The 116987-nt window shown below is 45.0% G+C and overlaps 2 protein-coding genes and 1 pseudogene across 8 annotated transcripts; 1 reads left to right on the plus strand and 2 right to left on the minus strand.

Moving 5' to 3' along the window:
- Window positions 1-27466: 27466 nt before the first annotated feature.
- ric3a (RIC3 acetylcholine receptor chaperone a) lies at window positions 27467-36490 on the plus strand. Of its 3 annotated transcripts, none has more exons than XM_048972279.1 (6): window positions 27467-27670; window positions 29190-29419; window positions 29629-29707; window positions 30930-31023; window positions 32426-32571; window positions 33668-36490. In XM_048972279.1, exons 1-6 carry the CDS (start codon window positions 27553-27555, stop codon window positions 34492-34494), a joined length of 1494 nt encoding a protein of 497 aa, XP_048828236.1. In that variant the 5' UTR covers window positions 27467-27552; the 3' UTR covers window positions 34495-36490. The 3 variants fall into 3 exon arrangements, with proteins under 3 accessions (XP_048828236.1, XP_048828237.1, XP_048828238.1); XM_048972280.1 differs by having other exon boundaries at window positions 33713-36490; XM_048972281.1 differs by lacking the exon at window positions 27467-27670 and adding an exon at window positions 27684-27822.
- Window positions 36491-36956: 466 nt separating this feature from the next.
- Window positions 36957-106307, minus strand: tub (TUB bipartite transcription factor). 5 transcript variants are annotated; one of them, XM_048972274.1, is made up of 12 exons: window positions 106101-106307; window positions 52456-52507; window positions 48160-48322; window positions 45876-46013; window positions 43036-43188; window positions 42208-42329; window positions 41410-41601; window positions 41014-41126; window positions 39688-39802; window positions 38361-38459; window positions 38088-38259; window positions 36957-37700 (listed from the first exon to the last, which is right to left on the minus strand). In XM_048972274.1, exons 1-12 carry the CDS (start codon window positions 106157-106159, stop codon window positions 37567-37569), a joined length of 1512 nt encoding a protein of 503 aa, XP_048828231.1. In that variant the 5' UTR covers window positions 106160-106307; the 3' UTR covers window positions 36957-37566. The 5 variants fall into 5 exon arrangements, with proteins under 5 accessions (XP_048828231.1, XP_048828232.1, XP_048828230.1 ...); XM_048972275.1 differs by lacking the exon at window positions 106101-106307 and adding an exon at window positions 98533-98678; XM_048972273.1 differs by lacking the exon at window positions 106101-106307 and adding an exon at window positions 81829-82062.
- Window positions 87354-87866, minus strand: LOC125706150 (uncharacterized histidine-rich protein DDB_G0274557-like; annotated as a pseudogene).
- Window positions 106308-116987: the final 10680 nt, after the last annotated feature.

Below are 116987 nucleotides of genomic sequence, written 5' to 3' on the forward strand. Positions count from 1 at the left end.
AATGAATGGGACAGAGCCTTGTAAGGTCAATCCAGTTTCAGATTGGATTTTAACACTCCTTTGTTTTTAGTTTTGCACTTTTTTTTTTTTTTTTTGCAAGTTGAGCCTTTCAAGTTGTCATCTGACCAGAGTGTGATTTGGCCAGGAAATTATGTCAAATGAATGTTTTTGATACAGATAGCAAATGTTCCTTTTAATCAGCCTCCTTAACCCTTTGCTGTCCCCTCATGGCTGATCTTAGTCATCAAGCATCAGAATGCGGGATCAGGATCATTCCTGCTCTTTGAAATACTCCGCATTATAACTCAGTCCAGCACAGAGATGCTGAAATATGTAATAACACTTTTTAAAGGGTTTTCTTCAACATGATTAAAGAGAGCAGATGGGTAATATATTAAAGACAATATTGCAACAATTCCCACATTTCATACATGTGGTGTGCAAACACTGAGGTTTCAGAATAACAGGGATCACGAGCAAATAGACAGATGAATTAAATATGAAAGTTCAGCCTTAAAAGCCTGCTTTGGTGTCTGGCAAAGAGAAAAAATGTAGCTGCACATTTGGGCATCAAAAGAGTTAAAGTCTTTTGCTAATGCATCAGATTTGAATAGGTTTTATATAAAAAGGACATGCAATTAACAGAATTGTTCACACTACTTTTGATCTGTAGGTGGTAATGCCTGCTTCTATGGGCTGTGAACCGCAGGAGCCTTGCTTTGCAGAGTTTTCTGCCATTTAGAGCAATTAGCTTCATTCATTGCCAGGGAAATTTTGTGGGAAACCAGTTGGGGTCTTCAAGCATATTGAAATTTCAGCAAAGAATGTCCAACACTTAGCTAACGAACCAAACACATAATGAATGCTTCTTCGAAGGTCCTTCCTAAATGAAGACTTCGTGTAATTCGCTGCGGAAACTTTTCCAGTTATTAAAAAGCTTTTAAATAAACCTCTCAGAGTGGAAAGCAATTATAGAGAACCAACATTTGATTCTTTGTGAGTATTCCGGCCTCCTAGACCGTTATGTTCAAATGAAAAACCCAGATCCGAATTTCAACATAGGACCTGTGGCTGAGGAGAAACAGATTCTAAGTCAACCGCATGAACATTTGGAGTCTACTTCCCGAGAGATTACAACATTTCAGTTTAAACTTAACAATAAAATACATTTTTCCATAAAATGCTCTTGTTTGTTGTACCGTTGTCAGCCATCTAGGTGTGAGAGATGCTGCACTGTGTCGGTCTTCTACCAATCGCACAATCTCTCCAGGTTTGCCGTTTCTCCAGTGCTGAGCTGAATGCATGTACTAGAGTTGACGACGGTGCCTGACGCATGGCTAACACAGCAACAGCAGCATGGCTAACGACAGCAGTTAAAAGGTTTTCAACATATGTGGCAAATAAGTGAGTATGCCTTTTTGCAAACTCCAGAGCAACCCCGAATGGATTGGATGCATGTTTGGCCATTGATTTCGCTGCCATGATTACGGCTGCTTGTGAAAGGCGTGTGTAGCTGGAGCGCCTGCCCGCGTGAGGGATTGACGCAGCTCGTCGACTTCACCCTGACTTATTTCCCTTTTACGCTGCCCCGGCACCCAGCTTTCTGGCCCACTGTGTGACATTCTGCAAGTGCTTATTTCAGCAGGATGCAGGGCCACGATGCAATTTTGCTCACAAATAAATCAAGTGTGCAGTGTGCATTAATTAAAAAACCATTAAAAATGCAGGATCTCCAGCAGGTGTGCAAATAAAGGATTAAATAAATAAAGCAAGGCGGTGATTATGCCACCTAGTAGTGCCTTTTAATTACAGCTCTTAGACTGATTTACACAGGCATAGAATAAGACTTCCTGAACAAGATGGCCGACTTGTTTTTGGGGGGAGTACTGCAAAAAGTCCACGATAGGCCTCTGTACCACCCCTAAACACATACACAGCTTTCGTGCACAAAACATGCAAAAATAGCCACACATGTGGAGGCACAGGTGTAGCTCTGCCACAGCTACTGACTTCCTTTGCCTGTCCTGTCTTCAGCGGCAGTGATTGCCACAGAACTAATCTTGTGACATCCAATAAGCTGTCCCTCTCCCTGTCTCTCTCCCCTACAAGGCCATGTAGTACGCCGCACGCCTGCAAGGCTTCTTAGCAGAACTAAACCGAGCGAACGCATTAGTCCTGTACTCACCTCCCTGCACTGACGCCCTGTCAAAAGATGCCAGAGTAGAATAAAAGTCAAAGTGGAAAAGCACTTTCCACCTTTAAAGCTTTAAAAAGAGCCACATTGGCACTTCATACGGCTCGGCTCCTTCCTCATGGTCCTCGGTTACTTTGTTTGTGTGGCGGCATCACGCTCACATGGGTCTCCGGTTTACGGAACAAACCACCTGCTCCCGTTGTTTGTTTTGCCCTGCGGGCCAAAATCTACGCCCTTAGTCTGTCTCACAGCTAACGGGGAGGAGGTAAGGAAGAACCCTGGTCATCAATGGGCATCCTGTGAGCCTGTTACTCCCATTAGCTGGTATATACCACATTTTGCCACATTTTGGCAACTCAACCTCCACCTTTTCATGTCTGTGTCACTGCTAGGTGCACCTACTGTACTGTAGGTACAACCAAGTTATTTGGTTACACAATACCACAGCTATATATCTTTTCTATTGCTTTTCTCACTGCCTAATAGGTCCCCAACCGGACCCAGACAGTCTAGATCAGGGGTAGTAAATCTATTCCATGACGGGCTGTTGTGTATGTGGGTTTTCACTGAAATTATATTACTAATTCGAGGACTGATTGGCTGAACAGTCCTCACATCTGGGTTTGAACAGCTGGCCTAAAGTTTATCCCAAAAACTTGCATTCACATTTGCCCTTTGCAGATCAGTTTGGCCACCCCTGCTATAGATGGATGCACTTGTTGTCATGACCCTCATACAGACACCGCCATCTGCATTGGCCCACCTTGTGTCCCCTGGTTCAGCAAATGGACAATCAGTCTACGATAAATCATCCACTCAAGATGCAATTACCTGCAGTGAAGCTATTTATATAAAATATGTACGGTTGTGTTTGTCATTTGTTCATATCAGACATGCAAGTCCTTCTCTTTGAAGGGCAAATCATTTCCCCCCCCCAAAAAAATTAGTGCCTTATTCTCTGTTATTCAGTCCTGTGTAAAATACTCACAGTGAAACACCCCCTTGTCAAAACCTTGTGAAAAGATGCTGAATAAAATCTTATAGACCAACTTTCCTCCTAGCCTTGAAAGACCTTTTTGAATTACCAATTTGCTCTACTGACAAATAAATGGACGCGCGCACCATCCACACGACGGCTCCACAGTGTATCCTAGGCCTGTTTCTCGCGGCATACCCTCCTCAGCCTGTGCCAAGACCACCGGAGCCTCCATGGGCTGGCGTGAGAGTCGGCCTCCTCCACCCTTCTCCTCTGCTTACTGAGACGACTTCCTGCATCCCTTTCCGTCTAATTATCTTTGCCATGGCTACCAGATTCATTAGCTAACATGATTGTTCACAGTGAATAATCAGAACGCTGTCAGTTTCACGGCGAGTGGAACCAGAAGCGGGACCGATTCCGACCGGCGGAGGCTGTGAAGTAGGGGGCAGGCGGCCCACCTCTGCCAGCCTGCGGGGGGGCGGAGGGGGCTGCTTCACGCTGCCTCCCCCCACCCAGCGGTGGCCTTCTAAGCCGCACTGGGCTGCAACTTCTTGTCGGGCCACCGCTGGTGCCACTCGTTAGACAGGACACACGCGCACGAGTGGAACCGGGACACAGTTCAGCATGGAGCCCAGAATCGATACAAACCACCCCCCCCTTACTGAACAGGACAGGTCTGTAGATTGCCGACACAAGTGTCTGCATATGTGTATGTGTGTGGATTAGGTTTATATTATTTTGTGGGGACCAGATATTCCCCACAATGTAATCAAAACCTGTTTTTGACATTGTGGGGACCATTTTTATGGGTCCCCACAAAGATCTGTGACTGCAGTCAAAAAAGTAAAAATTTTGTTCTGTTACTTATGGTCAAGGTTAGGGCTGGGTAGGGGGTAAGGGTGTCATAGGTTGGTTTAGGGTTATACCCATAGAAATGAATGAAGAGTCCCCACAAAGATCTGAATACAGGTCTGTGTGTATGTGTGTGTGTGTGTATGTGTGTGTGTGTTTTACTCCACATATGTGTATATAAGTTTAGATTCCACAACACAAATTTATATCTGTCTTACAGCAGTAAAACGGCTCAAGTTTTTTTAAATATATCCTCGCATTGCAGTACTTAAAGTACACAGTCTCCATATACACGGTGTGGAAAAATCCATTTCTAAACTCACTCTTCCCTAAAATAGGTTTGTTTATTCAATGGTCTCATTCTTAAATTAAACCAATTTGCCTAGAAATTGGTTTTAAGATATATATGCACAGCTCTGTACATTTTTGCCCCCTCCCCCCTCCCTTGCGGGCACCCCCTCCAACCAATTTCACAGACACAGGCAGTTTGACTTTGAAGTGCTAATTTTGAAGTTTATCCATTTTTTATTTGCAGCTTTGAAATGTACCCTGTAAGTTGCTGCGACAGCAATGAAATATACAAGCTTTTACGACGGCGGATAAGTGGCGGGGAATGAGAAGGAGCTGATCTTCACATCCTCTCCAGGCGAACGGGAAGGAGCTGATCTTCACATCCTCTCCAGGGGAACAGGAAGGAGCTGATCTTCACATCCTCTCCAGGGGAACAGGAAGGAGCTGATCTTTGCATCCTCTCCAGGCGAACAGGAAGGAGCTGATCTTCACATGTTCTCCAGGCGAACGGGAAGGAGCTGACCTTTGCATCCTCTCCAGGCGAACAGGAAGGAGCTGATCTTCACATGTTCTCCAGGCGAACGGGAAGGAGCTGATCTTCACATCCTCTCCAGGCGAACGGGAAGGAGCTGATCTTCACATCCTCTCCAGGCGAACAGGAAGGAGCTGATCTTTGCATCCTCTCCAGGCGAACAGGAAGGAGCTGATCTTCACATGTTCTCCAGGTGAACAGGAAGGAGCTGATCTTCACATCCTCTCCAGGGGAACGGGAAGGAGCTGATCTTCACATCCTCTCCAGGCGAACAGGAAGGAGCTGATCTTTGCATCCTCTCCAGGCGAACAGGAAGGAGCTGATCTTTGCATCCTCTCCAGGCGAACGGGAAGGAGCTGATCTTCACATGTTCTCCAGGTGAACAGGAAGGAGCTGATCTTCACATCCTCTCCAGGGGAACGGGAAGGAGCTGATCTTCACATCCTCTCCAGGGGAACAGGAAGGAGTTGATCTTCGCATCTTCTCCAGGTGAACAGGAAGGAGCTGATCTTCACATCCTCTCCAGGCGAACAGGAAGGAGCTGATCTTCACATCCTCTCCAGGCAAACAGGAAGGAGCTGATCTTGACATCCTCTCCAGGAGAACATGAAGGAGCTGATCTTCACATCCTCTCCAGGCGAACGGGAAGGAGCTGATCTTCACATCCTCTCCAGGGGAACGGGAAGGAGCTGATCTTCACATCCTCTCCAGGGGAACGGGAAGGAGCTGATCTTCACATCCTCTCCAGGGGAACAGGAAGGAGCTGATCTTTGCATCCTCTCCAGGCGAACAGGAAGGAGCTGATCTTCACATGTTCTCCAGGCGAACGGGAAGGAGCTGATCTTCACATCCTCTCCAGGCGAACGGGAAGGAGCTGATCTTCACATCCTCTCCAGGCGAACAGGAAGGAGCTGATCTTTACATCCTCTCCAGGCGAACAGGAAGGAGCTGATCTTCACATCCTCTCCAGGCAAACAGGAAGGAGCTGATCTTCGCATCCTCTCCAGGCGAACAGGAAGGAGCTGATCTTTGCATCCTCTCCAGGCGAACGGGAAGGAGCTGATCTTCACATGTTCTCCAGGTGAACAGGAAGGAGCTGATCTTCACATCCTCTCCAGGGGAACGGGAAGGAGCTGATCTTCACATCCTCTCCAGGGGAACAGGAAGGAGTTGATCTTCGCATCTTCTCCAGGTGAACAGGAAGGAGCTGATCTTCACATCCTCTCCAGGCGATCAGGAAGGAGCTGATCTTCACATCCTCTCCAGGCAAACAGGAAGGAGCTGATCTTGACATCCTCTCCAGGAGAACATGACGGACCTGATCTTCACATCCTCTCCAGGCGAACAGGAAGGAGCTGATCTTCACATGTTCTCCAGGTGAACAGGAAGAAGCTGATCTTGACATCCTCTCCAGGCGAACAGGAAGGAGCTGATCTTCACATGTTCTCCAGGTGAACAGGAAGAAGCTGATCTTGACATCCTCTCCAGGTGAACAGGAAGGAGCTGATCTTCACACGTTCTCCAGGCGAACAGGAAGAAGCTGATCTTCACATCCTCTCCAGGCGAACAGGAAGGAGCTGATCTTCACATCCTCTCCAGGAGAACATGAAGGAGCTGATCTTGACATCCTCTCCAGGAGAACAGGAAGGAGCTGATCTTCACATCAACTCTAGGGTGCAGCAGCTCAACCACGTCCCCCATGTCTTGTCTTTAGGGGAGGAGGGGGGGTGGTGAGGAAAAGTTTTAAGTTGACTCTTCATGGCAATGGCACATCACAATGACAGGATTATTACAACAACAGGACTTCCACGGCAATGGGACCCATACAACAACGGGACTCTTATGGTGTTGGGACAACAATGGGATTCCTATGCTAATGTGACTATTATGACTACAAGATTGTTACAATGACAGGACTCTATCGAGAACGGGACTCATACAGCTACAGGACTCTTATAGTGACAGGACTCTAACGAGAACGGGACTCATACAGCTACAGGATTCTTACAGTGATAGAAGTCTTATGACAACGAGATTCTGACGAGGCTCTTACAACAAGGGGACTCTTACATACCTCCTTTTTTCTACTAGGCCATAAGAAATTAAAACAAATGCAAAGAAATAAACAAATACCGCACGCTACTCCCCCCCAAAGACACCACCTGTCTTAGGGGTCATAACGACAGGCAAACACCAGATCCTCTAGCTGTGCTTGCTCCTAGAACTCCTACAACATTTACACACGGGGAGCTCTTAGAGTCCCCAGCTTAGCTAAAGGTATGAAGATCCTGCTAGTCTGTTTCCTTTGTCAAATCTAATGAATAGAACCTGGGGAGGGGGGTGACCTTACTCATAAAAATGTGCTTTGCCATTTTCTGAGGATGACAAGGTTTTATGGTGTTAAAATAAGTCAATCAGATTGGCTTCATATGACACCATAAGACAGCAGGCAAATAGCAGGGCACAGGAAAAGAACACCCCCCCACACACACACACTCACACACACCCATCTACTTTACCACGGCCCTGGACTAGGCAATAAATTGCTTCTGTAATCAGCTTTTTGAAAAGCTTATTTACAGCTTTCCCTCTTTTATTGTGATGCTTGGAATGAATTTTAAAATTGGATTTCATTACATGTGCAATTTTCTCTTCTCATAAAGAACAAGAGGATCACCTGGCTCTGTGTCGAGAAGGAGTCCATAAGCAGGAGGCTCGTCCACATTACTGCCGACTGAGCGACCCCCCCCCCCCCCCCTCCAAGAATGAGGAGCATCTGAGGAGTGACGGAGTATCCTGGGAACATGCGAGTGCACGCCCTCCTCCTAAGCCATTGAGAGAGTGAGGCATTCCGTGCGACATCCGTTCCAACACAGCCGTACTTAACTAATGCACAAGTGTTGTACTCCATCGCATTGTGAGCCACCGAGGACCCCGGCTTTCAAAGTGCTGCTCGTTCTGAGACTTTCCCCCTCAAGGGTCTTCATTTTTGACAACGTTATGGCCGATAATGGTCCCCCCCCCTAAATCCGCCAAACCATCACCCGAGACAAAGAGTCTGACTTTCCAAAAAGGGCTTCTTCAGAGCAAATGGTTTTCGCTCTGCTGGCAAAGATGATGCCAGTGTTCATGCAGCCAAACCATAAAACCATTTTAACTTCTTTATTAAGGGGCTTGATGGCTAAGGATCGGAACCTGTGACTGAAATCCCATGAGCGGCCCTACTGCTGTTTGAGCGTAGCACTTAGCGCAGATCGCTAAAAGCACCCATCTGTATGAAGGCTGAAGTTATGAGCAATCCACGGGGCTCTGGGTCAAAGAGATACGCTCAGCACCTAAATGACATGGAATGCCATTCCGGACGTGAGGATTTACTCTGTAAAGCTACGTCTGCTCTGCTACCCATTGGAATATTTCTCAGCCCCAGTTCCAATCCTCTGGGGACAGTCATACCCAACAACATACATTGCATAAAAGCATTTGCTAAATAAGTAACATATATATAAAAAAATGTAAAATTGTGATGAACCCACCAAAGATTAGTACTGGCTGAGATCATGCTGGGTTTCTCAATGCCGTACCCCAACAAGATGGACAGTTTGAGCTTGCAACTGACTCACAATATGCTTGTTCTTGGCCACATGATGGTCCTGCTCTCCTCTCTCCAAGATGACACACATTATCAGGCTTGATCGGCATCTAATTTGTCATATTGTCCAGACAGACAGCATTCTGATGGTATTTTCAAAAGCAATGCAGTCCCAGTATTTTGAAATCTTGGCAATAAATTTTAACAAACGTCCAATTTTGTCACTAACATTTCAAAATACCACAGTATACCCAAAATACTGTAGTATACCATAATACCGCCCAAGCCTACACAGGTTTCAAGTTCCCTTATCGCAAGCTCTCAACACATACTTTGTGCGATTTCCTGTAAATTACTTTTTTAAAGGTGGTCCGATTACGCAAGCCGAACATACATTTGCACATTCTAAGCATTCTAACGGTTACACTGGACGAACCATTACAATGAACACATACTGTAAACGTAACCATGTGTCTTCAAGGCAAAAGGGTCATTGGAGTCCCTGTTTGTAAAGTTTATTGCCAAAGTCTGCTTCTTCAAAGAGTTCTCAACAAGCCTTAACGACAAACTCTGATGACAGGCACCTTGTATTGATGTCTTTGCTGTCAGGGAAATGAAAGTCTAATTATAAAGTCATTCTAATTCAAGGCAGAAGGCCCCTCTCATTTTTATAGACACATACACACAATATGCATCTCTCTGTTACTGTGTTTTATGTCCCTCAGGTGCCCAATTAAGAGCCCGAAATGAGATTCAAACCGTATCCCCATAATTAGTATCAGCAACTCTCAGGTGTGCATATCCAATGAGCGCAAAGTGAGTCCGGAACCTGTCGGTCAAACGCAGGCAGGTTCACGATATGACTAGGTGTGAATAGGTGATCAGGCAAACGGCTCTTCGTCAGGTCGACGTACTTTTTAGTGGCCACCGGTTACCACATAGCAAAGTTTGATCTCCAGCACACTGACACACTTTCATTAAAGGGGACGGGGAAGCGTTATATATGATTAATTAGCGGAGGCAGTCAGCCATCTGTGTTTTAATAGACTAATAAGCACACAAAGCTGAACACACCTTTTGATGTGAACCTTTGGGGAACCCTCACAGAGTATGGGCTTCTGTCTTGATTAAACTCAGTACGCTAGTGTCTCCCTTGGTCCCATGTTTCAAAGTCTCTTGAATTTGAAAGCAAAGGACACAAAGGTAAAGAGGAGGATTTAACATCCTGCCTCGCTCCAACAGGCCTGCAGATCCAGAACGTTCTGCTTCTCCTTTTTTTCTGGGAAGCAGACGTTCCCCCCCCCCCCCTCCTCAAACGTCCGTCCCGGTGAGCTCTGGTGGCACCCGCGAGAATAAGGAGACCGTGGCAAATTCTCCCGTGAGATTCATCACACCAAAAGGCCTTTGAAAGGTCAGGGCTGTAATAAGTTGGGACGTTCTCAGTCAGCGCTGCGATAATCGAGTCGTTTGCGGACCGTCTTTCCCGCTTCTGTGCGGAATGAGCGGGGGTGGCTGTGGAATGTACCCACCCCGCAGACGTTGCCCACCTCCGACATCCCAGCAGCACCCTGGATCAGTGACATTTAAAGGCGACCTTCAAAAGAATGAACCGCCGGCCCCATGTCAGGAAAATAGAACGTGCAAAGTCCCGCCTTTAACTGGAAATGACGGAGTCCATCTCTGCAAGAATCCTTACTCCTACAAGATACAGTATGTTCTTTTTTTTTTCAGCCTGAGCACACAGAGTGTGAAAATAAGCTATATATCTAATTAAAGATGCATTACAGACCAGTCACATTCAAATGGCAAACTCATTCCTTCATTCCAATAACTGAGTCTACATTTGAAAGTTATTATGTCCATTTAAGCACTTTCCATAATTGTTTTATATAGACTCCAGACTTACCACGATCTTACATTGGATACGCGGTTAAAGAAGATGGATGCATGGATGATGCTTTATTCTTGGAAAAAAAATTTAAACAGTACAGTCACTCACAAGCTTTAACCCAAGCCTAACAAAATCCACATGAGGAAAACCACATTCTTCTCTACAGGAGACCCTTCAACTACATTTAAATATATAACAACAAATATTTCAGACAATTAGAATCAGGAGGCCAAGGATATCTGTGCAAAGCCCCTGGTTCCTGGGGAACTGAATGTTAATGCATGTGTATGACGATGATTCACAGCCACAGACATGTCCCCACTTCTGCTGTACCCCCTCAGTGGAGGTCAGGTGCTGGGAAGGAGAGATCAGTCATCGTGTTTGGCAGGACGCCATCTTGTAAGGCTGAAAAACAGCATAGCAGTTGAACAGCCATGGCTTTGGTGTTCAGTCGCAAATGTGACTTTATCGTCTCTCAGGACCTTCAACTCTCCTTTTTTGGCCCCGAAAATGGGAATCTGAGAGATCCTGCAAAATATTAGGGCCTTCACATGAAGAGGGGCACAGCTATGGAAGCTGCACTTCTGGCACTGCATCACAGTAACTGTCCAGCCTCCCCAGAGCAAGGCATTCTGGGTAGAGCCCACACATTTGATCTACGTCGGCACGTTACCGCAGTCCATGCCACCAACTCGGCCACCGTCACGTGCCGTCTATCCCATCACAGCCAGGCGGCTGCTGGACATTTAAAGAAGAGACAGATCGCAGGATCATCAGTCATAATCTAAATGGAAACAGATGGAGCGACTGAGCGCGAGACAGTAACTCAATCTGGGATACGTGCCCCCCTCCCTATGCTAATGGAGCAGCTACCAGCTCAATTTGCACTATAACTTTGATACAAAGGCCCCTATCATGGTGTATTTCTGCGATCGCCCATGCATGTTGTAACAGCCTTAAAAAGGAAAACGAACAGCATTTTCTAGAGCGTTCTCGCCGTCATACGCCGAGGGGAACTGTAACGGAGGCAGAATGTGGCGTAATTGATTGTTACCAGAGATTGCTGTTCCCCGAGAAACACGGCGTGATTTCCGGTGCAGTGATCGGCGGCTAAAAGCTCCGTGCCCAGCGGGGCGGCTTTCAGCATCCCGATTCACGGCGACACCTCAGGCGCGAAACAATTTAGAGACACTGAGTTTCTTTGTGTCCATAGCTGACAGGTAGCTTCCTTAATTTACCCCCCCCCCCCCCCCCCAAGTGAACACGAGTCCCATCCGCGTGACGTTTCCTCTGGCAATTATGGATGGACATATTGACTCTTCCTTCAAGGGATCTAGCATCAGAACTCAGACGTATGCGACAAGATCTCCAAAGAATTGGGATGAACCATCGAGCCGAGTGCAGCCTACTGCATGGAAATTAAGCAATTAAAAATAACACTGTTTAATGCTTCTTCTGACGACTGACATCTGTTTTTAAGCTCAAACTGTAGAATTATTTGCTTGACATTATTCATCAGGCATTATTTATTGTAATAAGTCTTATTTTTAATTACATCAAAATATTAGGACAGCTGGAAAAAAAAACGTGTGGGAATCCAAATTTGTTTTTGGAACACTAAAAGGCAAATTCATAAGATAATTAACTAAAAATGTGAAAGCCAAGATAATTACACCTTCATTTACAAGTTAATATATGTATGGCGGGGAAACTATCAAACATGCAAACAAGCTAATTACGGCAAGGTTTTGCCGGCGTACCAGATGAGGTGAAATATTTCCTTACAATTAAGTTTTTCAGATTCAAGGCCTTCTGACAAACTCTGCAACAGCGTCTCGTAGTTAGAAAAAAAAAAAAAGACATTAATGGAGTTCACAAGTCTGGAATTGATTTGTTTTTGTTCCATCACAAATCTTGACAAAAGTATCATGCAAAAAAAAAAAAACGAAAAGCATGCCGCATATATTTAGACATTTAACGAGAGCCGTATCTCTGGCTTGTCGATGCTGGTAGGAAAAAGCATGTTTAAAATTGGGATAGCAGGGGGTGGGGGGCATACAAAATCACTAACTGGCAGAAAATGGGCCCCCTGAAAGCTGTGACAATATGGCAGCTCGTCTCCATGCCCCCGTCGCTAGAAATATATGAAGAAGATGGGCCGCATGCTGAAAACTTTGGCACCTTTAGGTGACAGGTTTTATGAGTCTGACGCACTCCGTGATCTATAGCATAATAATGGGGACTGTGGCCGTAGGGCTTCGCTGTTAATATCGTGTGGCTGCCATAACAGACAAAATTATTGTAATGAACCAAAATTTCCATACAACAGTGAAATGAGTTCATTTCTCTAAGTTATCTTGCGGAGGTAACCACTTGAAATGCAGGCTTTTATTTGGAAAGAATTGAATTTCCGACATAAACAAAATTAAGTAAATAACTTGCAAATAGTGTAACGAAATAATAATGACATTTTTTGTTATCGAGGAGGCTGTCAACTTTGCCTACTTAGCGCCCCTGAGCCTCTGCTCCAGCTGAGTCACCTAACAGCTCAAATTCCAGCACCTTCAACCAGCAAGATCGATACCTGAAGACAGCCTTAAGCTTAGTTCACAAGGTTGTGTCACAACGAGCAGCAAACTGCAGACAGCGTGGCTTTTCTGGACAGAGTGCCCCTTTGATTAATTTTAACAGGCCAAGTTTCACTGACGGGTTTCTACACGAAACCACTGTTCATCTATTGAATCGGATGCAGTTTAGGGTACAGTTGCATGGAGAGAATTCCCAGGATACTTTCTGAAGACGATGTTCAACAGCAGATTATAAGGACTGATTATTAGATCAATACTCTAGTCGTAAAAACCACGGTCTCACAACTGTGCCGTAGATGATCTTGAGATGGCCACCGTCGAGGATCAGGGCTGTTACCACGTCACACCTTAATTACCGCCGTTATCCGCTGGCACCTCATCCACTCTTTCTGATGTTTCCTGCAGGGCTGCCTGGTGAACGTGTCTCTGCATATTCAATGTATCTACACGGCGCACGTCACAGTTTGCCGGCGACACTGTCTCGGACAAATTAAGGTGAAAATGACCAAGACTTCACCACGCTAATGGCGTGTGGTAATGAGGAGCATATCAACTCCCAAAAGGTCACGTTCTGATGACCGGACGCAGAAGTTTGTTCTCCTTTTCGATTTTTAATGAGAGTCTGTTAATGACAAACCCAGACCCACGAACAGGCACACAGGCCTTGTGGGGACTGACTGGGACTGACACTCGCACACACTAACACTTCGTTACACTTGACCTGTGGGATATATTACAACCCGGTTTCCAAAACATTTATGACGCTGTGTAAAATGTAAATAAAAACAGAATGCACTGATTTACAAATGATATGAACCCATACGTAACTGATAAAAATAGACAACATATCAAATGTTGAAACTGAAACATTTTATTGATTTATGACAAGTATATGCTCAGTTTGAATCTAATGCAAGCAATACATCTCAAATACCTAGGTATTTCTTGGTATCGAAACATAAAGAACCAATAAATAAGTGGTATTTTTGGGGATGGCAATATGGGGTGAAGATGCAAGCTCTGCACACAGAACCATGACAGAGACTCAAACCCTGGTCCCAGGCAGATGAGACAACAGTGTTAATCAGTGGAATCACCCATCCATAGTATTTAGTCAAAGGGCGTGTCTTATATAGGCTACATTTTTGGTGAAAGGACTGTGCTTATACATGTCCTTGGTGAAAGGGCAGGACTTAGACCTCTTTCAACCCCATTTAAGACTGATCTATAATTTGTAGTACCCAAAACTCGAAATAAAGCTTCAAGAAACCTCACTAAGTCAGTAAATCTGCTTCATATCACAATCCTCTACCACAAATAACTTGTAAACGAAGAGAACGGCACAGCAATTGAATTATACATTGTAATAGGTGACTATCCCATTACGGTCAGCACCACAACCTTCGCTTTGCTGGTAATGGCACCGGTGGGCTCCCTGTAACTGTGCAGATACCTCATCGACTGATAGCGCCATCGACAAGCCCTATCTCACAGACAGGAGTGTGATTCCAGGCAGCTCCCTCAAAGCATTCCGAACCTGCCAAGGTTCAGCCCCCCGCGGCACACATCCCACCTTGCGCTTAGAAACCAAGCGTACGGGAAGATTTCCTTCAAAGGTCTATAACATGGCAGGACGCGGCCCGTAAAATGCTGACATCCTCAATACAGATGCAGGCCCCCCCCCCACCCCCCCACACCCCCCACACACACACCTTTTCATCATCCCAAATAAAATTACGCAATGCACACGCAGACAGGAAGATTTTCCCCCGTTGCCATGGCAAACAATCAGTGCTGGTGACTACAAAGATTCAATTATAGAAGGAGCAAAAAAAAATAAAATAAAAATCATTAGGGAAAAAAAACAACATTAAAAAATGCCCCTGCAGAAACGGCACTGGACAATAAATCTGTTAATTACCTCATTAATATTCAAACAGAGGGTCAATGGACTTAATGGAAGCTTTTTCTAGGGCCAAGGAAATTTTTAGCAGGCAGGTTTTATCCCGCCTGTGCACATTATCATCTGTGTACAGCCGGGGCTTATCTAGGTAGCAGATGGGGGAGAACAATAGGAAGGCATTATCATCTCACTGCAGCATGTGTGGGGGGGGTGGAACTCGTAGCTGCCACACGTCACCAGACGCTGAGGTATAGATACTCCAGTAATTAGTGTAATTGATACGTGGTATACGTCGCATTGTTCGTGCCCGTTTGTTTCTCCCTCGCGGTATCCACGGCGATAGGAGCGGGGAGGATTGATTTTCAACAGCCGCCTTTCCAGCCCCATCCAGTGGGTCACAGATAGCATGTCTCCATGAGGTTTGGGCTGGTGTGCAAAGCGAAGGGGGGACAAAGTCCTGGGTGCTTAAAGGAGGAGTGCGCTTTAAGTCTGCGCAGTCTGTCAGCTCTGAGGACGCTGTAGCCGGGAAACTTAACCTGACACGCTCACTGCGATGCTGCAAAATTCACAAACGAATGCGCCACCTCAGGAGAGACAAGAAGTGGATCATCTCAGGGGGTCATCCAAAAAGTAAGGAGCATCCCGAAGTTCCACAAGATTCACTCGGTGAGCTGCGGCCACTTTCAGAAAGAGGGCTGCATAACCACACAGCTGTACAACCACAGCGAACTGCTTGTTCACTTACTCCCTTAAAAAGGTCATGAGACAGGCGTGGGCAAAAACAGAATCTACGCTTCAGCTGACCAGGGAGTCACCAATCTGAAGGACCTGAGCAAAGTTTTGTAAAATCGTTTGATGTTTCAAAGGTAACTGAAAGTCACACTCTGCTAGCATCCCTTGATTCCCTGCAGAAAGCCAGTAATGACGTGGCAGTTTCACTAAGTTAAGCCTTCGCTCTCTTCATTATACCACGTATCTCAGATTGGAATGTCCTCCACACAGACTACTGAAGCAGCTGCTCAGATGTGAAAGGCTGAGTGAGCTTGCAATGCTGACCTCACTCCTCTTCCAAAGCTTCATCGAGGACACTTCAGTCGCACCGGCGGAGGCTCCAAGAACACGACAGTGGGTAAATGCTTCAGACATTTCGTCTTCTAAAACGCCGTGGTAGGTGTGGCATCTTTAGAAGTGTGACTGAGACTGCAAGATGCCCGTGCCTCCATCGCATCTGTGGGTAGCCAAGTAACCAAATCTATCTGACAGCTGGAATCAGGGTATTATCGATGAGCTAATAATGAACCAGGCCGGTATCAAAATAAAAGTCCGCATTGATTACACAAAACAAAAGAAGCTGACATACCCAACTTGTTTTTGCAGTGTAAGTTTAAACCCGGGTGATGCAGTTAGCACTGTTTCCCCACACCTCTGCGACCAGGGTTTGAGTCTCTGCCATGGCTCCGTCTGTGTGGAGTTTGCACGTTCACAGTCCAAAATCATGCTGAGGTTGATTGAAATCACCATGTTGCCCATACATGTGTGTGTTTGTGCTCTGCGATGGGTTGGTGCTTCATCCAGGGTCGTTCTCTCCCTTGTACCTGTAGACCCATTGTGATCCTGAATAGGACAAGCAGTTACAGAAAATGAATGAATGAATAGACTTCCATCCATTTTCTCAAACCACTTATCCTGTTCAGGGTCATGGGGGGTCCAAAGCCTCTCCTGGAGGCTACAGGCACAAGGCGGGGGCCAACCTGTCACAGGGCACATTCAGATCCATTCAGTTACACCTACAGGCAATTTAGTAACTTCAATTAGCTGTAGTGTGTTTCTGGACTGTGGGGGTGGAAACCGGAGCACCCAGAGGAAACCCCTCAACAACAAGAACATGCAAACTCTACACAGATGGAACTCTGGCAGAGGCTTGAACCCAGATCCCAGAAGAATGAGGCTACAGTGCTAACACTACATCACCATGAATGGTGTACAGACATAAACCACCTAAATGAAGCCACTATAAAAAGGGTACCATTTAATTACACAAACAATATTTAGGGTTTTAATGCTGTGAATTCTGTTTAGTTTTATATGCTTGCTTCTACCATCGTCTGATTGCGTTCTGTCTCTTACTTATTGTGTTATTGTGATTATATGGTTTATTGTACTGTCCTGTGGAGAACGTGTGCATTTCCATCCCGGACAAGATAAGTTAAAAATCTCTTCACTTCTGGAGATTAATATAGGTGCCAGGTTGCTCAATCGCAGCCTCTGTTTTAGACATCTTCCGCTTCGTCAATTCTTATCATTACTACAACATAAACAAAGATGCCTAAAATGGGGTTAAAGAGTCACATTTCCTTTCGCGAACTCTGAGTGTGATTGTGTGTGGAGTCGAGAGAAAGACTGCGAGGTAAGAGGTGAAACGTCTTTTTTCTTCCATTTTCTTTAGGAAGATGCAGTGTGCTGGACTCATGCTTGTATTACAGATTTTGTGGATAAAAGGCTGCCTCATTTCTGCTAAACACATGTGCTTGTTGACACCATTTGGTGCACACAGCAAGATTCCTTCAAACCACCATTATCTTCCTGGTTGGTTGTAAAAATTCAATTTTACTTTATCTGGACAAAAAAACGAACAGATCTAGAACAGGTATGCTGGAGATGAAGGACCTGGCTGAGATTTCTCATCATCGTGCACAAGCAGCTTTAGTAAGAACACAATGGGGATTCACCTTGCATGACAAACCTCCTTGGAAACGGTCAGCAGAAGATCAAGGTGGAATATGAAGATATTCAGAAGTGGACGTGGGTGAGAAAATCCTCCTTAAATGCAGCCAGAATGTTCAGTTTTCACCTGCCCGGTCCTCAGGAGATGTAGTCAACGTCATTATTATATTTAAGCCATGTGGGAGACCTTCCGTCCTCACTGCCGCATGTTAAACACACTGTCGGAAAAAAGGTTGTTTTTTTTTTTTCAATAAACGTGAAATAACACGCAAGCAAGAGCTGACACCAGTGGACCTTTTAATAAGCCACAAGGGACTACGAACGCTCTTTAGATTTAAATAAATATCCCATTAAAATGCAATAAAAAAAAATCACCGCTATAGATTCTCATTGAGTTCTCGTCTCTCCGCTCAGAGAGCTCCGTGTGTGACCTTTGGTGGGGAACGTGCTTCTCGCGGGAAACGATGTGCGGTGTCATCTGCGCGACGTAGGGGCCGCCAGTCCCAGCGTCGACGACGCATGTAAAACAAACCCCTTTGTTTGTTAAGAACACAGCTGGGGAGAAGGTCACGCCTAGAGACTTAACGGGGAGCTCCTATGGCAGGGATCAGTTGAAGAGCGGGAGGGACATGCTCACTCGGGCCATCGATCCATCTGCAGGCGCAGAGCAGCTGGGGGGTGAAATGGGAGGGGGGGTTTGGAGCACCCTGCTGAGACCAATTGGGATTTGGGAAGGTTAAACACTCTTCTCAAGCACAAATTCCAGCCTGGACAGCACACAGGGGATTCCCCTAGCTTCCCTTGTGCATCCTGTCAGAAATTCAGTTCTGGCAAACCCAGACCAAACCTTTCCCCCAAGCCCCCACAGATCTCTGTCACCACCATCCATGCTCCTGTGGCCAAACCTGAAGCTGCAAGATAGGGGGGCTTCAATCCCTTGAAGTCTGACAAAGAACAAAGCTGCAGAATTCAAGATAGCGACATCAGAGAGCCAAGGGGATTCATGGCGATAACATTACAGCCCAGCTCTGAGCAATAACAGAGACAGGGCTCCAATTTACACAGCTAAAGCTCACCTCTGTATTAGCGTAATGGTACAAATGTTACGTGGGCAGTTCAGGAGGCCAAGCTTAGAAATGTAAGCGTTGGCCTAAACACCATGCATGAGAAAAACTGGAAGAATTCTCCAGAAGGAATATAGCAAGGACTCAATACTACTGTAAATGGCATTGGCATTAGAAAACATTCTCTCTCAATAAGAAAAATCCTTTAAATATTATTTTGCAAAACCCAGTTGCTCAAGCACTTTCCTACAAGGACAGCAGGCAATCTGGTGCTCGAGGACAGACTTGCAGACCGAATTGACGATTCAGTCCCACAATAGGTGCCCTTTGTGTTATCCTTGTGCAAGGTACTTAACCTGTACTTCGCCAATAAAAATCCAAAAGCTCCCTCTGTTTGCTCATGTACTAAACCAGTTTGTTCCTGAAGCCCAGACTATTTCATCTTGTATGTCGACTTTATTCCAGGGGAACGAAGGACAATTCGGTTCCTTCCTTGCCCTGACATTTGAGAATGTGAGCATGAAACAATAAGCTTGGCATTTGAGCGGGTAGCATCAGCCGTGAGCCACGGAGACATGCCAGCACAGTTTCTCTCAGGAGAAGGTATATGGGTGTGCCCAGCGCCAACGAAGGGAAGCTGGTTCTTTGAGGCACGGAGCCAAACCATCCCATTGTTAACTCCTCGTCTAATTAAGGAGGCCCAAATGAACTGAATGCATGTGGTGCTGATACACATTCTCCAATAATCTATCATATCCTCCAACCGGAATCAGAATCTTCATTACCACACAATCACGGCCGGTGGAAATTTCTCTTGGCACAGCAACTGCTAAGGACACTACGACAATAGACAATTAACAATTAGGGCATAACGCAGACAGCGAATAAACAGAAGACGTGAGATACACAGCAGAGGAAAGAAAATGCAAGGTATGTCATAGTTTGTGCAAACTGAAGTAGTGTAATCTGAAAAGATGTCAGTTACCATACTGACAACATACATCTATACATACGCATGGGACGTAACATACATCACACGCAGTGTGCAATTACAATGTGCAATTACAATGTGCAATTACAATGTGCAATTACAATGTGCAAACAATACTGTCACACGTCTGTGACGATGCAAATGTAAACATGTAAACAGTGCAAATGTTACATCATTGTTTGGCTACAAGCAGAGAGAAATGAGAAAAAAATTCAGGGAAAGGAGTCTGTGAACTCAATTTGTCATTCATCTCAGGGGAAGAGTGTATGTACCATGTGGCACATGCCAAAATATAAAAAGACCAATCAGGACCAAGTGTCCACGAAAGGGATAAATAGGAACATCACCCATCTTGACCGCAGAGTACACGCTAGTTCCAGGGATCCATTATAAATTTAACCTGAGGAGACGCATATTGACCCAGCAATCGACCTACAAACCATGTGACGCTCCAATGTGATGGCTGCTGAGGAGCACTCGAACCCAAGCACACCTTAAACGGCCTGGAGTGCAACACACAATGCAGCATTTCCACGTAATGCATGCAGAGTGGTCCACAGTGGTCAGAGTAGCAACATCTGAAAAGATGTTAAATAAAGCAATGGATGCATCAATGGATGGATGCATGGATGGATGGATGGATGAATATCCAAATATCACAAACTCTAACCTGATACGTAAATTGGCAAATAACCGGATGTCTTGATTTGCAGAGACACCGAGGATCACCCCGGGCTCCTAGGCCATAGCATTAAGCATACATCTTACATCTTAACGGGCTTATATCATGACCATATTCGGCACCAGGCCCTGGTGAGCTCAGACCTAAATCAATCCAGAACTAGCCAGCTGTCCCACATGCCCCACTAGATAGTTACAGTCAGTCAGAAAGGTTTTGTCAGCCACCTGCTGTGAAAATGAAGCCCAGGAAAAAAAAACAGCCTTACTGTCCACGAATGCCATGTGCACTCGGTAATGTGAATAAATAAAAGACATCAGCTTTCGTTTTCCAGTGGTTCACATTTGCTGCGAATTTACGGTAACCGAACATCGTGCTAGAAGCACATGGACCGTAAAACCGGGCAAGGTCACTTTTAACAGCCCCCAGAAACTACCACCCCCCCATTCTAGGAGTTTTTAAAAAGGGGGGGGGGCTTTCTATGCACAGCTGGCACAAGCGGACTGGGCGCAGGACAGGCAATTTGCCATGTTCCTCGGCTGTGGGATGGCCACATTGAGACGTCCTGGACCCCTCTCCCCTTCCCCGTATGAAGACCTTCCTGAATAACCCTGTAACACAATAATAAGCATCACCCTGGGGGTGCGTGGGGGGGGGGTGAGTAAGCTTTCTATTGGCATTGCCTCCAATCCTCCATTTTACCCAGCCCCCAGAGGGGCAGAAGACCTTCATGTTCAAAGATTATCAGTTAATCCAAATGTGCAGGAACATGAAACAAAATGGGGGAAAAACGGGAAAGAGGTTTTTTTTTGGGGGGCGGGAGGTGGGGGCTTGTTTATTTGCTGGCTTTCAGCATTAATCCATTGGAGCCCCAAGCATTTAGCTCCCCATTCTCCCACCACGTGTAAACGTTTTACAACCATTAAATAGGAGCTGAAATTTTCAACGGACAGCATGCAAAAGTATTAATTGCAAAGGGCATTATTCGGTGTCCATGAGACTGCATCAGCTTAGCTACCCCATCCTGCGATTTGCATACAAAACGCCTTATTTTGGCAATCAATGAAAGTGCTTCACTGTACTCAGGGCTTATCACGCGCTCGCAGGAAACAGATTCCTCCGCCATCTCGTTAAATTCCGTCGATGCGCGAGAATTTGAAACGTGGCAGGGCCGCGGTGACATTTAGAAGATGTCTCCGCTTAATTATATTCCGCAAACAGTCGGGGCTGTTTGTCCCCGGAGATGAAGTCCTTCCACTACAAAGTTAACTTGTTCATTTGTAAAGAATTCCCCCCACCCAGTTTTCTACGCCACGCTAATCGTAATCACTTTGGCGCGAGACGAGGACGTTCAAGGTAACCCCTAGAGGTAGGGTGGGGTAGGGTGGCGTAACGCTGCCCCCTGGCAGCCCGTTCTCCGGTTTCCAAATCCCACCGACAGTCCAGGAGGCGGAGAGCAAACGCGGCTCTCTCTGTTCGGACCGGCTGACCTGGCCGGAAGCCAGAGAGGCTCAGTAGGGACATCAGTGCACCGACATCTCGCTATGCAAATGCCAGAGGTCTGCCTGTCTTCATCAGGAGATGGGATTTGCCCAAGCTGCCTTGCAATGGGCAAAACGGGCTGTTTAAACAGCAGCTTCTGCCCCGCTGAGCATGTCTGTAATGTGAACATGGCCTTCTCTCTATCAACATGTTTACATGCAACAAGTTTGACCCTTTTGTCAGTTACAGTTTTTTGTCCCTTTATACAAGTGCATCTTATATTCAAGCCAAGTATAGTGGACTTAAAGTAGTAAATACGCCAGTGCCGATAACCGGCACGCCCCCTGCTGCTCCGTAGAGGTATCACACACTCAGAGAAATGAGAAGAGAACCATGAACATTAAATGGCATTGCTGCATTGCTGCTGACGCTCCACTAACAATCCTATAGACAGATGAGACAAAGTGACTTTTTGCCCGCATGTTTTGTTACTGCACTCCTTAATTATTACATGCGGGTGACTTGACCAATAGCCAGAACTCCTGACACTCATCACTTCAAAGAGACCTTGCCGTTTAATTTCACTGTCATTTGTAACATCAAACCCCTAACTTTCAACCTGTCATCCCATAACACCGCCCCTCCCATTTCAGACTTTTCGGCAACTTTTAAGCAGTAAAGGGAAATTTTTTTCAGGCAGATGCAGTTAAGGCCTGTACACACAAAGGTCGTACATAAAGTACCATGTGGTAACATTAATTGAAGTACAGTCCATCTCCCGATGATGACACAGGGACTCTGTGCCAGTTAAATACAATGTACAGACCTGGCAGAGACACTCTGAGCATCAGCAGAGGCTGTAATGGAGCCCTGTGTCTGCCAGAACATCTTTCCCTGGGGGGTGGCCATGGGTGGGGAGGGCGTGGCCAGAGTCCACTCAAAAGGATTGGCTGTCCAGCCACCAGAGACAGACCAAACAGACCAAATTCAAAATATGATTCAATGCCACCCCTCCCCTTTAAACTTCGAGAACTCCCCTCCAAGTCAACAATTTTGACCTACCAGGGAACCCTCCCATGACACAATTCAAACACCGATGCCCCTCCAAGTGTCCAAATGCCCACCCAAAAGCTTGGCAATGCCACCGACCTGTCCTAACATGTTAAGGACTCAGTCAAGACCTTATGTACTCTTAGGTTGGGGGAGGGTACAGTGTAGACCGCTACAGTGCTTTTGCTTCCTATAATTCATTGTTTTGGGTGATCAAAAAGAATGTACCCCAGGAGAACCAGGTGACCCCATCTTCCACATGATGTGCAGTTACACACGTTTAAACCTGCTGCTCAACTGCGCCTCCTACAGGCAGCCAGGGACACTGAATAAATGACAGCACCCCATATACTGACTGATAGGGATCAGAGGCATATCTTGGCGATGCACTTGAGGAATCTCTCGGCGGGGCCACTTACCAACAAAGGCAGGGGGGCGCCACACACACAACAGGCCAGAAACAGCGTTCACAGCCGAATAACTCGACGTGTCAAACGGAGCAAATCAATTGTCCACACGTTCAAGGAAATGGCTCCCTTCAATAGGCTACCTTTAAAGTGATGTCGGGGAGCTGCAGCCACCTCGCTGTGAAATTAACACGGATTCTTGGCCTTTCTCAGCTAGGGCTTAGCACCGCCAAGCAGAACCATCCAAGGGCACTCGGACGCAAAAAAAAAATCATATGAACTCCTAAAGATGAGTGAAGGTGCGAGTGTTTTTCCCCTTAAAATTATCCGATCTTTGGGCAGGTTTTAACATTTTTTTAAACATAGTCCCTTACAGGTTCCACACGGCGGGGCCTCACAGGAGAGCGACACAGTGCCACACTATGACAGGGTTGCCAGAACAGGGCGATTTCTGATGGCCACTGTATAGTGTCACAGGAAATGCCAGGAAGAAATGTGACAGCGCTGCCAATAAGGAGCCCCGAAACGTCCCCTTTACTGTCATTTTAATGCCAGTCAATAGGCAGGGTGCACCCACGTAACACCATATATTCTCAGGTCATTGTAAACAGAAACCACTTGAGTCACTGCATAAAATTATTCTTTATTTGCCATTTGCAGGAGTACGGGTACAGTAGTGATGGCCAAATGAAGCTTTATGAACCATTTGCTATATTTTTTGATGCCACTAGATGGCGCTCTTGGTTTGCTTTGGGGCATGCTTTGAGCCAGTACTCTATATATATATAGACTGAAGCTTGGGGCCCTTGGAACAATTACGGTGTGGGGGGGGGGGGGGTGGTTAACAACCTTGCTCTAGGACTGAACAAAGATCTGGCTATTTTGATGAGCACAGGTTTAGAGCCGGTAACCTTCCTAACACGGGAGTAGAGGCCTATCCCACTGAGCCACACACAATATTCACAGAACATACATATCACAGAGCTTTCCAGACAATTCTATCACATTCATATTTCACAGACATATTTGTTCTACAACTGCACAGACTTGGCAGTCGGTACTGTTCGTCCTTCAAGGTGCACATTGCCAGTTACCCAGTCATCGATATCAACCAAAAAATGAGATCTATCAGTGCACAAATTTGTTACTGCAACACAATAAAAAAAAAAACTCTTTGCTTTGGCAGAGAGAGAAGCATTCAGCTGACATACCTTTGGTTTGCTACCATGGTATGAAATGACATGGCAACAAAAATCAACTACACACATGTAGAGAAAATAAATCAGCTACTTCTGAAGGCAGTTTAGCACAGTTCAGGCGCATCGATAGTCCTGCCGTTTGCAAATCCACTGCTGCCAAGACAGAGGAGCCTGAGCTCCTCCTGAGCTGCTTCTACTTTCACTGAACTAAACAAAGCTCATTGTTCCCCCCCCCCCCATACAAACTTTTTCATAATATTAACAAAAACAGCACATTGAGCCTGACCTGCACGGCATTGCCTTCCTAGCTAATTAAATAGGCCTCATTAAAAATAATTCTGAAAAGTGAACGCAGATGGGATGCCCCGTACAGAGGCAAAAGGTTTTTTTTTTGGTTAACAGGCCACGCCACATGCCACACGCCCCACTGCGTGCTCCTCCATGGGCACGCTCCTTTACTGACCTGCATCCTGGGCATATCGGCCCGTGTTCAGGATTTCGTTTCGTCTGCACGTGTTTACATGAATGTGGTCGCCTTCCAAACATACAAGCATTCCTATGGCAGATTGTGGTCTTTGCGGCGCTCTGACGTTACTTTGCACCCTTAAATTTAGCCGTGATGGGTTACTTTGTGCGCATATGACCGACAACAGACTTTTCAGAAGAAACTATTAATTAGGAAGAATATTCCAGTTTACACATAGTTAGCCGGAATATGGTCTGGCTCACCACACCAGGAATGTTAAACAGTTTGGTAGGATGAGGGCCCATTCCTGGAAACACATGGTGAAGAGGCCCCAATCTGACAAAGACCAAACCACTCGCCTGGCATCTGGCAGCAGTATTTGGCGGCCATCGGCAGAGCTGGGGAAGCTAGTGTTTACATCTGTTTGGATTGTATTGTCTTCTCACAATGCACACCCTGTTATCAAGGTCAGGGCCCTGAGCCATAATTCTACATTTCAGCTGTTTATCTGGGGGAAAGGGGGTTTAACGAGACTGTAAACAAAAAGGACACCCCCATAGGGGAAACACACATACAACGCTGTAGTCCTGAGTACTTCAGAGTAACACAAAAATAATCACACGCTTCAGACATTGGAGCTGAAGTACAGTATAAGGGTAAAGCATACAAGCATACATGACATATGATTATATAATGAATCTTAGATCTTGCTGTAACTGCGTAACCTTTACAGTCACAATTTCAGTCCTTAAGAACAACGAGGCATTCTATTACTCATAAGATGTTAATATTGGTAACACCATTACACCATTTGTGTTGTGCCATTGCTCTCTGAAAGTTTCCTGCGGTCTCCCTAAAAGTATTTAATTCGACGAGTTCTGCAGTGATGGCATTAAGAAGACGGCAGCACTTCCATTAGCGCGCACCCCTGCACCATTGAGTTCTCTGTGTCCTCGTGCAGGGAGTTGCGCTCACACTTACAACAGGATAATGACAGCAGAGCAGCACGTGCGGTCACACTGCACCCCAGGTACTAAGGGAGCACCAGCAGCACAATCACATGTTAGTCATACTTGGTCGGTCATACGTCAGTGGTTAGTATATTTAAAATACATACACATTTTACTCACAGCAGGGTTGCCAACTCTCATGCATCTGGTGTGAAACTCACACTTTTAGGCTCTCACGTAAGAAATCTTACAGCAAATCTATACTATTCCATTAATAAACCTTAAATTAGGTAGCCTACATCAAAAGTGTTGGGGCTGTTTGCAAACCCTTCAGACTATTCACAGTGAAATAAAACTGATACACACAAATGAAAGTGTGTGCATGTGTGTACAGACCTGCCTCGAATTGAAAATCTTACGCCAGCCAGCTGGCCGAAGTTGGCATCCCTACATACAGGGATCAGTAACAGACCGTACGCGGACAAACGCTCTGCGTTCATGGTAAAAAAAAAAAAAAAAAAAAAAAAAAAAAAAAAAAAAAAAAAAAAAAAAACACTGTACGCTACGTTATTCATGTAAAAAAAAAAAGGCTAAAATAGTAAAAATTGGATTTTGATCACAATGTCCATCAGAATTTGGCATGGTGTTGACCCCTGCTCACATATATGGTAAGAATATACCCGAAATAATTACATACTACACAATGAATTCTATTTTATCTTAAATTAATCCACCTTAGTATAACTCTACCTGTCAACTGTACTACTTACAAATTATAATAAAACGTCCAAAAGGTCCCTAATGACTTTCTTAAATCTAAAATTTTTCAAACACAGCTAATACAAAACAGAGCGGATACATTATTAACCTTTTCAGTAAAGCATTTTGTGAAGACAGGAGAGTCGTGTACTACATAAAATTTGTGTGGAACCAATAACTACCAAAATTTTATATTGTAAAAATTAAACAAACATCCCGTTTGGTCAGCATTCGAAGATTAAAATTTAGAACTGAATTAACCTCTGTTAAATTTAACGTACTTTTTCGGGCCAAGTGTTATTTCAGTGGCCATTAAATGAAGTTTTATCATTCGGCGTTGTTAAACTGGGATAAATAGAACCGGTTGCCTGAAGTGCTATTACAGAGAAGCGTAGCGCCGCTTGGTGGCTGGAAATAGTATTTACATTCTCCCTTTCTCAGAATGATCCGCTACTGGCCAGTAAAATTCCGCCCTGCCACCTGCTGGGCATAAGATACAACGGTGTCAATTTATTACAGAAAGGAGAACTATTTGCGTGAATATTTCTTTAAAAATGAACACACCTGATAGCGGCTGCCTATAATTCTTCGTAATATTCCCCAGCTACCTGGTAGGGTTAGCAATGCGCGACGCGGAACACAAAAAGTTGTCATACAGTGTGGGACCACATAGTGGATCGCGGACTTTGTAAACAAAAAAGTGAATTTCATAAGAAACATTTTTCATTTTAGTACAATAAAATGGATCAATCATATGTGGCGGTGCAATACGTTCACATGACAGGCTTTCGTTAAACAAACGGACCCATCCATCACAGGTGTACTGTCGGTGGACCCTCGGATATCACGTGATTCGTGACACGCTGCTTTCGTCACGTCCGTTTCCTGACTAAAACTGCGAATGGGATTTTTGTCATCATAATAAATAGAACATTTCGGGGTGTTTGAGTTTAACGTTAACGATGGCGATGTCAACTTTTCATAAAGTTACACTTGTGTCATGCCTATTTCTTTCTCTGTCTTTGCTGCTTCCTAAAATACTGTTATCCAGAGGGAAAAGGGACCTGGGGCAGCCGGAGGGTAAGGGTATACATGTGGATTTTGTTTGTAAACTAACTTTCGTTGCACGGTGACACTTAAACAAGCTGGTATTTAAATAGCATATTCTTTTTAGTGTATATGTTTCGAACTGTACGACAAATGAGTTAGCCATATTTCAAATCAACAACAGGGTAAAGTATTTAATTAATTCCAGTAACATTTTTTGAAAGGATTTAAAGTGTATTCAATTTGTATGTGTTTGTCCGGTGTCTGACGCACTATCATTGCATATTAAATGCGATTCGATTTGCTGTTGTTTTTTGCTTGATTTTTTTTTCTTATCTCATTATAACGCCAACACATGCAAATTCTGTTATTGGTTAACTGTCAAGTTGTATTTTTATTGATGTGTCTTTTTGTGATTTCACAGTCAATAACTAACACGTAATGCCAAAGGTACTGCCACCGGACAGTGTTTATTAAAAATGTTCCATTCAGTGTTGTTAAACTACCATGAATCAGAGAATGCCATTTTCAAACGTGTAAATGTCAGGGAGATTAAAAATCTAGGGCATTTGCTCCTATCATTAGTTTAGTGGGGCTTTAACCCAGTTTAAATTCCAAAACAGAGCATTAGTCTTTTTACAGTTCACTTGCAGTTACAGTTTAACAAAATCCACGCGAAATCTGGTGCTTCATCAACAGGACAAGTGGCTTATTAAAAACCGATTTTCGAGACTCCGATTTGTCTTGAGAATCACATCAAGGAAGCGAGCGACATCGTGCGGCCCTTTACAGTTTCCATAGATCGGGATGAGAGTCGCATCTCTCATCCAGAAGGAGCTGCACAGATGTTGATTTCAACTCGGCAGCCTGCCCCGATGCTGTGAATTATCTTATTTTAGGCTAACGTGACCACAGGCATATCAACATATATTTGGAGGGTGGATCAACTTAAATCTGAAAAAGGTATTCCATTAATAAGACGCATCTATTATCTTTTGCCAAAAAATGTAATTGAGGGCAATCTACTGTAGACGAGTGCACTAATGCAAGCTGCACTTTAAACTTAGCACTTAATCATAAGTGATTTAAAATACATTAAGTCAACACCGATAACTCTAACTTCAGTTTAAGCACGGTGCCTTATATTTTAAATTAACCCCATGTAGTTACTCAAGCCTTTAGTTGTAGGTTTTGTCAGTTTTGCATGCATAACGCAATGGCCTACACGATGAAAGACTTAAAATTGTTAAATGGGTTATTAATATTGTGTGAATTGCGGTAGTGTTTAAACTACGAAAATCCAAATTGCAGCTGAACTATTTGCGGAGCGGGTGTAAGATAAACTACAGAAAAAGTGACCTCTAGTGGTCATTTGTTGTAAACCTAAGTTGAGATATAAATTAGTTTTAGAGGACATAGCAATGAAGTGTAAGAAACCACATGGCTTGCCCCCCCCCCCCCCTCCAAGCTACAGCAAAGCTAATAGAGCAACTGCCCCATTGACCACTTTTGCTATCAGTTTTGAACATGGCTGTTTTGTTTCTTTTGGTAGTTGGGCCTGGGCGATTACCTCCCATGATGCAACGGCAAAACAAGGCAGAGGGCCAAGCACACCTGGGACCTGGGCAGCCCTATTCAAAGTCTCATAGCCCAGAGGCCTATGTCAAGGTTAAGACGAGGCCTGTGGGGCCTGGGGGGGGAGGGAAGGCCAGCCTCGTGGGACAGATCTTTCCCATCTACGGCTTTGGGATTCTCCTCTATATCCTGTACATCCTCTTCAAGGTGAGTCTCTGTCCAGCAGCACACACTGAAGTTAAAGTTAAAGGTCAGCAGAGCTTCATAAAGATATAATTCACAGTACCTTGGTAGAGGAATGCTGGGGCGTGTGTTCATGATTTTGTGTTTTGCCTATAGGAAGGGCCGCTGTGTCATGATCAGAAAGCCTTGTTTTATAGATGTGCCACAAAAAAGGAGACGTTTCTCATTCACAGATCACATCAAAGGGAAAAAACACAACAGCGCTTCACAGGTGCCCAGTGGTGAATTCAGGCAACCTTGGAAAAAACATGTGTAAGTGCTGCTGTGAGGTCACTCCTGGATAATGCGCTGCTGTGAGGTCACTCCTGGATAATGCGCTGCTGTGAGGTCACTCCTGGATAATGCGCTGCTGTGAGCTCACTCCTGGATAATGCGCTGCTGTGAGCTCACTCCTGGATAATGCGCTGCTGTGAAAGTAATATACATTCTAACTCAGCACAGTGTTACATATTTAACAGCCAAATACTGTTTGAAAACACGAATGCATTCCCTGATTGGCTGCTGTATCGCCTGGCAACATGTCCAACCCAGTCTCTCTCTTCCTTTGTTGTTGTTATTGTGTTTTTTTTTTTTTGGGGGGGGGGGGGGGGGGGTGGGGGTTCCTCTCTTGTGGCTGTTTTGATTTCCTCTCCTGTCAGAGCCCTGCTGCGCACATCCGCGGCTTTGATGTTGGCTGCTCCAGATAAGGTGGATGAAGGTCTCATCTAGCTCCCAGGGAGTGTTTTGTTCCTGGCTTTGTCAGACCTGGATTAGCAAACTAATGTCATATCAGCCCAGCAGCACCTAATGCCAATTAACCACATGTCTATACCTTAGCACCAAGAGGTTTAGTTCCATTCATCGCAAGGGCGTCCAGGGGTGGGGAAAGACCACCAGGCAGAGAAAACCAGGGTAAATCCCTGTCTGTACTGTGCTTCAGAGGAATCCTGAACACTTTTCAAAAACAATATATATATACAAATAAAATAATGTTTTACACTAAGTGGGGAGTCCCCTGTCTGTGCTCTGTATACTGTCAGCTTTTTGTACTAGGTCAGTGTTTCTCAACCCAGTTCTCAGGGACCCCCAGACAGTCCACGTTTTTGCTTCCCCCCCAGCTTCCAATACACCTAACCCAGGCAATCAAGAACTCCTAATACTCGGTATATGTGTGTTAGTAGCTGTGAGGAAGCAGAAATGTGGACTGCTGGTGGTACCTGATCACTGGGTTGGGAAACACTGTACCAGGACTTGTTCTGTACAGCTGGTCCATGTTTTTGCTCCCCCCGAGCTCCCTGAAGCCAAGAGGTAGCCAAAAGGTAGACTGCCTCTGGGTCCCTGAGGACCAGCTTGGGAAACTCTGTACTAGAGTACGGACTGTTTCAGTCAGTATCATGATCAGAATAATAAATAAAGCAACACACTTGTGATCATGAGTACATTGAGAGGAGAAGCAGGTGTAGTGTGGTCTGATACATTTCTTTCTCACCCCCAGCTGAATACGAGCTGGGAAAGCTTCAGGAGAAGCTGAAGGAGACAGAGGAAGCCCTGGAACAGATTGTGTCGAAAACAGGCCGCAATTCCAAGAGGTAAATGCCCCATGTAGACATTTACACAGGGCTGAGTCTATAACTGAAGGGGGGGGCGCACTTCACAGCTACAGGCCAAAGCCAGGAATCCCACTCTGCTCACAGATGAGCCCTCTGATCTTTTCAGGCCAATCCCTGCAGTTATTCTCTCTCTCTCTCGAACATTTGTGATTCAGTTCCTTTACACTGGAAGGGTATCAGTGACACTCTTAATGTGAAACAAAATGATTGCTTTAAAAAGTTGCTTTTTGTCCATGATGTTTACACAGGGGCTGAGAAAGGTACCAGAGATCTCTGCAGGTGAATATAGAATGTTCCCTTTTATTTCAGAGGAAACACCACTAACCTCAGCATGAGAAGCATCCCGCATAATTCTTGCTAACAGAACTTGCTTGTTTCGCTTTACTTTTTATGCCTTTGCTGCTTAGTCAGTTGTAGAAGTCACTGGAGGTCACTCTAGGTTTCTGAATGCAATGTAAGCCTGCATTTCTGGAGGTGTATCTCAGTCCACAGAGGCAAGGCTGGTTTGACTGATTGCTGAAACTTCACAGTCCATTTTATAAGCTGGGGTGATTTTTTTTCCAAAACCTGATGATCATGCATGTCTTTGTTCTCCACACTGTTATATATAGTAAATGCAAGTACAGGTGCTCCTTGACTTACGATGGGGTTACGTTCTGATGAAGTGGAAGATATCTTAAGTCGAATATGAATATGATACGATAAATAAATACCTACTGTCACTGAATAAGTAAATAATTACTGTAACTGATTAAATATCAGTAACTGAAAAGTAAATAAATTAGTATAAATTTACTTAGTTAAATACAGAAAAAGGGGTGGCATGGTGGTGCAGTGGTTAGCACTGTTGCCTCACACCTCTGGGATCCGGGTTCGAGTCTCCGCTTGGTCACATGTGTGTGGAGTTTGCATGTTCTCCCCATGTCGTCGTGGGGTTTCCTCCGGGTACTCCGGTTTCCCCCCACAGTCCAAAGACATGCTGAGGCTAATTGGACTTGCTAAATTGCCCATAGGAATGCATGCGTGAGTGAATGGTGTGCGAGTGTGCCCTGCGATGGGCTGGCCCCCCATTCTGGGTTGTTCCCTGCCTCATGCCCATTGCTAAGGGGATAGGCTCCGGACCCCCCGCAACCCAGTAGGATAAGCGGTTTGGAAAATGGATGGATGGATGGAAATACAGAAAAAAACTGAGTACAATACATTGTTAAACACTGTATTAGATGTTTATACTCGGACACAGAGACTGCATGGATGCTGGTATCGGCCAGGGTTCGGGTTAGGGTTAGGGTTCGGGTTAGGGTTCGGTACAGCTCCATCCGGCTACCGTTCACCCCTCTGTGTTCTGCCCGTCCCCCCTGAACCCCTTCCCTCTGGGACACAGGGTCAGGAACATCCCACTGCCGCAGGAAGAGAGGCTGCTGCAGCAGCTGAAGGAAGTCACCCGCGTGATGCAGGAGAGCCGCCTGGTGGGGGCGCTGTCCCCTGAGATGGAGGCAGAGCAGACACATTATGCAGAGGGCTGGGAAGGTGCGCTTCTTCTGTCCTATATAGTCTTATTTATAGGGATGTCATGGCAAAAGCCGAACCGTCTTTTAATAGTGTAAGGCTCTGTCATCATAACTTGATTTTTTTACTAATAAGAATAACATTCTAACAGGTAAAAAATACATTTTTACTACCTAGAATATAAATTCCAGATATCTATAATTCAATTTTGACTAGTACGAATCATCATTTTTACTAATAAGAGCTGCATTGTTACTAGTAAAAATTCATGTTATATCTGTAAGTTTAGTAAGCTTAGGTTTTTTACTAGTAATATATTATCATGGACTTCCATTGAATTTTTGCCTCATGTCCAAAATTTCATTTGTACTAGTAAGAAATACATTGTAGATATCTATGATTCAATTATCGCTAGTAAATACTCAGTGCAGATATCTAAATCTTAATTTTATCTGCAGTTATATTTTAGAGGTCTGAAATAGCATACATCTTGAATGTGAATTTCTACTAGTAACAAGGGAATTGCACCTACGTATCTGCAATGACATTTCTGCTAGTGAAAACTGAATTATAGATATGTAGACCTTCAAAATCAAGTAATTATGACTAAACCTTATACCATTAAATGACAATATGGCTTGCCATAGTTTAGGGCTTATAGAATAGAATTAGCTTAAGAAGCTGAGCAGTAACTGACCAGATTTATTCAGTATTCTTTCCTTAATATCAGTGGTTCTCAAATGTTTTGGACGAAGTACCACTTTGGGTAAAACCGAAGCAGCCAAGTACAATGCGAGGAAAAAAAATCACAGTAATTAATCACAATAATTTGAAAAAGCGCACACACAAGATTTGCCATAAGCAATGTTGAGCAGGCTGCATCTCAAATGTGTCTTTAGAGGATAGGAAAATATCTGAGAAAGTGTATTTTTATCACCTAATTTATATTTATTTAAATTTTCTTGTCATGGGTACCACAGTTGGAGAACCACTTCATTAGACAATATTCTAGTTATTAGCTACCTGAGATGAGAACACATGGGAATATTAATATTAATGTTTGAATGGAAAGATGATTGTTAGACTTGCAGACCTGAACCATCTCATTCTGGACCAGGGGTTGGACTCTCCTGTCTGCCATGTCTGTCCCGTCACCCTGCAGGCTACCCCGAGGAAACCTACCCGCAGTACGAGGAGCCCTGGAGGAGCCAGCGCCGTGGCACCATCATCATGGAGGAACCGGGAAGTTGGCTGCCCACAGCAGAAGAGCAGGCTGAACGAATGGAAGTGGAGGAGGATGAGCAGGAGGTGGAGCCTATGAATAGAGGAGAGGGGGTGGAGGATGTCCAGAATAGAGCAGACAGTGAGGGGGAGCAAGAGGAGGACCTGGATGGAGTAGATGAAGGAGATGAGGACGAGGGCTTGGATGGAGAAGATGATGAGAAGGAAGGAGGGGAAGATGAAGATTCTGATGGAGTCCATCAGGGGGAGATGGTGGGCAGGGAGAGAGAGGAGCATTCGTGTCTATTAGCAGGAGCTCGGAGCCCCATGAGAGAGAGGGAGGTGGAGGAGGTGCCCATGAGTGCAGCACAGGGAAGAAAGGAAGGGAAGCAGATCAGCTTCAGCGACATCAAGATGGTGTTCTGCTACTCGGTGGAGAGCTCTGACTCAAACAACAACATCCAGGAGACAAAAGAAGATGAGGAGGATGAAGAGGAGGAGGATGATGATGATGATGAAGAAGATGAGAAGGACCCCATCATCATGGCAGAGAACCTGAGGTTTAACTGCGAATCTTCTAATGAGGTAGAGAACGAAGAGGATGAGCAGGAGTTCCTCCACACGACTGATTCTGAGGCGGAGGGAAGTGCCTCAGATACAGAGAGAGCTGAGGCTTTAGGCTTTGGCACACTCCGGAAGCGCAGCAGGAGGGAGCCAGCGTAGCACTTCTCCATCAGCATCTGCAGTGTGGACCAGCCCTATTCAACCCTCTGACCACCTGAGTTCAGTTTCCCAACCCAGTCCTCGAGGTCCCCCAGACAGGAAGCTGGGAGGAAGCAAAAATGCGGACTGTCAGACAGTCTACATTGCTGGGAGGGAGCAAAAACATAAACTGTCTGGGGTTACCTGAGGACTGGGTTGGGAAACACTCCTTTAAGCCCTCTGTCCTGAACCAGCATCCACCTCATTTTCAGGCAACCTGGCAGAGGAGGAATTATTAGTTTGGGGGCCAAACTGGGAGCATTTCCCAGTATGAAAATGAAATGAATTAGAAAGTTGTCACATCTGGCAGTAGTTTATTCTGACAGTTTATTCCCCCCCCCCCCCCCCCCCCCCCGGAGCGAATTTTCACTTTACAGAGTGCTTTTGGAGAATTCTTATATTCATGAGAGAAGCTACCTGATTGACCAGTGAACTGTCTAAGGCATTCACTGACCAATCAAGTAGCGCTTCTGTCATGAATATTAACGAGTTTTTAGAGCCCACCCTATAAAACGAAAGTTTGCCCAAGAGACAAGCCTCATCCAACCCTCTTGTGTGTAGCAGTCGGTCTGTTGCCTGACCTTGTCATCATGGGAAGATTCTTGCCCTACCTTGGATATACCCCACAGCGAAGCACATCACCTGAATTACTCCAACAGAACACCCAACATTACAAACGGAAGTCACTTTGGGTGGAATGGACAAGAAATCGAGTTTTGCTCATGATTGAAATCTTAACCTTTTGCGAGTTCAGTGTTTTATATCTTTACCTGCAGTATATCAGAATTAGTTATCACTTTTTTCATACCTCATGCTGTCATGTTGTTTTAACCTTAGGTTTTAAAATAGTTAAGGATGCATTTTTTGTTTAAATATTAGTTGTGTACTTAGTTCTGTGCCTCTGTTAAATGTTATATTGGCAGTGATATGTAGTTTTTCTAGTTTTCACTGTCATAAAGCCAACTACAGGAAGGTTGGTATTTCATTAGAATAAAATTTTATTTTGTATATTATAATAATTTGTGTAAACAAACACTGTATACAGAACAACATACATACTTAATATAATTACAGTATCACACCACGATAACCAAAATTGTTTTTTTTTCCCTTAGCTGTTGGTCACAGAAACTGATATGGAAAGCACAGTTAAAGGTTTCTTGGAATTCATCTTAAACACGCAAAATTATTTAAACACCTTATTTGAACGAGACGTTTTAGTGCAACAGTAGAATTAAACTTAAAAAAAAAAATACCTTGACAGCAAGAGTTTATCATTTGTTTCATGCTTTTAAAATTAGGCATTTTATTCATCTTCAGTAAACAGTGAGTGGGCCTGAAATTAAAAATGTTTTAAATAACGGCGTAAAAATACATAAACAATTAAGTAGAAAAAAGTACGCAGCAATTCAAAGCGACGTATTTGCTCTGTCACCGGACAGATTGAAAGACACGGTTAGTGTACAAAAGAGAGCACAGTGGAGGTGGTATAAGTGAAGGATGATCACACGGATGCTGGTGTGATCTGTACTGTAGAAGTGCGCCAAGCTGAAAAGCTAAACGTAAAAGAAAGTGTGCGCTAGAACTCACCGAAATTATACCGATCAGTAGATCATCTCACAAGAGCGTACAAAACCTTAGAAAATATACGACTGACAACCTTCATATGAAAAGTCAAATAACGTATGTACATAGGATGGAGAAATCCAGGTCGTTATCTGCTAGGAGATGGAAGACCTCAGTCTATGGCAGAAAGATTGTTTGGTATAAAAAAAATATCAATTGTGTTACCAAATACTTTGTTTTTGTTACACAGTGGTTAATAGCATAGCTCTGAGACCAGGGTCTGCCTGTCTCAGCCACGTGAGAGAGAGACAGCCCAATGTCAGCGCTGGATCTCGAAAATTGTTAGAAAAATACGGGAAATAAATTGAGAAAGCGCGTAATGTACAAAAAAGCGGTAATGTGTGCCATTCATTTTTCCATTCAAGTTGCAGTCACTGGACTGAGAAAACGAAGAAAAGAGCAGCGGCTGCAGCAGAAATCCCTTTAGTGTCACCAGGTAAAGCATTACGATGGATTGTTGACCCCAAAGGCACGGTATTTACAGCTGTCTGTCTGGCTCCAGTGTGCCCCTCTTTCAGGTGCGCCACTTCCGCGTTGTGTTTTCAGGTTCGAGAAAGTGCAAGGTCATCAAATCACCCCCCAGTCTCTAGACTTGCGAATCCAGTTATGCCTACATAGCATTACATGCCTTCAATTGCAACTCGCAAGCAAATATAAAATCACCACAATAGGTAAGAAAATTTATCTAGCGTGTGTCAAGTGGAATTTCAAATCTGGCCCATTAACGCATAGTATATTTTAATACCATTACTACTGAAATTAGAATTAGACAATATAACTGAAATGGAAACATTAAGTAATATGAAGTGTTTTAATAACCAGACTGAATCTTCACAGTTTCAATACAAGTATTATAAAGCATTATTCAACTAATGATGGTCAAGTTGTCACTATGTGAGAAAGTTAAAGTGATCACAACGCTTTCTCCAAACATAACGAATATCACGTGGTTAGTGCTAGCTAGCAACACTTTCCATCCACACAAAAGCTATTTCATGGGTAAATCAACACTTGCGTGCACCACACCTACGAACGATGGTAGTAGTCATACTCATTCATGGTCATAATTTCACTTGACACATTGTACACATCAAGAAGCCTTCGGTTCAACGTTCCATCGCTCCTTGTGCTTATCACTGATACAGATTCGGGTATCCTGGCCTTTGTGCCTGATGTCAGTGCAGAAACTGAAGAAAGACGTGCAGTACAGGGAGATGCCTTGTACCTCGCAGTTAACCAGATCGTCTCCACACATCCCACAGGAGCCACAGAGGTTGTACAAGCAGGCAGTCGGTTTAGCCGCATGGGGCCCACAGAGTGTGGGCCTGGTCACCACAGCCCTAGGTCGGTAGCCGGAAGTGTGGTCGTGGAAATCCACGGGAGATAGGCAGCGAGGTGGTTGGGGCCCTACTCGCAGGCCAGCTTGCTGTCAAAGCTGGAGAGGGCAATAGCGAAGGCCTGCAGGGCACACATTGGGTAGTTGTAGTCCATGGTAAAGACGTCTTCTGCCACTCGACCAAACTGCATCACGATGTAGTCCGCTGGGATGGGACGAAACAGGTCGGTCAAGGCAGCTCGGTCACGACGGGGACTAACAATTATCAGCAATATGGACTATGTGTATAAGACACCAAGAAACCACCTACAAGGATGCTTATGGGAATTTAAAAAATGTTCTGAGGGCAGAAGGAAGAAGGTTCTGTGAGATAATCCGATTGGTTTGTCCCACTTCCTCTACAATCAGATGTCTTGGTCCCGCCTCCGCTATATGTTTGGACTCACCTCCTCTACAATCTCATAGGTTATCTTTCTGAACCAATCATTTTTCCTTCTCCCCTCAAAATTATTGGGTAAGTAAAACTCCCAAAGAGCTAAAAGTTAGCAGATTCATTCAATGACCCGGGATATTCACAGCCACTGACACTCACGGTCGTTATCGTGGATGATCTGGAAGTTTTTGACGGAGGCCTGAGTGACCCTGCCATGGAAGTTGAGCACATAGGACTGCGTGTCATCGTTCCACACAGGCGTCTTGTTGTGTAGCTCGATGATGCTCTCTGTGCTCTTGCTCTGCCACCGGGCCAGCAGGGACTCATGGTCCTGGGGATTGGGGACAGTGGTTTAAAACCAGGGATCCCTCCAGAGCACAGGCATGCAGCTCTAGATAAGCTGCCCTGCTCATAAAACAACACGATACTCACATTTCGGGGCCTTATGGACACCCTCTCATTTTCCATGTTCATTCCAGGAATTATGATGCTCATTTTTCGAGGTCCTTTGAAACCTAAAACATTGGTTTCCTGGAAAGGAAACAGGATTATATAACAGCATAACATTATACAATTAGAAGGAGATCAAATAAGCTTAAATTTCACATGGGGTTTAGGATTCTATTAATACCTGCATGCATAGTTATGTCCAAAAAACACTGCATTAACTGTTTAACACCAAAATTAACTACTAATTTAAATCTATGAAAATGACAAGTCCCTAATGGCCAGTCATAAAGATAAAAATATAATCAAATAACAATTATATTATTGAGAAGTGAAAAGCAGGTGTTTTCTTCACTTCCGTCCACAAAATGCCTCGGGAGCTCTGCTCACTTGTTACTTTTTACAACTTATTGTTGTTGGTTTGCTTTTCTTTAATGGATTTTACTGTGTATGATTTGTTTGGTTTATCGGATTTTCGCTTTGCTTTACTTGCTATTTGGTTTCGAACTCTCGCCCGGTTTTTGGTTAATGTCTTCGCGCGGCCCTCGGACGCTTTGATCATTTTACGCTCTGTCTGTGTGTGAGATGCATAGGGAGCGACCGCCATTTTGTTCCGCGAGCTTATGTCGTATGCTGCTGTTTGGATGGGGAGTACGGTGTAGAATTTGTCGTTGTGTCTTTTGTTTTCTCTGCACTTAGTTAGCTTTGGGCTGCATTCGGAAGCTCGTATAGTTTATTGTTTTCGCTATAGTCACTCCTGAGTCCTTTTCTCCGGGTTTATTTGTTCTGTGTCCGAGGTGTGTCAATAAAAACAGAAAAATATATATAAAAAAACACCCCTTTGTCCACGTGTGTTCCCTTGTCCATCGCACCTTCCCTTACTCCACGTCCCTTTTCACTCTGTTACCCCACAACCCTAGACTGGGGTTCATAACAACAGCTGCTAGTTGTGTAAAATTAATTTGCGCATGCGCGTGCCTGGAGCTGCCCGGTAGAGGGAGGTGCCCGTGTATAGGAGGTACGGATAAGGGAGGTTTGACTGTATATAGCTATGTTTAAGAATGCTGTGCATTAAACATAACATCTGCCTTTGTTATACTTTATATGAACACTAGGGGTCTCACCACTTCAGTGATTATATTTTCTAAGTGAAGTCTGATACACTCTATTGAGCCAGGAGCACCTTCTATAAATGCCATATGTCAGGGTGAGAGTGATTCCTGTATCTCCCCTTGTACCTGTGAGTGACGCAGCAGACAAGCGTTCTGCTAATCATGCTGCCAGACGTCTGGGAGCAGAAAAGGGCACTCACGTAGCAGATAGCTGCTAATTCCTGCCGCAGGTTGCTGGCCTCCAAGCTGGAAGTGCTCTTCGTGGGATTCAATCCATTGTCGTAGACCGTAAACTTTGTTCCCATTAAGTTTGACCTGCAGCATAAACAGGCACAGCATGGTGATTGCTTATGCCACCCGAAGGAGGGGGGGGGAGGGATGGGGGCTCGTCAGCAGTAAATAAACACGAGCCATCTATCATCCTTAATCAGCTCGCAAACCTCTCCCCCAACTCAGCCGCTGTGACCTGCAAAGTGGGCAGATTAATTGCCAAAGCAAAACAATGCACTTTGTGGCACAGCCACAAAAAATTAGGTAATCGGAAAAAAAAATGACCTCCATTTATTTGTAGACGATCTAATATCCTGCACTGGAGCTATTTATTAACCTCGAAGTAGGCTATTGCGTAGAAGGAAATCAAGCCATTCATGAAATCACAGTCCTCTTGGGTGTGTGATCTCATTAAATGACATTAATTTCTGATTGGAAATAATCTCCATGGTGACAAAAATGTGGGTGGATATTATATGCCGCTGCAGAAGATGAATACTCGTTATCATTTCATATTCCCAATCCAGTTCAGCCTATTCCATCTCATACCAGATGATAAGCTGTAGAAATTACTAAAAAACACTGTTTCCAGAGAGAACAGTAATAGTAACACCATCATCTACCGGTTTTCTAAGCAATTATCCTGGTCCGGGTCGCAGGGGGGCTGGAGCCTATCCCAAACAGCAAGGACTGTCAAAGCTCATATATTACAACCCCCCTGCTGACCACTCCCACTAATGCTAAAATAAATGTACAAATGATGGGAATAAGAAAAAAAAAGACTGACCGTAGTTTAACATTATATAATAATGAAATAATCAGCATAATAATGGGTAACATTATATATAAGGAATATATAGACAATAAAATCTTTATGTATTATGTAAGATGATTGTATTTGCGATTAATCACCAAGGTGTGCAATTAATCGCAATTTTTTTCCAAAAATAATCGTTTGACAGCCCTCAGAAATTGGAGTACCGCATCGAAGGGTATGAATACTTCTAGGGGAGCAAGCAAACTGATTACACTTTGTCTTGGACAGTGTACGCCGCACAGGCATGTGATTGGTGCCGCCTCAGAATCTGGAGCCCAAGGTAGCTGCTTATGTCGCCTATTAGACTGATGGGCCCTGCAGGCAGTATAACTCGAGATTGGGGTACATCCTGGACAGAATGGCAGATAATAATAACAAACATTGGGAAATAAACATTAATTCCATAACAAAAAAAGGAATCCCAGGACTGTAGACCCACCTCAGTTTCCCAATGAAACTCTCCCCACCTCGAGAGAGATCGGTTGGGTCGATGGAGATGAGGTAATTTGACGTCTTGCTCTTCTTCCTCTTCCTTCCCGCCAATAGGAACACCTGGGCACAGTGCACCACAGTTAACCAGGTAAGTACAGAAACATATAGCTCTTGATCAGTTAACCTCTTCCTCTATTGGGCCCTTAAAGATTTTTCAGTCATTATGACTTACCATCTGAGGTACTATTATATCAGGATCATAATATCCCATTGATTTTCAGAATAGTTCATTAGCCCCACCCACTCTCCCAGATTTCCAACCTTCCAAAAGTCCATTAGCTCCACCTACCCTCCCAGATTTACAGCCTTCAAAATGTCCATTAGCCCCACCCAGATTTCTAACCTTCTTCCCGTCTTCTCTTTCCAGGTGGAGGTAGTAGGTGGGGTACATTCCCCGGTCCATGCCCTTCTTGTCACGCGTGATCCTACACTTTACAGTCACCCCCTGAGGTGCAGGCCTCAGAGTGAACTCCTCCAGGTCATCCACGTCGATGGCAGGCTCGATGGTCGGTGGAGTGAGGGCAGAGGCCGCTTCCTGGGTGACGTGATGCAGGGGGATGATGAAGAGAATAATGCTGATCACGAATCACTGCACACTTTACTGGACCACCAGAGAATCCCAGTTATGTTCTCAGTGTTCCAGAGGCAACCCCAGTAAATGAAACCCTATTATCTGACATTAATGTGGTTTTTTTTCATTATGACAATCTCTGCTCAAGGATTTGTACAAAGAGGCCCCCTTTGATACTGAGTTTTATCAGTGGGTTAATAGATTTGTTTACATGGGTCATGCAGGGTGAATGTCTGTGAGATGCTGATGTCATCAGGCTTTACCCCACTAATGTCTGTCCTCTCGGTGAGCAGGGTTGGGTGGTAATGAGTTTAATGGTCAGATCGGGACATACAGGAAGTGTACTACACACGCCACCTTCCGACTCACGCAATGCCCTCATGTAAACCCACATAAAGTTCGCCTATGGTAACGGATTCACAGGTGTCTCGCCACTCGATCTCCTCCGCTTCCAGGTTTGATGACTTCACAATGGGCATTAACAGCCGCGCCACACGTTTGACCTACATGTTGGACAGCAGCATGAATGAAAGTGGATTTACCCACATCTACTGGGATGCCAGTGAGTACCTTTCCTGACTTCTTGCTTGTGGTTGAGCCAGGCCTCGTGTTACTGTTGAGCTGACAAGAACTGGAACTATCTTCTTCCTCGTCATCCTCCTCTTCGTCAAAATTCATGCTACTGGAAATGCCTTTAGAAAAACACATCATCATTGACAACAGCTGGAACAGTATGAGAATATCATCCAAATATAGATACTAAACACACTGAGAAGGCAGAGGCACAGTGCACCGTTCTGGAGATGGCAGGGGTTTTGCCTCCTGTCTGGTATATTTATTTTGCCCTGCTTCAGCGATACTTCTATTGGAAGAGACTTGCTATTTTTATTTTTAGACTTTGACGATTTACAAGAGTGATTCACATTAAGCGGCTCGCTGAAACGTACAACGGAAGGTCCTTCCAAGGGCTCCGGCAAGCAGACAAAGCCACAACCCAGACAGTCTGCCACACCCAGGTGGCACGCAGGACGACAGCATCGCAGGTGGCCAGGCAGCTGTCGTTCCATCGCTCACGACTGTGCCAGGATAGGGGGCCAGAGGCATGTGCTGGGTACGCCCCAGTGGAAGCGAGGGGGGCAGACGGAGTCGACAACATGTGCCTAAATGCTCAGGGTGTGTCTCTCTGGGCCAGCTTTAGACCCTGATTTCCCCCAAGGTGTACAGGTGACTAGATTGTGGCTGGTTTTGTTGCAGAAGCTTTGCCATTTTGAGAGCAAGATTACATCTTAAAGGGCCATAGCTACAATATCTGCGCCCCATGACAAAATGTTGCCTTGAGCCTCTCCCACCCCTGATGTCGTGCATGATGTCATTGTGAGGACATGCATATACAGGTACCTTTCTTCAGCATGCTGACCCGGAGGTCCTGCTTGCCCTGCTGCTGGCCGCCGCTCACGCCGTCGCTCCCCACCTCTTCTGCCACCGTCAGAATCTGGACCTGACCGCTGGGGTCCTGGGCCTCGTCCTGGAGACCCGCCGGGCCATCGATTCCTGCCGTATCACAATGCCTTCAGCTACTTGGTAGGACAATGGCTCGCATACACTCCACACTGCTCCTACACACCGACGGATGCATTTATATAAGTGCAGGACCTGCCACATCCATGCACAAAGCGTTTCACAAACACAGTGGTGTTTATATACATGCACAAGCGCACACAGACAGTTCCACACACTGCACTATCTATGCTGAACACCAAGTCGTTACCCCTTTTCATAAACCCTGTGGTACTTAATTTCCCACCAAACCTCCTGCTAAAAATGTCCTCCATTAACATAACAAGGCATGGCCACCCTACCAAACAAATACCCACAGAAGTAACCCAGCTACCTCTAGGACCCAGGAGCCCCCACCAAAGGAGGCCGCTCACCCACAGCCTCCCACATCAGGTTTTCTGTTTCCCTTTTAAGCTCCAGTACGTATCGGGCACCCGTCTCATTTTCATTCAATTAGCCCGAATGCGAGGCAGTACATGACATCCCTGATGCTGCAGGCTGCCGCGAGCACTGACAAGCGAGTCCGCACACACATAGACGGAAAAAGCCAGGTTATAAAGCTTCAAAGACGAGGACTCCTTCCCGCTCTGTTAGTGAGACTGGCCTTGTGGCTGTTCCACTGAACAGCTCAACAAGTCACCCATTAACATAAAAATAACGCGAAAACAACTAATCAATACACGTCGGCTCCACCTGCTTCCCTCCTGCATTACCAGCCAGAATATGGAACTGCTTCCCGGTGCAGCTAAACACAACCCAATGGTGAAGTAGCAACAAATCCCAGTCACATTCAGCCAAGGTGTGTGCGTGAGCACTGTGCATACACAAGGTGTGTAATACACAGGGATGCGGACCTAAACGTAGAATAGCAAAACATAGCTGGCTTACAGGACACGCAGGGTTAAGAGGAGGCCGAAGCAGGAGCAACACAGGAGCTGAGGGCAAGCTCCATGTGGGAGTGAGCTGCAAAGGTGGGATTTGAACCTGCAACCTACTGGTTGCCCTGTGTACTTCCTTCTGTCTCTTCATCCATAAAAAACATGCTTGGTTTACTTCCATGCTTGGTTTAAGAGTACAATTCGGATATCTATAATAAGTGGCGTGTTATATGTCATGGTCAGTTATTGCAGAGGAAACCTCTTCCACGGCCTCCTGGGCCTCCTGTGCATATTCTCCCCTCTTGTCTCCTCCTGAGATCTGCACTCTGACTGCCAGGAGCAATGGAGGCACTGCGCCTCCTCCAAGAGCAAAAGGCAGGGGAGGCCCTGAGCTTCCCCACCAGAGCGGGTCTTCTAGAGGCACGTCAGCTTTAGCTGAACAAATCCAGGTCATAGATGAGAGGGATGGAGGAAAAAAAAAGAAGAAAAGACAGCAAAAGAAAAGAGTGTAACTGACAAAACGGAAATCTGCTCCAAAAGGGGATTTCGGCTTATGGTTTGATGTTTCAGAACATCTGCCTGCAAGAACAATTTGCCTGCCTGTCATTATAAGAGACCTTTGACTGGGTGCTATCTTTACATGCTCATCTGCCAATTAGTGTGGAAAACGAGAGTCTGAACAAGGAAGAACAGGGCCCCCTTCGAACAAACTACCTACCCCCTGACAAATGCATGCACTAACGACTCTCCTCCTGCGATGCAGCAAAACATCATCATGGTGCCTCTAATACATTATACTCCTCACAGGCTAGGTCACCCTCAGTCATACAGGATTATACGCTATACTCCTCGCAGGCTAGATTACGCTCAGTCATACTGGATTATACGTTATACTCCTCACAGGCTAGGTCATACTCAGTCATACCAGATTATACGCTATACTCCTCACAGGCTAGGTCATACTCAGACATACCAGATTATACGTTATACTCCTCACAGGCTAGGTCATACTCAGACATACCAGGTTATACGTTATACTCCTCACAGGCTAGGTCATACTCAGACATACCAGATTATACGCTATACTCCTCACAGGCTAGGTCATACTCAGACATACCAGATTATACGTTACACTCCTCACAGGCTAGGTCATACTCAGACATACAAGGTTATACGTTATACTCCTCACAGGCTAGGTCATACTCAGACATACCAGATTATACGCTATACTCCTCACAGGCTAGGTCATACTCAGTCATACGAGTTATACGCTATACTTCTCACAGGCTAGGTCATGCTGAGTCATATAGGATTATATGCTATATTCCTTGCAGGCTAGGTCACACTCAATCATACAGGATTATAAAATATACTCCTCGCAGGTTAGATCACCCTCAGTCATACATGATTATACGCTATGCTCCTCGCAGGCTTGGTCACCCCCAGTCATACATGATTATACACTATTCTCCTCATAGGCTAGGTCACGCTTAGTCATACAGGATTATATGCTATGCTCCTTGCACGCTATGTCACCCTCAGTCAGACATGATTATACACTATACTCCTCACAGGCTAATTCACCCTCAGTCATGCAAGGTTATATGCTATACATACTATACAACCTAGTTATCTTAAGTTAACTTCCCATAAAATGCTGACTGGGACTAGCATTGGAGCATTGTGGTCATGGCCTGCCACACTGGCAGCCTGAGCTCTCCAGGCAGACAGAACATGATGGGTTTCGGGTGAGCAATGCATGCTGGGAAACCATCTGGCTGCCGGCAGCCGCATGCGGCGAACCTTTGTGCTTTCCCCGTTTCTCCTTTTTGCCACTGCTGGTTTGGGGGGTGGATGAGGCGCCCTTGGCTTTTTTGCCCGAGCGGGGGGCCTGGGGGGGCTCCGCCACCTCCTTCTCCTCCTCCTGTTCGGCCTCTTGCACTAGGCGCGGGGTTAGGAGGAGGCCGAAGCAGGAGCAAGCAGCGGAGGGTGGAGACAGGAGGGGAGAGCAGGGGAGAGAGGAGAGAGAGAAGGGGGTTAGCAGAGATGGGGCTGCAGAGGGAGGGGGGACAGATACAGGCAGACCTTCGCGGGAACAGGAAATCTCTCACTCTCAGCTGGCAGTAAACGAATGTGCTTCACAGAAAATAGAATGGATTCTGAACGCACCACTACACCAAAGCACTCCAAGTTGCACCATTAGGGGATTTAATTTTCCCGTACAAAGCCGTGCGTGAAATTAGCCCATTGACAAGGTATTTTCTGCTCGGTCCATTCCACATAGTCACCTTCCTGAGACCCGAGAGCCACGGACATTAGCGAGCAGCACCGTGCTGTGCTGTACTGATGGGGGCTAACGGACGCCAGTCGTCTGTGCCTCCCAAGCGCAGCCACCGACAGAATAGCTGCAGGGGGGGAATCAACTGCAACCCAGAGCCTTCTTCAGAGAAAAGCCAGGCACCTTTCGACAGATGGCCTTTTCACCAGCACTTATTTAAAATGGCAAGCGGAGGGTAAATTAGATCAGGCGACCTCTGCAGATGAGAAATATCGAACGGGACAGTGACGTGTAATCAAGGATAAAACATAGAGCTGGAAACTGCATAGAATCACAGCACCTGTGTGTCACTTTCTAGAAGATGCCAAACTGGCAACGCTTTGCTCAGTCTGTCTGGTTTATCTTGCAGAAATTATGACTTAAATGAAGCAGTACTGTGTAATTATGATTAATAAAATAAGAAGAAGAAGAAGAAGAATGATAATAATAATAAATATATTGCAATGCTGTACTAGATAAGCGGTAGATTTTCAGCTGACCTTCATATCATTTTATATTAATATTTGTAGTATTTGTATTTGTACCTCACTCTTAGAATAGACTAGAAAAAACATATTTACTTTCTGGGCACAGTGAATTGAGTCTGCAGCTGTGTGCTAGTAACTGATGTCAGCCTGTGCCCACCCACAGGGCCCAGAGGACGGAACAGAGGGAGAAGAGTCGTCTCTGCAGACGCCTGCTCTGCATTCCTAAGTACTACTTTTTTCTGTCGCTTTGCTTTTGACAGGCGTGTACGCAGATTGAAGACCCTGCGTGATACTGTACCTTGGGGGTGCCCTGGAACTGCTGTGCATACACTGATATCCGGTCCCCCCCCCCCCCCACAGGTCAAAATTACTCTGAACCAGGTTGAACTGGGCAGCTTCCCTTCAAACACAGGTGACTGATTTCCGAGCCAGACCATGCTGTGTTGTGGCTAAGATCCCAATAATTCCTGTAATGTTGATTTTTCAGGAGTTTTACCTGAAGGCTTTTTGTTTTAAAGAGGTAAACCTATTTCCTTCTCCTCAAGGCAACTTTGAGGGGCTCTTAAACCAGTGGGGGGGCAGGCTGGGGTGGGGGGGAAGACAGACCTGTAAATTAGGTGTTAGTGCCAGGCCAATCAGGACAGTAGTTTGAGGGGGGAAAGCCAAAGGTATCTATATTTCATACAGACCATACGTCCTTCACTGCACACTGAATAAACCATGTACAACACCCCCCCCCCATATACAGACTGGTGAGCTGGTGAAATCTAGCTGTCCACTCAGGTTTCAGTGGTTGTCATGGAGCAGCAGCTACCCTCCAAATCCCTGACGGGGATTAATGTCATCGCTGTGAGAGCGCCCTCTGTGGGTTGGAGGATATAACGACCTCTAGCTCCCCACGAACACAAACAGCATGAAAGCAGTCACCCTTGGGATACCTGCGGGGTCGTCGCCATGGCGGTAATCAGCCCCGCGCCCTTAATGGGGGGGGGGGGGGGCAGCACAGCCTGGCTCATCAAAGCACAATCAGTGTGAATGAGCTCTTCGGGGAGGCCAATCAGCGGGATCGCTGACGAATGCGGGGGAATAATCATCCCTGGGCAGGGTTAATTACGGCACACGCAGTGATTTTTAGCTTTTCTTTAACCCTGAAACGTCCTCCGATCAATGCTGCAGGCTGGGCAGATTCCTAAGACAATCCCTGAGATGCTACAGCACTGTAACCCAACACGTGGAGTTATGGATTCGGCTTGGACTTCCACTCCCTTGGAACAGGCCTTACCGTGGTAAATGGCGCCGCTGTTGCCGCTGAGGTAGGACTCCACGAGCGGCGCCTGCTCCTCCGACTGCCTGGTCCTGCGGGCACGCGAGCGCCCATCTACATTAGCCTGCACCATTAGGGGTTCCTGCCGCTTCTTCTTCTGCTTCTGCTCCAGCAGGACTCGCTGTATGAACAAACGGCAACATGCACACTGTAAGGGACGCGACTGCTAAGGGAGGCATGGAGATAAAAGCAGTTGCAAGTAAATTCAGTATTTATTTATTCAGCCTAGCCATAGCCGAGGCAACCATTCAAGGGTTAAATCAAAGTCCAGAAAAAAAGAACAGAGGTCCATAATCAAAACATATATTATCAAAAGGGATGCATAAAGAGAAACAAGACTGCTTTCGCCTAATGGAAACAGAAGTCATGGTTCTGTATTTCAAACCCATCAGCTGTGATTGAAAACTAAATAAGACTGACGCCCTGACATTACATAGGGGAACATAGGATGGCAGGCACATTAAATTCACACAATACCCTAAAGTTCATAAACTGACATTTAGCAACATATTTAATTATCAAAAACCCTACATAAATCAGGCCGGCCTGCTATGGTATAGCCCAAACTTTCTGGTGGTACTGCGAATTAGGTCTGTTTCCTCTCGTACCCAACCTTGTGATGGACCACAGGAACTGCAACACAAAACAGCTGAAACAAACTTAGGAGCTTTTACAATCAACAACAACTAAGTGTATGAACTTAACTATGTAGCAGAAGTGGGTGGGTGAATTAATAGGGAACAGTGAGCTCAGGGGAAGACAGCTTCAACCTACATGTGCAGCATCCATGGCACACACACACACACACACACACACACACACATATAGATACAGACACCAGGGCTGACATTTAGGCCCTCCTGAGAAAATTCTGGAACTCTATAATGTAAATGGGGGGCAATTACTAAGGAGAACTTCTGCAGAAAATGCCATTTTGCTATTCAAAATGCGATTTTATTCCACTATCAGAATGAAACAGAATGCAAGAGTCTTTAAGCTACATTTTAGTTCCAGTTCCACACTGTCCCAAAAGTGGATGTGACACACTGGTGATGTCATTCATCATGCAGCACTGTCCTCCAATCAGAGGCTTCTCCACTTGCCGACTCCTGGCAACCTCACGGCAAGGCAGACAGACTCATTCCAGGCATCTGTGAGATGGGAGACTCTGATCCTGGCCAGTAGGTAAGCAGGTGGTCTCACTTGTGACCCGTGACCCCATTATGCCATTCCTGCTCCCCCATCGGGAGGGGAGATAAATTCCGGCTGTCTCGGGCAAGAGGATAGGCTCTGTCTTACTGGAAGCCACATCCAGACCTCCAGGGAGCATCCGTTAGCACCATGCTAAACGTCTCGTTAGCACACTGGCACTGTGAAACCAGAGAAAGTACCCGGCAGAGAGCTAAACAGGCTACCTTTTGCTGCCACTGTTAAGCGCTATAAAGCACACAAGAATAATTACGCTTTAAAAATAACGGGGCACTCATCCGGGCACAGTGCTACTGGGATCCTAAAAGGCAGGAATCCTGGTAGTGCTGCCTATGACATATTCATGACGGGGCTGGTTGGTAAGTCAGGGACCAGGCTCAGCGCCGGGGAGCTTTCAGCCCAGGAAGTTAGAGTGTGCTCCACCGCTTAGCTCCAGCATGTTGGGGTTGTGTGACAGCTCACTGCGGCACACTTACAGTGGCCAAGCCAGCCTAGCAAACCAAGCCGTTTCACCATGACAGAAAGGCTTCCGACGGACACCAAATACGTGTAAAAATCAGATTCGTGTTTGCTGTAACATATCAGCTCTCCCATAAATTGTGCAAAACATCTGGAGATATTTCAGCTCTGGGATGGACACTTGAATACCCACATTCTTTCCTACATGTTGAGACAATGCGCATTCAGGTATAGCGAAGTTGGGCTAAAGGAGACCAATGGTAAATATTTTATATTTTCAGCCAAATTATTTCCATTCATATATCATATGTATTATTGTGAATTTTTGTGAAATTCGGTGACAGATATGACCCTGCCATGTGCGGTAAATGCAGAGTGGGACACTAATCACTTCCCGGGGTAATCGAGCAGGCTTGGCTCATCACGCACAAGTGTCCCAGCTTGCTCTGTGGTCCGCCTACCACTGGCTCCAGCTGCAGCTGTGGCCCCCAGGAAGCCCCACGTAGCCCACAGGCCAAACGCTCCCCATAACCCTAACAGGCCTCGCTCACAGCAAAGGGCACGCTAAACAACGAAATGACAACGTGAGGTGTTACGCCTGAGCAGTACTTTACCGCAAAGCTCACGCCCCTCCAGAAAGGCATCGCTTGTGGGAGAAATAGCTACTCAGATTGCAGATGAGGTGGGACCAAGCAACTAGAGGAGGCAGGACCAAGACATCTGATTGGTTAGTCCTGCCTTGTCTTGTAGCTTAAACCCACCTCCTCTACAATCTAATTGGTAATCTTTCTGAACCAATCATCCCTCCTTCTGCCAGAAGGTTTTTGTGTAAGTAAAACTCCCATGAGCAAAAGCATCCAAACTGAAGTGAAGCGACGTGACGCAAAGGACAGCTGAGATAATCCACGGCCGAACTGTGCTACTCGCCGCTGACAAGGAGGATACTGATCGGACTGCTGATTACAGCTTTCGAATCAGTCAGTAGCTTTTGTTATGTGTCACACGCAGTGCTGCGGAAGAGAACAAAAGAATTGCGGCTATGCTGCTGTTGGACGGTGGGGCATCAAAGACACTGAAGCCTGTTCTGTGACTCCAGAGGTGTGTGGCTCTGCGGGAGAGGACACAGTGCCCGTGAGCGGAAGGTCGTCACTGCTGGCACCTAGAGCAAGGCCCGTAACCCGTAACCGCTCTGGGGACTAGCTGACCCCGCTTTCTCTATTGTACATCACTTCGGATAAAAGCGTCTGTAAATAAATGTGAAAGTAAACTCCAGCAGCATCTGATGGACGAGCATTAATTGAGAGCAGGCTATCTGAGCCAGCTCCCCACTTGATCCACTTCATGCTTGTTTCAGATCACTGCACTTCATCTTCCAGATTTTTAATTAAATGCGTGTGGCAAACATATTTTTAAATCTTTATGCAGACTCATTTTAGAGGTCAAACAATAAGGTGGATTTTTTTCAAATGCACCCTACTGTCTATTCTCCATGCAGTTTTTGTAGGTAATTTTTAGTCAATTACCACTATAAAGACTATCATTTAGAATGCCTTTGATTGTGAATTTACGTCAACCGCTACACCATGCTTTTTCGGTCACGCTGCACGGATTACTGCACGATTAACAATTAAATTAACAATTTTTCACATCAGCAACTAAGAAAATTAAAACCTATGCGCTTGGCAGGAAATACAGCCTAGAGCACCTCTATCCATTAATGTATCTCTGGCAGGAGAGCAGAGATGATGTAATGGATAGTAAATGAGCAGTCACTTTTCGTTTTTAAAAGTCAAAACCAAGAGGTGAGCGATAAGGCAAAATGATCATATCGCGATTATTTAAGGCAGGATCACGATCCACGATTTAATCACAGTTCTTTTTAATGTTGGTGCTTCAGATTATTTTGCAAGTTACTGAACAGTACAACGAAACTAATTACCCTATTTTAAAAAAATATATAGCCTTATAAGGTAACAAAACCTAATAGAAAAATTCTCTTTAGGGACCAGCTCCTCTATGTTGTCCATGCCGCTACGCTGCCAAATAGTGAATCGTTGCACGTTGCGCACCGATGTTGGGACGAGGGAGTGAAAGAGAGAGAGGGGAAGAAATCCAAGGCACTAACTACTGTTTGCTGTTACCGGGTAACTGGTGTGTCGAAACAGATTTGGCTGACAGAAAAACTTTAGATGCGCGCATGAGCCATAGAACTGCAACTGACAGAATGTGCACTGTAGCGTGATGCTAACGATCTCTCCGCAAAGGCAGATCCTGGGGGCATCGTTCACAATCTAATATTGTCAAATTGCAGACTCCTTGCTGTAGGTAACTCATTAGTCTGGGCCAGAGAAACCCCATTATGCAGTGTGGTTTCTTGGGGAGAGACTTACAGACTCCCTTTGTCTTGCTTTCTCTCTTCCAGCCTGGTAGCGCCAAGCTCATGGGAGATAGCTAGTGCTGGTCCAACCACTGTGTCCGGACCAATGAAGACCCACCCATTCTATCAGGCCGCAGAAGATGACAGGAGCCAGTGGTGGCCCGTGGGTTCTGCGCCATCCACTCTTTCCACCCTGTCTGCCCACCTACCTGTCTGTCCAGCTTCTGCTGCCGCATGGTGCTGCTCTCATCATCTAAGGTGCTGTGGAAGGAGAACATGCAGTGTTTCAGTTTGGTTCACATCCGCCGTTACATGAGCAGAGCTGTCTTTGCCAGCTTTTACATGATTACCATCGGCTGCTCTATTTAAACGCTTCAATGTTTGTGCTTAATAAGTCATTTAGACACAACATCCTGGCAGTTTTCCCAGATTTCACATTTTGAACGAGCCGTGGTTTTTGGAAGACAAACCAGACGGTTGCCCCATCTGAGAACCGCTCCTTCTTAAAAACACAATCGCGCCAACGGAGACAGGACACGAAAGCCCTGCCTTCCCTGACCCCTGGGATTTCCAAGACCGGGACAAAGACCAACTTCACCCACGTGACGTTTCTTTGAGACGTTGCTGAGGCTGTGTGGTTCCAGGACGTGGTACAGGTAGTTCCGTCTCCTTGCTTTCTAATTCCCATGGCAGCGCTGTAGTGCTTCATATATAACCTCAAATCTGTATGCTGTATCGGTCACTGAACAGAACCAGGAAATTAACTGCTCGAAAAGTCATTAGGACCTAGATGAGGTGCTCCTCAGGCAAGTTTGAATGCTGTCTCCTTCTCAGACATCCCTTGTGAGCATCTCTTCCTTTTAAGGCTCCACAGAGGAATTGTGATCTAATAATGAACCTTGTTCCTGGGGTTATTAAAAAAAAGCAATGTAAATAGCCTCAGACATGACTTTTTTTTATCAATGTTCATGTGTAGCCTCAAACATTTTTTTTTATCATCCAGCCATCCATCTTCTAACTGCTTAATCAGATTAGGGTTATAAAGACGTCTTCAAGCCCAAGGCTGGAGGTCGCTGAACTGAATTCTGGTCTACATCCTCAACAAGTATTCAACAACAATGCATGCAGCTGGGGCGTGGTTAATCAGGAACCTAAACCCACTCTGGGTAAGATTAATGTGCCTCTGGTTACCTTAATCCTGCAGCTCCACTGGCTAAAGCAGGCAGTGACTGACAGTCCTCAGTAATCCTACCCAGCATAGTCAGAAGCCAAATTCCTCCTAACAATCGTAACAAATGGCCACCTTGTCAATTACAGACAATTTCTGAAGTGTAAACCAAATTACAAATATATTTTTTGTTTACAATATTGACAATGTAAATGAAAATAATATTAACTGAGTGTCCACTCTTTTGAAGAGAAGCTCCATCATCTCCCAACCTCTTAGCTGGTAAATGGTTGTGGAGTCTCAGCTTGTTAGAAACACAAGGTCTTAAATAGTCACTGTATGACTTCTGTACCTGCATTACCTCCTTAGAAGCACCGCAGTACACGACTCCACACTGTCCTCTTCGAGTCACAAAGAAATAGATTCATATTCCTCTTGTCTTATTCACAGACAGATATTACGTTTAAATTTCTGTAATAATACAAACATATATTATTATTTCCCAGTTCCCACACTGAAAACGGATTGATAGACTAGCAGGGGAAAAAAATAAACATGAATAAAAATATGAAACAGAATTTGTTTTCGTGTAAAAATCGTTTACTTTGATGTGGCCAGAGTCATGACTCGGGCAAATGGACAGGAATTAGGAGGCATCTGAAAGGTGTCAGACGCGGGACTTAATGGTATACAGTGGCCCCACTGGGAAGATGCTGGGAGCAACATGCTCACAACACAGTGAGAAAGGTTATTTATGTCCTTCCGACCTGATTGGCATGTAGGGGGGGGACAAGTTCAGCAATGACAGCAGCGGCCGGATTAGACGGATCAGGGCTTATGGCACTCCACGCCAGCCACCTTTCTAGCCAATGCACCACTGACAGGCCGTCACACCCTTTCCATCAAGACAGAAATAGCGCAATCTCACTATAGGCAAACAGTGAGGCCAGTTAAAGGCACGGGGAGGGACAGGCCACACGGAGAACACAATCAGACACATCACCATGTCAGAGCATCAGACACCAAGAAAAATAAAATACACAACCTGATCCATTTGAAACACCATCACATGAAATCAAAATGAATAATAAAAATCAAATGACATGCCCAGGTATTAAAAAAGACGACAAGTCATTCTGAATTCAGTCTTTCTGGAAACCTTATAGCATCACGACTACACTCTTATGCAGGCATAGTGTGTATTTAGCACAAAATGCAATGATTATGGTCACCAAGATGAGCTCAGCTTCCTTGACAAGCTGGCCAGCACTAACCCCTCCACCCCCCCATCCCGTCCTCACCTTTAAGATACCCATAAGAATAAAAACACCCTCTGTGACCGGAGATATCAGCGCATTTACCAGCCTCACCCAATCCCAAACCTGCTTGATTTGAACCACTTTTTGATTCATTTTGCCTGGTGCTTAGACTCCTCCTAATGTGCTGTGACACATCCAGTTTATTTGCTTCTAATTTGTGTTGCTTGAAATCATGGGGACAATTAAAGCTAAAAGCCTTTAAATTATAAGGCAATAAGTGGATTCTAGCAGCGGGTTTGGCGTGATGTGAAGTTGTGCAATAGGATGTGGATGATAAAAGCCTATCACATCTCACAGGGGCGGAGTCAGAAGTCTATCAATCGCTAAGGCCCTGAGCGACCTCTTTGCTGCCGCCCCTAATGTTCGTACGCAGACACATACACAAACACTGAGACACACAAAGCTACCTCCTCTCAATTCTGACTTTAATGAAACTAGCCCTAATCCTATACTCACGAAACTGAAAAAGATTACAGAAATTCACAAAAAGAAAAAGAAAAGCTTTTCTTGAAAAAGAAAATTAATGACATTTTCAGAGATTATTTTTTGGGGTATTCAACCAGAAAAGCATCAGAGATGCAGAAAAGCCTCTACAAACGGGAACAGCGGCCAGCTTATGGCACAGGGATAATATACAAAGCCGTTCTTCAGCATACATGAGAGCGGGACCGCAAAGACAGGCCAGAGTGCTTTTTATATTACAGTGGCTTTATTTGCCTGTCTATGTCCAGAGGTGGATTTTGAGATTCCCTTCCTGGCTATAAAAGCACTTTTAAATAATGAAAACATGATGTTTCTGGCAGGAAGATGCACTCAGACTACAGAAACTTTGTGGGCCCTGCATGCCAGGATTCTGGAAGCTTCTACTGTTACCAAAACACATCTGCTATTTTTACACCCGGCACGCCGCGATGACGGCTTGACGGAAACTTCGACTTTTTTAAGGGATTAGTTTCCCACGTGGCGTCTTCCAGTAAACCTTCACAGTCCTTAGCGGCCATCATGGTGAAGGACTTTGAAGAGAACAAGGCAGGCTATGGCAGTGATGTGTCAGTATGCAAACCCGCCATTATCCTGCAGTAGCACACCTACATCAAGAGGCGAAAATGGACGTGCCAGAGAGGACTGGAGCTTGGCTCACTCCTCAGAAAGGCTTCTGGAAGCTAAGAGGTGCCCACTGGTTGGACCTGTTAGCGAACTTTGCGAGAATGCTAACTGAAGCAAGTGATGTTAATTTTACAAATAACTGAAAAAGGAAAAGTATGTCCTATTTTTAAATTTAAGACTTAGTACTGTAAACTGCTAAACAAGTTCTGCTTTAATAGAATGGTATCCTATATAGTGTACTAAATACTTAAAAACCATAACGCTGTAGGTGCTATACTATATACTCAAATACCAAACTGTTGTAGGTATAGTACCACACCATATACTCAAGGACCAAACTGTTGTAGGTATAGTATCACATTATATACTCAAAGACCAAACTGCTGTAGGTATACCACAACACTATGTACTCAAGGACCAAACTGTTGTAGGTATAGTATCACACTATATACTCAAAGACCAAACTGCTGTAGGTATACCACAACACTATGTACTCAAGGACCAAACTATTGTAGACATAGTACCATGCTACATAATCAAGTACCAAACTGCTGTACGTATAGTACCTCAGTATATACTCAAGGATCAAATTGCTGTAGGTATAGTACCACACTATATACTCAAGGACCAAACTGCTGTAGGTATAGTATCACACTATATACAATGATCTATATGTAATGGCGAACGGCGTCCGTGTAACGCTTTCCTTCCCAAAGCATATCCAGGAGTTTTACCTTCTCCTGAGTGGTCAAGGTCTTCCTCTGGTGCTTAGGCTCACAACTACCAGAAGGCTTAGAAGATGCAGCACGCTTGGGAGCCATCGTAGGGCTTAAAACAAAGCTAAAAGTTCACAAGCGAAGTACGCGATACGCAGAGAAAAATCTGCGATATAGCGGGGGTGTGATAGCTGAACCACGATATAGCGGGGGATCACTGTACTCAAGGATCAAACTGCTGTAGGTATAGTATCATACTATAAACTGGAGGATCACAATAAAATGGAATGTATGACATCACAGAATACATATATCATAACTGGAAACGACTGTTTTTAAATGGAATATCTACATACTGTAGGTGTGCAGAGGCCCATTATCAGCAACAATTAGTCCTGTGTTCCAGTGGAATGTTGAATGTTGTGTTTGCTAATGCAAGTTTATCATTTTAAAAGGCTAATGGATCATTAAAAAACCAATTTTGCAATTCTGTTAGCACAGATAAAAATTGCTGTGCTGATTAAAGAAGCAATAACACTGGCCGCCTTTGGACTAGATGGGTGTCTGGAGCATCGGCAAATGTGGGTTCGATTACAAGCTCAAAATGGTCAGAAACAAAGAACTTTCCAATGAAACTATATTCTTGTTCTGTGAACTTACAGCTATTCCATGTGAGAAATTGGCAGGGAGCTGAAGATCTCGTACAATGCTGTGTACTGCTCCCTTCACAGAGCAGCGCAAACGGGCTCTAACCACAACGGAAAGAGGAGAGAGATGCCCCAGGGCACGAAAGAACCAGAGGATGAACACATCAGAGTTTGTAGTTTGAGAAACAGACGCCTCTTAGGTCTTCAACTGGCAGCTTCGTTAAGTAGCAGCCGTAAGAGACCAGTCTCAACGTCAACAGTGAAGAGGCAACTCCGGCATGCTGGCCTTCTGGGTAGAATTGTAAAGAAAAAAACGTATCTCAGGATGGCCAATAAAAAGAAAGACTGAGATGGGCAAATGAACGCAGTCACTGGACAGAGGAAAAACATGCTGCGGATAGACAAATGTAAGTTTGAGGTGTTCAGATCACAAAGAAGAACGTTTGTGGAGATGCAGATCAAATGAAAAGATCATCTGTCTAGCCTGGTGGAGGCAATGTGATGGTCTGGGGCTGCTTTGGTGAAGGGAAAGTAGGAGATCTGTACAGGGTAAAAGGGATCTTGAAGAAGGATGGCTGTCACTCCATTTTGCAACGCTCTCCCATGCCCTGTATATAGTGCTTAATTGGAGCCAATTTTGTACGACAGGACAATGACCTGAACACAGATTCAAACTGTGCAAGAACTATTTAGGGAAGAAGCAGTCAGCTGGTATTCTGTGTATAATGGAGCCACCAGCACAGTCACCGGATTTCAACTCTATTGAGCTGATATGGGAGCAACTTGACCGAATGGTACGTAGGAAGTGCCCATCAAGCCAATCCAACTTGTGGGAGATGCCATCAGATCTCATCAGATTAACTCAACAAAATGACATCTAGAATGCCCAAGGTCTACAAGGCAGTAAATGGAGGACTCTTTGACAAAAGCAAAGTTCGAAGAACACAGTTATTACTTGAATTTTAAAATGATTATTTCTAACTCCGTCAATGGCTATTTCCTATATTCATTTAGCCATATTTCCTATTCAAACTCATTTCATGTGTGTTTTCATGGAAAACAAGGAATTTTCTAAGTGACCCCAAACTTTTGAATGGTCGTGTATGTATAGTCTATGTTTGCTCTAACAGCAGTGCAGTATTAATACGCCATACAGGGTCTTTAAAGCAGTCTAGCACAGTGTGCTGGAACAAAAGCTACCAGACAATCAGCCGCTTAATCGGCAGCCTGAAAGCCCTCCGGAGCATAATAAAAGCTCTGCCTTATGGGCTTAGACCTTGGAGCTTCTCTGGTCCTCTCTAAGTGCCCCAGGGCTCTCCAGAGGGTGTCCAGCACAAGCTGAATTAATGAGGGCAACTGGTGGGGGCAGCTGAGTGAGCCCTGCCAACAACACCCACCCCCCCGCCCCCCAAAGCTGACATCAGGCGGGCGGTTTATTTTTCACAACAGCCCCCGTCTGTCCTGGCGGGGTGAGGGAGAGGGGCGGCCTCTCATCAGAATGGTAAATGGCCCGTGAAGGACACCGAGAAGCAGAGGGAGCCCCCTTACGCGGTGTCTGGCCACTGCCCCCGCCAAGGCCACCTCATGGGCCACCATGTCTCGGTACAGCACATCCATCAGGGGGGTGTCGCTCTGTGTCACAGCCACCATCTCCAATCGGTCACCACCCCCAGTGCATGTGTGATACTCAGCAGAAGGACAGTAAATAGCCCGAAACAGCCACCCACTTCGACTGGGGCAGCAGGAGGATGCTGGGGATGATCTCAGTGGCTGATAATCTCTTACAGTTGGACTATGAACATCTCATAAGGGAGATTCGCTGTACATCTGAATTGTTCCCTCCAACCCCCCGAACGTCAAACCCTAAGCTCCATCTAGGACGTTACGTTCCACAGCATCAGACAGCTCTGTCTCTAGAGGTTTGGAAGCCAATGTTCCCCATCCATTCACAAACAATAAAAAATATCTACGTCCCCAGCTCAGAAGAACTACAAAGCATTAATACTGATGGAACGAATGAAGCTTCAGAAAGCACATACCTGTAAGTGCATTGTCAAGACACTGGCCGGTTTCATACTGGATAATAATGCTGTCTAGACAGCCATGCATAGAATGTGGTCATCCACCATTACACTGATGTGTATGTCAAATTCATTTGTAAAAATGTATACCCAAGTGAAGATGCACTCCATTGATCAGTGAGCTTTATCAGCAAAGGTCACTGAATGGATGAGAGGGCGGAGCAGGGGGCGGAGCAGGGGGCGGGGCAGGGGGCGGGGCAGACAACAAACCAGCAGCACAGTGCCAGAGTAATTCGATTGCATGCTTCAGAAACACCGGTGGATAATAAACAGATGTGATGCTTTATTTTCAGATCTGGCCCCAGGCACACTGATATTTAATGGAAGTCTCAGTAGCTTGTTTCATATAATTATCTGTTTTGAAACAACCTAATTTAATTAATCAGTGATGAAAGAGCTTATTTCCAAGGACACTGCAGAATGCAAAGGTTTTTAAAAGTGCTTTGTTTCTTTTCGATGCCACAATTAATTGGTGAACCATTTGGAGAGATTAAAATTGAAATATGAGCGGATGCCACACTTTGACCTGACATTCGCACGCTGGTCAGAGAAACTGATCCAAATGGGATCTTTACTGCTGAAAAGTCGACACCGCGGAGAAGCAGGGAAGCATGTGTGCCTGCATTCTCCACATCACCTGCGCGGCAGGTGAGACTGTTGGGTGAGACTGGAGGCTGCAGTTGAGTGCCTATGGAACAACCGGAGCTGGACGTTACCCCCCGATGCTGCTCTTCACCCCACCCACATTGACATACGATGGGATTCCATATTAAGGTGGATGAAAACATAAACGGGCACATGGTATACAAAGAGCCCAAAATGCATTGACTATGAGTTAATATACAGCACACTCAGATGGTAGCTAGAACCGGGTAGGACCCACTTTTGCCCCCAGAACCACTTTAAGGGCAGACAAGTTCAGCAAAGCCTTTCTTTGCAGAACTGAGTTGTTAGGAAGAATACAGGTGAAAAACTGTCAGCTTAGAGTCATTCTCCTCTGATCCCCCTCATTAACAAGGTCGTTTCAGCCACAAAAATGCCATTGACAGGATGATTGTTGTTTATTATGCCATTCTCTATATACTCTGGACAGTAGTGTGTGACAGTCCCAGGAGGGTGACTGTTTCTGAGATGCTGGAACCGCCACCCATGGCCCAGACAATAAGACCACATCCAAAACCACTTACATCGGGCGTCTAATCTTTTCTAATTCTTAAGCAAACACTAAGTGACCCTCTTGGCCCCGTCTGCTTGCAGTGTGTATTCAGTTGCAGCTGCATGGTTCTCTGTTTGCAGGATCAGGTTGTTTGTGTTAACCAGCAGATGTACCTAATAAAGTGACCACTAAGTGTACATGCAGTGAAACTAAATGAAAATTCACTGAAAATTCTAAATATATTTCATATTATGCAAGTACATTTTTCCCTTATGTGATTTCAAGGCTACAACTTTTGCATTATTTACCAAAAGCCCACACTAGCTCTAATTAATAATATATAGTGCAGTGAAGTTAATTTCCTGTCAAATGAACGTTATCTATGAGTCCAGAACCCTCCCTCCCTCGCCACCCCACCCCCCACCTACCCTTCTGTATAACTAAATGCTAATTCTCATCTTGCAGCATCAACAGAGCTAAAGTAGTTCAGTATTACTCTCAGGGCCCAAAGGCGGGCAGTATGAAAGCGGAAGGCGGCGGCTCCCGTAACTTGTAGCAACCAGCAGCCAATGGGAGCAGCTGAAGCGGCGCAGTCATGGCGTTGGGGCTTCTGGGGGCACGAGCAGCAGGCACGATGCCGCCGAGAGCAGACACACATCCTGCTGTCTCCTTGAGCCAGAAAAGTAACTTAATCAATGCCGACATCCCCCCCAAGCATTTTTGAGCCGCGTGGAACACTGCCTGTAACAGAGCAGGAGGGGGCACCGCTGGGCATACAGGTGCCTGGACAGAGGAGTTTCCACACACAGTGAATCCCACATTCACAGGCTTAATGAGTCACTGCAGAGTTGCGCTGTTGTATATGAGCAAAGCCGTAAAGGCTGTATAATTTAGGACTGATAAACCTACAGGTCTGTGAGAAATTCTGAAAACTTACACTTGCATAAAAATTTGGTAAAAGCCATAAAAGCAATGTATGCCAAATTATTAGCAATAAAATGAATAAGAGTCAAATTGATTAATGAATAACGATAAAAACAGAAGAGGGTATCTCACCATGCAAATCCAATTCCAATGCTTAAAGGAGCAAAATGTTTTCTCCGAGCCCAAAACTCATTGCTCAGCTCCACGGATCTGCATGAACTTCACTGCTGCATCCCTGTCTCGCTGTAAGGGCTGCTCCCAGACCTCTGCCTCACTGTGAGAGCTGCCCCCAGACCTCTGCCTCACTGTGAGAACTGCCTCCAGACCTCTGCCTCACTGTGAGCGCTGTCCCCAGACCTCTGCCTCACTGTGAGAGCTGCCCCCAGACCTCTGCCTCACTGTGAGAACTGCCCCCAGACCTCTGCCTCACTGTGAGAGCTGCCCGCAGACCTCTGCCTCACTGTGAGAACTGCCTCCAGACCTCTGTCTCACTGTGAGAGCTGCCCCCAGACCTCTGCCTCACTGTGAGAACTGTCCCCAGACCTCTGCCTCACTGTGAGAGCTGCTCCCAGACCTCTGCCTCACTCTGAGCACTGCCTCCAGACCTCTGTCTCACTGTGAGAGCTGCCTCCAGACCTCTGTCTCACTGTGAGAACTGCCTCCAGACCTCTGCCTCACTGGGAGCGCTGTCCCCAGACCTCTGCCTCACTGTGAGAGCTGCCCCCAGACCTCTGCCTCACTGGGAGCGCTGTCCCCAGACCTCTGCCTCACTGGGAGCGCTGTCCCCAGACCTCTACCTCACTGTGAGAACTGCCTCCAGACCTCTGTCTCACTGTGAGGGCTGCCCCCACACCTTTACCTCAGTATGAGGGCAGCCTCTGCCTGACTGTGAAGGCTGCCTCCAAACCCCTGTCTCGCTATATGTACTGCCCCAGACCTCTGCCATGCTGTGAGGGCTACCCTCAGACCTGTGCTATGCTGTGAGAGTTGCACCCAGACCTCTGCCATGCTGTGAGGGCTGCCCCCAGACCTCTGCCTCACTTTGAGGGCTGCCCCCAGCCCAGCCAGGACCATTCAGCCGCAGCTGGCAGAGCACCGTACCTGTACGGGATCCAGTCGGAGTGCAGCTTGGAGCTCATGTCTCAGGCGTCGTAGGACCCCCACGCGGAGGGGCAGGACAGGCAGCAGTGGTCTTGGTGACAGAGAGCCGGCTCGACCCGACCATCCTCTGCCCCGGGAAGAAAGCAAAGCCGTGTGGATCGCTTGCGCCTCCCCAGCCTTCCTGCTTGGTGTTGGGGGGGCGTGTGCAGTGGGGCGATTGGGGAGGGGGGGCCAGAGGGGACTAGCCAGCTAGCCCTAGGATCCAGAAAGCGCACCTGGAGATATCAGCAGTAACTCGGTTCGATGGCGAGCTCAGCAGATGCTGTTTCCTCTTCCTCTCCGTGTCCTCTTTCCCACTGCACACGCTCTCTTCGGCTCCCTGCTTTCTCTGCCCTACTCTCTCTCTCTCTCTCTCTCCACCTCCTCGGCTCACTCAATCGCTCGCTCGCCCTCCCCTCTCTCTCTCTTCCCCCTCAAAGGAGCATCCGCTTCACCAACATCCCAGTCAATAGGAACATCAGGTAACATCAACCCCTTTTTTGTCACAGTCCTCTCATGTCCCAAGTCGCACTCCTGACACACACACGTGCCTGTGAGCACTGCGGGCTCAGATTTATTCATTAATTCATTAGCATGGGGCACCAGGGGGCAGTCCTTATTACCTCTGATTTATCACGCTCGGACCAAACAAAGACTCGCTGTACTAACGTCCCGCAGATGCCCTCTCAAAGACACATCTGCAAGTCCTCCGATGTTTAATTAGTAGCAACGGAGCTCGAGACTGACAAAATCCCAGAATCCTGTCAACAACGCGTGCCCCTCCCAACCTGCAATGCTTTCCTAATGCATATGCCATCTTTTCAGGGATTCAGAGACATTTGTCTCACGCGTTGCCAGCTCAGTGGAGTTCCGAGCACCGGCGATTGGATTTAGCTCATCGCTAGTCATGCACGGGATCCCCCTGCTGGGTGAGGCACAGAAGGCTGGACGCAGGACCCCGGGCACCGCATGCTGCCTCGCAACACTTACTGCCGGGCATGCGTCAGGGTGCGAAAAGCCATGGGGCATCACGGCAACATGTGTGGATCGCAACAGAAGAAATCCTGAACTAACAGTACTATTAAACTTTAAAAAGGACAAATTAAATATCCATTCATATCAGTCAGTAACTATAATACAGACCTAGAATATTTGATGCTGCCTTTTCCAACAGAGCATTATTACATAAGCTGTGAACAAATGTTGAAAAAAACAATGTGATTTGACTTATTTGATTTCTACTTCACCTAAAAACTCAGTCAGACCCCCCCCCCCCCCCATCAATCACACACACTCTGCAGTTTCAGAGTGACTGGAGATGCCTGATTCAAGGTGTATGCAAAGCACTTTACGTGCACAGATGCAGCAAACCCTACCAGCAGTCGGTATGTCTGCTGTATTACCGGTAAGGACTGCAGCTGCATTCCCTGCGACGTTACCGTCCTCGATAACTGGCAAGGTTACTGCAGCATGACTCCCATACGAGACTCTCATCTACAAAATGTGAGCAACCAATTTTCACTCATCTGATATAAAGTAAGAGGGTATGATCACGTAGGACATGATGACTGTGGAGTAGGGGTGCAGTAGGGCAGATTCAGGGGGGTCATGAATACATTAAATTATAAAATTACATAATGTTGGGGGGGGCAAAGTAACATTTTTCTTCTGATGCTCCATGGGACACAAGCAAAGCAACTACATGTGTTCTGCTTAGTGATTCAACCACTTGCTGTTCCCTTTGTCAGGCCCTAGGACAGCCATGTCTGTACTGAAGCGGTGTAAGAATGATATGGTTCAGGGTTCCACCGTGTGTATCATGCTTCTGAAAGCATCATTTTCCTCAGTGTTACAAAGTTCCATGTCTTTGCAGATAAACAAACAAACCGCATTGGATACTTGTGTTTTCGGCACGTTCAGAATCACTGTTTAATCCCGCGGGTCAATGTGCCGTGTGGCCTGGGCGACTGTGTTCCGAGATTTGTTGTGTTTCCAGAAAATTTTACTCAAGTGAGGCACAGCTTACGAAACTGGTCACTCTTACAAAACTCGTGAAACTCCCGCTTCCCAAAAGCCTAAAAATACATCCATGCGTCTGATTTTAATGTTACAGGGGATGTTGCTATCTCTGCCATGGAAAATGCGCTGCAGTTGGTAAGCCAGGAAGCATGATAACAGGCTTAGGCAGCTACAGAACAAGCCAACTGCTATTTACTGGCCTTTTACAGCTACCGCCATCTACAGGTGGTAAGTAGGTACTGAGAGGCACTGATGGAACGTTAATCAAACTATAGATATGGGTAAGAATACATATAAATGTCAATGCAAAATGGTGAAAAACAGAATTGCGACTCGACAATTAATTTTAGTATTGTAGTGTTGACGTAGCTCTCCTGGACACAGTAGTGCAACACCCTCCTACATTACCATTTATGATAGAAGTGTTACTATTGACTGAGCAGCAGGTGGCGTAGTAGTTAAGAGCACTGACTCCTAACCTAAAGAAATTCCTTCAAATAACGACATCAACTCAAAACGCAAATAAAAAAGTAATTCCAGTGCTTTTGAAGCACTGCTAAAAGTTTGGCAGTGATCCCACTATTCAAACGCAGCTGCCAGAAAGGTGATCATTTTCCCTGGATGCGCTATGGCCCACACCGCCTGCAAACACATGCACGCACGCATCACAAACACGATGACTCCAGATGACTCTAGAGCAGAGCTCTTTGGGTAAAAACGACAGCTATGCCCCCTGTGTGAGGCACCAAGCTCCTCTGCCTGGAAGTCGCACAACTAGGGATCGAGGAAGACCCTGGAAAATGGGAGCCAGAGCACAAGCTCTGTGAGATAAAAATACACACGGCCCGGGATATCCCTGCCCAATTATCTGTCACAGAGTCGCAGCTCCCGTTTCCGGACATGGAATAACGGAAGCTGAGGACGAAACTGAGCCAGAAAGCCGAAGAAACGGGGCACACACTCACACACACACACACACACACACACACAGACACTCACACACACACACACAGACACTCACACATGGCCTGCTGGTAAATATTTGATGCCTGTGGATGGATGCCAGTTTCTTGGGAGACAGCCAGCAGTGAGCGTCCCTCAGTCGCGCGAGGCAATGGGCACGGGGGTGCACGCATCTGACTGGCTGCCTTTGTGTCCCCCAAGGGTGAGATGGGGGGAGGCGTAAAGAAGGCTTTAAAATAACAACCTGAATGGCACTGTGTCTGGCGGGGGGGGGGGAGGGGGGAGGTACAAGCTAACCCATTTTCAATTTCTGAGGGGGAAGGAAATGAAGAAATGTAAAAAAGTGACAGCCGCCCACATATTTCAGGAAATTATATGCTCCCCCCTGCCCCCCGCAGCCCTGGTGGTGATGCACCATTCTGCAGCTACAAGCAGACCTTTAAACTCTGAATTAGCCTGACCACGAGGACTACATTCATACAGGCCAGAGACTGATCCCTTCATTTGGAAATGCTTAATAAATTAATTGAACACAAGCTGAGGCCTTCAAAGGGACTTGGACTGGCTGCTTAGAGTGATGTTAATAATCCATCAGCCTGACGAATCCTGTGCAGTCACAGCAGATTCCTTGTCCCATCTAGCAGAAAACCACACCCCTCTCCCTATCAGCCAGTATCGCATTATCTTCTGTTACCGTTTACTCCCCATTGGCTCTGCAGTGCCCCCATGAGGGCTTAGCAAGTATTGCAGCATGACAGACAGCCTGAAGTTCCATTTAGTGGCTGTAGCTATACCTAATCACAATAATCTGTTGAGGGTACATAATATAAAAAATTAAACTCAGTGAATAAATAATTAAAATATGCATCACCAGAAAATAATCATTAAGAAAAGATAATCAATGCGAGTTAAATGCAGCAGCGCATTCAAAGCCAGGTGTGTGGGCGATGGCGAGAGCAATCTATCCCGGTTTACCGCTGAAAGGCGACTCATCTCATAAGACGATATTCAGAGGTCACTTGAAGACTGGAGTGGGAATACATTAAAATGAGAGCTTGTGTGTGTGTGTGTGTGTGTGTGTGTGTGTTTTTGTGCAGGTTACAATCGTCCAGGTACGCCCCCACCCAATGCCACACGTCCCTCTCCAAGAAACGGCAGCCATGGCAACAGTGCATTTCCTCGTGCATTGATAAGCCGCTAATTAACCAGAGCGAAAGAGTTCAAAGCGGAGCGGTGTGTGGAGTGATTCATTACGGAGCATGCTGGCTGCGTGCATGTGTGTGTGCGTGTGTGTGTGTGCGTGTGTGTGTGTGTGTTTGTGTGGTCCAGGTAGACATTATATTGTGGGGACCAAATTTATTTGACGTATTTTGACGTGGTGACCATATTGTCGATCCCCTCAAGGGCAAATTCCATTTTATTAAAATCTGTGACTCAATCAAAAACTAAAAATGCCAAAAGACTTGTATTGTCTTTGGTTACTTACAGTCATTGTTGGGATTATGGTTTTGCCCATAGAAATGAATGAATGGTCCCCACAAAGGTAGGAGTACAGGTCTGTGTGTGTGTCTGTGTGTGTGTGTGTGTGTGTGTGTGTGTGTGTGTGTGTGTGTGTGTGTGTGTGTGTGTGTGTGTTAAATGGACCCCCACTGGCACAGGCATCCTCTGTTTTTCACGCCAGGCGGGGAATCTGTGGCCGGAATTAAGAGAGAACGTCTTCTAAGGAGGATGCCACAGAACTCACTTTGGACATTGTCATTTTATTATAAATAAGAGTAAATAATATTAACGCAGCTATACTCACAGTACTTTTTTTTTTTTTACAAAAAATAACAGAAGAGCACCTTTCAGACAATGTCCGCCATCAAGGGGAGGACACTTAGAGTCCAAATGATTGGTCCAGGTTGGGGGCCCAATAGGATTTGCTTTCATGGGACCCGAAATCTCTAATGACACCCCTACCCTGAAGTGTATGATGGTATTCAATTTGCTTCTTTTTTAAGCGAAGTTTAATTCATTTTATCAGGGCTCCATCCACATGATACGTTTAAAATCATCTGCACTGATGAGATATCAGCACCAGTGTAACAATCCATGCGTCTTCTATCCACTTATTTTAGTTTTGGGTGGATCTCATGCAGCATAGGGTAGAAGTTAGGGGTACATTTGGACAGAAAGAGACTGCAATCAGAGAACCCAGAGGAAACCTGCATGACATAGGGAAAGCATGCACCATGCATGGGATTCGAACCCCCAACCCTGCTGGCGTGAGAGTCATCGTGCCACCCCAAGTGAATCCAGTATGTGTGACATCTCGGCTGCCATACAGCCATTGGTACTTTGGACCTTAACCAGGTGTGGATTACCACATGTCCATTGCAGTCCAATGCAGGCAGTTTGACGCAGTCATCCATGCAGATACACATTCAGTCATCACCTTCTCCCAGTTTGACGTACGGTGAGCATGCAGTCCCCAGCAGGGATGGGATGCCTTTCAGCTCACTGGGACGTGTTGGAATAAGGTGTCGTGGGCCAGTCTGAAAGATCTGCACATACAGGGCTCACACAGCCAGCTGATCCCCCGCAGGAGACTCGAGGAGAGGGAGCCCCGTGCCATGCTCATGGCAGTGGTATTATTAGCTTCCCGTGAGCGCGGCATCACCTGGAGCAGGACCAAGGTCATGATTCCGGGACACATACTAGATTCCTGAAGGAAGCGCTTAATGGCTGTGCCAGAGGCCTTTGGAATGAGGTCAATAGCTGGAATCCCCGAAGCAGGCAACTCCCCCTCCCTCATCATCTGTGTGAGAGAGCAGCTCTGGTGATGGGCTTTAGCAGTCACCCGCCAGAGGCACGCCTGGGGGTGGCCAGCTGGACCGAGGCCCTGCACACCCCCCTACAAACCTCCCCTTCAGGTCTGGAGGCCTGAGGAACGGACACTGTGAACGACAGGGGCTTGGTATTGCACTGCAAGCTGATCTCCTCCACTATGTAGAAAGGCTATGGCCTTTCTTCACGCGTTATCTCCAATGCACCAATGGGGGATGAGTGAGGAGTGGTATGGTGTCAGTCATCACATTACCTCCTTGGGCGTGCCCACACATGGCAGGCACAGACAGACAATCAGGCAGGACGTGAGAAGGGCATGAGGTATAGCGCCCTCCATTTTCAGAACGACTGCACACTGTACCTTCACAACTTTGGGAGTTCTGATCACAGGAAACACTGAAATGCTGGGTGAAGGTACCATAAGAAATGAAAAACTGTCTACAGGTAGACCTACCATAACACATACTTTATTTCCCTCTGCCACAAATAACTCTTCTATGACTACACAGGAAGCCAAGTTACCCCCATAAAATTGCCTTGAATAATTAAATTAGTAAATGTATCAATGCAAATGAATTTTATTTGTGATTAAAATTGTAATCTGTCTTACTAATTGAACCACAACACTCATCATTTCACGGAAGTTGCTTCCAACAGTATATACATAAATTTCGCCCTCGAAACTGTTATAAATACAGCCCACAGACACCCATTGGCGCTGTGCTTCAGTGGAAGTGTATAGGAAATTCTACTCTTTGTTAAAATGGTGAATAGACATAAGATTATTGGACAATATCCTCCGATTACATATTTTCGGAGTTCAGTGATTCTTAGTAGACTAGATTGGTAGTTAGCTAGCTAACTAAGCTGTGCAAGAGGTTTCGCAATAATATGGCAGCTAATGTTGTCGACTTTATTCTAAAGAAGTCATTTTGAAGGAGACAAAAATTTACATATAAATAGCTGACCTACTAACGTAAGTAAAAAAAAATACATGTTTGGTCATACTGCCAACTGTCCACACGGTCCTTCTGCCTTATTAAAATACCATCCGCCACTGCCCTCTGTCATTCTCCTTCCGCTGTCAGGTGCTTCTGGACTGAAGAAGCAGAGCCCTGAAAAGGTCTCCTCCATGAGGGTAGGACATGGTAGCGACAGACTGCTGTCCAGCTGTCCAGGACCACAGAGCCACCCCTGGATGACGCATGCTTATCATCATAGGACACCATATGGCTGTCCTTCACCTCAAAACCCACATCTGCTTCCCCTCCAGTCCTGACATCACCCCTTATTTATCCCGCTGCTTATTAATGCCACAATGATCTTCTGGATCAGACATGATCCTCCAATAGAACATGGTACTAAAGTTCATGTTTACAGCCAATGTGGAAAGATTTCTCCACAAGGGAAAGACAGTGACACCTGGTGGACATATCTTGCACTTGTTTTTTGCGCAGTACCTGCAATGGTCATTAAAACATATTATATATTCATTCTTGTGCATTTTATATTCATTTTCCCCCAAGTGTATGATGCCATAATTTATTTTTCTCAATTCTCCAAAGCCGATTTAAAAATTCTAAGTATAAATCTTAGAAGATTTCCCGGCACCTTATAGAAATTCAAGCAAAGAAGTCTGTGTTCAGTTTAGCAGTGTTTTCTACTGCAGTGATGTGCTCTCTCTGCATTTCCCAAGGAAGGTTCCGGCAGAGGGATCCATCACTATTAACCTGGTAATGCCTCAGCACCCAGCCAACCCCCACCCCTCAGTGGACCAGCTCAGATCACACAGCTACCATTCAACAACACAATCCATGAGCAGAGGACGGGTCTCTAATAAAACCATGGAAACAAAGGCCTAATTACCCCCACCAGGAGCGCATAACTTGGGGGGGGGGGGGGGGGGGGGGTGGAGGTAATGTTGGCACGCACCAGCACAAGCGTTCCTGAGCATGAGCGAACATTTTCTCAGTCACTCATTCCACACTCCATCGCCTCCTGCAAACCCTCTTCAAACCAGAGTCGATTACAGATATCCTGCTGTTTCACAGTGTATAATATCCCAAAGCAAACCTTTAACTTTATCTCATCCATCCATCCTATGACCATCCTTTACCCGAAAGTCCAAGGCACAAACTCACAGGAATCCCGAAGAACGCACACTCACAGGACGCAAACTCACAAGATGCACACTCACAGGAAGCACACTCACAGAACGCACACTGACGCATGACGGGCAGTTTACAGGCACCAATTCCACGGAACCACGTGCCTTAAAAATTGTAGGAACGAGCCACAGATCCCTACATTCATGTACAACTTCTTACCAATTTTGCACATCCTGGATACAGTTTATCCCCAAAATTCGACTCCATTCTGACAGACGGGTCCTATGTTGAAATGTATGTATGTCAGAACAGGATTATTGCACTGACTTTTAGGCATGAGAATGACACTGGGAGATGTATGTGAAGCTGAGATCATATAACTACTTTTCTGTGGAAACTAACGTACGGCGCACAGGTAGCTACTGGTCATACAGCTGCCCAAAATGTATTTTTATATGCAATTTATTTAATATATTTTTGAAACTTCAGTGATACATGTGAGTCATTGTAAGTCTCATAGGTTGTAAGTCAGGGACAGTCCTTTATTTAATTATTTTATTTAATCTTAGATTATCGGATGTTTGTTAATATTTTATGCCGTGTCTCTTAAACTCATGTCCTCTTTTCACGGTCTGGAGCTAAGCAACTGTGAACTTCACTGCATACTATGCTGAGTATGTGACAAAACTTTGATACTTGATGGAGAATGGGAAACTCCTCACACACACAGGGCAGATGTTTGAGCACAGTGCTGCCACCGTGTGGCCATCCTGGCATTACGCATGGACTGTTAATGAGTGATTTTCTATCTCTGCATTACTGACGGAGGGTACCCCCGCAGCTGGTTTAGGATCTGAAGCTGTCTGCCCCACTCGCCATCATTTCAGTACGTGAATAAACCGATGATGAATGATTATTCATTACAAATTAATTATAGCATAAGTCTTATTTTTAAATAGCCCCACCTTGCATTCACCGGCCAATCAGGTAGCATTTCTCTCATGAATATTAATGAGGTTTCATGAACTACCCTATAAGCTGAAAATTCACCTCTCGGGCCAGGACCCTCCACGCGCTACAGATGACGCTATGTGCTCGAACCATGGCAACCATTTTTTTGTGGGTAATTATCCGTCTCGTGGCAGCTGTTAACGCAGACCTGAGAGGCCCATCTGCTGATGGGTCCTATGCATAAATAATAAGGGCCACTCGAAGGTGCTGGAGGACCTCCTCGCCCACCCTGTTGGTACTGCTCCGAATGCGGACAGGGGGTATTTAATACTGACGAGCTTCGATGGCACAGAGTACTTTAACAATTCATTGCCCATTTGCAAAATTGTATTTTATTTTTACCATTTTTTAACTGTTTTTTATCGTTATCTTCTGTCCATGTGTTTAAAATCAGATTGTTAAATATCTTTCGTGTACATATTTATATTTTATTTATCACTGTTTCTTGCGCTATGACTGATGATCTCAGCATATGACGAAGGCTCATACTGCTGAAGATTATGCGATAATTTGACTTTGACCTGTAGGCTGGAGGAATCTAGTATCCTGGCGGGACCTGTGTTCTGTAGCTGTAGGGTCCGCAGACGCAAATCAAGGTATTAGAGTTTATCGTTACCGAGATCGAGCAATGGGCCTCATCAGCCCAAACCTCACTCTGTGTGTGTTGAATTTGCTCGCTCCGTGTGTGTTGAGCTTGCTCGCTCTGTGTGTGTTGAGCTTGCTTGCTCTGTGTTGAGTAGGCTTCCCCCAGGTTCTCCAGTCTCCTCCCACAGGCCAAAGACATGCATTTATGCTGAACAGTGCCCCCGAATAGCCAGCCGTGTGTGATTCCAAGGTTGGGGGGTTCAAATCCCACCCTCACTGTGTGTATATGTGTGTGTGTGTGTGTGTGTGTGTGTGTGTGTGTGTGTGTGTGTGTGTGTGTGTGTGTGTGGCGCTTGCATGCACTCCTTGTATCGTGTGGGATTCCTGTAGGTATACCGGTTTGCTCCTGTTGTCCAGGACTGGTGCCCTCTGCCATGTGCTCTGGGGTTCCTGTTCAGCTTCTCCCAGACCCTGCACTGGTCCCAAGATTGATTCCATCAGACATCACAATTACAGTTTGCAAGGGACCCAAAATGATGTGTTTCTTTATTTAAAAATTTTAAAACCATTGTTGATTATTCACTGATTATTCCTGATAATTCCCATCTTTCAGAACAACCATTCATCCATCCATTTTCTGAAACCACATATCTTATTCAGGGTCGTAGCCTATCCTGGAGGCTGCGGGAACAAGGCAGGGAACAACCCAGGATGGGTTGTGGGTGCCGTCACAGGGCACTCTCACACCATGCATGCCTATGGGCAATTAGGGAACTCCAATTAGTATGTTTTTGGACTGTGGGGGGAAACTGCAGTACCCGGAGGAAACCCCACGACGACATGGGGAGACACTCCACACACATGGAACCCAGGCGGAGACTCAAACCCAGATCCCACAGGTGTGAGGCGACCACTGTACCACCATGCCGCCTCTCATCAAAACATTTAGGATTCCAAAGGTTTTTCTCCACTGTAAAGCAGTGTATTCTCATTAGTAAAAATGAGCACAATTCACTCATTATTTCACAATAAAATCACCATCTCAGGTGCTTTAAAGTCCACAATTATGTTAAAATAACCATAGAAAAATACAAATGACATCTTGATTTGGAAGCACCAAAATTATAAGATGTTTAATATGTTTTGTTGATTTTTTACAGTTCAACTTGAAAAACTTTTTTTGGTAAAAGAGCTCGCCTATTCATACTTATCCCAAAGGAGGCATAAATTACAGAGGCAAATTTAAAATAAATCGCCGGGGATGATTTTTTTTTTTTTTTAAATGCTTGGAAAAAGAGAGAGTAAAAAACAAGGAGAGCTGTAATCTCACACCTTTTGATTTGATCTAATTCTCTTTGGCAGAATCCATTTATCTGATCCTGCTCTGCCTTAATGGATTAATCCCTCCTTCTACCACCCAGCCAGGTAACCATGACAGGGACACGGGAACCCTGTAGGATGTTCCGTCAATCCACACCAAAACCAGCATGCATCCAAACCGATTTAAACAGTTAAACAGTGGCTAAAACCTTCCTCAAATAGCCATCAATGGTGCCTGCAGCTTCCATGGATCAGAGATTAAAGTGGAATCCATAGCACACACTCTTATTATCCTATGTTCCAAAACGTAGGCAGATAAAAGGATAGGAAGCTTCACACCCCCCACGCAACGCATGGGGGGGGGGGGGGGGGGCAGGACTATGAGCCGCGCTGGTGACTCACGTGCAGCCAAGGGCTTTTTTCCTCCTACAGCTGGGAATTCGCCGTCATGTAAAGTCATCCCGTTACCGCCAATCGTGTCACTCCAAAACAAAGCCAGACGGCTGATGGGTAAACTGACGTCACCCTGCATCTGAAGTGGTCTTTAACATTAACACTGTGACTTCTCTTCCTTCTCATCCATTTCCCATCCTGCTTTTCCAGTACAAGGTCGTGATGGGTCATTCCCGGACAGCACAGGACACGCACACAGAATCACACACCAAGTTCCTGTAACTGCTAAATGTTTTTGGACTGAAGATGGAACCCAAGTAGAGAGTAAGCAGGGAGAGAACCTCAAACTCCACACATACAAGCGTAGGGGCAGCCTGTGTCTCAGTGGGCTAACTCTGCGCGCCTGTAATCAGAAGGTCGCTGGGTCAAACCCAACCTTAGCATGTCCTTGAGCAAGGCCCTTAACCCCCAGCTCCCAGGAAGGTGCTATGGGTGGCTGCCCTTTGCAGACAACTTACTCTATAAACGAGAGCAAGTTGAGGGAGGTGTGAAGACAATTTCCCAACGGGTATCAATGAAATATTGATTATTATTAAAAAGAATCAAACCTATAACCCTGGAGGTGTGATGCAACAGTGCCAGCCAAATATTTTTTTCTCCTGTAAACATGATCTAGTTTTGTTTTGACTCTATCAGCCTGTTTTTCCCTTGGCTGATCTTCACTCCGTGGGCTGGCAATGCTGTCACAGATCATAGAAACACCTTTCCTGGTAGCGCCTGCAATGTATCTGTCACAGCAGTGATACCAGACTTACCTTATTACAGTTTTGTAAGTCACTATGTACGGCATCATAAGCTAAATGACATTTGCTGTATGACATCAGCTAAATAACATCACTCTGTATGACATCAGCTAAATAACATCACTCTGTATGACATCATCAGCTACATACAGCTGATTGAAAATGTGAGCCGTCATGCTTAAGAAAAGACCATAAAAACAGGAGAAACCGCGCCGAGAGGAAGGAAACATTTTTCACACACTGCCAAGAGAGGACAGCCACCCCCTGTCATTTTACTGGTCAACTATAATAATTCATTGTGGGGTTTGTCTGGCATCCCTGAAAGTATACTGTTGCTATGGGAACCTGGCGATCACAATGCATCCACTACTTAAAAGCAATGCTTAAAAGGTTCATCTTATACAATATGCCTTTGTATGTTAAAATGCAAAAATACATTTCAATTAAAAGATATATGAATCATGACAATTAGCTGTGCCTTCAGCTGTTTTAGGCTATTTAGCACACGGCAGGGCTAAACTAATTCATTTTTAAATTGTTTTACAAATATAACCCACAATAAATCAATAATTACAGCTCAGATAAGGTACACCACAGAACAGGATGTATTTATTAACTGTCATTTGAAGCATTCATTTACAAATATTAACAAATCAGTTACAGACATAAGCTCACCGTGTCAATGTCACCAAAGCTGCATCCCTATACTGTAGGTCAGTGTTTCGCAGCCCGGTCCTCAGGGACACATAGACAGGAAGGGAGCTGGGATGAAGCAAACATGTGGACCGACTATGGGTCCCCGAGGACCAGACTGGGAAACACTGCTGTAGGCATTAAACAGTCCTGCAACTTCCCATCCAGCTCCCTCCTCCGAACCTATGATCCGAGATATACTTTATCTAGCCACAAGAGGGGGCAAGAACATTAAAAATTCAATATCAAAACCTCCCGCCTTTCAGCACAGTACAGAAATATTTTATGTTATAGGTAGGAAACGTGACCGTAAGGAATCTGGGGTCAAGTTCTAGGCATAAACAAACAGCAGGAAATGGGCTGAAATCTTCATTTCACATTTTTCATTTGATTGATTTGTTTTTTTCTTACACCAACCAATGGCTGGCCAAGCCTTAATAATTATGGCCATTAATCACAAACACCGAAAACTGGGATTTTCAGTGCTGGATTGATGGTGCCACATCTCCCTGGTCTTCATGGAGGTACGGACGGCCACCTCCAGAAAATGCAGCCTCCCGAGACTCTCCCGTGGCAGAGGAAAACACGTGATGAGACGCTGTGTTCTTCCCGGAGGATCTACTGCTTTATCTTGCTTGTAGCCAGTTGGGTTTCCATCCTTAGAGTCTGTCTCGCTCTCTCCCATCAGCGTGTCATCAGACCCCAGCAGGGTACCGCGGTCATAAATCCCCGACTACAAAACCACTCCCATTGCCCTTATCTGCCGCTTATCTGGGCTTTACGGCACCAGCCTCCAGTATCAGATCAGAACCATACGTGTGGGCAGGAGGGGTCTGACCTAGCCTGCACCGCATGAGGATAGAACCTATATCTCCCCAAATTAATGTTTCAGTGCTGTATTTTTGTTTTGCTTATTATCATCATAACGAGCACTTTAACTCGTTACTGGCTGTGATCCCTAAAGCATCACGAGTCAGCAGTCTGATGTCCTGTCATATCAAAACAACGCACAGCTGGTAAATTCATACCGGTGAACGGAGCTAATCGGCCATATTAGCCACATGGCAATTTCTGCCAGTATCTCGGTAAATGATTCAAAGTGCCTGGTGGAATGTAAACGCAGCCAATTAGGTGAAGGGTTTGTTGACCGTTTAGGAGGTTCTATGAACAAGTATAAAATTTTAAACCTTTGAAAGATACAGAACCTGTAGAATATTCTCAACAGGACTCCTCATATTACTTATTCTGGTCTTCTCCTTATTCTGGTCCTACACATGCAGTTTGGGAAATCAGTGTCTCTGAATTACGCATAGTGGACAATTGTGCTTGTGAGTGCGCGTGCACGTGCACGTGTGCCATGCAATGGACGGCGTTCCATCCAGACTGTTTCTCAGCCTTCTGCCCTCGCTGCCGTTACAGGAATCCCCCATTCTGACCCTTTTGACTGATGTTCATAAATTTTTAAATAAAAATGAATATATCATATGTTGAATATATCACATTTATCTTTACAATTATTACAAAATCATCGCTTTTTATACAGTGATAACTTTATATGATAATGTACCCTTCACCATGCATAGCTGTTCACTTCTCTTGCTCATGGGAATTTACATCCCACAGGACGCTGGAAACAAATACGGGGCTACTAACGTTATCAGCTGTACAACAACAGAGACCTGGACTGACAGCCTGATAAAACATCAGTCAGTGACTTGCTGCTTGAAGGTCTCCCCAGTAAACCCATAATACCTGCTGCTTTCCTTGGCTGCGCTTCTATCTCCAAATCCCAGTCGCGTTCCCCACACAGTGCTCTCCCAACCCCCAAACACTTACCTTGCACCTTCACCTAATCCTGATACAGCTCAGATGTCAGCCCTTTCTAACTGGAAGGAGCCACGTTTTCATACTGCATGCATGCTTTCAGCTGTTATTTCTGCTGTGATGTCTCCCAGTAGAAGTGCGTTATCTGTACCCATGTCCAGGAAGAAAGCTCAGCACAGCTACAGCCTCTGCTGCCACACACGCCATTAGCAGATGGGCACAGAAGCCAGGCCTACAGTGCCAAAGAGATGCCCGCCCCTCCTGCCACCTCGTCCCTGCACCTTTTTCTCTGGGAGGATCCAGTGGTGGGACTTTGGACTGTATTGGTGCTTAGGGGTCAAATCTAGAATCCAGTGGTACAGTGAGTGACCACAGAATCATCAGCATGTGTATCAGCAGGCATTGGGAAGATGTGACTCCTCACACCAAATCCAAGGTGGTTAAGCATGAACTTAGACAGCTCTGGATAAAATGAAGAGACCACAGCAGAATTTTCAATCTCACTCATATCTCAGTTCATGGGTTTATATGCACCTGTGTAAAATATACATTGTTTAGCAAACTCCAGCCTTGTTCCTCCCTGTTTCTCATGAATGAAGGGCTTCTTCCTTGCTTTATGGGTCTTCAGTCCTGCTTCTAGGAGCCCGGATGAGGTCATCCCCCATTTATGAGGCACTGCCAGATAAGTTGATGGTCATCGCTGGCATTAGAAGGTCGCTTCCGCCCTCCGTCTGGCTGCTTTTTTGTCATGGCCAGTGTCTCCTGCTTCACCTTGTTCTTGTGTGCTGATGTCTCAGAAACTGAGCCTGGAAGCAGCCTGCCTCGCAGTACAGTCTTCCGTCAGCAGAACAAGAATTAAAACAGGATTTAAAAATGCCGATTTTAAAGAACTTTTTAAAGTGGACTCATTTTTTCCTGAGCTATGTGTATGTATGCATGTCTGTTCAGGTTTCGCCTCATCCTCTGATATTTATTATTTCATTGATGTAATTATTCAGCAAGTAAGTGACCCTGTCTAGTGTTTAAGGTGTCAATCAAGAGTCAATTAAAAATTCATTGGGAAGAACCTAGTGCCAGGTGTACTTGGTTCACGTGGGAGTGCCTGGGGAAAATGCTGGCTTGTCATTAGCTCGTTGACCTCCGGGTAGGACAGAGCAAAATAGGAGCAGATGCAGGGAGCATCTGACCCCAAGCTGCAAAGGCATTAAATAGCAGGACTGGATATTATTAAGTAATGTAAGTGTGGTCTACAGCCTACCCAGCGAAAACAATTAAAACCGCAGTGCATTATCCAAGGCCTTGAGGAAAGGAGCTGGCAATCCCAAGTGAGATGAACATAATCAAGTCAAGCAAACTGACCTTTGAAGTTCAAACAGAGCAGCTGGCTGGGAAGAAGCCGCTTCTCCTAGAATAAACTTACACCTCCGATCAATTTAGCAAAGTCTGTCGGGTGTACTTAGAATTATCTGCGGGCGTACACGCAGTCTGCCGCAGAAAGTGTTCATACGGGAACAAGCAAAGTTTAATGTTTTTCTTCCAACTGGACTGTATAATGTGGGGGATCTCCTCTTCTCCCAGTAACGCAGCAAAGGCAGTAGAGATTGTCCAAACTGAACAAGGCCTCTACGTTCCTCAGGGATGCTGTGACTGCCTGATAACGCTGCAGGCTTCAAACACACAGCATAGGCCTCTTCTTTGGCACAAAGGGAGCAATGTAAATGAACCTTGTGTACCTTTGAGAGTTAAAAATGGCTTCTCCATTCGCAGACCTTCTTTGCACATTAGCCAAAGCTCCAGCTGTCATGTATAGAATCCAATTTGTCCCTTTTCAAACCACAGCCAAAAGCACTGATTGCCCACTTCCATGTGAAGCACTGGGCTCACATCATCAATTCTCACGGTTCCCCCCTCCCAGACGATGCAAGGTGAAGTTCCATCTGATGAACCAGGGATCTTGATTTATTGACTTTTGTTGGATTTCTCAGGGCAAAGATCTGCTCCCTTTTGCGTGAGCAGGATGAATTTTGAGCTGCTGAGAGAGAATTAGTGACCCAAGTTACCTTTAGCGGTCTAAGAAACGTAGCTGTCCTCAATATTCTCAGCTTCACTGGTTAAGATCATAATAATGGTGAGGACTTGGCCATAACCCATTACTTTCCGCTACATTTCCTGAGTTCTAGGCTACATCCTGGACAATTCTAAAAATTCTACAAACCTCTCTGAGAATACCAGCGATCTCTGGATCATGACAATGAATAAAGCATGATGTAACTCAAACCGTGCGATCAACCTGACACTAATACATTTTGCATTCCATTTCCTTTCCTTGATTTACAGTCTTCGGCAATAATACAATTTCTGGTTACAGCAGTGACATTAGCTGGCACATGTATTTGGTGGAGGGAGTCTGCAGGGAATGCCGAAACAAAAAAATTTTATTCCCTGAGAGGCATGGGGGAAATGTTTCAGTCAAAAGGAAGGACAGACCCATAGTGTTAGTGGCATGTGACAGGGGTGCCCCTTTACTGGAGCGTACAGGTATGGGGTCAGGTTTAAGTTAGTTCACAGAAGAGTATAAAATATACGCAAGACTGATGAGTAAAGGTTGAATCGATGAGGGTTAATCGTCCAGGAATCGATGGGCTTTAGGAATGCCATTATGGAATGACATCTCACATCTGAGTTACTTGGAGCAAAGCAAAACAATGCAGCAGTTTATACATCTTGCAGAGAACAGGGGAGACAGGTTCATCGCAAAAGGCAACCATTACAAATAAGTCAGGTCACATGACTCTCCCCCGAGACGGCCAGACGCCTTTATCTTCACCTAAACATCTGCACAGCCTGGCTGATTTATTTGCGAGCCGCTGATTTTATTACAGCCGACCCCTTCAGCATCACCGCCAACAAGAAACCCGCTGGGCAGCATCAGAGAGGACATCGCTTCGGTACAAACTCAGGCCGGGGACGGCAGGCGTGGCAATGCGGACGGCTGCCCATTTTGCCGGCACTTCTGCCAGAAGCAAGGTCAGCACGGTGGACCGCGACGCGCAGAGCATGTCCGTGAGCGCTTGAGGCATGCAAAGGTAGGAGAATTCACAGGAGACCCGGCAGAAACAAACATGCATAAATAAACAGGTAAATAAAAAACATAAATAGATGATTAAACAAACAAGATTTTTCTTGTTGGTGGTTAAGTAAAGAGGCACAAAGCTAACAGAGCCTCGTCTGCTGAGGCACACTGCTAGCTCATTGTCCTAACCCTTAACCTTGAGCCACACTGACTCTCTGATAAGAGTGGAAATTTCAGGCGTGCATGACAGAGGCGGGTTATAATCTGTTTGCACATCTGCCGCCTACAGCTATTTGCCCGAGTGCACCAAACACTTACACACACTTCACCTACCTTCATCTACATAGCAAACTGTTCGATTATGCACTCTTGTGAAACGAGGCTAAACCCACAGATTCCTGGCTGGATGCGGCACATGGAGACGTGACTGCAATGCCAAGGTCCCCAGTAAGACTTGGTGGATGGGGGACCACAATCCCAGTAAAACAGGAGAAGGTATATGGAATCAGAGGTAAATTCCAGAATTACGATAATAACATTATGCAAATTTCTCCCAGTCTGGAGTACTTCATGCATTAAATGTATACCGTCCTGTTTACCCATGGAATAATAATTACGCCCCTCTCAGCTAATGAGGACAAAACAATACAATATCTGCACAATATGGTTAGATAACATGAGGAATGCAATAATCATAGATGAGGATCATCGCAATCTTAGAGCTTGACTGCCCAGGCCCCAGAATAGACATAGACCAAGGGGGACATCAACGCTGGACCACTGATGGAGTAACGCAATCTCAGGAGTGCCAGATGCAAGGCAGCCGCCAAACTGAACCTCGGCACATTGGCCTGTAGCTCTTAAGTGTTTTCTGCTATAGGAACACAGAAGAACACAGAAGAACCACTTGCTGTCCAAAGGCAGACAGACATGACGCTGCCTACTGTAAAAGGCAGGATTGCTTTGCGATTCTGGACTTGGACTCCTTCAGAGAAGCCTGCACTGATATCCATGCACACAGTGAGCTGCTGCATGAACTGATGTATCTTTAACTGTGTGCAGATCCTGATCCCAAACCAAAAGACTTGTCTTTCAGCAGTGAAATACGCGATAGAATCACAGAGCATAACAAAGCCTTTAATCCTGTTGGTGAGTCCGTGCACAGGGCAGCTCACCATGCACTAGCAAAGACCATCAAAGATGCTAAGCAGACGCACTTAAGGGAAATCGAAGCATGCTACCTGAGTGAAGACACCCGCAGAATGTGGCTGAGAATCCAGGCAGTGACAAACAACGAAACAAATAAAACCTCCTCACATATTGGCACCACTCTTCCAAACCAACTATACATCTTCTAACCCTGTTTCACTACCTCAAACAGTGATACCCTCACCAAATTCCATAATAAGCCTGGCAAACATACCTTGCAGGCAACGCTTTCTAACCTCTGAAAGTCTCCACATCAAGTTAACCTCCACCACAGGCCACTAAGCCTCACAAACCAGAAGAACAGGTGCCCCAACAGCTTCTTCTCCTCTACAATATAACTGGTTGTTAAGGACATTCAGGCTAGGCTAAGATATCTCCACGAAGCCATATAATAGACACATAACTCCCTATGCCTGTTTGTGTAATGCATGCCTTGTCTGCTTTGTACATGTTTGGGCCAGTTGAATGACCCCCACACAAATATTCCCACGTACCTGTAAAAACACTGTAAATCCATTTGAAGTACATGCCGCTCAAGGATATGGCAACAGGGGAATCCAAAACTCAAATCAGCAATCCTCAGATTATGGTAGCTGCTACTACCTGGAAAGATGGAGATCTTCAACTTAGAACCTTCTACATACAAAGCATAACTGGAACCACCAAACGACATACTCCGATAAAATCAGGTTCGTCAGTCAATACACCTTTCTCAGTCAGAACTCCTAGCTATCTTTAGTAAACGACAACTCAGAAAAACAACAGGAACGACGACGCGGCGATCACGCTGGGCCACGCGTAGACCATGACATCGTATCCCGAAAAACAGCATAACCCCATGACCAGCTATTTCTACTCAGCTCTTTAGGACAGAAGGGGTGCTATGCATATAAATACTGAATAAAAATACTTCAGCTGTTTAATTAGCTTGATGAGTCATCTCTGAGATGCAGTGACATTCAAAGCGGTCAGTGGGAGCGAGAGCACAACGCAGTGTGTGGGACCGGGGGGGTGGGGGGCTTGAGTCACTATGACAGCACAGTGGTACTAAGCGGTCTTCGCTAAGAACCAGCATCTCAGACACGCTGTGATATTGCCTTACATGTGATCTTTAATATTGATTTAGATTAGAACACAGCTTTATAGTTGAGGTATGTAAGCAGAAGCCAAGTAGTCTACATTTTACAGTAATATAAAATAGATCCAGGCGCTTTCCCCTTCATTTTTTATATTGAAAAAGTAGCTACTGACTGCAATTTTATTTTTAGTTTGACATAAAAGAACATTTTAATGTGCACTGAACTATAAAAATATAAATCGTGAACCATTTGTTTTATACTAGACACCAATGAAAATTTATTTTTTTAATATTACATTGAAATCATGCACACTTAATGATTATTAACATCGCGAAACCGACACGCTTTGCATTTTAAATTTCCTTATTTCTCATTAAATTGACATTTAATGATACATTTAGAAATAAGTGTCCAGTCTTTATTCCTTATCACTATCCCTGTATCCCCTCATTGATATTGACCAGTGATTAATTACAACCCTAACTGTGGCTACACCAGCGGAGTGGGAAAAGGCATTTGAAACAGAATGAAGTGAACTGGGCCCAAAAGTGGGTCTCGCAGGGAATCCTGGGAGTTTCTGCGGATCCACAGTTTGCTCACCGCGGTTCTCCAGGTGAACCGGTTATCCGTCATGGTTCTGTCCTCACTAGATTATACATGCTTGCCCGAGGCATCCCCTGTGGAGCAGGTAGGTACTGCCTGAGCTGCTTAGACGGATAAACAGGAGTGGGACATTTCAGCTAGCTGCCCACGGTGCCAATTTCTCTAGTACATGTTGTTAGTAGAGCTGTATTTAACGCAAAATAGCACACGTGGTTAGGGAATGAAGAACAGCATCAACATAAATCTTCACGTCACAGCATGTGAAGAACATGAGGAGCCAGATCATTCAAAGGTTCCTCCTGGGTCCAGCTGCAGCCTCTGCGTGTTGACAACTGAATGTGTGACTAGTAAGTGACATCAATACAATATTCCAGCCTCCTCTTTTTCTCTACCCTAATGAGGAGTTCGGAAGCCTCAACTAAACAACCGGCTCCCTACATCCAACTGCAAACCAAAATCAAATTTACACACATATCAAACATATAAGAAGCTTCTACACAACAGGCCTATGGATGTAATTACATCGGAAGTTCTTGAAGAGTGCATTTACAGGAAGCCCTTCACGGAGACCAACATACCGACGTACCGTCGCACTAATTACAGTTCACAGACCTCCCTGGATCAGAAAATACTTCTTTCAAGGGGATATTTTTCTAATAGCTTTTCCAGACAGAAAAACAGCTCTGTTGTTCGAGAGTCACAATGAACGTGGGGTTGATGAATCAAACGCTACAGAACGGACAAAAGGCCAGCCAGGCACGGAGCGATGACGTCGCCCTGGCAACCCTTTAGCGGCCTCCAGCACTGGCATTGAGGGCGTCTATCTTCTACCCACTACTCCTGGATTTACACCACTGCCTGTCCAAGCTGTTTCTCATTTAGGTAATTAACATCCTTATGTTTGTCTAGGTGTTTACTGGAGGGTCTGTACCTGTCCACTGAAACAGGCTGTAGGACCACCATAAACTAGGAAAGGTGGAGAAGGGAAGGAGGAAGGATGAAGAGAGTGGCTTGTACCAGGTCCTTCAAGAACTGGGCCTGTGACTTTCTTGCTTCTCAGAAACCTTCTCCCCCAAACTTTCATAGTTGGCATCAGTAGCTCCACTTGTCTGTTTAATTACACCACCTGTAGTATGAATTCATCGCACCAGAGGCACTGGCTGTAGATGGAGAAAGACGACACTGTCTACCCACCCAATAAAGCGGAAAAGGAATCAAGAAATACCAAGAGACCAACTAAAAGCTGTAACAGGTTTACATCAGCAAACCTTTCAGATGTGGTTAGTTCACATTTACATGACCCATGAATTATGATTCTCTGGAGCCAGAATATAAAGTTATACAGGGCACAAGGATATAGGCATGAAGATATAGGGGTGCATGTGTGTGTGTGTGTGTGTGACCAAATGTCCCCACAAAGTGATAAAAACTTGTTATTTTGACATTGTGGGGACTGAAAAAATGGTAAGCAAAGGGGAAAATTTTATTAAAATTTGTGACTGCAATTAAAAACATTGTATTTTGTTTGGTTTCTTATGGTCAAGGTTAGGATTGGGTCATACTGGGATTAGACCAGTGGTTCTCAAACTTTTTTGCACCGCGACGATAGTCGAGATCCTATATCAGGCTATGATCAAGCAAGTTTACACCAATCAATGCCTATCGCACAAATCTGATTGGATGTGCCAATGAATTTAAAATTAAGCATCTGTGGTTTGGTTTCTTGGATTAGTTGAGTGTGCTCACTAACCAGTCACTTACACATGCACTCTTATGGGCAATTTAGTAACTCCAATTAGCCTCAGCATGTTTTTGGACAACATGGGGAGAACATGCAACTACAACTTTGACTGGAACCATGGTCTGATAAAACAAAAATGGAGCTTTTTGGAAATATCCATTCAATATGGCTTTGGGTTTGTGAAAATAACCTTATCCCAACTGTAAAATATGGTGGATGTTCTGTGAGGTTTTGGGGCTGTTTTTCCTCCAATGGCCCTGGAAACATTGTTAGAGTACCTGGCATTATGGACTTCATGAAATACTACAACATTTAAAATCTAAATTTGGCTCCCTCTAAAACTGGGCCATCTCTGGATCTTCCAGCATGACAATGATCCTAAGCACATGTCCAGACCAACATAAAAACGGTTAGCTGACCACAGAATCAAGCTTGTGTGTCAACCAGTCTGACATTGTTTATATCTTTGGTCCTCAAAGTGTTGCTTGGGGAACGGGGGGTTGGAGGAAGGGATGAGGGGGGGGGGGCTATTTACAATCTCTCATGAAGATTAGCCAGTCTTGCCCTTTCTGCAGAAAGAGTGATAAATCACACACAGTTCTAAGCCACTGCTAAGGACATTTCCTCATCAGAAAACAGGCTGTGGGCCTCTTTAAATCAACCCTGTGCTACAGATTGGACAGCAGTAAACATGTACGGCCCCAATGGTATTATTCAGCTCCAACCAAGGTGGTGGCCAAGAATGAATGCAGCAGACAGCAGGATGCCTGGCCTCTCTTTGGGTTGGCGTACATGGTCGGTAAGGCGCACCGGCACTGTTGCCATTGGTCATTTACGGTGTCCACATGCTTTTTGTATTCATATTGACGGCAGCTTTATTTGGCATTCAGTACAGATGCCCAGAACCTCCCCGATCGCAGGGAAGCCATAAGGTGACGCTCATTTGGGACCGCAGTCGGCAGAACACCACAGATCACTGACCACTTATGCTATCAAAATTTAGCACCTGCTCGCTTGGAAAATCACCGAGCCTAATCCGGACAGAACCGCCATACACGTCCAATGGAGCTGCATTTCCGTTATCCATTTCGCCTACTCAGAACATGCCACACAAAAGTCGCATAGCTGTGTAAAGCCATAGTCCACCTTTAATACCCAATCACATCCAGAGAAGGGATAATATTCTCCTTCATTATAACTGGACCCATCAGCTGGGTGTATATACCCCATAGAAGCCACAATCAGCTTCCAGTCTGGGAGTGTTTAGAAGAAAAAAAAAACCTGCTCTCTTCCACCCATCCATGTCCAGCCTTACCTTGGAGCACACAGGAAGACCCTAACCCTAACCCTAACCCCCATAAAGCATGGACTGGCCCCCCGATTATTTGACCGGTTTGCACCAAAGGTTCCTTTACAGTGGAACATGTAAAGAGACTAAATGAGGCTTCATGGGGTCCCGTGCATGACTGAGAGCAAGGATAAGTCTAATCTGGAGCCCTTCTTGGACATTATTTGTCTTTATTTTATTTATTTTATTTTATTTTATTATTTGGGACCCAAGATGAATACAGCATGTCTGGAAAAGTCAATTGTCAGTAACATTTTATTTGGATAGTCCACTTAATATACTATTTGTAGCATTTCAACAACTTCTTAGTTGACATTCAACAATTCGTATAAGATCAGTTGGGTGAGTAGTCAAATTCAATTCAATTATTCTAGGAATATGTAGGTATGCTCATGAATCGTTTTATATACCTTGTATACTGTATATTCTGATAAACATCTTCAGACACAGAGAAACAAATGAACTGTTGAATCTGAACCATGATGTTGAAACACAGTGTTACCCAATTATCCTGTCTTCGTCTTCATTCCTTCCAAGTTTTTCTAATTTTGTTTCATGCAAAAGTCGAATGCTGAGCATGAGCCACACGTGAAAAACTGAAGCCTTCATTTGTAAATACTGCCAGTAATGGTACTAACCGGGATGATGCTGACGAGGATGGTGCTGACGAGGATGATGCTGACGAGGATGGTGCTGACGAGGATGATGCTGACGAGGATGGTGCTAATGAGGATGGTGCTGATGAGGATGATGCTGACGAGGATGGTGCTGACGAGGATGATGCTGACAAGGATGATGCTAACGAGGACGATGCTGACGAGGACGATGCTGACGAGGATGATGCTGACGAGAATGATGCTGGCGAGGATGGTGCTGACGAGGACGATGCTGACGAGGATGATGCTGACGAGGATGGTGCTGACGAGGATGATGCTGACAAGGACGATGCTAACGAGGACGATGCTGACGAGGACGATGCTGACGAGGATGATGCTGGCGAGGATGGTGCTGACGAGGACGATGCTGACGAGGATGGTGCTGACGAGGATGGTGCTGACGAGGACGATGCTGACGAGGATGGTGCTGACAAGGATGATGCTGACGAGGACGGTGCTGACAAGGATGATGCTGATGAGGATGATGCTAGCGAGGATGATGCTGATGAGGATGATGCTAGCGAGGATGGTGCTGACAAGGATGGTGCTGATGAGGATGATGCTAGCGAGGATGGTGCTGGTGAGAATGATGCTAGCGAGGATGGTGCTGACGAGGATGGTGCTGATGAGGATGATGCTAGCGAGGATGGTGCTGACGAGGATGGTGCTGACGAGGATGATGCTGGCGAGGATGGTGCTGATGAGGATGATGCTAACGAGGATGATGCTGGCGAGGATGATGCTGACGAGGATGATGCTGACGAGGATGATGCTGATGAGGATGATGCTAGCGAGGATGGTGCTGACGAGGATGGTGCTGATGAGGATGATGCTAGCGAGGATGGTGCTGACGAGGATGGTGCTGATGAGGATGATGCTAGCGAGGATGGTGCTGACGAGGATGGTGCTGATGAGGATGATGCTAGCGAGGATGATGCTGATGAGGATGATGCTAGCGAGGATGGTGCTGACGAGGATGGTGCTGATGAGGATGATGCTAGCGAGGATGGTGCTGGTGAGAATGATGTTAGCGAGGATGGTGCTGACGAGGATGGTGCTGATGAGGATGATGCTGACTAGGATGTACACAATGACTGCTTTGCATACAACCACTGATGGTTGAAGGGGTAAATAGATATATAATATAACTTCCGGACACTCCTTTAAGTGTGCGAGAGCTCCTTTTATAAAGCTCAAACAGCTGTCCTCATTTCAATCCGCAGCTGATTCCATCTTCAGATTCTCTCTGCATGAATGCAACATTTCGCATGTCGCTGTTCGACACCTCCAATCGGGACACGCAATTGAACACAATTTACACAGGTGGTGAGCACATTCTGCCCAAGCAGGGAGAAAGAGAGTATCGATCCTCTGAAACCTTTAAAGAGAATCAACTGTTAGGTTAAAATCTCCTCAGCTGAAGTCATGGTGACCTGTCTGCAGAATGCATTTGAAACATGACAGGAAATGGGCAAACAGCTTTCATTCTGGCACGAGTGATCGGAATTTCAATTTCCAGCTTGAGAGACATGTGACAAAACAGTCTTTTATGTTCCACTGCATCCTTAGTCACTGAGCCACAGAAAGCAGCCACCCTACATACTCCTAAACGTACGGCCTGTTTCACGTCCCATGTGCCATAAAAACAGCTTGTCTGGGGGGGTTCTGTAAGATTTAAATTAGTGCAAATATGAAGGAACCACATATAAACCTGTAGTTTACACGCACATGCATTTGTACATACATACAAATATGTGGGATTGACACTGCCCTTTGTTTCTCATACGGGTCATTGGTTAGACAGGTGCCACTACCCTCTTGTGAAAAATAGGATTGCCATTAATTACTACAGGCACTATTCTAGCAAAAAAATAAATAATATTAATTGGAATTTTTCTGGCTTTCTACCAAACCACATTCAGGCACACACAGACTGTTTCTATTGTTCAGACACACTGCTATTAATTCATTTTCAACTGTTTTTGGAGAAATAAACTACTGCATTCATAAAACAGACCACTGTGAGCCACATCCTAATGCATTCCGTTCTGCTAGTATAATTTGAATTCATAGTTTGACAGACGACAGTGTGACCTATTAAATGTAGTCATACTTCAACTTTCAAACACTGGCATTTATTTGTGAATAACTGCATTTGGTAAGTAATCACAGTTTTGTAAACAGACTAAATAAATTATAAGAAAACGAACAAAGCAACCGTGTTACTGTATGTTACTGCTATTATCATGCTATTAACATCAACGCTAATGTAAGTACCGTGTCTTATTTTATGAAACAGCAAACTGAGAGAACAGACACACACTATAGGACCACATGCATGTGGACAGCAACTTGCCCAACATTCGGAAACCAAGATTATTAAAGTCTAGTTTATTCTCTACTTTTCCGCTTTCGGGGATTGGACGGTCGTGATCGCGGAAGCTTGTGTTCGTACTGCATTTGGCTTTGGATGCGGATGGTTGGAGTCGGGTCATGCATACAGCAGCGATATTCCACCAGACCGGGAGAGGGTGTATGTATTACAGCAAACACAAATACAAGCAATGTAGTAAAACGGGTCAACTTTTATGAACAGTTTAAAGCAATACACCGTAAGACAGTACTTTTGAGAACCTTACTACAAAACTAGCTGGGACCCCCCCTCTCCCACCCAAAATGCCAGAGTAGTGTTGCTTTCGAAAACACCGTATACCATATACTGCCACCTACTGGAAACACCTAACCAATTATCTTCCACATGTGCAGTCAATGTGCATGATCTCCGCCAGACGAAACCAGCCGTCCAGTTCTAAACTATTTAGGCCATGGGTACTCAAATGGCGGATTCCAGTCATCTGAATCGAAACACAATTGATTCGGACCATATGACCCTATGTTTTCCCCACTTGGCACCCCGGGGGCACCCTGGTCAGCGAAATCTGCTGAGCAAAACTCCCTCGGAAAATTTTTTATCTGGGGCATTGGACCTTGACTTCGTGTCGCTGATGGAATTTTGACCTCGGGGATTAATTGGGATCTCTTACAGTCTACAGGCTGTGAAATGGGACAGGACTGTCCTGAGCTTTAGTGTTTCCGAAAATTCCGGTAAGTTAAGTATCATCATTCGTCTCTCTTTATCTGTGCCAGTCACTTCATTTTATATCTAAAGCTGCCAGCTACCATAGAATCAACTCAGTACAGCAGAATTATCCGCCAACACAAAATATCATTTTGACATCCCTACTGCTCTGAAACATATACCCTAATACCGATAACTCTTTTGAGTCTGAAATTTTGGCTGCTTTCCCTACTTAAGCACATTTTGCAAAGACTTTGATCAGTTTATTTTACTTCTACTAAATAACCCAAATCCTACTTTTAAAGTGATCTCAAGCCAGCAGCGATATATGAGGCCAATTTCTGGTTTGGATGCTGCCACACTCCAGGTGTTAGTAGACAGCATCAAGTCAATGCATCATTTTAGGGCTACTGTGTTAAAGGCTACTTGAATATTCGCGCCCCAAATGATTACGATGAGCGCAATGTGATCTCTGCTAGACAGATGTGCTCCCAAGCGACATCATGATATATATCATTAAAATCTTGAAACTGCAGTGAAGGAGGTGATAAGGGTAATTGATCGGAGACATGTGCCCCTATTTCTTGTTATTGACTGGATGCATGAGCATCCAATAAACCATGCAAAGGCATTTGGTAAAGGGTCAAGGCATCATGGAGACCGACTCCTGTGCTCCGATCAGTGAGAGTATCTAACCTTGGTGCCCCCTCAAAGCACATAAATATCTACAATGACCTTGACTGAGGCATTTTGCAGACGCAAATATGCAGTTCAAGTACAAACTCCTAAAACCCCAGGAAGGATAATGGTGGTAAAGTCCCAAGGTAACTATAAGGGGACATGCTGTTGTACCCTAAAGTAGGGTGCTTTACCTGAATTCAGTGATACATATAGCTAGACAAATAATCTATAATTAGTCACAACATATGAATAATGAAACTGTAAGTCACTTTAAAACCCAGACAATAAGCCTCAAACACAATTCATGTATGTATGATGTCCTACTAATGAACTATCCAAGGCTATGGAACATTCTCACCTGACCCTTGGTTGAAAATGTGTGCTGGTTCACTTTCCTTTGTTGTTGCGTTAGACATACAATCCAGTCCCAAATCTGCTTACGAAAATACACAGAGAATAGAACGTAAAATACCTGCTCTCACTTTTCTTCACGATTAACCATTGTGGTCCAGATCTTGTTGGAAGACTATGTCGGTAAACAAAACAAAAATACCATCTTTGGTCATATCAAAAAAGCAGCTTCACAAATTTCAGAAGGAAATATCCGAGCTTTTCTAGCAAATATGATAATGCATGCTGTGTGGATGTCACACACCATTCCCACGCGTGTCTATGACATCACACAATCTGATCCCAAGAGAAAGATTGATTCGGAACACAGCTGAGCTGTCAGTGTCATGAGGACACCAGGTGCAATATCCCTCTCCGTGAAATAGTGCATAATAACTAAAAACAGATTTGGTTATCAGTTTCATGAGGAAGTCAGCTGCAATATTCCTGCACCCTGCGCCCCCCCGCATCATGAAAAAATATGTACCGCCCTTGGTCAGAAGAGATTTCGCAAAAAAAGAGAAAAAAAAAATTCCGGAAAAAGAAAAAATGGCTGAAATTGCCATTCAGTGTAGTTGGGCCCTGTCAGACGGTACTCAGTGTGTACCCAGCTGAATTGGTATGAAGCGGGATTACTGTTATTCTCTCGAGGTGAACATTTACCTGACCCATAACCAAGGCAAGATTTCCCAGGGGGAGGGGACAGCTTATGTTCTGCGGGAAGATGACTTTCCTCGTTTTCCAGAATACTCGTTCAGAATTTTTTGATTGACCTGTTGTGAGCACCGCCTGCCTAATTAAGCGGGGTATCTACGCCAAAGACAGTGAGAAGCCCGGAGGGACAGCTGATCGACTGCCGTCATTCAAGGTGGTTGCCACTCATCCATTTCCTACTGATGCACCTTTCTTGGGGTGATGTATGGTTCAGCGGGCTAATCTGCCATGACCATGAGTTAAAGGTCACTGGTTCAGCCCCAGCCTTAGCAGAATGGTCACATGCCCACAGTCCCTTGAGCAAAGCCCTTAACCCTCAATGCCCTGGCTGCCCTTTGACCATTACCCCCAAGATTCATGGAAAGCAAGGGGGGCAAAGCAATAAAGGATGTTTCCTCATGGGGATCAATGAAGTATAGCTATTACAATGGGCTGCAGGCGATCCATGGATTTTACATGCTGTCCCGGACCATATCTTATATATGTTTAGTCAAGCTAAGGTGCTTGAACAGAGAGTAAAAGTCACTTACATCACCAGCATAAGGAGTTGAAGGTGGGGCATAGAGGAGATGATTGAGTTATGGATGTCGAGAAGATGATGTCAAACAAGAAATACCTGAAATACCAATAAAAAACAAGCTTTCTCTCTCACCATACTCTACATGTCTTACTTCTACATCTTTATCAATAGACTCAGGGGTGTAGCAAAGAATTCTGCCCCCCCCCGACAAAATCAGTAAATTTTGCTTACTAGATCAGTAAACTCTGGGCCCCCTCCAGTCCAAAGCCTGGGAAAACATTATTACTTGGGGTCTTGGTGCCAATAGCCGATCATGTATAAGAGCAGAGTTCCAATGCAAGCTGGCATGAGGAGTGATCAATAATATATATTGTTGCGTCCTTTAAATATTGTATTTCACTCAGTTTTATTCCTCAATGAGTTTCTCTCGGGGGTGGCATGGTGGCACAGTGGTTGGCATTACTGCCTCACATGTGTGGGACCACATCTAACCATGGCTTCATGTGTGTGCCGGTTGCAAGTTCTCCCATGTTATCATAGGGTCTTCTCTGGGTTCTCTGGTTTTCCCCCACCATCCAAAAACATGCTGAGGTTGGCTGGAGTTACCAAATTGCCCATAGATGTGAGTGTGCCCTCTGAAGGGTTGGTGCCCCATCCAGGGTTGTTCCCTGCCTGGTGCCCATAGGCTCAGGGACCCCCTGCAACGTTGAATGAAGTAAGTGGTTACAGTAGATGGATGGAAGTTCCTCTCTTCATAAAGACCAAACAATGTTTGTGACCTAGCTGTGAAACCTGCACAACTGATACTTCTAACGCAAGTGTATGAATCACTCTGAGCAAATACCTAAATTTGTCAATATATTTCAGTATTACCCCAGGCAAGGTAGCAAATCAGTGCTTCATAATGGATCTACATGTAATTCCCCTCCGGACGAAATACCCTGAGATGTTGCTTATGACAAGGAGGCTGCACCTCATATCCATCACAACCGTTTTGGAGATTATCAAAGGCATCAGCAGCAATGCTGTTATAGTGTCCGGCGGCCATCGGAATTTGGCCGCTGTAATGTCCCAAGCTGATATCAAAGATGGGAATCAGGGCTGATCCAGGCTTTTTTTTTTTTTTTTTTTTTTAATCGATCAGTATCGGCTGCCACGACTCACCCCAAAGCCGCCCGATTTAATTTCCCGCGTCCGCCTCATTTACGTCACTCCCACAGACTGTAAGGTTCCATCACACGCTGCATTAAGCCCGAGGCACAGGGCTTCATTATCGAGACGTCAGCAAGCAGCTCCGTGCAATGCTTACAAAGCCATCCTTTTGAGGGAAGGAAGTAACAGAGTGTACTTAATACGACAAACGTAATTAGGCACTCGCAGAAACATCATACGAAAGAATACTGTGAAGTCACAAGGCTTAGACGAAAAATGCAGCAATGTCTACTGTATGTGTACGTGTATTTAAATAAATATTGAGCATTGGGCCTGCATTGAGGGGAGCCAGTCCAGCAGGTACCTCCGGGGAAGCTGTCTGCTGATGGCAAGCTGACTAGGAGGCCTCAGTCTGGCTTATGTCTGCAAGAGCCGATGAGTCTGTTCTTGCATAGCTAGTGGATTGGATTGGGATTGGACCAGTGTACCAAAAAAGTGGGTTAGTACATCCCTACTCCATGAAAACTAGTCCTGTGTAAGGAACTCTCTCTCCAACCTCATCATCCAGGGACAAGAGCAATACCTTACTAAGAAGACAGCATGTTGACGTAATAGTTTATTGATTTGTAAGGTAGAGGAAGTGTCAACTTTATACAGTGCATTCAGAGGGACGAGTGTGGTGAGTACTGTGAAGGGACGAAACACAGGATGCCATCAGAATCCGAGGCTCTGCACGCACTACAACTCCTTGCAAAGTTTACTCTTTTGAAAAGGAAGGGAGACGTATTTCCCCTTTCATGTAATCAAATAAGAAAAAACAAGCTAATTCCACAGCATGCTCCCTTCGGTTGCCGAGTTACACTTGGCTCTATCGCTGGTGAAATGACACAGTAGGACCAGAGTCTTCAACTTATGAAGATTAAAATTACACCAGGGCTGATCAGCCTCATTCCATTTTAACAGGCAGATGATGATCCAACTCGAAACCTCCCATTCAACCCGATTTCAGGACCCAGCAGCATCTCGCAGATTCCTCTGCCTCCGAGTCTCCCCTCGCAAGACGGTCGATGCACAGCTCTGACTGAGAATAGTGGAACACAACTGCTAATTTCCAACATTTGGGCCACAAATCCCAATATACAGAGCAGCCTTCTGGGTGACACAAGAGGGATGCTGCCCAGATATTTTTTTATTAATTATACCTTTCAACCGTTATAAAACAGAGCACTTCACAGGAAACAGGTGCAAATTCTCCACTGGACCCATCTTCTTCTCTCGAAAGCTGTGTATCCATTTTCACTTTTCTTACTTGTCTGAGCAAAAGCCATTTTCCTCTCCTCAGCCCAGGGGCACTAGAATTTATTTATTTATTTTAAACGGAAAGCTGAGCTTCAGGGCCAAGAATGTTTCAGCTGACCTCCTCAAGACACTGACAGCAGATCTGCTCTTTGCGTCATTTTTTTCTTAGGGCAGGAATGTTGCATCTGATGTCCTCTTGAAACGGAGCACCAAATTGATTTTGTGATTTTTACCACCACTGATTTCAATGGCCGCCGCGACCAAATCACGCAGCAATTAATTAATTCACGCGCTATAGAAAAAAAAATCATATTCTAAGTAAAGAGCTACTGAGTCATTCAGAATGAAACATAAATTAAAGTGAAATTTGAAGCTTTACATACCATTAAACAAGATTCAGCCCGTGAATAACACTGTCACACGGTGATAATCAGCCAGAGGCTGTTGAATCACATGGGGCTACGGATCCAAACTTCCAGATGAGGTGAATCCAGATGTAGGGGGAAGCAGACAAACCAAGAGATATGCTCTTTACATCAATTATCTTGTTATCATAACTTTCAAAACTGATGGTGCCCCAAAACCTAGTGGTCTTAACCATTTTAATGTGAAATTAATCTTACGTAAAATCTCAATGGATGACTTAATGAAAGAGCAGGAAAATTAAGATTCCCTGGAAATGAGTGCTTACCTGCAAGACCCGACACCTACTCCTACAATCCCGATGTACGAATTATGCATGTGTATATGCAGCAGATAGTACATTAACACAAACTGAAAAGTGTAATGCTTGAGTATGCTATAAACCAGTGTTTCTCAAACCGGCCCTCGGGGACCCCCAGACAGTCCACGTTTTCGCTCCTGGTGGGAGGGAGCAAAAATGTGGATAGTCTGGCAGAGAGCTGGGAGGGAGCAAAAAAGGTAAACATTGCATGTTTACATATAAAATACAAATAATAGGAAAATTATGGCATAGGGGTCCGGGATAGGCTCCGGACCCCCCGCGACCCAGTAGGATAAGCGGCTTGGAAAATGGATGGATGGATGGATGGCATAGGGGGTGATGTGCCTGAGGACAACATTAATGAGGAATTACGTATCTAAAAACGATGTCATGCATAAAGTGCAAAGGTGGACTGGAGTGGTCAGGACATCAGGTATATAAAGACTCAGAAGCTACTGAAATGTAATAATAGAATTCTTTCTCAAAGAAACTCAAATTACCATGGACAGAGATCACACAAAACAACTAGAAAAATAAAACCAAATGCAGTGGCTTAGAAGTGGAGCCACATAAAACATGCCTGAGATTTCTGGCAAACCAATGTTTGGGAACAATCTATCCTAATAAAACAAAACCGTGCAATTTCACTGCATTAACGCAGGAGATTGTGTTTATTTCGTTTAATGAGAAGACCTTTAGCTTTACCACTTTTCATGCTGCAAATATGGATAGCTTTCAGAGACCACTCATTAAATACAGTATGAGTGAATAATTGAAACATTCAAAAATGTGAGGCAGATTTCCATTAACAGATTTTAGGCTGCAGAAAATATTTTATGGAATTCATCAGGCTTAAAAGCAAGGCACAGTAGTCATCTTCACTGCTGACTACATACCACCGCAGGCACTTAACCGGCTCACCAACAGACAACAAATCACATACTCTGACAGTATCTTCATTATGGCAGGGGCCTTTAATCAGACTGATAACAGTGCTACAAAATTTTCATCACAACGCTCCCTTCCCAACCAGATGGACAAATAGCTTACATACACGAATATCTCAAGCGCAAGCAGCCAACCCATCCCAAAATTAGACCAAGGACCACTTCAAAAATCAATACTGTGGCAAGGTATCAAGTCCATCTTTAAATACAAGGGTAGCAGCATCAGCCACAGGCAATACCACCCATAACAAATGAACTTAACGATTTCCAGCACACTTTAAACGAGCCAGCCAGTAAGACCACACTACCCTCAAATGATCAGGTTCTGCCACTGTACATCCCTGATGTCAAGTTAGCCATGTACGGGATGAACGTGAACAAGGCCCAGATGGCATACCAGGGAATCCACATAAAGTCAGCAGGGTCTTCAGCAGTATCTGTAACCTCTCACTGTCCCAGACTCTAGTCCCCACCTGTCTCCACCCCAACATCAACAGCAAAAATTATAGTACCAAAGTCCACAGCAGCTGAAACTTCGGAAGTCTAAATGACTTATGTCCTGTCTCACAATAATTAAGTGTTTTAAATTACTGGTCTTGACCTATATCAAGGCCAACATATCCCCCATTTTGAACAAATACCAGTTTGCCAGAAGGGCAAAGAGATCAACTGAAGAGACCGTCTCAGCTGTACTTCTTCAGATTCCATCATAACACCTATGTCAGAAGGCTGTTTACTAATGTCAACTCAACATTAAATACCGTAATTCCCTACAAACTGGTCTCCAAACTCCAACACACAACTTTGCAGTTGGATTTTCCAGTCAACGTCAAACTGTCCGAATGGGCACCCACTCCTCCTCCACTCAGCACAGAAGCTCTACAGTAATTATTCTTACTGAGAATGAGCCCACTGATCCAGGCGCTCATCACTACGACTATCCCACCTCCGTCTCCAACACCATCATAATCACCACCACACTACTGTAACAAGGCTGATCTCCAGCAACTACGAGTCAGCAAGAGAGAGGAAGTGCTAAAACCAGCCAGCTGGTGATCGACCAACACCCGGGCCCTCAACACAAGAAAAACAAATGATCTCATAACAGATTTTAAAAGATCCAAATATGGGAAAACCTCCCTGTCCACATAAAGAGAGATGCAATGTAGAGCTTCAAATTCCTTAGTATTCACATCACTGAGGACCTCACATGGTCTGTCAATTATTCCTCGCTAGTCAAAGAGACACAGTAGTGCTGGTTTTTCAAAATGAGGTTAAAGAGCCAGACTGCCCCAGCATCTCCTGGCAAAGTTCTATCAGTGTACTATGGGAAGTATCCTGACCTAATGTGCAGCAGCATGGTACACCTGTTGCTCTGACTCTTATCAATAATCCCTGTAACAAGTGGCTGAGTCAGCTGAACAGATCATTGGCCTGAAACAGCAAGACACCACAGACATCTACAACAATCACTACCTCTGATCAGCCTTCAGCCCCATCACAATCCCAACTCACCCCAAGCTTTTAAATTTATTGTCATCTGGTGAAAGATCTCATCAGACCTCACTACTCAGCTAGACCCAGAAACAGCATCTTCCCCAGAAGAACTACCCAGCTAACAGGGAACATTCCCAGAACGTCAGCTAAAGTTATTTGTAGGTCTTCTCAAAGTTGGCAGAGAACATTCTCACTGTAACCTTCCTGTATTATTCTTAATAGTAGTTAGAGCTGGACGATAAAACGATAATGCTAACTATTGCGCTATAATTTTCCTCAATATCGATATGCCAGATGCATGATGAAAGTTCGATATAATTTAAACACAACATGCCACTACTTTATTTATCAAACACAAAACATAATGCAATAGGGCACATAGGCAAACAACAGACAAAACCATGAAAACAACAGGGCACCGGGAGAGTAAGGCCAATGCAACCCATTCAATAAGGGTAATCCAGCAAAATCCAAAAAGAAAACCCACAGTAAAATTCAGTCCATGAGAAATTCCGACAGTAATAATCCACAGAGAATTAAGAAACGAAAGGAAGAATGCCAGGGGCAGCATTCCCATGATTAAAATCACCTGCTCATCTTCTATCTCAGACTTGTGAAATGCGAAATGCCGATTGGTACTGTAATGCCCGGCTCGTCCGCTCCTCCTGTGTGCCACGCCCCCTAATTACCCACGTGTTCTTTCCCGATCGTACCCAGCCATGTCTGATTATTTTCAATCAGTCCTGTGTATTTCAGTCCGTGTCTTACCTGAGTCCATTGTCTGTCATTAGTGTTGTTACCCAGTGTTCGTGGTGTGACATGTTTCCTGCTCCAGTCCCGGTTAATAAATCCCCGTTTGTTCTACTCTCGCCTGTGAGTCGCTTGCTTAGCCGCTCGCACAGCCTGTGCGTTGCCCTGTCTCACACTACGCGTGACAGGTACATGTGACCGTTTTGTTTTCTTTTGAGCGAGCATGCTTTGAGCCCTGTTTTGAACACAGAGTTCCATCTAGTGGGATCAGAAAATATAGCAAATTGTTCCAGAAGTGTCATTTTGGCCATTACTACTGTTTGGCAAGTGTTTGTTACATTCTGAAGATAAAGAAAAGTTTATAACTACGATTAACCATATTTTTTATTCAGTTTTAACTCAGGAGTAAAAATCAGCCTTTATACTGGAAAGAAATAATGACTTGAGATTTGTAGCAATAATTATCGGTTTTGACCGATATGAACATTTTTTACCGTGATAATATTTTTGGCCATATCGCCCAGCACTAATTCTAGTAGTTGTAGTAGTGGGATAACATTCTGGGAACATCAGGAAAACTTGGCACTTTGAATGTTTCTATAGCTTAATCGCAATGTTCGGTAAACATTCCTAGAATGAAGAAATGTTAGCTGGGTAGCTCCCTTCCATCATTCACGAACCAATTCATTTCCACAGCTGCACTACAGTGATGCACTGCTGCCATGTGCAATAACAAGCATTTCCTGTTTTTCTACCTTCTATTATCTTTACATCATGCACTTTGTCTTGTCCTTAAATTTATGTTCTGCACTTTAGTCTGTCAAGTACTCAGTCAATACTTTGTTGCCCAATACTACTCATTTTGCCCAGTACTCTGTTGTGCAACATCCAACAACTCCAGCCTTCCTAGAATCTCAAATGTACCAACGGCATTAGTATTCGGGTACTGTGCTACATTTCTTTAGCATATGTGTTTTATGGGTGCATCAATGGAAGCTGCTGTTCAATTTCATTGTGTAAGTGTCACCAGCTGCACAATGACAATAAAATCATTGATCCTTGCAGCTAGTTCACAAACAAAATCAGTATTTTTCTATTTTTCTCCCTCATGTGCTGCCTTCCATGCCTAGCTACTGATACTTGCTGCATGATTAGCAGATATAGCTTTGGCATACAAATAAATTCTGCAGTCTTTTAAGTAAAGCAACTCTTTGAAGCACTGTGTTCAAACTGTAGCACAATTCACTATAAAATAGACGACAAAGCATCTTTTGCATTCACTTATGAATATCCGTGCACAAATGGTTCACCAGCTAAACACAAGTCAGACGCATGCAAATCCAACCTCAATCTCCAACAGACAGTCCTGGAGGGGGTCAGTGTGTGACTCAGTAGGATAAGACTCTGTGATCAGGAGTTCGCCAGCTTGAATCAATGATCAGCAGTGATTGTGTTTCCTTAACTGATATTAAGAAACTGACACGCGTGAGTGTGGCGCGGTGCTATCATGAACGACTAATTATGTACAGAGACTTTTCCTGCACCATCTCAGTTTATAACCACAACTAGCCACATGTGTGTGAAATGTAAACTTTCATTGAATATCTCTATACCTCTTCCCTGAACAGTAAGAATAATTTCTGAACAAACTGAACTATTTACACTTTTTTTAAAACTTCTCCCAATGGTTTCACCTCACCCCCAAAAAGAGTTAGTGTGTTGGATGTGTTTCCAGAAAAATATCCGTTCGGTATAACAGAATCGAGAGACACCTTAATCTTTTCAACTGCTCTATCTGTTTCCAGTGTTGACGTAATTTATTGAGAAGCCAAAATGTTCCCATACTACTAATTTAAGTAATTTGGGAGGATCTTTGAGCTCTCTAACACTAGCTGTAATCAACTCACAGCCACAAGTAGCATAACGCTGTAGCAGTGTAGCTTTTCCAGTAACAACTTTTTTTTACAAGTAGCTATTTAGTGTGGTAAAAAGCTACATTGTTAAAAAAAATACTACAGCTTGTCCACTTACGACCAATCTGACTTAGGACTGATTGACTTCACGATCATTCTGAGACCGAGACCTTGGCCATGACTGCGCCGGCTGGCAGCGCGAGCATCCCCGCAAAACGCTTCTCCATTCATCTCGTGCTCAGCCTACTATTCGCCCCGTTAGTTCACAGTACAGTGTACATTCGTATCTGTTTGTGAAACAATAATGAAGTAAGAAAGTTGTGATAAAAAAGGTTAAAAAAAACACCCAATAATATGACTTAAAGATGATATCATTTAATTATACTATATGATAATTTTTGCATATAAAATAAAGGGCCGACTTACAACCAGTCAGTCGGAACCGATCGCGGTAGTAAGCTGACGACGACCTGTATTATTTTTTTCTCTTTACAAAGACGGGTATTTTCAACTACCAGGTGTTCCTGATAAGTGTTTTCTGCTTGAATACTCTGGGGATGAATTCAGGGTTGAAATATACTTGATGGGAAATAATATTCTAGACACTTTCATTAAAATGCATAGGAGCACTTCGGTTCTTGAACAGATAATCAAAATCTTTTTCTTTCTTTTTTTGCAGCCCTTCTAATTTTCACACAGCAATTCTGAAACATCTTGGCTTGCACCAAATACAGAAACTTTTTTGAAAACCTTATTGTGATTTGACGGTATCCTGTAGCACAAATATTAATTAAGTATTTCCGAATGATACAGCTTCGATGTAGTTAGCTACTTTTTCTCGGATGCATGTAGTGTAGCTAACTACTGTATTAAAACAGTAGCTTGGCTGTAGCTTAACTACTTTTAATCGTAAGTAAAAAAAAAAAAAGTCATTAAAAGTAGCTTCCCCGTCACTGGGAATACATGTACCATTACTGCCTTTGTCTTTATATGTAGAGCTAAAATGCTCTTCAACAAAATCTGTTTTAAAATTGTGATGCATATAGAATCGGTAAACATATATCGATATAATATTGATTCGGGCGATCAGTGCCGATTCCCACCCCCAGTCATAAGACTAATACCTCCAAGGGCGCCAGAAAATAGTCAATCCTGTGTTCGGAATCCAAGCTTCACTCTCACCTGAATGCGCGTGTCTGCCTCAAAAAAGGTGAGCAAAATGGGAACTGTGAAAAGAAGCATTCGAATGTGTCTGTATTCCTGCTTGTACAGATGGAAGATAATGCAAAATTTCATTTCATTTCTTTGGAGTGAGAATATGTCACAGCCAAACATACAGTGTCACCTGGATGGTGAACATACAAAAGCTCCGCTGTGCTACCTTGCTGAAGGGCTCTGTAACTGCAGTAGGCTCACATGCAGGTCCAAGTCTAACAGAAGTGAGGCTGCAGAGCTTGCCGGGGGCTATGACACTGGATGTCTGCACAGAGGCTAAGGTGATCTTTCTGTACAGTAACCACAGCAACGGACAACCAGTGACTCAGCAGCGAATCCGGAGGGAGGTGCGGGTATAGGGGGAGGTCGAGAGACCACGAAGCACCCCGCCAGCTGCAGGCTGGAGCTGCCGTCCGAACCAGGGCCAAAGAGGCTCTTCGTCCCATTAGTGCATCAGAGTGTGGCCACTCCACCCTCCACATAAACGGGAAAATCGCAGGAGCCAAATTAGGCTGAATTCATTTCAACAGCCAATTTTGAATATTTCACTGAAATGATCCATTGAGACAGTTTAAAAAAAAAACGAGTGTTTGGGGATAAACTAATACTAATTTGGCGCAGTGTTTCCCAACCGGGTCGTCAGGTACCCACAGCTCGTCCACGTTTCTGCTCCCTCCCAGCTACCTGCTAGACAGTCCACATTTTTGCTCCCTTATAGCTCCCTGTCAGACAGTCCATTTTCTTTTGCTCCCAGGAGGGAGGGAGCAAAAACATGGAATGTCTGCAGGTCGCTGAAGACTGGATTGGAAAACACTGGTTTAAAGCATGACCACATACTTCGATGGATTGCTACAGTAGGAACCCGAGGCAAGAACCGATTGACATGGTGTACAGGTGTTGAAACTGCCATGTTTGCATTCAGAATCCCAGGCATCCATCAAATCTCCTCCAGCAATTGAGGTAATACACTGTCTGCTAATGGGATTAGCATAAGCATAACAAGCATATACGCCTTCTAGGTTACTGCAAAGAAGCCAGAAACACGTGTTAACTGTTAAAAATCTTTTAAAAACAAAAACAAATACAGGAATTAAAAAATGTACCGCTTTTAATTATACTGCTGTGGAATAGGAATAATTATTTTTATATTAATTTACATTATAAGATCATTTTTTCTTTACTACAATATGGATAAGATGGTCAGGAAAGTCCTTGTCAAATCCAAGAAAAACCAAAACTTTGTTGAGAACTTGCTTATAAAGTAAGTTATCCCTCCGCTCTGGACAGAGGACTCTTCGGAACAAATGCTTTTTAAAATTACAATCTGACAATGATTAAAATAAATAAATTAAGGTTGGAGACTTTTGTGAATGCAGCTGGAGTGCATGTTGGTAAAACTCCCTTGTGGACGATGTAACCTTGTCGGAAAATGAATAAGCAGCTGCACCGCTCACCGTGACACTTCCCCCCATTTCCACATATATTTGCATTGCACTATTAGAAATGCAGGCAGTCAAAGGCTACGAACGAGATCCATTCGCCAAGTCCGCCAAGTCGAATTTGCGGATAAGTCAGAAAAGTAATAATAATCTTCATAAGAGTAACAGTAATAATAAACGTAACTACATACGGTGCTGCACTACATCTCGAGCCATCGAACTGCTGAAGCCGCGATGTTTACACGAGCGTCACAAAAGGAGTGCGTGCGTTCGTTATTACGGACCATTGTATTTAACTCAAATGTTTAATATTATAGGCTTAGGATATAGAATTATAGTCCGTTCATAAGCACAAGTTGTCCGTAAGTTAGACATTCTTAACTCAGGGACTGCCCGTTGTTACAACACTCTAGAGAGGGAATCAAAAACAAGTGAATGCAAAAATGTGTCTTATTCCATGTTTTGCGTGGGAGAGGACACAGGCTCCTCCACAAACCCTGACCAGGATAAACGGTTAGGAGATGAATGGATGGATGGGCACACTTAATCGCAAATTCGTAATGAATGTATCAATGTGTTCTTGACCACAATCTCACATCTTCACAGCACTACCAAAGGAAAATTACCCACAAATGTCTTTCAAAGAATGGATCTTGCAGTGGGAGGCAGTGAGTAATAGATGACACAGGCAGTGGCATGTATAACTGTGAAGAATGACAGAAACGCCTGCTAGTCCCTCAAAGCAAGGACACGTTCAGACTGCTATGTCTTGAAAGCATCAGTTCGCTCTTGAAGTTTGCGTGCTCTGCTTTAGTCGTACCACAACATGAGTATTAAATTAGCCGGTGATAACCGTAGGCGGTATCATCTTCTGTGATATTTCCCTGGCTAATTCACAAACACACAGCCATCGCCATTGCTGCTTAGCGTGACACATCAACACTCACACCCCTTTGCTCATAACCAATAATGATCTTACTCCCCAAAGCACGGAGTAAAATGGTCTGTTCTTCCATGAGGGGAGCTGTAGGCATTTATCCAATAAAGTCCGTTTTCCATGTTTGCTAATACGCCCATCAGGAAAAAAAGCGCCTTGAGAATCTCCACATTGCATCCATGAACGGTGGTAAAAAGCACAGCTTTACATGTCAATACTTTCCATATTCTGAGATTCTATGTCCTTCCCAAGATGAAAAGGAAAATACAACAACTACATTAAACGATATGAGCAACACATGTCTTGCAGGGATAAGCCATGCCGGCCTGCACTATGAACACAAAGCACATGACCATGAGGAGCCCCAAATATGAGGATTTGTGAGCCATATCTTACTGCGCATGTAGTTTGCTCTCCTGCATAATACAGCCCAGGTTACCAGCAGTTCAAGCAGCGTTCTGCACCTTGGAGAGGATAATCTGAGCCTTATTTTACAGGTCCGTGTGCCCCAGTCACCTTCGGGATGTTAATGGTCCCACAGATATCCAATCCCTGGCCTACCAAGGAACCAACATCCAGCCCAACTGGAAATATGCATGTCAATAAAAGAGCATGCCATTCACCACCACTAAAACCCATAAAGCACCACAAAGAAAGGTGTGAAACGTCTCAGGGTTGATAAACCGTATCAATAATCCCTGTCACCACTTTGCTGCATCCATACAAATGAGGACATAGAAAATGTATCAGTTAACCAGGAAGTATAGGGGTCAAATTGCTTGAGCTCCCCTATGTAAAGAATTAATTCAAAAGCATGTCATCTGTAAACAGCGGGACATTAAATCGTGTTGTTAGTGGGGCTGCTTGGCCTCCTGCATTTATGTTCCTGTGTTGGTCGTCTCATGAACCAGCTGTGGTTCGCCATCAGCGAAGACCCCAGCAGCGGATAGATCCATAGACCAGCAGCAGTTAGCCACACCCTCACCTTCATTGGAAAGTGTTTATTCAAGGCAACACGTGATGCAAGGGTCTCAGATGAGGCACCCCCCAAATAACCCCATCCTGCTCAGTGACAATAAGCTCTGCAGAGACCCAGAAGATTAGTGACTGTCTCTAAGGATCGCTGGGATCCTTTGATTGAATACCAATCTAAAAACATGCATGCAAGACCGTGCAGAAACAACCGCAGCAGCTGCGGGGCGGTGATTCGCGTTGTGTTAATTAAGACTTGAGGGAGCTACATGTTGCCCCCCGTGTCCGACGATCAGCATCTTCACAATACAAAATATATCACCCTATGGGGTTTATCAGACGTCCGTTGAGCGGATATACAGGGGAAGAGCACATTCGACAAGTGGGAACCTGTGAGTCTACAGCGTGACAGTAACGTAAAACACAGCTGAATTAAAACAAGGCTATCCTACACTTATCGACACGCTGAATAGTAACACATACAAAAAGCCGCAGCTAGCAGGACAGAAACGATCTCTAACCAGGAAAACCATCAGCATCAATGACCAATATAAATGTACGAGAATGTACGATAACAGAAAACGATTATTTGCATTAAATAATGACCGATGCTATTTCAAAAATCCTTTGAAAATAAAGCGTTACAAAATCTGACCGAATTCAAGAAATTGCATGCAATTATAAACGCAATGGAATATGATGAAGAAACTTTAATCACTGGGAAAAAAATAAATAATAATAAGTTCTTATTTTTATGAGCTGTCATCGTTATTGAAGTTTGTCGCCAAAATACAGTACAGGGGTATCTGTATTAGTCTGTTGTCCAAATCAGTATCCAAATAAGACGTTTCGACCACCGTAATAAAAGCATTCGCATGAACACGCCGTAATAGCCTACTGCGCGTATCATTCAGTCAAATGCATCTCACACAGGCGATGCACAACTTGCCCACTAACCATGATATACAGCTACATATTGCAAGCGGAGTATTTCACACTGTCAACAGGATAAACCGTGCTATGACTCGTGTATAAGCAGAGCAAGATCAGCGTGATGCCCTATACTGCAAAAGAAAAAGTGTAGTAAAAAGAAAAAACAACGCAGCCTACCTGTCATAACTCCATCGGCTATATGACATGTTCCTGTTGCCATTGACTCCATCCATCATGGTCAGCGGTGCCGTTTAGAGATGGAAACGGCGCCGCGATGCTCTGGTCTAATAGTCTGTGGGGGAGCAGCCGCTAATCGCCCGCCCTGAAAAAGCACAGCCGAAAAACCGATCCGCTGCCGCTGAAGGCGAGTCTCAAAACGAGCGAAAATGATTTACTTAAGGGGGCTTCACAATGGGAGGGACGTACCATTTCTGAGACGCAGGGAAGTGAACTCGCAGAAGTTGTTCTTAATGGCGTGTTAGTCTGGCCCAGCGCTGTGACACCTACAGGACGCTGATCACGGCTTTCAAGGACTGCGTCACTTCCAATTTCCCTCGTAATTTATGCCATGATAACCTAAACATATCAGCCCAAAAACACCGCGGATAACTGAAAGCATCTGCGACGCTTATCCCTGTTATCACATTTACATGTCTTGACATTTTCCCCACTTAGTTATACCAACCCGAATATTCACGTATTCTTTCAAAAGTATTTGCGCACTGCTGTGAAATACTTATACCAAAAAGTTTATAAATAAGTTCATTGATCTGCAGGTGAGTAACAAATCTCCAGAATATCGAATATTCTTTTTTCCTTTTTTTTTTTTTTTTTTGCTGTTTCAGTTTTCCTGTTATTAATTTTTCCTAAATGTTCTAGTATGAAAATCGTTAATTGAGATAAAATCTTGTTCTACCCTTTGTCTATGCGCAGGAAAGGTCTAGTAGCTGGACCTGTGCCCGGAGTTTGTTTAACAAGACATTAACACAAAGTTTCCATTTTTACAAATAAATAATTGCAAAAGGGTCAATCCACCGTTTCTAGTTTTACTGCAATGAATAGTTCCAGTAATAAGTTGCCGATAATATCAATGCAGGATCCTCTCCTGGAGCCGACAACTTATCGTGGTGGAGCGGTTTGCATGTTCCAGTGATCCCAGGAGCTAAGTTCTTTGGGGAACCTGGGTGAGGAACCTGACGAAGTTCGGCTCAAAAGACCCCTTATGATGAATAAAAACATGGACTCACATTTTCCCTCGTCCAGACACGGGTCACCGGGGCCCCCTCCTGGAGCCAGGCCTGGGAGTGGGGCTCGATGGCGAGCGCCTGGTGCCCGAAGAAGGCAGGTGGGTCCCCCCTCCAATGGGCTCACCACCTGTAGGAGGGGCCAAAGGGGTCGGGTGCAGTGTGAGTTGGGCAGTGGCGGAAGGCGGGGACCTTGGCGGTCTGATCCTCGGCTGCAGAAGCTCTAGGGACATGGAATGTCACCTCTCTGATGGGGAAGGAGCCTCAGCTGGTGTGCGAGGTTGTGAGGTTCCGACTAGATATAGTCAGTCTCACCTCGATGCACGGCTTGGGCTCTGGAACCAGAGGGGCAGAGCTGTGAATTGATCACCACCTGGTGGTGGGTTGGCTCCGCTGGTGGGAGAGGAAGCCGGCCAGGCCTGGCGGACCCAAGCGTATAGTGAGGGTCTGCTGGGAACGTCTGGCGGAACCCCCTGTCAGAAAGAGCTTCAACTCCTACCTCCTCCATGTCATGGGGCAGGCGGGAGACTTTGAGTCCGAATGGGCCATGTTCCACGCCTCCATTGTGGAAGTGGCTGACCGGAGCTGTGGCCGTAAGGTGGTCGGTGCCTGTCGTGGCGGCAATCCCTGAACCCGCTGGTGGACACCGGTGGTGAGGGATGCCGTCAAGCTGCGGAAGGAGTCCTATCGGGCCTTTTTAGCCTGTGGGACTCCAGAGGCAGCTGATGAGTACCGGCGGGCCAAGTGGGATGCGGCTTCGGCGGTTGCTGAGGCAAAAACTCGGGTGTGGGAGGAGTTTGGCGAGGCCATGGAGAAAGACTTCCGGACGGCTTCGAGGAGATTCTGGTCCACCATCCGGCGGCTCAGGGCGGGAAAGCGGTGCAGCATCAACACTGTTTATAGTGGGGATGGTCTGCTGCTGACCTCAACTCGGGATGTTGTGGGTCAGTGGAAGGAATACGGCGAAGACCTCCTCAATCCCACCGACACGCCTTCCAATGAGGAAGCAGAGTCTGGAGAATTGGGGGTGGACTCCCCTATCTCTGGGGCAGAGGTTGCTGAGGTGGTTAAAAAGGTCCTCGGTGGCTGGGCCCCGGGGGTGAATGAGATCTACCCGGAGTTCCTCAAGGCTCAGGTAAGTTCCATAAGGAATATATTTATAATGAATAGCACAGCACTGCTAAGATGATGAAGCAGATAACCCTGTTGCTACAGATTTTCATTGTTGTGCTTTCATTTCCTGCCTCTGCTCTGTATTAAGTGCATAGGCTTCTTCAGGAAATTCTGATATCCACCCAAAGCACAAAAACATCCAGATAAACTAGTGTCTCTAAATCACCAAAGTGTATGAGTATCTGTATCAGGCAACGGACTGGCATCCCATCCAGGATGTAACCCTTGCTTTGTACCTTACGCTGAACAGCTCCCCCATAATCCTGACCAGCATAAATGATTGGAGGACAGATATGAATGTGTTAGAATAAGTTGTTCCATAATTATACATCTCCCAATCACACCAAACCACACAGTGAACTCCTCGTTCACTAACATCTACAGCTGTTGCCAAGGAGATAATGAAACTGACTCAAGAGGAAAGAAACTCCATTAGGTGCCATGACTTTTAAATACAGTTTGGGAGCTTGAGAGTAGCTAACAGTATTTATAGTGCAGGAAACTTAACCCTTAATGTCTGGTAGTGTTTGACCAGGATGGAAAGAGCAAAATAATAATACATTTTGTAGCTCACAAACAAAATAATTTGACAAGTTTAAAATTGAGCCGTCCGAAGCAAAGTATTGCTTAGGACCACAATTGTTCCACATAGAGAAATGTGCAAATATGCTGCACGTGGGTCAGTGATCACTTCTCATTGAGGACTGAAGGTGAACAGTGCTGGGGTCCAGAGGAGCTACAACTAATGGCCTGTTATTGCAAATCCCTGAAAGTTTTTGAAACGGTGGTTGTTTGAAAGAGACCAGGCAGGGCTGAGAAGCCGAGACTGGCTCAACAGTTCAATATGCTATTTATTATTAATCTTCTCCTTGAAATGTCAGTAATAACTTTTAGGGATGATAAGACTTGAACTGTGGCAGCATTTATCAAAGTTCCCCTAGAAGGAAGGAAGGAAGGAAGGAAGGAAGGAAGGAAGGAAGGAAGGAAGATAGATAGATAGATAGATAGATAGATAGATAGATAGATAGATAGATAGATAGATAGATAGATAGATGTGAATCACAACACATCATTAACAGTCCATACCAGTGATTATGAGTCCATATCATTCACATCACAGCACAACAAATTTTAAAAGACAGTTGTACGTCAGTCAGTAATAAAAAGTATGTCAGTGCTCATAGGGCTGGTTTTAGCATAAAACTCCCGGACTGAAAATGAGTCACGCTGCATTGCAAGGTTACAGAGAGCAAACCTGGAAATCCAGTACACAAAGCAGGGCATGAGGATCTCAGATCAGTCTGCCTGGATCCAACTCCCTGTTCCTATCGTCCAAACTCGCTTATTAGTTGAGTGTTTTCTGTGTAATTAGTTAAATACTGGTCGTTTGTGTCCTCGGTTGGTGGCACTGTGAGTTCATGTCATCCTGAATGGTTCTCCCTGACTGTTTGATTGCCATTTTTGACCTGCTTGCTTCTTGACTTCTCAGTTTGGATTCTGATCCTGCCATTTTTCTGCCCTGTTCTGGGTTTCTGACTTCCTGCCCGGTGGTGACATTGTGTTCTGGATTCTCTTTTGGCTTTGGTGAGTAAACGGCCATGGAGTGCTCTGCACACGGACCTCCGCCCGATTCATTATACAGGGATACACCCCCCCAGTCCAGCACAGGACACACACGCAGAAATACAGACACCAACTTGCAACTTGTTAGCGAAGGGGCAGTAACATCTGTGGTCATTCATATTCATCAAAACAGTTTAACTGACAAGAGGGGAAGATACCACTTTATCTTTAAAAGCAATTTAGACTGATGAGATTTGAATAATTCTTCTTGAAGTAGTAGCAGATCCCATGATAAATGGATCAGAGATCCACATATGGATGCAAATGGGCATCGTTGCCTCCATGATACAATGCATTAGGTGGAAAAGAAACCTTCATCTTTTTGTGCTTATGTTGTCCTGCAGTGTTGACAATGAAGGCTGGAGTGTGGAATGCTTCTTTTCAGTCAAGCCTCCGCCCAGGATGTCCTGTGGATATGCCTGTCCTCCAGCATCCTTCTTTCCAGGGAGGAATATTTGCTACCTTGGGATGGGAGGGGGGTATCCAAGAGGCCGCAAAGGTGCATGAGGACGTCTGCTGCAGAAATCAATGATGATTAAGCACTGAAAGCTTGCAGGAGGCGGTAAGAGAGCAAAGGAAGTCTTCGGAGGCTGTGTAGAATCTCGGCTCTGCTCTCGTGCTCCAGCAAGAACATTTAAGATCATTACGGAGCTGTGTTTTCCGAGCTCAGGAGGATAATTTAGCTTTATGTTGCCAGCTAATCATTTCTCTCTTAGATTCCTTGGGGAAAACTACTTGTATACAATCCTCCACAATATTATTCTACTGCCAAAAACAGATGCAGCTAGAGGAGCACAAGACGCAGGCTCGTGCCACCGCTGGGAAGAATGCGGAGCGGCAGGGGTGAGTGTGTTTTATGTGTCATTTTCCTCAGGGAGCTGTCGAGGTTGGGGTAGAACACCAAGCCTGTGCAGCAGCAGCCGGTCACGGCCTCTGCTCCACTGCTCAACGCCTCGAGCCAGCCCATCACAGCGGATCCTATTTAAATGCAGCTCCTCCACCAGTTTCCCCTCTCGCCATTAGTATTCCTGTCCCTTCCACTGACACAAAAAAGAGACACAGCAAAGAGGAAGTGGCACGCCCTCTTCCTTTAGTCCATTAACAACTTTAGATGCGTGAAATGAAGTGAGATCTGAATGGCAGCTGACCACGCTAATGTACATCAGTAACTACTAGGTCATGTATTATAATTATTTACTCTGCTTTTTAAATACAATTAATTAATACAACTGTATAGTTATTCTATAATACTTTAGCTTGAGAATCTTGCCCAAAGTTACCAGTGTTTGGGGAGGAAGAATTAATTCATCAGGCACTCCTGCTCTTAATGCACCAATCTCTTAATTAACAGAGTCATGACCTGCATTCTGCCAGCAAGAAACTCATCAAAATAGAGCTCTCTCTTCACTGCCTCAAACCATCCAGCTAGGTCCCCCTAGTGGGGCATTCAGGCTAACGAGGCCGAGCTGGGTGTCATTAATGAGGATACCTGAAGGCGAGGTGAACAGATCATCTGAACTAAGTTCTTACTCTGACTTCAGCTGGCAAAAAAAATGAAATACATTCTTGCCAGTTAAAAAAATAAAGCAAAACCAACAGAATTTACATGAACTAATAGAATATACAACAGAGCTAAAAATGAGCTCGGTATCTTCCAAGTTCAGTCAGTAGATAGCTTGGTGATGGTGACACCATGACACCGACACCCCCGATTGCACCGCGGTTATTTTTTCAGCTCACTGTCATCAACTGGCTCTGAGTCACGCTGATCCTGGTACATGAAAGGAACGGCGTGACGAGCAGGTTCCCGCTGCCACTCTGGAGCTACGAACCCAATGAGGTCACAGTAATTGCTGCTCTCTGAGGCACTGGGCTTAGATTCACCGCTGCCAGTGAAGCTGATTGACATAACGGCGCAGGTTTCATCTGCGCCGGGGGTGGGGGTGGCTGTTTCATGTGCATTTTGCTGCTGTTCCTACTAGGACTGGATGCTCATATCTGAAAAGGCAAAAAAAGAAAAATAAAAAATGAAAAATGCCTTTTCAACATCAGTACAGTTAGGGAACAGTGATCCGAAGCAGGAAACTGAATCGCTGCGCAAAATGATGTGAGTGCGCTTCAGAGCTAGGCTGTTTACACATGTGCCTGTGCTTGTAGTGGGAGTGGTTTCTTTGTTACTAGGTTCCAGTTAGATCTTGCTCGAAAGAAAAGACTAATTCTGCAGGAAGACGGAGGTCCGTTTTGCAGGTTGAGGGACACAGTGCAGGCCTCAGATTGGATGGAAATGCATAATGAAGATTGTGGGAATCGAAGACTGTCACTCTACATCCTCGGGGGCTTTGTAAATTGCACCGGTGCTTTCTGGGAGCTCTCCTCTGCCGTGTGTGCCTGCATCATACTGGATGGAAATTCAATACACTTACAAATACTATAGACAGAGGCAGACCCTGATAAGTGATGTGCAGGTGATCATCTGACCGTCAGGGATTCCAGGTCCTGTGGTTCGCCCCTGATCTCAGTATCAGAGGTGGTTTCCAGCCGTCTCTCAAGCTGGGGGGGCTGATCCTCCCACAGTGAAGATGAACCCCCCCTCCCCACACACACACACACACACACTGACAGCAATTAAACATGGGGCTCAAGAGCAAAGAGAATCCACTGGCTGCCTTTCTAACCTGCCCCAGGATTCCATGCATTATTGATTCCACATTTAATGGGAAAACAAGTCCATCGCCTGAGTGTCCCAACTGTGACCCTTTTCCACAGGTAAATGGCAGGCAGAGTGAAATGACTGAGATGTGTTTCATTTCCTCTTTGCCAACCTTTGAGAGCAATTCCATCACGAAGGAGCCGGTGCTGTTATTCCTGTCACAGCTACTATTCATACTCCAGCTCTTAAATAAGTTGCTACATTTGTTTGATGTGCTATAAAGTGAAGGGAAGATTCTGCCTAATAAGGAGCCTGAAATGCATTTCCTGGCCTTTTCAATCGGGGCATAGGAACCAGGGGGTAACGTGGAGCTGCTGAATGTAAGAATGAACAAACACTAAGCACTGCAGTGTCATGGACATATCATCAGAGGTTTATAAAGCAACATTTACAGACCTATATGCCTTCATCCATCAACATGCAGCAAGTGGATTGTGTACTGTTGTGGATATTGGATGGGGGGGGGCTCCGTGTGTGTGTGTGTGTGTGTGTGTGTGTGAGTGGGGGGGCATCCCACCAAATCCTCATTCTCTAAGATCTACAGATAGATGTTTTGTTTGTGTCTAGCAGTCTGGGCTGTGGCTTGAACACAAGCCTGGTATCTCTTTGCTGTTCTGCTGCCCCAGCTTCTACACCTGGGCTTGTTTTTCTTTTTCTCGCCATCTCCATATGCATCTCAATTTCTCCTATTGGCTATTATGCAGTGGTGAACCTATCCCCACTCCACTTGTAACTACTGGAGAAAAAGCTAACAAACTAACACTGCCTGTCCAAACCGCTCGTGGGAGTTTTACTTAAAAATGTTCTGAGGACAGAATGAATAATGATTGGTTAGGAGAGATAACCAATCGGCTTTAAGAGAAGGTGGGCCCAAGCAACTAGAGGAGGCAGGACCAAGACATCTGATTGGTCCTTTAGTTGCTTGGACCCAGCTCTACAATGTGATCTTATCTTATCTGAACCAATCATTCTTCATTTGTGTACATAAAACTCACATGAGTGTCCAAACCCCACTGCTCTGTTTCCATCCTGATGTATAAATCAGTGTGTATAGGTATGGTTTTACAGTTTTTCTCCATTGGTTTGGCTCATTTCTTGAAACAGAAATGACATTCTCAAAATAACATGGACAAATCTCCAAACCACCTTGCAATTGTTCACAACAGAATGGCATTTCTCATTGATTTCATCAAATTGCAAATGTCTTAGTACATGTCTCAAGTGTCTCAGTGCATCTTTGCAAACAATTATGTACAAATAGCCTACAGTTAGCACAATGAGCTCACATTTAGCACATTTTACAAATAAATAGATCTTGCTGATCTAAACTGATTAGTTGATTCTCAGTCTAATGGTTGTTCTCTCCAAAGCATGTCAGCATGATTTCATTCTGTAAGTCATCATATGCACAATAGTCTGTTCAATTATCAAGATTAGTCAAGAACATAACACCATGAAGACCATATATGAATTTCTTGGAACATTTGATAAATTCATGACAGTAATTGACAGTCAGGTGAAATTTGAACTTGATTAACGAAGGAGGAGTTTCCCACATCTCAGATCACCAACCAAACCGTTTGTTTAGTTACCTGACTGGTGCTGTCTATGGTTGTGAATGCTGCCAAACATGTATATATGGGGCTTGGCCAGGGCTAGTACTATTTGCAGTATGAACATGGAGGTACCTCGCCAAGTAAATGAACAAGGGCAACTTCCTGCTCGAGGAAGAGGAGGAGGAAAAAGAAGAAGAGCAGGAGGAGTGAAGATGCGTGGTGGTGGAATAGGGGGAAGAGGCCATGGAGCACAAAGACACCATGCTGTCCCCGATGAAATTCGGGCCACAATTATAGACCATGTTGTCAACCATCACCTCACAATGGCAGAGGCAGGTCGCCGAATGCAGCCTAATGTGCCTCATTCTACAGTCTCCCCCATCATCCATACCTTTCGCAAGAAAAACAGGTATGTACTCAGTGGCCGTAACGTCATTGACCAGCAGGCCACGGTAGATGTCCCAGGCCAATGAGGGGGCAATTTAACAATGTGTGCTGCCATATCTGAGAATGGTGTGGTCACACACATCCCCAGTTTAGGCCCATACAGCACTCAAACGCTCCTCATTTTCCATCTTTATACTGATCTGGTCCCAGAAAATGAGAGCGGTCTCAAAGGGCCTCACCTACCACACTATGTGTGGGACAATGTGAATTTCCACCGTGGCCTGCTCATCAGGGCCTGGTTCACTACTCATCCAAGAATGCTCATACAGAATACTGAATACATCTTCTTTTTATGTACTCTAATGTGTGGAAGTTACTTTATGTGTCTGAATAAAAATGGTTACAGTTTCCTTGGCAGTATGAGTGCAGTGTGTGTGATGTCAATCTTTGGAGGCTGCTCTTACTGTAAAATCCTTTTTTTTCAGTTTTATACATAATTGTATTCTGTTAGCTAGACCTCTGCCATAGTGACAAAACATCTAGGCATTTTGACTCACAGTGCTCACACAATGCCAAAGGGACGATGCATTTTGGGGGCACTGACTCCTTATATGAGAAAGGAATTTAGTTTTGATACATGGGTAAACTGTTTTGGGAGAGATATGAGCTTTTGCAGGTGATCCATGGTGTTGTGCTGAACCATCCAGGTTGTTTTGGCAAAAGCACTAAGTGTAAATGTAAAGGAGCCAAAGCAATTGAGAAAGATCTTTGAAATTTCGATGGTACTGACTCTTTATATGGGAAAGGAATCTAGTTTTGAAGCATGTGTGAGCAGTTTTGGGAGAGATATGAACTTTTGCTAATGAGCTGTAATGTTGCACAGAACCGTAAGACTGTTTGGCCGAGTGATCTTATAGTTTTAAGAATGTAATTTCTGTTTCAAGAAATGAGCCAAACCAACGGAGAAAAACTGTAATATAAGCCAAAAGACATGGCGACTCAGTGGGCAGCTCCGTCGCCTCAGGCAACATCCTGCCCCCGCTCTGTGATCCCAAGTCTGCATGTTCTCCCCATGGCGCGTCAGTTCCCTCCAGCAGTCCACATACATGCATTTCAGTGAATTGGAATTGCCTATAACTGTTTAATTCTGTGTGTGCCTTGTGCCCAGTGCCGCTGGGAAAAGCTCCAGCCCTGAGCCCAGTGCTGGATAAACATTTGGAAGATGACAGATAGATACACACACAAAAGGGCAAAAACGTAATCAATTGTTGCAACAAAGATAAATTGCACTGCCGATGTTGAGTTCTAGTTAAATCGTTATAGTCAATACTAAAATATTTAAAGGGCAACCTACACATTGACGTGAAATTCATCCACAAACATTTTTTCTAACAGTTTCTGGTATAATGAGGTTTTTCCTTTCAGCGTAATTAATGTGCAAAGCCTGTATGATTGGGAAGTACATAGCCCTACATGTTTATTTTGGGCCATGACCCAGATAGCCCAACAGCTTCATAAACAGCATATCGGCTGTTTCACAAACATTCATAAACGGCTTTTTCCAGCAACGAGCCATTCCAGCATAGCTTCAAATATTAAGTGAAATAACCAATACTGAGAATTAGGTATATACTGATGATCAATCTCGCTGTGAACTTTTGATACTTAGAATGGCCACATGGTTCTCACGGCTACCCACCATTTAGGCTGAAGCAGGGGGTGGGGGGGGGGGGGGGGGGAGGGGGGCAATTTTGGAAAATGGGATTAAATGGCCCAGGCTCTGAGCAAATTATGAACCACACCACACGCATGGCAAAGACCATGAACAAACACACTCCTACTAGCGTCAAACTACTGACAGTTCCTGTAGTCCCGAAATATCATGGAAAACAGACAGTTCTCCTCAGGGATGTTGCTCAAGACTGATGTGAGTCCAAGGAAGATATTTTGATCTGAGCTAACAGAAAGATCTACTGGGGTTTTCCAAGTTTAGATCTCAGAAAATGTTTATTATTTCACTGTCACCTCCCACAAACATTTAACCTCACATCACAATACAGACGTGGACCCTGGCATTTGGTGTTAAAGAGGGCAGTGCACCACATATAGCCATCCACTTATTGTATGTATTCATCTGTCACTTAGTCACACTCCCACACCATCACCTAGGTCAGGTCTATTCAAACCAGTCCTCCAGTTCAGAGCCCTGCTGATTTCCCAGCCTCCTTTTACCCGTGAGCCGGGAGTGAAGCCTCTGTGGCCAATCAGAATCAGTAATTATTAAACTAATTACCTGGGAGAACAAAAAACAAGGCCTGGATTTGGAATCGAGGGCCAGATTTGAACAGCCCTGACCAAGACGGTCACACAC

This window comes from Brienomyrus brachyistius, chromosome 13 (assembly GCF_023856365.1).
Source record: "Brienomyrus brachyistius isolate T26 chromosome 13, BBRACH_0.4, whole genome shotgun sequence".
Classification (NCBI taxonomy): Eukaryota; Metazoa; Chordata; class Actinopteri; order Osteoglossiformes; family Mormyridae; genus Brienomyrus; species Brienomyrus brachyistius.

What these genes read in the sequence shown, in the direction of transcription:
- ric3a (XM_048972279.1), top strand. Translation starts at nt 27,553, where the DNA reads ATGGCGATGTCAACTTTTCATAAAGTTACACTTGTGTCATGCCTATTT. An exon ending in GGACCTGGGGCAGCCGGAGG is followed by an intron (nt 27,671 to 29,189) that starts GTAAGGGTATAC and finishes TTCTTTTGGTAG; the next exon opens with TTGGGCCTGGGCGATTACCT. An exon ending in CAACCTTGGAAAAAACATGT is followed by an intron (nt 29,708 to 30,929) that starts GTAAGTGCTGCT and finishes TCTCACCCCCAG; the next exon opens with CTGAATACGAGCTGGGAAAG.
- tub (XM_048972273.1), bottom strand. Translation starts at nt 82,007, where the DNA reads ATGTCGTTTGGTGGTTCCAGTTATGCTTTGTATGTAGAAGGTTCTAAG. An exon ending in GGTCAGCATGCTGAAGAAAG is followed by an intron (nt 42,330 to 43,035) that starts GTACCTGTATAT and finishes GTTTTTCTAAAG; the next exon opens with GCATTTCCAGTAGCATGAAT. An exon ending in TGTCCATAAGGCCCCGAAAT is followed by an intron (nt 38,260 to 38,360) that starts GTGAGTATCGTG and finishes CCCAATCCCCAG; the next exon opens with GACCATGAGTCCCTGCTGGC.